Source organism: Salminus brasiliensis, chromosome 1 (assembly GCF_030463535.1).
Source record: "Salminus brasiliensis chromosome 1, fSalBra1.hap2, whole genome shotgun sequence".
Lineage (NCBI taxonomy): Eukaryota > Metazoa > Chordata > Actinopteri > Characiformes > Bryconidae > Salminus > Salminus brasiliensis.
In genome coordinates, this window is record NC_132878.1 from 15,068,626 (window position 1) to 15,212,424 (window position 143,799).

General features: G+C 39.2%; 8 protein-coding genes across 20 annotated transcripts; 5 read left to right on the forward strand and 3 right to left on the reverse strand.

Annotated features, from left to right (window-relative positions):
* The first annotated feature begins 1,161 nt into the window (after positions 1-1,161).
* Positions 1,162-3,367, forward strand: LOC140573493 (uncharacterized). 2 transcript variants are annotated; one of them, XM_072692882.1, is made up of 2 exons: positions 1,162-1,311; positions 1,764-3,367. In XM_072692882.1, the coding sequence occupies exon 2, from the start codon at positions 1,916-1,918 to the stop codon at positions 2,237-2,239; it is 324 nt and encodes a 107-aa protein (XP_072548983.1). In that variant the 5' UTR covers positions 1,162-1,311; positions 1,764-1,915; the 3' UTR covers positions 2,240-3,367. The 2 variants fall into 2 exon arrangements, with proteins under 2 accessions (XP_072548983.1, XP_072548992.1); XM_072692891.1 differs by having other exon boundaries at positions 1,818-3,367.
* Positions 3,368-6,278: 2,911 nt separating this feature from the next.
* On the reverse strand, positions 6,279-34,633 carry pisd (phosphatidylserine decarboxylase). 4 transcript variants are annotated; one of them, XM_072672797.1, is made up of 8 exons: positions 34,572-34,633; positions 32,417-32,469; positions 30,536-30,690; positions 11,421-11,657; positions 9,909-10,047; positions 9,585-9,734; positions 9,024-9,184; positions 6,279-7,687 (listed from the first exon to the last, which is right to left on the reverse strand). In XM_072672797.1, the coding sequence occupies exons 1-8, from the start codon at positions 34,631-34,633 to the stop codon at positions 7,463-7,465; spliced, it is 1,182 nt and encodes a 393-aa protein (XP_072528898.1). In that variant the 3' UTR covers positions 6,279-7,462. The 4 variants fall into 4 exon arrangements, with proteins under 4 accessions (XP_072528898.1, XP_072528909.1, XP_072528888.1 ...); XM_072672808.1 differs by lacking the exons at positions 32,417-32,469; positions 34,572-34,633 and adding an exon at positions 17,446-17,611 and having other exon boundaries at positions 30,536-30,685; XM_072672787.1 differs by lacking the exons at positions 30,536-30,690; positions 32,417-32,469; positions 34,572-34,633 and adding exons at positions 17,446-17,611; positions 22,096-22,845.
* A 1,401-nt stretch (positions 34,634-36,034) lies between these two features.
* On the reverse strand, positions 36,035-44,211 carry LOC140549307 (uncharacterized). Of its 6 annotated transcripts, none has more exons than XM_072672847.1 (10): positions 43,668-44,211; positions 43,051-43,206; positions 42,620-42,940; positions 42,103-42,426; positions 40,069-41,947; positions 39,687-39,743; positions 39,161-39,365; positions 38,926-39,059; positions 38,761-38,832; positions 36,035-38,596 (listed from the first exon to the last, which is right to left on the reverse strand). In XM_072672847.1, the coding sequence occupies exons 3-10, from the start codon at positions 42,927-42,929 to the stop codon at positions 38,326-38,328; spliced, it is 3,252 nt and encodes a 1,083-aa protein (XP_072528948.1). In that variant the 5' UTR covers positions 42,930-42,940; positions 43,051-43,206; positions 43,668-44,211; the 3' UTR covers positions 36,035-38,325. The 6 variants fall into 6 exon arrangements, with proteins under 6 accessions (XP_072528948.1, XP_072528939.1, XP_072528963.1 ...); XM_072672838.1 differs by having other exon boundaries at positions 42,620-42,943; XM_072672862.1 differs by lacking the exon at positions 43,051-43,206 and having other exon boundaries at positions 42,620-42,943; positions 43,976-44,211.
* A 4,432-nt stretch (positions 44,212-48,643) lies between these two features.
* Positions 48,644-57,755, forward strand: LOC140549336 (vesicle-associated membrane protein 5-like). The gene is made up of 3 exons (XM_072672882.1): positions 48,644-48,772; positions 50,122-50,256; positions 54,093-57,755. The coding sequence occupies exons 1-3, from the start codon at positions 48,770-48,772 to the stop codon at positions 54,294-54,296; spliced, it is 342 nt and encodes a 113-aa protein (XP_072528983.1). The 5' UTR covers positions 48,644-48,769; the 3' UTR covers positions 54,297-57,755.
* An 846-nt stretch (positions 57,756-58,601) lies between these two features.
* Positions 58,602-67,602, reverse strand: tmem150ab (transmembrane protein 150Ab). Of its 2 annotated transcripts, none has more exons than XM_072692911.1 (8): positions 67,544-67,602; positions 66,362-66,600; positions 66,182-66,229; positions 65,970-66,056; positions 65,709-65,776; positions 65,358-65,485; positions 63,979-64,156; positions 58,602-62,222 (listed from the first exon to the last, which is right to left on the reverse strand). In XM_072692911.1, the coding sequence occupies exons 2-8, from the start codon at positions 66,424-66,426 to the stop codon at positions 61,912-61,914; spliced, it is 885 nt and encodes a 294-aa protein (XP_072549012.1). In that variant the 5' UTR covers positions 66,427-66,600; positions 67,544-67,602; the 3' UTR covers positions 58,602-61,911. The 2 variants fall into 2 exon arrangements, with proteins under 2 accessions (XP_072549012.1, XP_072549005.1); XM_072692904.1 differs by having other exon boundaries at positions 66,362-66,613; positions 67,544-67,600.
* A 775-nt stretch (positions 67,603-68,377) lies between these two features.
* On the forward strand, positions 68,378-76,971 carry slc25a46 (solute carrier family 25 member 46). The gene is made up of 8 exons (XM_072672937.1): positions 68,378-68,852; positions 70,539-70,581; positions 70,684-70,741; positions 71,005-71,082; positions 71,900-72,000; positions 72,997-73,053; positions 74,193-74,250; positions 75,438-76,971. Exons 1-8 carry the CDS (start codon positions 68,600-68,602, stop codon positions 76,029-76,031), a joined length of 1,242 nt encoding a protein of 413 aa, XP_072529038.1. The 5' UTR covers positions 68,378-68,599; the 3' UTR covers positions 76,032-76,971.
* A 6,018-nt stretch (positions 76,972-82,989) lies between these two features.
* On the forward strand, positions 82,990-99,119 carry wdr36 (WD repeat domain 36). Its single transcript, XM_072692922.1, has 23 exons — positions 82,990-83,253; positions 86,172-86,199; positions 86,594-86,694; positions 86,948-87,065; positions 87,214-87,346; positions 87,489-87,543; positions 87,636-87,768; positions 88,486-88,661; positions 88,983-89,103; positions 89,915-89,980; positions 90,171-90,254; positions 90,415-90,569; positions 90,692-90,806; positions 91,983-92,148; positions 92,660-92,768; positions 94,196-94,275; positions 94,753-94,860; positions 96,604-96,701; positions 96,841-96,983; positions 97,067-97,183; positions 97,299-97,380; positions 97,498-97,685; positions 98,892-99,119. The coding sequence occupies exons 1-23, from the start codon at positions 83,098-83,100 to the stop codon at positions 99,039-99,041; spliced, it is 2,682 nt and encodes an 893-aa protein (XP_072549023.1). The 5' UTR covers positions 82,990-83,097; the 3' UTR covers positions 99,042-99,119.
* A 4,364-nt stretch (positions 99,120-103,483) lies between these two features.
* Positions 103,484-140,174, forward strand: camk4 (calcium/calmodulin-dependent protein kinase IV). 3 transcript variants are annotated; one of them, XM_072672902.1, is made up of 12 exons: positions 103,484-103,637; positions 103,773-103,933; positions 115,875-115,953; positions 118,394-118,456; positions 120,250-120,332; positions 121,300-121,372; positions 129,099-129,189; positions 129,576-129,650; positions 129,783-129,858; positions 134,842-134,968; positions 135,527-135,679; positions 137,322-140,174. In XM_072672902.1, the coding sequence occupies exons 2-12, from the start codon at positions 103,818-103,820 to the stop codon at positions 137,484-137,486; spliced, it is 1,101 nt and encodes a 366-aa protein (XP_072529003.1). In that variant the 5' UTR covers positions 103,484-103,637; positions 103,773-103,817; the 3' UTR covers positions 137,487-140,174. The 3 variants fall into 3 exon arrangements, with proteins under 3 accessions (XP_072529003.1, XP_072529011.1, XP_072528995.1); XM_072672910.1 differs by having other exon boundaries at positions 103,484-103,595; XM_072672894.1 differs by having other exon boundaries at positions 103,484-103,933.
* The last annotated feature ends 3,625 nt before the right edge of the window (positions 140,175-143,799 follow it).

Consider the following 143,799-nt stretch of genomic DNA (forward strand, 5'->3'; position numbering starts at 1 on the left):
TCAAAAGTGCTCTCTATAACTTTTATTAATTTATTCATTTTATTAATGCTTACTTAGTTTACATTACAGTAAGCAATACGTTCACAAACTGTCCTTTACCTCAAATAAGAACACCATACCAAAGACACACACTAAACACACAGGATGCAGCACATGAGGAGTTCACTGTTGGCCGTGTCTGGGTGAATTGTGTTAGGATACACGTTTTGTTGCTTGCTGTAAAATGGAGCAGATTTTAAATGAACACCCAAATGAACATTCCAAAGCTGTGACATGAAATTTCGAGGCCAGCACTTGTGTAGGTGGAGTAGTTTCACTCTCATACAAGGAATTTCTCTTGTACATCCGGCTGTAAGGAACGTGGTTAAACATATACACTGTCCAAACAGAGAAGCAGGATAAGGCTTTTGATGTGTTAATGCAGTCGTCTGAATGTCCATTTAAGTCATGCGAATCATGGAAAGCTCACTTAAACCGTTCGTCAAGGAAAGTCCTTAAGGTTCATAAGTATTTGGACAGCGACATATATATATATATATATATTTTTTTTTTGGTCATTTTGCCTCATTTGTATACCAGCACAATCAAGATATAATCAAGAATCTGCAATCATGATCTAATTGAAGCCTTAATTCAATGGATTTCACCTTAATTTTGCATGAACTGCTTCGAAATTACAGCCATTTTGCAGCCAGGCAGTTTCATGGCTAGGCATGGCCTGTTACCTTGTTACTCCATGAACAAATAGGGAGATAAACGGTCTGGAATTGTCATCCCTTTATTCCAAATCCACAGAATTGGTGTACAGAGGCAAAATTACAAAAATGATGTCACTGTCCACTGTCTGAATCTGTCTGAATATTTGTCGAGTGCACCATATCTCTGTTCATTGATTTATGTTTCTGTCTAGAAGCCCTTGGCTTAACATTGCCTCTCATTCAGGGTACCGACATCATGGTCAATGGCCCTGAAAAAAAAACACCTGTGGCTGTAAAAGGTGGGAGGGACATTCCTGAGCCAATTTCCCATCCCCCATCTCCCCGCCTAAGTCCTTAACATTGTGACTGTACCAGGACACCCAAGGGCGGGGTTACACACACACACACACACCCTGTCAGGTTGGAATGGAACATGATTTTCACCTAGCCAGCCACCTCTCCACAGCCTTATCTGCTCAGGTGTGCCACATTAGGTTTCGGGAACTGAGAGAAACAACAGCTATTGTACAGATCCCTGGGGACCAAGCACACCTACAGTGGGGACTGAGGACACACAACCAGCGTTTCCCTCCACACAGCACACCAGGAACAGGTAAGAACGTTTGTACTAGTTTATGTACTTTTACCATACAGCGATCTGCCACTTCAGTTCATGTCGTCTGGATGGGTGTACTTTTAAGAGTGTATCAAATATAACATGGGACGGTATTTGATGGGAATTTGGTTTAATTTATTGGCCTGTAAAAGAAAATATAGAATTTTTTAGATAACACCTGACATAGGATTTTAGAGAGAATCTTTATTTTTCATGGTTATTTAAGGTTCTACTAAAGGACCATCTATTCAATGAGATGGGATAGAGGAAAAGGGTTCTTCTATGGCATCACCCTAGCTTAGACTTTTTGGCACTTTCTGAGACTATAGGTGGTCTTGTTCCGTCTATGTACGACACTCGCCTCTTAGTACTTTTCTCCTACATAAACAAATTCCTATTCCCTATGTTTTATGAATGCCATTCCTAAGCAATCATGTTTCTTCCCATAGATGTCAAGCCACCCAGGACCATCACAAGTCTCAATCTTGTTTTTCTGACTCTAGAGCTTCCTGTCTTCTAATCTTCAGTTCTGACTAGGAGGTAGAAGGGAGTCGCCGTTGGTTAGACTTCGATTGACAAACTTGATCCCGAGACAGACACCATGAATCTTTCTTTGGACAATCCTTATGGCAATGTCACCATTCCCCGTGCTAAGCTGCGCCCATATGGCGACTCTAGTACAGTCATCCTCAACCCTATGACTCTGGAGAGCTCCTACAATGGTACCTCTTCCCAGAACCCTTATGGAAGCTTCAAACCACAAGGGGAACAGAACCCATCCGGTGTGCCCGTCTATGGAGAGATGAGAGATGGCAATCAGCACCCGCCTCCATATAACAGCCAGGGCACCTACAACGTGAAGGAGGATGAAGAGCAAGTGGGCCGCTGCTACGCCTGCTGCTGTCGCTGCCGGAGGAAGAAGTGAGAGCCAGGCTGCTCCCCGGATATACAAATCTCAGAGTGGAATTTGCTTGGCCTTCTAGAGCTGGTTCTATTGGTTGAACATTTGACAGCCGAGAAGATGCCTTTTCCAGGAGCTCAGTTTCAGACTGCATTAAACAGAGTGGACACCTCATCAGTGTGGATACTGGTTCAAGTGTCCACCACAGACTGAACTCAACAGACTGCTTTCTTCTGTGTTGAATTTACTGCATAAGATACTTATTATAATTCGAGATAAATGGATTAGCTTCGCAAACAGTATTCTTACTCTATTGTATGCATTTGAGAAAGCTGAATTTGCCCTTTGCATTGAAGTTATTATTTGTTATTGCAACTACCCCTTAATGACTGGTACAGTTCGCTCTGGTATTGTGTAATTAATGTCTAATGAGTATAGCAGCTGTGCCTAGGAACTACAACTGCTTTGGTCGGTTTTGCTGTTTTTGCAGTTTTGCCACAGAGTTACCCTGCTTACTTGCACAGTTTCAACAGTATTTAAAATCTACACATTCCTTGATGTACTTCAGGTTTTTTAATGAGCAAGACGGCATTTTAGACCACTGTTCTTGATCTTTAGCATCTCAGGATCATTGTGCCAGTATGTAAAGGGAAGGTCATAGAAGTCTCAATTAAACCACACCCTACAGAATTTTGTACAGAGCAAGCCTTGTAAAAGTCACAAGGGTGCATTTTTTTCTGTCTGAAAAGTATTGAGACGTGTTTGTGTTGACTAGTCACAATGGAATTCAAAGAGCCATTCTCTCTGACACTAAGATCCGTCTTGGGAATTGCCAACCTGAAATTCCCTTTGAACAATTGGAGACTACATATTATTCACACAGTACCACAGGAATTGTACAGCAGACCTAATGAATGTCTTCTATTGTAAAGCAACTTGCAAAGGCTCTTGTGACAAAGGCACAATTTCATTCAATCTGGACAAACGTCCACCATGTAGAGGCAACTTACAGATGGGTAATAGATACTGTAGAGCACTGGGCCCAAGGCTTATGGAGATCCACCAACCACCTGCAACTGAAATCGAACACACCCCACTCAGCCAATCGCAAACTTGTGAAGGCAGTATTCACACTGTTAAAAGGACAAGATCCTTGAGGAACTTTTGGGGGTTATTCAATTTGAGCATCTCTTAAAGTTGGTTTAAGGAACCTTCACGAAAGAAGTTATTAGAAAAAGGATCATTCATAAGGATGAAAGGCTTTGCAAAGGCCTAAAGTTTATTTCAGTGTCATTTGGTTCCTATATTTGCATGCAAGTATAGGAACCTTTAGGAACCTTCAAATTCATTGAAATTCAAGAGTTCTTTGAGGAACCAGATTTTATACTGAGGTTCTTACAGGAACATTTATGTTCTTGGAGATGTTCTTTAAGGAACTGATCTTTTTATACAGCGTAGTTGGATTGGAGGGTGGATTATGGTTGCATCCAAAGTCTGCAGAAGGGTAGCTCTCCAGGAACAGGGTTGGAGAGTGAGTCAAATATACACTGTCCTTTGAAATGTTTTAAGGAATGTTTGGGAATATTAGATAAAAAAACAATGCATGGAAAAAAGCTTGCATATCAATCAATATGTCTAAAAGTAAAATGATGTTTTGCCATTCAAACACTATGTCTGACTATGTCTGGTGGTTCTAGATGCCTGAAACATGGGCCCAGGGTCTTTGGGTTTAGTCATATTAGATTAAGGTTTCTATCTGAGCACAGCTAGCTCTTCTATGACACTGCTGACTGGGCCTCTGTCATGTGTGGTTTTCGAGCTGCTGCAGAGCAGGTTGGCAGTAGCATGACATCAGCAGCTGAACCGGTTTTCGGACAGAGAACCTTGAAGAGAGAGAAAATGGGAGCGGAGTTGGCTGCATTTCCTGGAAAACTGCTGAGCAGTGTGTTTAGATTTCTAGCTTGACTGGTTTTGACAAAAGCTGAAAAGAAAAAAAATAAAGAGGCATTTTACTCTGAAACTGAAAATTCACGTCCCGAGACTAAATCACCTGCCAGAGGTCTATTGCAAACAGAGTGTTAAAGGGGCAGTCTATCCTTTCTGAACCCTATTCAAAAGACTTAGTTTATCCATTGCAATTTAATCAGGTTAATGCCTGAACACAATGTCTAGTGCGAACACAACACATACAGATCCACACAGCCATAACATTAACACCTAACAAGTACTGAGTAGGTCCCCGTTGTGCCACCACAACAGATCTGAGCATGACTCCACAAGATCTCTGAAGGAGTCCTGTGGTATTTGGCATCAAGACATTAGCAGCAGATCCTGTACGTTGTTAGGTGGGGCTTGCATGGATCGCATCATTGAGCCTTAGGTGCCTATGACCCTGTCGCCGGGTTCACTGGTTGTCCTTTCTTAGACCATATTTGGTAGGTCCTGACCACTGAAAACCAGAAAATTGGGGATTTTCTGGTTTTCAGTGGTCAGGACCTACCAAATATGGCACCTAAGGCTCCAAGAGCTGCCGCTGTGGAGATGTTCTAACCCAGACGTCTAGCAAAAAAAAAAAAAAAGTGGCTCAGATTCTTATACTTGCCCACTTTTCCTGCTTTCAACACATCACAACGACTGTTCACCTGCTGATGCCACTGTAGATGAAGATACTCCAGATCTTTCACTTCACCTGTCAGATGGTATTAAAGTTATGGCTGGTCAGTGTCCATGCTTGTTGAAAAGTGGATTTGTGGCAGCTTGTGACCACCATATTCACAAACTACAGTGCAAACATTGAAATCCTAGCTAGCAGGGGAAGTAAGGCCACAATGTGGTGTTTGAGGAACACACCTTGGTCCTCACTGTACATTTTGTGCAACTTCTGGTGAACTGCTTAGAGGACAAATTGCCCCATTAGCTAAGCTTTGCCATATCAGCACTGCTCTCTAATTAGAAACAGTTTAGCTGAAGTTTTTATTTATTCACAGACTCTGCCCTTCTTTTTACAATGAACAATGGAAATCTCTCTCACAAGCTCACATGACTTTAGGATTGGTAACAAAACCGGTTTGAAAAGCATGTTGTAGGTTTGGTCATGACTGCTAATCAGAAACTGAAACATGTATACCCTGATTAGGTTATTTAGGTTATTACCAAATCAATCATACAGGTATGCCAATTGCTAACATTTGGAAGATCCTGGCAACTCCAGTATCCTGGGGATGAAAGAAAAATCTGCAAGACGGAAATGTTGACACCACCAATTGTTTTTTTTTTTTTAAAGAATATTTCAAAAATTTATTAGACATTTCTTGCATTTGCAACTATACTGTACTTAAAATCTATGCAAGTGTTAAAGGAGTTTAATAATTCAAGTACCTTACAGTTACTTATTACATATATAAAAAAAGTATGTTAGCTGTGAAACGTCTCCCACCCCCCAAACAAACAAACAAACAAACAAAAAAAACCCTGAAGCTTGCTTTGCAGTATTCAATGTTGTCTATGAAGGCCCCACCTGTGTTAGTTCTTCTCTCTCTTATGCATTAGGAGTTCCTTGAGATCACAACTGAAGGGCGTGGCCATACTACTTCTCATTGGGTTGTCCCTCAGACCTCAGGCAAAACCTCAAACCCACCAGAACAACGGTGAAAGAACACAGTAAAAAAGGTTTTGATTCATATCCAAAACACACAACATCAAAACGTAGCATTTTTGGCACTACTGGAGACTTGTGAGAACAAGAATTTGGGTGCAATGAAGCTTCCTGGGCAGTAAATCCTGGGTAGTCAATAAAATAAAAAATAAAAATAAATAAAAAGCATTTCCGTACTTGTTTATGACTTTTAACTATAGATGTGAGGACACTTTTTTGAGGACACTGAGCCGAGACTTTTCATGGAGAGCACAGACTTACAAAAGCTCAACATCCCAGGTGACGAGATAATCACCTCTAGAACTTCAGTCTGAGCCCCCAGTTAAAGACTTCTCAGATATTTCAGGAACGTAGAAGAATTCCTTCCATCTTTATATCCCATTAGATTTCCACAAATTAACCCTATCGAAATTAGAAGACACCTTTACTGATTGACCTCCCACCCCTTCTTTTAAATTCCACAGCTTAATATTTGACCCTTTCACAGAAGTACCATCATGCGCTGTATCTTTTACATTGCAATAAAATCAAGCCTTCAGGTAGTGCTGTTTCAGTAATACTACAGTACAGTACAGTGTGATACTGTGTGTAACTGCCACTCTACCCCCAGAAATTAAACCCCATAGAGACTTTTTACAGTTTAGCAGATGACACCACATGGGTTAATTTCTGCTTCTCCAAGCACATCTTGGATAAATCTTTTCTGAGTGGATTCAATATTTTTCATTTAACAGATATTTCATTTAAAATTACAACTGAAATTAAGATAAACTTCATTGTGTGTTAGAAATAGGTTTAGACTGCGTAGAAATGTACTACAGTGCAAATCTATAATACTGTAAATTCTGGCAGGGTAGTAAGAGACTGAAGCAAACAGATCTACAACCAGAACCTGAAGGCATAGTGTGTCTAACTTACAAAACCAAAGTGTGGCAGTGACGCTTGCAATTCTCTCCAGAAGATCAATTTCATAGTCCAGACGACTAGCTCCACTGTGGTTCAAGCCCAAATGCTAGACAGTGGTTCCATGTGAGAGAGAGCAAGAGAAGAGAACTTGGAGTCTGGCAAAAACGAAGAACCAAAAGTTTAGTATCTTATACATTCCTCTTCTTTTTGCATGTGTTGTTAATCATGTGTGATTCAAGCATGCAACTGACTGTGCAAAGGTGTTGGTTGGTGCCAATGTTTTCTAGATGAGCCTCTGAAAACCCCTCCATAAAAAAGGCAATATGGGCAAAAACGTTTTACAACAAGAAAACCAAAAATAATTTAGAGCAAAGAAAAATATGGATGGCAGTTTGCAGTAAACAAAATGTAGTCAACATGTTGATGGTCTAAGCTTAGTCTTTTAACAATAAAAGTATTTTACAATAAAAGCAAACTTGTTAGAAACTGCTCCCAAGTAAACAGGAGGACTCCAATCACAATAATGCAACAGTGGTGGTTTTGTGTCAGTACAAATGAAACCACTCTCCATGTATGTGAGTGCGTTCCTCGGTGGGTATGTGTGCGCACGCGTGTCAGTCCATGAGACCCTGCCTTAGTTTGCACACGTGTTAGTGCGTCCGTGGACAAGATCCGCTCTTCTCACATCACATTGTTCCGAGGGGTTCTCCAAAGTGGATCTTCTGGCCTGCTGTGAGGCTGAACGTGAAGTCCCGTGGCGCTTCAAACAGTAGCACAATAGTGGACCCCAGGTTGAACTCTCCCAGGTGCTCGCCCTTGCGCATACTCACACCCTCTCGGTTGTTGTTGGACACATAACTTAAGTCATTATATGAACCTTTGTTGTAGCGAGGGTTGTTTGTGTGCAGCTCCTGAAAGAGGAAAGATGAATATGTTAATACGGCCATTGCAACCTATAAAATCTAAGCATATCTTGAGGTCAAGCAAAGACCTTGTCTCATCAAAATAGCCATAAACCTTCTTAAATTTCAGTAGAAGTCAATGTAAAGTGATTCCGGAGCGTTTCTTTTCATCCATTCTTTGTGACATTTGGACACAAACATATAGAAAAACTGCCACTCATATCATGTCAAAAACATGAAAAACAGCTAAAATTAAGCTACAAGTGTTTTGCATGACAGCAATGATAAGCATTAAGTAACGGGCCTTTTGTAAGTTTTTGCCGTTTGACTGGCTTTACAATAGTGTTCTGTACTGTGACCAAGTCAGGGTAATAGCAAAGCTCTCACACCAGGGGGAGAAAACTCCACACATCCATTCAGCTACACTGGTATAAACCACTGGAGAGTCAACAGATTACCCCATCTCCCACCAGGAATGAGGTCAGCTCTGCTCCCAGTGGCGTGACCCAATATCACTGATGATAAAAATACTTCAATAGAATTAAACGCAGCCACCAAGGACAACACAAAGCTGTTGCCATGCTCTGTAAGGTTTGCAGATTGACTGAATTATCCACAATCACCTTAGCATAGCTGGCCCATTGGTGCAGTATCCTATTAAACCCTACCCCAGGCGGAAGTATGCCAGGAGATATAACGAGTGGTTGAGAGGGCTGTGGATACGTCACAGGATCAGCTTTTAGTTAGCTGGGCTAATGGAGAAGGAAAGGATTTAGGAAATTGGTCCCCACATGCCCCTTTCCACTGATCTAGATAAGAAATAGGATGGTTAATGAAAACTGTATGACACCCAGGAGTGAGCATATCCCTTCTGATTTGTGCATACCCAGCTTATATAATCAGAATAAAAAACAGGATTTCCAATAGAATGACATGCTGGTAATAGCTTATGCTTTTCCTTAAAATTTTTATTTATTTATTTTTTAATTATGATAATTAATTTGTACAAATTAAACAGCAATTGGCCAGAGAAGCCTACTTTAAGCAGAGTAATTAAAGAGGACCAAAGGTCTGGTCAGAAACTTAAAAGCTTTTTACACTTTGTACTTGAAATGATTTGGTAGCACTTCGAGTGGGTAGTTCTTGCTGTGCCATATCAGCCTATTAAATCTCTTCTTGTTAATCTGCCTATAGCTTACAGCATCAAGGAAGATTGTAGGTTGGTTTATAATGAACTGCGTTCTAAACTGTTAATAATTGATGACTAGCAACAGCCTAAAAACGTCTAGTGTCATAGAAGGAGCGAGAGAAAGACGGAAGGTGGCATGAAGAACTGATTACCGACCTTATCAAAGTAGATTCGGATAGATCCAACATTGGTAGCTCCGACAGCTGTTAATGAAAAGAAGCCATGTGTCCACTCCCCACTTAACACCACTCTTTCATTATGACAGAAGAGCTCTTTAATCCATCTTGCCACACCTGGGTTCACGGACATCAGAGAGCCTTCAAACACACACACGTACACACACACACACACACACACACACACACACACACACACACACACACACACACACACCATTTAGAGTATTATTAACAAAACTTTTCAGTACCAAAAAAAACCCCTCAAAAATACATATATATATAAATCAACGACAGCTAGTTAATGTACGAGGATTTTATTAATCTATTAAACATTTTCAATGCACTTTGTGTGGTTTATGAATTAAACTAATTGATTAAAAATACTGCTTAAGAATTCTAAGAAGCCACACTGTTATGTCCGATATTGTGGTGTTGACGGAATTTGTGGAAGGTAAACCTTCCGTTTTCGAGAACCACAAAATTGGAAGCCACAGTATGGCCATGGTTATTCAAATTACCAGAAAAACGACCAGCTTACCAGGAAAGTGTCTTCTATGTGCAACTCTCCAGTCGGTCGGGGAGTGAAAGCAGTGGTAGTCTCCAGGGGCCAGATACACCACACAGTGGAACAACTCGTTTCCCTCCTTTGTCACCAGTAGGTCCTGGAAGGAGCTGGGGTCGTCCTCATCTGACCACCATACACATATACAAAGAGGTGGTTATACTAGAGAACAAGAATGCTATACTAAAGAATGTGAAATTCAATTGATTAAATCTAAAATCTTGTTAATTGAATCTGAAATCTCAGACCAAATCTGTCTGTATGAAACCAGCTTGTCCAAGGCTTGCCTGAAGAACTTACTTCTGTTGATGGCTAAACTCTCAGCCCATGTGTATGGACCAAGAAAGGTCTCCAGAGAGTAAGTGACACCCTTCACCTGCTCCACCTCGCAGTTCTTTACTCGACCGAAGTGAAGGATCTTCCCGTCAGCTGGACTAATCTAAAGGCACACAGAAAGACACACAAGAAAGGAGTAAAACAGCTGCGCTGTGGTGGAGAGATCCCCTTAAAAATAAACAACAGAAGACAGCATTCTAGGTTTCACCAGCCCAAAGCTTAGGGCTGCTTGACTATCCAGAAAGTACACCTCTGTGCAATCTTCAGAGACCAGCAGTAGAAGTAGAATAACTTTCAATGTAGGCTTTTAATGTAGCGCTATCATAGGATACAAGTCAGTTTTTTTAAATACATTTCTGCACTGCTAGAATTAGTGTTAGGAGCAACAAAGAGACAACCTCAAAGAACACATGAACACACAATGCCAAGTGTTGGCTGGAGTGGTGTGAAGCACAACACAAGCCTTTGGACTCGGATCGTCTGGACTGATGAATCACTCTCTGGCAGATTGATGGATGAATCTGGGTTTGGCAGATGCCAGGAAAAGTTACCTGCTCAAATGCATAATGCCAATATGATGAATAATGGTCTGGCACGGTGTTTTACATGGGAGATAGATATAAGTAAGATATATACAAGTTTTTAAATGATCTTGTAACCAACCACCCAAGTCGAACGCAAATAAAAATACATTGCCGGTGGTCTGCAAGGTGGTACCTATGATGTTCTTTATTGCAAAATCTACAATGAGCTTTGTGCAAATTTCTTCTACAGTGCATGAAGTGATCACATGTCAGACAAATGGTTCTGAAACTCCTGCCCACTGTGGTGGTAGCTGCACTTTAGCTTAAGATGCTGGTTGGGTATGGTAGGTATAGGAGTGGGGATCTACCTAGGTAGCCCACCTACTTTTTCACAGCCCCACCTAATCTGTATAACAGCATAACCAAGGTCACACACTGATGCTGGACACCTCTGGTACATCACTCTTCAAGAACTCAATTCCACTGCTCCACAGCCCAATACCGAGAAGCTTTTCACCCTTTTAGCGGACACCTGGAGATGGACAGGTTAAGACTTAGGCTCATGTATGGCTACTCCAGTGTCCCATTCTATTGGTAATGCTTCTGTGTGGAGATTATAGAAGCTAAGTGGGTGTAACTAAATGATGGTGTATCTTATCTTATGTAGGTGCATCTTAAAGTAGATGTTTGGGTACTTCTGAACAAAGCCCTATATTGAACCTAATCTTAAGACTAAAAATATTTTTCTCCTCATTTGAATATTTTTCATAATATGTTAAATCACCACAGGCATTATTATTTAGTTCTAGGCTAGACTAAGCCGGTGTTCATGAAAAAGGACCTGGTGCATGTCAACTGTGTTGCGATCCAACACCAAACCAAATACCAAAAAATATGATTCTGACTTGTCACGAGGAAAAAGCTGAGGTACTAATATTAAGGTCACACATACCACACAGTGGGAGTCACACACTGGCCGAGCCTGCGGTTTTAGCTTGCGTCTGAAGAATTCCCCCAGGTTCCTGTAATGCTGGAGATCCTCCACAGCCGCTTCCTTCATGTTCACCCCAAATGTCCATATGTACAGGCTGTAAATTGGCTTCCGAAGCCAGGTGGGAAGGTCAACCTGGTTGAGTCGGCCCCAAGCTCTGGACAGCAGCCTTGTAGGTATGGACTTATAGATGGTAACCTAGAACAGTAAAGAGAGTGTTAACAATCAGGTCACTTATTTTGTAGCATTACTGTAGCACAAGGTACACAGGTGAGCATTCAGTTCAGATTTTTTTTGTTAATGTTAACCTCACTTATTATAAACTGTAACAATTTAGTTTCATAAACCATCAACAACATTGTACAATAAAACATGAACCTTCTTAGCCTTTCACAAGTAAGTTCTGTCTACCTACAATGATCTGACCAGAGGATATTTTTGTAACCTTTGCACCATTTAAGGCTGAATGAAAAATGCTTTCGTTTAAGGGATGTGCTGTATGTTGTGGGAAGACTAATTGGAAGACAGATTTGATGAATCAGTAGAATTAAAGCTGAACGTTTGGATCTCAAGGGTGGGAATGTACTTGTGAAAGGGTTAAAAGCAATTAAAGAGTATATACTTACTATATCCAGTATTACACATTAGCCAGCTGCTACCGTATCTGTTCTTGTTATTTAACGCAGTACCCTAAAAGATCATCTGACCAGAACTAAGCATTGAATTGAATAAAGGTCTCTTAGCAAGTTGCACATTGACCAGACACTTCATCTTCTGGGAGAATTCTGGTTGGATATTTGACCACCCTTCTTAGCAGTACTGAGTTTTCTTCTAGACCTTAAATCGTCTGCATCTCACATTAACTTGTACATACAATTGTTAGGACTGGTGATCTTGGAATCTGCAGTTGTTCAGACTTAAATCTATGACCAGATCTGTCCTGACCCCTTTTAGACATTCCTATTGCACTGGGTGTTGGTCAATACTATGTATGCTGCCAAACCCTTTTGTATGTAGGCTCAGAGAAACTAATGCTGAAACTGAACTTTCAGCACCACTGAATTAATAATGTAAGTACATGCATGTATATTCTTTACCTTGTATGTATAATCTTGACGTTTTTCTATCCGTATGTATTTCGTTACTCATTCTGACCCCAAAATGTTAAAAGCCATATTTATTAAAAACCCAGTACTCACATGAGTGCTTTGAGGCAACCTTGAGGAAGGTTGGAGGGTCTTCAATTTAAAACTGTGTATGAATCTCTTAAAGTGCTCTGAGGAACCTTCAAGAAAAGGACCTTAAGAGGTTCCTCCAGAGTTTCAAATTGAAGAACCCCTAAAAGTTCCTCTAACACTTTTAACAGTATACAGGAAACCATTAAGAGCATGTGGTGTAAAATGATGGTGCAAAACTTATGGTGGCAGACTATAGAATAAGGAAGGGCAAACACTTCTGTAAATGAGCTCAAAATAATCTCAATATTAAAGGTTTAAGAATAGAAGCAGGACCAAACATTAACTCTTCAGATATACACTATATATACAAAAGTATTGGGGCACCTGCCATTCGTTGTTTCTTCTGAAATCAAGAGCATTAAAGAGCTTATCCTGCTTTTGTTGGAGTTCCTCTGTACTGTCCAGGGAAGGTTATCTACTAGATTTTGGGGGCTGTTGTAAGAGCATTAGTGAGGCATGCCCACGGCTGGCATTAACAGGTTCATGCTTATTTGCTTCAGAGTCTCCTATTCTTTTGGCAACCCTTCTCTACAGGGACTAGACTAACTGCATGTGTGTGCATTTGCACATATGCGTCAGCAATGGGTGCAACTTAAAGTAGCTCAATGTTTTCATTAGTAGGGGTGTGTACAAACATTTGGAAATGTAATGTATTCTCCATTCCAGGGTTCACATTGCACTATTAGAGAGCTCATTCTTTAGATACTGTATAACACCAACTGATAACCCATTAGCTTGAATAAAAACCACAGGGCTAAAGCCATCTGCCACGCACTGTGCATCAGAGCTCCTGTCTTTCCCAGTCAGGCAAGGGCCTTGAACAGTGTGAAATAGGATTATTTATGCATCTGCCCCTTACGAACATGGTTCCATATTTATGTGGATGAAATGTAGCAAGTGTTCGGAAACCTGCTGTACAAGAACTCAGCAAGTGTCAGAAGGTTTCCACCACCTTTTTAGGCCTGAGTACACAATCGCAAAAGGTAAGCGCTGTGTGGATCTGCATCTGCTAGCTTCAGTTTTAGCTTTAGTCACTTTGCCCCAAAGGAAGATCCTACCTCAGCACTTATCAAGTAGTCTTACTACAATCCAGATGTCAGTGGCTGCAATGCATGACAGGCAAAGTGTGGGCAAAGTGTCCACTGTAAGTGGATTACAATAGTGAGCTTCAGATTTAGCTGACAAAAAGGACATCTGACTACTATGCCTGCCTGAGTGTTAAGCACCCACAGCTTCTAGATCAATGGAATGGCCTATATATAGTAAAGCAGTTCATCATCATATATTTTGATTAAATATTCGTTTAACAATACAGGGATTATTGACAACATTACTAACCTTACCACATTATATGATCATATCAAGAGTGAGTAAGTAACTGCATACTGTATTACTGTGCATCCCAGTAATCAAATATTGTTGGCTGTACTGAATTTGTATCTAAACAGAGTTACTACAACAGTCTCAAATAGGTCAGGTTGGGTCACTGTGCTTTAGCAAATCACTGAATAAAAAAAATCAATAATTTTAGATTCTAAAGATACAGTATCAGAGGCCAGCGAGGCCTGCCTGGCAATTCTGTATGCGCTGAACAATCAGAGCGTGCACAGAGCACTGGCCCTATTCGGAAGCTGCAGTAACCGGGCAGACAAAGCATTCCTCAGTTCTGTGTGCCTCGGCTGGACAATGGGCCTTTTCACACAAAGATGGGAAAGGGCATATGCAAGCAGCCATCTGCACCAGCCACTCTTGCCCTCAATGCCCTCTTTTTCGACATGGGCTGAAATCAGTTCTAATCAGTGCTAAAGTTTCAGATTTAGATTTGACAGATTTATTTATTTTTAATATAATTTGTTTAATTTCTGTGATACATAATGTAATATTCAATAAAATGTTTTACAATACTATCATTACTGTTATTTTATATAATAATTTTAAAAAAATTATTATATAAAATTATTACTTGGTAGTGATTATTATAAATCACTACCAAGATCACAACTAAGACCTTTAAACAAAGCGCAATCTTAAGTAATTTTAAGATACATAAAAACAGAGACCTTTATCAGACAATTGTTGTTTTATTATTATTACTTTTTATAATTTTAAATAGTTACTTTGTTTACCTTAAACTGATCATGTGAGCAATAAGCAAAAAAATTAACCAAATTGAGAATTAAATTCAGCTCATTAAACAGAGCCAGGGGTGAATGCAGTCAGCCCATGTAAAATACACTTGTATTGAAGACGGCAAGCAGAGTAAGGCAGTGGTCACAAAATTGATATGAGAAAGGAAAAAGAGAGCCACAGTTAGAGTTCAGGTTTTGGAGTGGCTGGGTCAAAGCACTGTCTTTGAACCCAACAGAGATGCTGTGTCAGGGCCTCAAACAAGCGGGCAGTTCATGCTTGAAAGCCGACCAATAAAGCATGAATGAATAAAGCAGCTCTGCAGTTCTGTAATGAAGATTGGACTCAAACACCTCCACAACAACAGAAAAAAGAAAATCTAACATTTCGGAACTTTTTAAAAAAATGAATTTTAATTATTGTACTCTTTAAACAAATGTATTTTTTTAATTATTATTTTTTGTGTTTGATGAGATTGTCATTGTTTAATAACACATTGTCATTCAAGATAAAACATTTTGTTGATAATATTTGCAAAAAGAAAAAATAGCAAAATATTTTTTTATGCCATGACTAATCTCACAAAAAACTCTCTGGAGAACCACAGCCAAACTTATAAATTAATGGAAATAACTTTATGGACAGGGACCCAAAACAAAAAAGGACATTTTTTATTAAAGTGTTTACAATTTAAATTGTGAAAGATTACGGATAGCTTGAGATGATTTCTTGAAATTACAGACCCTATAATTATAGGTTCTATATTGATATAGACTCTCGTTAGCTGTCATAGATAGGGGTTCACTTGTGTTTTTGAACGCTATTGATAAGCAATAGCAACACTGTAACTGTGCTAGCTAGCTATCTTTTATCAATTATCAACTCTGCCACCTTTTAGAATTTTTTTAGAAACTATTAAACTTGCAAGTACAGTGTCGCTTAAACATTTTTTGTTTAAGTCCTGCTAAACGTGAGCTACGAAGTCATACAACACAGCCTGACTCAGTGACTTTTCCTTCTTTTTGATCTGATTTGACAAAAATAAATATATATTGTGTGCTATTTTAAAACTCAGGGTGGCTGAAGCACTGTGCAGAAAAGACAGCTCCATAAGGCATGTAAAACATAAGTCACCCAGCATGCAGAATGTTTCGAAGAACATTATCTAAAGAGGTGCCACAGTCCTCAAAAACATGCGCAAACTGAACCATTCCCAAGCTTAGTGGCATTGACTTCAGTCCACAGCAATGTACTCACATCAAGGTATTGTGCTTTGAGCACAGTATAATACTATACAATCGTAAGACATTATATTACATCAGTTTACTGGGTACACCTTTTACCTCTATTCACTGGAAATTCTATCTGGTGTATCAATTTACTGTATTATACAAAGAACATTGTTCTACTGTAAATCTTTTTCAGTATCAACTTTAAGTCAAGTTTGTAGAAATTCTCACAGAACTGAAATAATAAATTTAATCTTTGTTTCGGGTTAATAATGGGAAGAATAGCAGTTTCTGCTGGGTAAAGGGAATGTCTTGTGTAAATCTTTCTTTCTTATTAAGATGTTAAAGTAAAAATATGATAAAAAAATCGAATTGCATGATGTAATCATAGATAAAACATTTGGACAACCCCGTAAAAACGAATAAAACAGACCCTGAAACAGGAACTAAAGTGACAAGTTGAACCAACCAATCATGCTATTGGATGCACAGCACTGGGAGCAGTAGTTTTCAGAAGATATAAACCACAAAGACCTGGGCTTGATGACAACTTTCACGCTTAACCACATCTTCTGTTTGAGGACAATAAAAGTGGACAACTCTGGGTGTGCTGATACAGAATTTGTGAATTTATCAGAAATTGTGACTCATCCTGCTATTAATAACCAATAATATTTTTAGCAACCAAAAACTACCACAGCTACTGTATATTAAGTAGTTCTGGGCGACAGGGTGACCACCAAATAAAAGGACAACCATGTTCGAAAGGTGTTAATGACCACATACGGGGCAGGACTAATTTCATTTTAAACAGCCTGATCAATAATGTTACATAATGTGTCTGTGTAACCTTACTTTCCCTTCTACAGTGGATTATTACAGTATTAGTAAGTCAATAGGCTACACAGGAGCCTAGATCAACTGTCCTATATACAGTACTTTTTGGCACCTGTGAAAATTAGGATTAAAAAGATGCTTATCTGGTCAGTAAATGTTTAATTGCTCAGTAAAATGTAGACTAAACGTATAATATTAACATGAAGACAAAAAGTAGTGACAACTCAACTACTTTCTTCAAAATGAGAAATTCTTGTTAATTTTGACTACATTGTTTATCTGTTTATCTGCATCTGTTCTAATGTGATCTGGAGTTTTTATGAGCAGACTCTGAGATAAATGGTTCTAAATAAAGTGTTTAGGTGCTCCTAATTAGGTGCCCAATATGTGCAACTGAAATTTGTCAAAATTAGCAAACTGTACATCAATGTTTTTAATTGAAGAACCACTATACCAGTAACACTGACAATTTGTCTCTGGATACTGAGATTTTGCACACACACACACACACACACACACTTTGTTGGTTCTAGGCATGATGCCACTGTGACTTACTCTGCTGGTGCGCCGCCAGCCCACCTTGGCGAGGGGCTTGAGCACTCCAAATGGCAGGATGTAGTAGAGGAAGGAGAGTGGCCATGAGCGCAGGCGAACAGTAGGCCGGGACATGCAGTTCAGCTGGCCGAGACGCCGCCGCAAGGCCAACTGTGGGAACTGCAACCTGCACAACATGCATGACACAGCTAATGAGGCCCTGAATGCAAGCAATACCAGAAGACTTACAGGACACAGTGATGTAAAGATTAGGGGTAGGGATATTTGTCCAAGACATAAAAGGAAACAGAATACAGACAGACAAAGCAAACAAAGTCCAGAGCGAGTTAGTTGCGCAAGACTGAAAGAACAGCTGAAGGATCAGAGACAGAAAAGCACTGCAGACTAGCAGACAAAAACACAGATAGAAACTGGAAGAGACAGAAGCAGCATATCTCCAGTCTGGGCTTCAGTAATAATGCCCTTCAACCCCTAGACCACCCTCTTGAGATCATTTTACCACAATCACTAATTCATTCCCTCTCTCTCTCTCTCTCTCGCTCGCTCTCCTCCACCCAACCCTAGAACAATAAAAACGAACCTACAGCTTCAATGGCAGCTCGAAGGATCCAAAAATACCCCAGCTACTAAAAATAATTTATCAAAAATAACATGACATTACAACTAGATGTCAATACTCGTCCCTAACGACACAAAACCCACTAGACATCTGAAATGTACCAGTCCCATTCAACCTCCTGACAGTTCAGAACAAGTGAGGCATTGATAATGGCGGAAAAAGAGCCAGCAGAGCTGCGATAGCAGTCCACCAGCACTCAGCTTTGCGTGGTAAATCTGTGCGCTATTTTTAGCTCCAGTGCGAGAAGGAGGTGCCACAAAATCACAACTGTAGGCAAAAGACCGTGGCAGAGCGTGCTATGATGATTTGTTGCGTCTGCAGAGAATGGTGGCGTGATTTACAAGTGGTTTACAAACACAGAGTGAGATAAGAGAGATGGGGAGCAAGCTAGCCACAGCTAGCTGGCTAAAGCCAGATTAGCTTTAGTATGTCAGTGAAGTGGGTCATATTTGGCCCTGAAAGTGATGAGCCAGCACTAGCGGGGTGGACAAAGATACTGCTGGGAGGTAGCCATGATGGCTAATACACTGGTGCTAATACACTGTCCACTCTAATCAGGATGAGACCTAGCACTTAAGGCTTAGGTAATGACTGCCTATCTGTCTTTATCTCTCTCTCTTTCTCTCTCTCTCTCTCTCTGTCGGTCTCTATGTCTCTCGCTCATGCAAAAATACACCTTTGGGAACGCTACCTGTCTTTTCACAACCTCTGCATCAATGTTCTAAAATTAAAAACGTGTATTACTAAGACTTCAACTATTATTTTAACAATATTCAGCTCTAGATTTGCAAGCAAAGTTTACTTGGTTGTCCTGCTTGACTGTTTGAACCCAGCATCCCTCTTGAACTGTACCTTGCCTAAGCCAACAAAAGGTGAACCATCAACAGGCTTACTCCTCTGTATTCGTTTGACCAGTAATGTCACGACCACCTGGCTTTTTCATCTGCGAGTGTCAAACACCACACAAATATTAGCTAGGCTGAATTTCGTCATGCCTTATTATACATCTGACTGAAAGTCTAAATGAACCAGATCAGCTCATTAGGAGTGTCCCTGTTACATTGTCCTGATGGCGTAACCACAGCAGTGTGAGTACATCGATACAAATGGTACTGTTGTTCTACACTGTAATGTGATCTGAATGAGGGTTGTCTGCTACAGACAAGTTATCCTGGGACAATTGTCATTTTGACTGAACTTCACCATTACATAAAAATAACTAGCTAACTAAGTAAGTTTAAAATATTAGTTAAAACAAGTGCAGGCTAGTAAACCTCTCTGCTCTGTTTTTTTTTTATTCTATATAAATGTAATAATTGTACTAATTTGACATATCTTCTAAACAGACATGACGTGCAGCCTTCCATGCAACATATACAACTGTGTCCCTTTCAAACATGCACGGTTACCCAGAACATTTCCGGAAATGTGTGTGTAAGCGATGTCTGAATCAGTTGTGCCGGACAATACCTGGACTTTACCCTGTCAACTCCCTAGTACAAATTCCGGGTAATGTCTTAGTGAGCCCATGTGTGAATAAAGCCTATGTTGCGCTGCCCCTTGCCTAAACCACACATAACATTTCCTGTAGTGAGAATGAGTCGGATTTGAAAAATGAAGCATTGTTATATAAATATAATTCAAGGTATTTTAGGATAAAATGATTATGCTGCTCTGTTTCCCAACATGGCACCAGCAGTAAAGGCTTTAACTTTGAACAGTTACCCGAGAGTGAGAACGAAGTGTAGTCATTCACTCACAATGACACAAACCAGTGGGGTAAGAAGCTAATATGGTTTTCTGACTCTGGTATTTTCAGTGTTTTAAAAAGGCAAAGTGAGGAAACTTTTCTGGAACAACAAGAGACCGCACCCAAGGCAATGTTATTAAAAATTATTTTATAAGGATGCGCATTGGGACTAATTTTGACATTTGAGTAATTGTAAGAGTCAATGAACTAAATCAGTTAACCACGAGAAGGAGAAAACATCTTGGGTAAAAGTAACACATTTTTCACCTCAGCGAACAACGTGCCAGCATAATACTTTATCAGGGTAATATTTTGCCTGTTTCTTAACCTAGATAACATTAGCTAGAACAACAAGCAGTCTCTGCTATCTATGTGTCTATGTGCTTAACAAACTGCTATTGGTGATGTGCCCTTGGCAACACACCCCTAACACTGTGCCCCTGGCAAGACACTCTTGCTATGGCACTCATGTTTTCAAGTAGCAGGGTGTAAAAATAATATACGATGGCACGCACAAATCGGCAAGCCATGGTCAAAATGTGTTACTACAAATAGCTAAACAAGTAAAAGATGAGCTGACTTCCAAAAGGCATAAAGTTAAAGCAAGATTACTTTCTTCTTTCCATCTTTTGCAGCTTCAAAGTAACAAAAAAAAGGTTTGAGCACACCGCATGGATAACACTTCCTTTGGCAAGTATCACAACTTGCCATTTATAAAACAGATAAGTGTCTTTCATTTTTTGTTTAGGAGATTTATGCACATTCTTCCTTGCAAAAATCTTTCTACCAATCATACAAACAGTTCTCTCTTTCAGACCTCAATTTGACCTCCACTGGTCCTGAGAACTGTCATTTCTCTAGTGCATCACAAAGTGAGGAAACAAAAATAACACAGAAATTTTGCTTAAAATGTTAAAAACAATGCTTCATCTTTAACCTCATGCCTTTTGGAGGCCAGCTCATTTTCCACTTACTTAACCATTCACAGCATCAGAAATTTTGATCAGGGGTGCCCAAACAACTGCATGCAACTATGCATAACTACACTTAATAAAAAAAGCGAAATTCACACTTTGGTCCTATCAAATTATAGAATATTAAATTTCCCTTCACCCTGTATTCCCATAATAATCCATTAGGTATATCCAAGGTATAATTTTCTTTTAGTATGCAAATGCTGGCTTGATTGGTTAAACGAATACTCCTTTCCTGCAATACTATGTAGCATCTCTAAGTTGAAATTCAGTCTTCTAGATATCCCCTGCACCAGTCATAAATGGCCCTAAATGACAACAGCTATAAACATTTCATTTGGTGCAGGCCCTGAGCGGTCACACTGGGCTGAGGTTCATTAGTGTGTTAAAGGCTTTCCAGCCCTTCCCCCCAGCCTGTCCGGTACAGCTGAAGAGGCGTGAAGAGCACTGCAGCTCACTTGTTATTCTCTCCACACAAATAAATGCTGGGGCTTCAACTGGCTTAAGGCTGGAAGCTCAAAACCATCAGTAACTCCAACAAATAAGACAACTGAAAAGAAAGCCACAACATATCCTAAGCTTGAGCTGCCATCCTTTCTTGTTCGCTGCAGAAACATTTTAGCCAATCGCTGCCTGTATGGTGGCCTCCTTTGATTCCCTCTCTCCATCTTTCACACTGAAGCAGTGGGCTGGCTACGGCAAGGTACAGTTCAAGGCTAAAGGCCTGTTTGGAGCACAGGTCAAGGCTCAGGTACGGTATGGCTTGAGGCTGGCTAACGCTGGCCCCACTGGCCAACATTGTTCACGAGCTTCCTGACAGAAGCTTAGGGGCATTATGCTGCAATTAGGCCAAATGCGGTCCCACAGCTTTGTGTTTGGAGGACAGAGGGCTGCAAGAGTGCCAGGCCTCACGCTCTGTCCACTCTGGTCTGTTTTCAAAATGTGCCTGTGTGCCAAACTCCTCAGTCTAGTCGTACAGCAGACCACTTCAATACACTAGCTTCCACCTGAGCCTGTTAGCATAACTGACACGCTGAATAAAAGCTACGTGCATCCTTTTTCCTAACATTTAGCACCAGATTTATCACTTATTTTCCATTTATCACTTTTCCTGAATCTTCCCGTCAGCCTTTCGTCCGTCATCTCTCTGTCTTTGTGTTGCTCTCCCTGGGAGATCTCCCACATCAACAATCCAACCAAATTTCAAGGCCCTGCATCCATCCAAAACAACATGCCACTGTATCCTACGCACTCTCAGCCTGGACTCTGTTCTACAACACAATCTGTTTCCATCCTTCTCTCGGTACCTGAAGCGGTTCTGTTGGCTCAGCCGAACGGCGCCCCCCGGGGCTCCGGGGCCTCCGCTGCTGGCGCTGCTGACGCCGCCTGCGGACCCCCCTGCTGCTCCCGCCGAGAAAGAGGAATAGGAGGAGGAGGAGGAGCTGAGCGTCCGGAGGCGCCGAGCATCAACCCTGACTCTGTGGAGATTGTAGCAAGAGGACGGCCTGTTCAAAGCCCTGCAACATCTCACCATTTCCCCGCCCCGCTCCACTGCTGCTGTCGCTGCTTCAGGTTCGGTTGACACATGATCACTGAGGAAAGATTCGTGCGCTCCACCAGCTTTAGCCCTCTCTCTCTCTCCCTCTCCCTTGCTCGCTCGCTCAGGCTCCCACTGGTCGCTGGCTTCTCCTTGCCGGTGCTTCTCTGCTGCAAAGCTCCACACCAAACACCCCCCTCAGTTGGTCAGCGGTTCTGCTGCACGGCTGTCATTGGCTGGCACGCTAGTGGATCCGCCTCCTCTTTTAAGCTCCTAACAGAGGCAAGAGCTCCTGGTGCAGCCAGAAGGATGGTGATTTGAAAATGAGGCTTTGGGCAGAGGAGGGGTGATGGGTTTTTTTTTCTAGAAAAAGACAATACAATCAAGCGTGTGCTCACTGCCCCCTGCACTCCCTGAACCATTGCTTCATTCTTCCTCTATTTTTTCTCTTCTGGCTCCTAGCGGGTGGGGGAATAGCTTAATGCTTGGCTGTGCAGGTCAAATATCTTTGTTCAAAAACTGCAAAAGAAATCTCTCTTCTATCTAGAACTGTGAACGGGAAGGACTTGCTTGAGCTGTTAACCAGACAGCAATCTCTTGTGTTCACATGCATGCTCCTGGCTACAAACAATGCATTTCCACAGTTGGCTTTTCTCCTGCGTTAACATGTGCAAAAAAAAACACATCATGTGCAAAAAATGTGTTTAAAAAACATAATTAAACCATATGGACATTTAATCTTTCATTTTAGCAGTACTGAGATATGGACGTAAAATAAATAAACCCACTGAACAAATGTCCTTTGAAAATAATTTGTAAAATGTAATTATATCAGCTGCACATGAACATTGTTAGAGATGATTTTGGAGGAGCCTAGTTGTGTCCCAATAATTTAATGATTAGTAATATTAGCTAATGCTTGAGTCTGTAGTACGTAATATAGATAAAACTGTCAAAGCTGAGTATACTCCGATATCCAAGTCGGGATTTGAGTGTGGTTGCGATGGACACTATTATCCTAGGGAAAGAGAGGGGAATATATATAGTGGACAACGATGCATGTGCAGATGTACAGTGTGTTGGCATGGCAACACATCATAATTTCCTGAGAGTATGTAAATATTTTTGTGTACTAATCTGCCAAACCCACAGTATTAAGATTAGTATATAGTATATACCTTATAGTGTGTAGTACACAATTAGCACGCAACCATAGCTTGACCCAAAGTGCAAAAAAAAGGAGTCAGGGAAGGCATTTAAAAAGATCTCATAACAATAAGATATCAGCCGTATCCAGCGTGTCCGCAAAATATTCCAACATGACCAGGTCAGGCTGCCTAGCATGATGAGTGCTAAGCAGCCTATAGGCTAGCCTATGAGTAGACCACAAGAGGAGTAAAGAAGTCTCCAACAATCCTAAAATGTCATCATGAGACGTACAGGAAGCTCTTGCCACAGCTGACGTCAAAGCATTTAATATCAAAAGAAGATCACACATGTTTGGTCCGCAAGAAGGAAATCCTTTCTGTCACATAAAACACTAAGTGGGTGTCCTAACTTTGACCTCGCATTTGTATTAATTACATTTTACAAATATTTTTTAAAAGACATCTCTTCAGTTGTACGGGTTTAGTTATATTACCCTAATCTTTTAATATTGCTCAAATTAAAATCAATATCTCCATACCTTTAAATATAAAGGTTTCCATGGGGTGTCGATTTTTCACGTGACTACTTTGGATTGGGTATTTTATCTTTATGTTGACGTTATGAACTTGAATGAAGGAAGTAAGTAAATAAACAAGCATACAAAACAAATAAATAGTTTATGTTTTTAAACACTCTAAACACAGCTAAATGGTTAATGCTGATGACACTTCTCCACGTGGTCTTAGGACGTTTTTGGGAAGTGTTTGCACCGGTTTCATTTGCATGTTTGTTACACAAAAGATTTGCAACAGTCCAGAACAGTTTAAAAACAGACAGACAGACACTTACAAAACAAAAAAAAGCATCAGGATCATATTCTCAGGGTTAGCAAGGCAAATAATACAGATATATACTAAAATAACATAGATTCTTCCAGGTATATTTTCTTGGCATTCTTAAAAATTCTTAAATACTTAACAATAACAATAATAACAATAATAAACTAAATCAGTATCTCAGCCTCCTTGACATGTTTCCTGATAATAATAGCATTTTTCCATCAACAATATAAAGTATGTAAGTAAGACATCACATGACAGAGTGTCTAAGTGCCTACTTCTGCTGGACAAAAACAGAAAGTTCTGAGAAATTAACAGTATTATAAATCTCATACCTATTCATCAGCTTTTAATACACTTACTGAAGAATCACACACTTGATAACTGGTTATTTCAATGATGTCCTAAGCAAACAAACATTAAGGCTTAGTCTCCATTTATAGTCTTCCTCTTTCTAACATTTAGTACCACAATTAATCCTCAAACATAATTTCTAACTACAGCAAATTAATTACTCCAGATTAAAAGGTTAAACTCAAAAGAATTTTATAGTTTCAAACTTACTTCCACACTCAGTCCTTCAACGTGGGGACAAGACCGATTTACAGGAAGTTCATCCCCTCTTTCCTGTCTAAACAGCCAACTCGTGAGTCATTTCTGCACACTGTGTTCTGCTTACACGCCCTTTAACTGTCTCTAGGGATGGCGTCATCACATATCGACTTGACCAATGAGTGAAGGGTCTCACTTCCTATTTAGTATCAGTTAGGCGGAAAGGCTGGAGAGTAAGAATAGGTTTTATAATAGACACAGATTAATTATTAAACAGTAAACATCGCCCTCTCTGCTAGTGTGTAGAAAAGGGAAGGGGGGCTTCTTTTTTGCCTGAATGAGCCAAACTGCTAACTTGAAAAAGACAAAATCTAAAATTGTGCTACTTTATCATGCACTAAACAAGCTCATTTTAGGATGGTTTCAGTTTATTCCATTTTGCAGGTCACACTGTAGACTATGATATTAAACTGTATACTATATTATTTGTAGGAAATTAAGCATCTCAGAGGTGACCTTCTAAAGGGTTTCCTTAACATTCCCCTATACAGAATGCTAAGCTGGACAGATATGTTCACAAGTGAAGTCCAAAACCTCTCAACTTAATATATTTGGGTAGCCCTGGTAACAATGTCAGTTACTGTGAATAGATAAGAGAGTAAAGGAAGATCCAAGATAGAGATAAAAGATACATATGGAACAAACTTATTTATATTTTAAGCAAGATTACTTTTACATTTCCATCTTTTATAGTAAAATAACCAAAAAGGAACTGAACCCAAGTACCCCACATGCTCCCTCAGTACTAAGTAACCCCCCCTTTGCGACTTTTCTAAGACTTTTTCTCACGCTGTTAACAGAACCAGAGCTGTACTCTTCGGCTGTTGGCTGTGAGGGTAGGATTGTGGCAGCACTGACCCAGACTTTAATTCTACGAACTGTCTGAAAGAACAGCTTGAGACTGTTCTCATTACGATTCTGTGCTGGACTCACACACTTCTTCTTGGAGAAAAAAAATCTGGCTATTGTTCTGAACCCAGTAAGTTAGTCTCCTTTCGGGAGTTGGGAGTCTGTCTACATTTGAATGTGTTAGTATCTAGTAGGCAAAGGGTTGAGACAGATTTCGGTTGTTCTGTGTGTGTGTGGGGGCGCATAATTGCGCCAGAATGCAATGTGTTTCAGCCAGTTTCTGAAACTCTGCCAGCAGAGTTTGGTTGTGTGTCACTGTGACAGAAACACATGCTTTCATGTCACAGTCAAATCTGTTTAGACTACAGCAACAGATAAAGGATTGAGCACACTTGCTTTTTTCTGAAATCATTTAGCAGCATAAAAAAGCTATATTCAAGACCATTTAAATGGTCTCTGAGTCTTCTTCAAAATCACCAGCCATTAATAACAGCTTCACAAAGCATTCACTATTCAACATCTTTCAGCAGGAGTCCACCCAACACTTCTGACCAAGTGTTCTGTCCAGGGTATTTATAGTTCTGCTATACTTTGACTTTTCTGGGCTTCTGCTGGATAAATAAAGTCATTGGTAGTATTAGCACTTCCTTCCAAAGAGGGAAGGAAGATGTAAATCCTGATAAATGAAATGTCATTGCTGTGAAAAGTGGCATGAGTGGGTGTGTGTGGCTTAGACTGGCCAATAGGGCAGTGCCTATGGTATGTCACTGCCTTCTCAATGCCTGATAATGGAAACTTTATAGCGTCACTATATAGCATCACCATTTCTTGATATCACTTCTTGATATCACGTGAATCTGGCAACTGTTCTTAATAATGTGTATAATTGTATGATAAATGGACCAGTAGAAATGCTCTAAAATTACACAAAATATATATATATATTTTGTACATTGACATTAGGGTTGGATAGTATCCACTGTTTTCAATACTCTCATACCGTCTCAAAATACTACCTTAGTATTACTGGAAGCGGGGAGTAGCGCGTAGCGCAAGTTGTGCAGATGGGCCTAAGTTTATGTGGCATCTGTACAAGATTATCCTGCGTTGATTTTAAAGTGAAAAATGCTCAAATACAAAGCTCAGTTTGCTCACAGGGTCACAGACCAAGTGAACAACACTTTTAAACACTGCACTCAATCAGGAGAGAGAAGCTAGTTAGCCTTAGCTTAGTTAACAATCAGCTCTCCACTGAACAATTTTTATTCTAGCTGACTGACAGCCCACTTATACATGTTTCGACAATAATGACTATGGTTGAGCAACTAAAGTGGGAAGGACAGAAAGCTGAATTTAAAGGTTTTTCTGCGGCTTTGGATCTGTAGCCCACTCGCTAAGCTAGTCTTTGCTTAGCTACAGATCCACTGAGTATCACACAGCCCAGTGCAGCTTACTGCAGTGATTAACTGCTGAACTACTCACGCGAGTGTTGGGGATAAAAAAAACAAAAACGTGTGAGGTGGAGCGATAGAAAGGCTAAACGGGACAGGTTCTGCTGTGTTTGGACTGGTAGCCGGCTATCTAGGCTTAGGTACGTTGCCAAGCAGTCTAAACACCACAGCAACGACCATGTTCCAGTTAACTGAAGCTTAAATTACACAGTCGAGGGAATGATCGCAGGAGTTTAGTTGATTGGTTCATCCAGGTTCGCTTGGTCTTCCATTTAATCGAACTCAGGACATCACTAAACTTACAAGTATGGTGTGCTTGTCCCACCCCCCCTCTCTCATTTCAGAGCATGACATCACCTCTCAATGAGCTCCCACAGTGCCTCAACCTGTGGCGCTTATAAATGCACACAGAGGAAAGAGCTTATTTGGCCATCGCACACATCACAATTTTGAAATAACGTGCATTTACTGTACTGTAGTTTCCCCCCAATATGTGCTCCAATTTATTTAAAAACAAAAATGACAATGTGCATTTCTTAATTGAGCATACTTTTTTGGGCTAGCTTTTGACTGCGTTGTGCCCTCTGAACATGTGTCATGTTCTGACAGTCCAAACTATGACTGTCCAATGTGACACGGTCAAAATCAGTCAACAAATCCACGCTGGAGGTACGATGTCTGTGTGATGTAATTATTGTATACTAAAACAGATAAGGTAGGACAGACGAGGCTGATAAGACCTTGAATGAACCAGGGAAATTCCTCAAACAAAGCCGGCCTATCAGGCGCAATTTACAGGCTGACAGCAGCTCACCCCACTCTCAGGTCATGCCAGAAACTACTACAAGAGTTCTGACTGGCTTGCAGTCCAAAAGCATCATAGCAACTATAGTGGGTGCAGTCTGATTAAATACTAGCCACCCACATGAAAACCTAACTTTGTGACACAAGCAGTTTAAGTCTGTGAGAAAGTGACACTACTACACTACTTTGAAAAGGCAGTAACGAACAAGAGACACCGGTGCACAATCTCTGGCTGCAACAGATATAGTATTTCACGGTGGTTTTGAGCAACAGTTAAATATTTCCTAGAATGATTCCCTAGAAACTGTATTTATCTTGGCATAGTTGAATAATGAGAGTTCAGTACATGGAAGTGACAAACACTGGCAAATCTTGCATAACCAAATCAGAGCTATAGATGACTTCATTTCAAAACTTCAACATCATTGAGCCCCACAAATCTGCAAAACAGTGCTAGGATAAAAGCTAGCCATACAACAATCTCTACAGCTAGCTAACAACTAGGGATGCATTGATAACACCCTTCTTTCTAATACCGATACCAACTCTGACTTAAATACTGGATAGATGACTATATGATATGACTATCCTGATATTTATAGTGTTACACTTTTTATGATGGTACTTTTTTTATATCGTATCCCAAATAAGATATAATACATTTGAAAGAATATCATTTACTGATTGAGTCACTGCACATTTGAAAAGTTTCAGAGCTTTGAACATTTTTAAACTGCCACAATGTAGAAACATGTGCAAGAAGGGAAGCACAATCTTGCTAAGTTTTCACCAAACATCCTTTATATTAGTGTTTAAAATTCATATTTCAGAGCAGTGAAAAAAATGTTAGTTGTGCTTATGCAGCAATTTTACATGGAACACGTCTCTGTGTAAAAAGTACTAAACTACAATGTGTAGCCTTTAAACAAGCTGCTTAAATTTCTTGTTTCAGAACCAAAAAAAATCACCACATGGAAACAGAAAGTGCAGAAAGTGTAAAGATCTCATTAAATGTCTGTTAAATTGTAATAACTATTAATGAGTGGCTTTTACTGGTTGTTTAAATGTTTGGTTTTATAACAAAGTATGCAAACAAATTTTCTATGTGTAAAAATGTAGGGTGTCAGTGAGCTTCATGGTATCGGTGCTCTCTGTATATACGGATATGGTGTATAAGTGCCAGTATCGGCACAAATACCGATACAGACACCAGGACAACAGCAAAACTATTCAGAAAGACTTACAATTCAGAATAATTACAAAAGTTAATAATAATAACAATGTTCTCTTTACAATGCTAAAAGTTAGGCTAGGTTAAGTTAGGCTAAGACAGGCTAGGATATGCTATGCTGCTGTGAGCCATCGCAGTGACATCAACCATATGCCCACCATACAAGGGAAATTAGCATGTTTCATTTGGAGTCAAAATAATAAGGTTGTAAGCAGGCTTGTAAAAACCTATCTGGACATTTTTCACCCCAACCAAAGTCAAACACTTACTACATAAACACTAAAGACCAATCTATAATACTCAATAAATGGGTTCTATGGCACCTTTAAATGTCTCTGGAGAACAATTGGTTCTTAAAGTGACTGAGTGGAAACAAGGAGGTCAATAAACTGACCACAGAAATACTGTTTGCAATCATTTAGGGTAACTGAGATTAAAAGAACTGTTAAGAAGAGACAGATTAGAGGACAGAGCTAAATAAAAGTTTAGCCTAAGGTCTGAGAATCTAAAGACAAATAGCCATCTCAAACCTGAAGTGCAAAATGTCAGTGAAGCCAGTAATGTAATATTGTAAACACAAGGTCATGTTAACCTTTCTGTGAAAGGTCCAAGTGAATGTTTACATTCTGCCTCAAGAGAAACAGCTGCAAAAGCCCTGGCCTCACAGAATTAATTAACCCCTATCAAGGAATGCATTCAGTATTAGGCATTTCATCTCATTTATAGATATATAATCTCCATTTATATTCTAACACTGCATTTATCACATCATAATATCATGTAATCCTCATGACACATGAATTGCAAATCCTTTTACTATTTAGTTTTATATGAAGTCAATATGGATATTGCAACTATCAATAAACTTCCAATATACAGTCAAAATAAAGGTATAGAAAATCCACAGATGTCTTATGACATTTGTACACGTACACGTGCACATGCATATGCATATGCATACACACACACACACACACACACACACACACACACACACACACACAGCTCAGTATCCAGAGACATTGGCTAACTCAAATGGTCAGGATGCTGCTCCAGCTCTACTCAAGAGCATTGCACAAACTGTCAGCAGAAATAGCAGACAGTCTGAGGTCGTGTGGTGAGCATGGATGAGTGCTGACAACAAGCCGTGGTGTTTCTCTATGTGCCGGTTTCACAACAATGTCTGCCCAAAGCTGGCCAGAACAGTTGCTGAAGTCAGAAGTGTAACACCCAAGAATGCAGCATAAACCCCTGTGAGCAGAGCTCAGTCCCTACCTGTAGCTCATTGGCAAGGCGAGGAGGCACCTCAATGCCCAGCTTCTGTAGCTCTCGATCTTTGTATCGGCCATACTGGTCGTATCCAAGGTAGCCACTTCCGGTTGCAATTAGAAGAGGCAGTGGCCGCACACGAGCCTGCAGGCCTGGGGGGCCTGAATCAAAGTAACCACAAAAGATACCATCAGCATAACAGGCCTAAACCAATTTACTGACTGGGTGACTAGCAAATGTAGAAATTCACTGTGAAATAAAAGTGTAATACATATGTGCAATGATAGGCTTCTGGTGGCAAATTATTTACAAAAAATGACATTAAATTAAAATGGTGAGTAATTTCGCATCTGCAACTTCTTCACTGTTAATCTTATGTGCAAAACTAATGGCCAGCTCTGAAGACCCCCAAAAAAGGAAATGCTAATGTTAGCCATGTCTAAGCACAACCATTTCTTCCCCACTGGCTCTCAATAACCTAGTAAAAAACCTAACACAAGAGAAAGTGGCTGAGCACACAGTCTGTCAGGAGACTGTATTGCCATCTTTGTGATTTTGCTGCTTATGGTAACAGAGTTAGCCAGTGTGCTAATCGCTAGCTAAGTTAGCCAGCTAGGCTACCTTTTTAGCCGAGAAGGCACCCACTGCCCTCATCACAGCAGTTATACACATTTTTTTCCCTACAACTAAAACTCAGTACTGTAGTGATTATGTAATTATCTGGCATAAATATGCTCACTTTCATATTTTATTTTTGGTTTGTGATACCTAGAGTTAGCTAGCTACCTAGCGCTAGCATGCTAATCGCCAAGTTAGCTCCTCAGCTAAGCACATATGCTGAACACACAAGTTAGCTTTAATCAAACCACTGATGTTGAAATGGATTTATACTACGACTCAGGACGCAGTACTGTCCTGTAGTAAGTAGCTATATAAAGACCTGGCATCATTATGCTCACTTCTGTGCTATACTGTTTATGGTAGCTAGCTGTATTAGCCAAGCTAAGCTCAGCTCTACACAGAGATCACCCCACTACTGTTTACCACATCAGTTCTGCTCTGTTTTCTGTCAGTATCAAGTTACTGAATATTTGTATTTATTTACTTACTGTTTTCATGGTTGGCAAATTGGCTAACTAATGAGTGCATGCTAACATCACCAACACTGAGGACTTATTGGTGGCCTAGTGTCTTCTCCAGCCAGTCTAGTATGAATTTGGCTTAAATAAAAACTATACTTCCAACCGTGAAACAAAAAGGACTTTACAGCTGCAGTCATATCCATATAGAAAAATATATATATATATTTGTACACATTTTAAATACATTATATTTAACACATTTCACACACTAGAATATCAGAATTTCTGAATTTATGGCGTATATATATATATATATATATATATATATATATGCATATGCAATTTTGCATTTAACAAGGCAAAAAATATTTCACAGGTGCAGATACAAGGTAAAGATGCAATTGGATTACTTGATCTTGTAAATTAAATTAAAACTAAAACAAATGTATTTAAAAATATATTTAAAATATATATAACTGGCAAATTCCATATATGGCAAATCTGTTATAAATGTACACTTACAAATAAATTTAACAGATTTTCTCTGAGCTTCATGTCTGGTCTTGCTCTATTGGCATTTTAAAAAATAAATAAATAAATAAATAAATAAACACAGGCTAGACTGAGAGATGACACTTCCACCTGCTGGGTATCTTTAGCAATAGCACCACAATGCTTATTCACATACTGAGCAAGAAATTCACTTTCACAAAGTAAAAACAGCAAAGACTCCTACAGTATCCACAACCTAGTAAACCACTAAAACCGGCAAAAAAAAAAGAAAAAAAAAAAGAGAGACACTGACCTTTTGCACGTGAGAATAGCGTTTTCTGCCGACTCCATCTGAGTCCACTGGAACTGCACCCAGATAAACAATTTCCATTTATTACAATGTAAAGAAAAGCCTGTCAAACAAGCAGTGTGTGCGAGGCTCTAATTACATACATTAACACTCGGAAACCCATGCCTTGATTTTATTGATGATTTATACGTTTTTTCTATTTTAAACTATTGTAACACAAAAATGCCCTCAGATTTGTTTATATGAATCATTTAAATACTGGTTGGAATTTATCTATCATTAACTATGTAATATGTATATGTATTACTCATTATATTCATGAAAATAAAACACAGGTCAAATACAGATTCCTAAATATGCTCCAAAACATGCTTCTCCAAAAAGGACAATATTATTAAACTTAGAGTGTGGACTGCTGGAATATGAAATGTCTGAGAGTCTGAAGGGGCTGTTTAAAAATGGCTGTAATTTCTAAACAGTTACTGCAATACTTACTTAAAGATGAAATATATTATGGTTCTGTACAGAAGAAAAAGTACAAATTGTCACCATCCAAATACATATAGGCCTAACTGAAGCTTTGTGGTGCTGAGGGAGGGTCAAAGCTTTGCTACTCGTCTCCACTGAGATGCAGATTTGTGCAAATCATGGCTACAAACACCTGCTTTATGGCAGGGAGTTACCAGGGGGTTGTCTGAAACTCTGTTTGTCCATGGACCTATATTTAGGTGGTAGGTCTACTTCTGGGTAACATACCTGCAGCCTATATTCAGACTTACTCCAACAATTTAGTCGTACAGACAGGCAAGAGATTAAATATAGGAATAACTAAACTTTTACTGGAAATGTTCAGTCAGGATCACTTTATAATTAGATAACGGCAGAAAAATGTAATGAATAAGCATTATAAATGTCCTGGAGGTGATTTCACCACTGTGTAGTTGCAAGAAAAAGTAAGTGCTAAAGTAAGTAACTTTAATTACCTACATTTCTGCATTAATCACTAATACACTACGGCATGGTATTTTATCTACATCACAATTATAGACACACACACACTATTGAGTAAACATCCACACTGCAGGCTAGAAAAAGTAAGTGAACCTCTGTGCCAATGACTTCTCCAAAAGCTTATGGGCAAAATGTGTTTCAATTAAGGAGATGAGATTGGAAGTAAGGGTTTTACAGGTGTTTTGCCCATTAAATAAAGCACACAAAGCTTGACTGCTGACAAATCTGTTCTTCTCCAGACAGACTGGTAAGTGTGAACCAGGTATCAACGGAAATCAATAAAAGGCTTGAAAAGCATTGCTAAAAATCTGGGTGTACATTAATCCACAGTTAGACAAATTGTCTACAAATGGAGAAAATTCAAGAATGCTGCCACTTTTCCAAAGAATTTGACATCCTTAAAAAGCCTATGGCCCACCAGCAGGCCAAAAGTGTTATTACAACCTTAGTATAACTTACCCATAGAATAGCCCCACCCATTTTTACAGATGTCCTTGTAGTTACTGAGAAATACACCTTAGTGTGTAATAAGCCCTGGAATGTTAAGGGGTTAAAGTCACCCCAAGAGTACAAAGGGCAAGGTGACCAAGAACCCAAGGCTTCACTTACTTTTTCTAGCCTGCACTGTGGCTGTTTACCCAGTGTGCTCAATAAAAGACATGAACAGTACAACAGTTTGTGTGTTTAGTTAGATGGTGTTTGTTTATAATAGTAAGTTAGGATCAGACCACATTTTATTAGCAATGCTAAGAAATCCAGGAAATTCCAAAGGGTTGTATTCATTTTTCTTACAACTGTAAGTTACTTTGTCCTGCTGGGGGGGGGTGGACTGTAGACCAGCAGGAATCCCACCTACAACCACCTAACCAACTTACAAACTCTCTTGGTGCTTTAAGTATACCTGATGTCTCAATGAGGAAACGTTACAACATTTTAAAGCAAGCTCCACTTTAAAGGACAAGCATGCATCTTGAAGGCAGCTCAGCTCAGCTCAGCGCTTCCTTCTCCTTTGACATGCCCAGTACACGCAGCCTATCAGGTTCAGTACGCTGAATTTCTCTAACGTCAAACCAAACCTGCGGGGTCACGATGTAAAAATGGCCGTGAGCCATAACTTTCAATTCATAACACAAATATAGTCACTCACCCTGTCCCTCTTCGCAACCCTGAAAATAGGGAGAAACACACCCTGCGCAAGGGAGCTGCCATGTTGGCTGAAAGCTTGAATGGACGGTCGGTCACGAGGGTCAGACGCTGCGGATAACCGCAGATCTTCAGCAGCTCCTTGCGGCAACTGTGTGCAGGCTATGATTTGTAGATCGCAGAATTTGGCTTCGTCTTTTCCTTTTTTACTTCCTCTGTGGCTGTGTATTGCCAGAGCGTTGCTGCCTCTCACTGTTTAAAGACGGTAAGTAGCTTTTATTAAAAAAAGAATTTTTTTTTTTTAAATTGTGATTGTTATAAAATAGTTTATAGTTTTCAAAATGTGTGTGTGTGGGGGGGAATTGCCACAAATAAAAAAACCACCAAGATTTGTAAAAAAAAACAAAAAAAACAAACAAACTTAACATGTATAAAGGAATAATCACCATTGTCATAATCATAATCACAATAATAATAAAACAAATACAATTAGGTAAATCTGTCTGAATAAAAATGTAAACAAGTGGAATTGATGTCTGTGAATGAAAAATACTGATTAATAAAACAGCTTTTACAACAATTTACAACAAACATTCATTTTCTTTCATTGTCATTCCATAAATATAATTTATTCATAACAATTTTGTAATATATTTTTTATATTTTTGTTAAATTTCTGTTATATTTTTATATCACTTTGAATGTCCATAAACCTTACAAAAATTACATAAATAAAATTCATTTATCATATGCCTGTCACACATTAAACTATTTCCACATTACATTATTTATGAATGTATACATTTCCATTTGTATTTATTTACATATATGACTTAATTACTTTTATTTTATTAGTTCACTTATGGAAGACCCAATCTTAGAAAAATGCTCTATTAATAAACTAATAAATAAGAGTGATGACATGATGTATGTATATAAATACAAATGGAAATACATACATTTATAATTAGTAATTTTAGAAATTATTTATTCTATGCCTATTCTATCACATTAAATTATTTCTATATTACTTATTTATAAATGTATGTAATTCCGTTTGTATTTATATACATACACTTCCTTACTTGTGTTTCTTATCTGGTCTTGCATGTTCTGTCACCTTTCTTCCATAAAGAATATTAAATTCATGCTGTCCCTCTCCAGCTCTGCCATGTCAGCTGGTTTTTACATATAAAAGAGTGTGACCGGCCCCTACAAAAATGGCACACTAATTTAAACATCATAACCTTCCCTTCCATGTTGCAGCTCTCTTTCAAAGGTCTGTTGGTCATTAGCGTCCCCAAGGCCCTGCTCTGTATGTCTGGAACCCAGGCTAAAGGGGTGGAGTGAAGTGGACTAGTGCATGTTCTGTGTTCAGTCATTGTGTGCAGGTGTAAGTCTCATCAGCATAACACATTCTCTCTGGGTTTGAGCTGTTATCATAAAAAAAACCCTCAGCAGAAAAAATTAAGACATGTCAACATTATTTTATTCATAAAATATATATCAAAATAAAAATTACACCAATCAACTGTACTTAGGCTATATTTAGTGTTGGTTTGCATCATTCCGAAAAGAAAAAAAATACAGGTGCAAGATCTCTAACACTGACTGTGTATATTAGGAAAGCAAGAGAATAAATTGTAAAAAACAAAATGACAGACAATTTCAATCAGGAAATATGGGATCTCAGATGCCACTTCTGCTTCTTACCTTCTTTTTAACGTGTTTTCAGGTCCAAGCGTTCCTCTTCACGAGCTTAGACTCAGTGAGGTCCTTACTTACCTAATGCATGTTTATATTACAAGGAAAAAACAATGGACCCCTTTCACACAATTACATGATCTTGATATACGCTGTGCATTGTTACACTGTAAACAAGGCCAGTTTGTTTTTAACATGGATATGCTGGTTATCTAATATACATTGGACAAAAGTTGAAACAAGATCTTAGGTCCAATCACAACTATCAAGGCTTTTTAAAAGAAGAACACATACAGCCTGACTTTAGAAAAAATCTTGCAATTATGGTTTTTATACTGTCGCTAAAAGTGTTCAGGCAGAAGCAGCATTGCTCAGCAGTGAAAATGTGCATCATAAAGACTCGGGACACTTTAAATCAACGATTCGATTTACACATGATAGAACTTAGCAGCTTGTTTTAGCTTCTCGGTAAACTGACAAATTTAGAGAAATGCTAATAAATAATAATAAATAAAAATGACAATCTACACCCATATAGCAGGAAGCACCATGAAAAGTTGAAAGCATAAAAAAAACAACAAAGAAAAAGAAAGAAAAAACCAAACACGTGCCAAACACTCTAGTACCCAAAACGTTCAATGATATTCTATAAAAATGTATGTATAGATCTAGTTATGTCTAAACAATGGCAACAGTTCAAAAGATCCTAGTAAGTGGAATAAAAAGCCTGCTGGCTACGTTTGGGATTTATTTACTTCTGCTTGTTTGATCAAGTGGATCAAAATAGAGAAAGAACCTATTCCACATTCTAGAGCAAGAGTTTCAAACCCCTGTCCTGGAGGGTCAATACACTGCAGAGTTGAGCATTTTACCTTTACTTAACACACCAGCTAACTACAAAGGCCTTTGTGATTCATTTTAAAAGAAAATAATCCACAAAACCCCTCCAGGACCTGAGCTCAACACTCCTGTTCAGGGAACCAAAACCAAAATAATTGAGCCCAATGTTCTCACTGTAAAAACTACACAGAAACAACCAAAATGCAAACTACAGATGGTTTCTGCACTTACAGTAAATACTAGCACTCTTTGGAACAGTTAGTTTCTGTTTCTAGGTTGTGTGTGGAACTGCCAGGGGGTCACTCTCTGGCCAGATTTGTTTTTAACGGCAGTGGTAAGTTAAAAAGGGACAGAGAGAATTAATGTTCAGTGAGTCAATGATTATTAGGAAAGCCAAGGCATTAACCCCATAGAGGCAGGGCAGCAACTGAGAACTGCAAGCACTGCTCAGTGTCTTTAAGCTCTTATTCAACATGCTAAAGCAGATCAATGCTTGTATAATGGAAAATGTTTCATGAGATTTGTTTGCAATGCGTACATTTGGTGAAGGAGGAGAAAGGGCAGATATGCTGCTCACAGTGAGGTGAGGTAGGAGGAGGAAAGTGCTTAGGTATGATGGGTGGCCATAATGTGCTTTCAAACACAGCTCTAGAACTGTGGTTTAGATTTGTGCGCGATACTCCCATTTCCCAGCTCTGGATCCAACAGAGACACCTTTTCTTGCCATAGTAATGCACAGGTTCTATGATTTGTGAAACATAAGGTCATCTACATTTGCTGTCACAAGCCATATCTTCAGGACTGGAAGTAAAGAGTATTTGTGGTATCATCCTGAATCTTCAATCTGGCATTAAGCAAATGACGTAACTGTTGGTAATTGATAGCAGGACAAAAGCAGCTAGAGCAGTGGTTAAGATGTTCAGAATAATTTACAAATGGGGCATGAAAATTAAAGTAGCAGCCGTAACAGTGGCTGTTGCTTGAGATGGTTGTTGACATTTTTTGGGACTGATCTTCAGTGTGTAAGGGACATGGTATAAAGTCATGTTCTCTCACTTTTACCAAATGAGAGCTTTATTTATCTGCTTTCTCAATAATCCTGTGCATATGAATAAACGCTGTTTAATGCCAGACTGAATTGGGGGGGGGGGGGGGGGGGGGTTGTTGTAAAACCAGGCCAAATGTGCTGACATCAGCATGATCACGAACTGAGCTTAGTCGTCCAGTCCTTGGCGGGAGAAGTAGTCCTCCAGTTCGCTCAGTCGCTCGATTAGCATTACATCCAGGTCTGCGTCTTCATTTTTACCCCTACGAGCCCGTCCCCGAGGACCCTTAATGCGCACAAAACCTGGGTTGGCCTTGGCTTTGCGTTTCCGTGGCAACGTGAAATCTGGGAAGTCTAAAACACGCTTTCTTTTTTGATGGCCGATGCACACCAGTGTCCCATTCTTCTCCTTTGGCTCTTCGAAGATTGTCTCCAGGCTTCTAGGAGATTGCAAGTAAGACTAGATTACAAACAGCGAACACCACAGGCCAATCCAAACACGTATCCCAAAACATAGCTTTGTACATTAAAAGTAGCTCTAGTTTATAACACTGGAGCAGAGTGACAACACATGCAAGTCATAAACCAAGCAGTAGGTCCAAACCTGTTAGGAGTTGGAGATTTGTAGTTCTTGTTGGTGTAAATTTCCTCCAGACTAAACTCCTTCTTCTTTAATCTGAAGAATATTTTTCAAATATTAACTTTGTTCACAATAAACTGTAATTAGAACACAGGGTGCAGGAAGTAGTCAAGGCGGGCAGTCACTGACCTCTTTGGTTTGGGAAGTCCCATTGGTGTAAGGTTGTTATCCGGTTTGGGGACAGTCTTGCGGATGCGAATCTGAGAAACCCTTTTAGACCGTTGTCCTGGCTGTGCAGTAGATTCTGCATCATACAGCCCCACCTACAGAAAATACCAATGACTTACTGGAAATATAACATGATATTTAGATATTTAGAGACTGAACTTTTATTAAAGGCCTGTCATCAAAAAGGAGCAGATACCTGGTTAGTCTCCCTGGAGGAACCCCAGCTGTGGAGGCAAGGGTACTTCACATTTGCACCAATGATGGCAAAGCTTTGCACTGGTTCAGTGGGGGACCTTTCCAACTTGGGACTGGAGCTATGCTGTGCAGCATGAGCAGAGCTCCTCTCTGAAGTGAGATGTATCTTTGTGAGCTGACGTGGGAAGAGAGATGAGGAGGACTTCCTGTACCGATGGAAACAAGCAAAGTGAGTCTAAAACCAGAACTCAGTTTTGTCGTGGTCATAGATTACGTATTATTAACGGTGCATGATTACATAATTAACTTTTGAGTGCAACATTTGCAAAGCCTGTTAATTACTCTTCCACAACTTGCACTGAAGCGCAAATGATTATTATAATGAAACACAATAAAGCCCATCCATTATGAAGTCTGAGTGACAACAAAAAATGGACACAAGTTTTGATTAATTGAAAAAACACAATGCAGACAGGCCCAGAAATTGATTTGCTTCAGTCTACTGTGCAGCTGGGAGGTTTGCCCACCGTGTTGAAGCCCTTTTCCTGCTGGGAGGAGCCTCCTGACTGGACCGTCGGGCATAGCTACCAACGCAACAGAGACGAGGATCAGAACAGCTCGAATTTGGAGTTCAAAGCTGAAGCAGCATGCAGGCACTATTCTACAATGAGTGCTAAATATAGAAATCCTGCTTTAAGAGGATTCAGTTAAACTTTTTATTTTTTTATTTTATTTTAGTAGTGGGTGACTCATTTAGCCAGGCATGTTTTCAGTTCTAGCCCATAAGGAAGCAAGGCAAGAAGAAGGCAAAGACAAACAAACGTTTGTTGATTTAGCCATAAGGTAGCATAGCACAAATTTATCTTTCATGCAAAATAAAGAAGAGAAAATGTGATCTTTTTTTCTCACCAGTGGTCATTATCAAGACCTGGCGGGCCAGTGTAGTCAACCAAAGGTCGAAGTGGATGACACTTGCTCTCCGCTAGAATCTGCCTCATGACCTTACTGACGGTAGACGGCGAGAAGGATGTGAGGAGGCAGCTGAGGTGTCTGTGGCGAAACCAGAATCTGAAGGAGGCAGGAGAGGACATGGCCAACACTGTGCTGAGGCCTGCCCCAGAGAAGCTCCCTTTACTTAGAATGGACATGGGGAAATGACTAGCAGTTTGAAACAGTCGTGTCAAACTTGGATGTTGCGCAACACCTTTATCAAACAGCTGACAGACAGCTGGAGTATGTGAGGTCTGGCCCAGAGCTCTACTCTGAGTAAACAGACAGTGGCGAGGGTCTCCAAGCATCACCAAAGGCTGCCAAGGCTTGGAGGAGTCTGTTACCAATTCTGGAAAAGGAAGAGAAAAGACATCTTCGCCAGCTTTCACTGATGGCCAGCCGCAAGTTGACCGGCCCTTACCACGGTGGTGCTTGAGCTTTGAAACAGTCCTCCTGTAACCAGTCTGAAATAAGACAATGTTGGTAGGGGGGCTAAAGGGCATCAAGCGGCAGGCAGTGTCAGACAGCTCCTTTAGAAGTTCACTCGTAGTGCGGTTAGATATAATCCCTGGTTGAAGCAGCTTTGATAGCCCATTCTTGGGAGTAGTCAGTTTCAAGTCAGTTGGCAAAAGTAATCCCCCTGATGTGTGGTAGGTCTTGTAAGAATTTATAGATGGCACCAAGGCATTTACTAACATGCAATGAGAATATGGCCGAAGAACTGGTACTTTACCACGAACTGGGAATTTTAACTTTACATAGGGCATTGTGCCATTTCTTGAGAAGTTCTGCAAACTCACATCCTTCGATTGTTCCCCTAGTCTCTTGACATGATCGTTTGTGTCCTCCAACAGGTCTCCTGTTGTTTGGCTTTCAACGCAAGCAAGCAAGCTCAAACTTGATACTGACATGCCCTGTAAGACGGACATGGACATGGTTTGACCAGATTGAACAATTCCTTCAGAGACAAACTGCTCGTCTTTCTGAAGCAGAGTACTTCCAGGACTTCCTCCAGTCTCCTGCAATCCATTGGGTAGAGAGATGGTCACAGAACAAGAAACAGGAGGAGCCTTGGGTTTGTCATTAGAAGGTTGCGTCCCTGGCTGCTCAGTCAGGGAGTAGGTTGTCTGGTCAATGCAATGAGGTCCATTTTCATCCAAGTCTCTTGTGGAATGTGTCAACAGGACAAGCTTACCAGCTGACTCACATTTTGTTGTATCTACGCATGGACAATTTTGACTTACATCCATGCAGGAGCTTACATCCCCAGAACACTCAAAAACCTCAGCAGTGAGTGAAGGCAGCTTAGGTTGTGCCGATGTGCATAAGCACAGACTGGATGCAAAACACTGTTTATCACAGTGAAATGGTGGCGCGGGTTCTGAACCCTCAGGGGATTGGGTCTTTGAATCATACAGTTGCTCCTGGCAGACAGTTTTGCTTAACTTACTTAGCACAGAATTCTCCAGTGACTTCAAATCCTGCTTCTTCTCATCTTCTGGTTCTGTGTCCAGGTCTTGAAAGTCTGAAATAGGTGAGTAGCTACCCTGCAAATATTCACCCTGTCCTGAAGATGTTTCTTCCAGTCCAGATAAGCTTTCACTCAACCCAACAGGGGTCTGCTCATGGGTGTTGTCATCATTAGGATCTGAGCTGTATGTAGAGGAAGCCATCTTTGAAAACGAAGACTCAATGTCCTTACTTTCTTCAGGAGCAACTGTACAGGTCACACCACTGGGTGTCGGTGAGGAGACTGTGGACATTTCACGGTCATCATTTGGTTCATCTGAGCCCTTTTCTGTAAAGATGCCAATACCATCATGAGCAACACTCTTAGAACTGAAGTATAATAAAGAAATTGGGCAGAAATATTGTTAACTGACGCATTAACAGCTTGTTTACATCCAGGTAAAGCTACTTCATGAGGTTGGACTACACAAAAGCCACACTCACCGTAAGTGCTGGAAGACAGCACACACTGAACGCTTGAACATCCAATGGAGTCATCTCTTCGTAGATGGTTTACTTTGCTGTGCAGTAGGTCCAAGCTGTTGGAGTGTGCACTGTTCTGGGCATGCAGATGCGCCATCCTCTGCTCAATTGCCTCTAACCTTTGGGTCAGGGAGCCCAAGGCACCTGTTAACAAGCGCTTCATCTCCGCTTGATGCGCCACAAGGAATCGCTCCAGAACACCCAACTGCTCTCCTGTTGGGCCTGCAGGAGGAGCAGGTGGGAAGGCAGGAGGTTGGTCCCATCCTCGGCTTTTGAACATGCCCACTGTTGAAAAGAAAGACACGCTGATAAAAAAGATCTGATAAATGTAAGAACAATAAGAAACTAAACAAAGCTTTTGGAAACAGAACTATTCAGGCCATAGCTCTACATCTTCTGCATGGTTTAACAGCAAGCTTAGAAACCTAGTTTGCAACAGCGCTAAAACACCATCAATAAAACAAACTCCATACATTACCTTGCTCTGTGCCAGTTTGAAAGCAGGTACTGCTCTGACTAGGACCAATGCCTGAAGCACTTCCTTTCAACTCTGAAGAAGTCTGACTGTCCTCTGTGTTCTCGTCCAAGTAATGAGGACCCCTACACTGTGCGTGGGCTTCTGAAACCGGGTACAGGGTTTTTTCTTCTGGTCGAATCTCTCTCGTTGTAGTTTCTTCACAGCTCACAAGTAATAGATCTTGATAGAGTTTGGGCTGTGGGTGCGGCCCAGTTTCAGCTATAGGGATCTGCTGTACCCCCTTGGGATCAGTCAGTGGATTGGACAGCATTACCACAAGAACTGCTGGATAAAGAACAGTAGGATTAAAACAAAACAAAACCAAACCACCAGTGTGTTGTCCTGTGTGGATTTTATTAAATCACCAGCTCTAAAATCCTGAAACTACCTACCTACAACTGTGCAGGACAAGTTAGACGACTATTCCTCAATCAGAAATGATCTGTATCTGAAGGCACCGTTAAAACTCAGCTCCATATATTACTCTTACTAACAAAATCTACTGATCAGTAGGACTCTGTCAATGCAGCAGCTTTCAGTTTCCTGTCCTACAAAGAGACAAAAGACAAGAGAGGCTTTCTTTTTTTTTTTTTTTTTTCAGAAACAAAAACACAGCGTTTCTGGCCTTTCTATGGGCACCATGAACAGCTGAAGTCTATGTAAGGTTACAAATGCTCAGTTGGGGCATGGGCACTGTAATGTGTTTCCAGTTGTAGCCCAATCTGTCAAAGCTGGACTGTCAAAGTAGTTCGGTTTTATTAAACAGTGATTACTAAATGACATTAAATTGCATACGTTTTAAGGACAGGCCTATAAAACACCCATATCCGCTTGAGCTACGTTTCTCAGGATGACTTCAAGAAGACTAGGTCCTGGAAATGGTCATGTATTTCTGAATACTGGAGGTAAATAAGACTGCAACGAGCAGGCTGGCTCCGATATGGCTGCCCATATTGCATGAAGGCCAGCAAAACGAAGGGATGCGAGTGGCTAATATACAGTAGCTTACCTCGGCTGCCAATAAGTGAACCAGTTTCAGCCCCTCAGTGAGAAGTACAGCAGCAAAGACCGAATGAGACTAATGGTGCTGCCTCTTGTTCCATCCCTGTATTTTGCTGGATGGGGATCCTTGTTAATCTTGCGCGAGCGGTTTCCGGCGGCGGAACGAGACGAGCAGTTCAAGCACAATGAATGAGCTTTTTCACAGCACTAGAAACCACTAAATCACCTTCCTCACCAGCGTCGTCGCTACTGATTTTATCCAGCACGTTTACCTGCCACACTTGAGTCGTATTTGTTATTGATCATTTCACCTACGATTAGGCCGCTGCAAACGGGAACAGCAACGCCTGATAGCAAATGTTGAGTCTACTTCCGTTCAGCGTCTCGTCGGCGTGTAGTCCAGCGCCATTGGTTGGTGAGGGAGAGCAGTCACAGCATAGTGGGTGTTCAGTGTTTATGGATCTGGGGGATCATCGCTTCAGTATTTCCACGATTTTCCCATGTTTGATTTCAGCGGTGGGAATAACGTCTCTTGGAAAAGAATCGACTCTTATGGCTCAGTTCAAACGAACGGCTCCTTTTGAAGGGGGCGGGGCTTAGGCGTTTATGTGAAATCATCAGTAGGATGATAAAAGATTAATATCAGATTTTAACTTAGACATTCAGTCTAATTTCATATGTCACATGTGTGGAATAGATGTAGCGAGACTAAATTAGCCGTGTAAGAAAATACTCTGGAATATCACAATATTATGTTTTGCAATGCTGTATCAATTTGTACATCTTGTTTATTATACATGCAACGATTTGATTGGATCAGACGTTATACATGCAGCGATTTGATTGGATCAGACATTGGTTCATTTTTCTAAATGGCAGTGTCCCTAAATTAAATTAAATTTAAAAAAAGTATCTCAATGTATAGGATTATAACCCCTGTATTGTGATATGTATCATATCGGCAAGTTCTTGCTAATACACATCCCTCATATATAATATATATACCTAAATCTGTATTGTGAACATTAAATGAGGTGAAGCCATATTTCTTTTTTATTATGTTTTTTGTGCCTTGTAAATAAAATGTCAGAAAAATAAAATTTCTTTCTCTGATTCACTGCTTGGCCCTGGCTCTCCTCTCTTCAGTCTCTATTTGAGCAGGGAGGGGGCAACTTTCAGTGGCATGTTAAACAGCAGCTGACAAATCCTACTCATTCTCCCTTTAAAGGTGTAATAGAATCAGACAAGCTTAGTCAAGAAAAATGTGACATTAAAATGTGTACTTATTATTTTATTCATGTCATCTTTTTTAATTCTATTACAACTTTAAGCAAAGTTGTCTACAGGGAGTTTGGCCTCATCACAAAGGACATCAGTGAAAGAATGACATCTGTTAACTCACATCAACATTTCTTTTACAGTCATTGAACCAGTATAGACCATAGAAATTTTAGACATGTTGCAACACATGTCATTATATCAGTGGTCATTATTTCAAACTCCTAATAGGCAGGGGTGTACATTAGTGTAGTCTCTGTAGTCTCTATCCGAACAATCAGCAGCCATAGTCTCCTCCAAGCAGGTGCCTAGCACTCTAAAACATCATAGAAAGTGATGCTCATAAAGCAGGAGAAGAGTAAATGAAAATAGCAAATGCATTTTTAAGTAGCTGTTTCCTCAGTCGGTTAAGCGGAGGTCTGGCAGACCAAGACAACTTTCAGAAAGACATGCTTGTAGGATTTGCTAGGAAGGCAAATCAAAAACCCTTGTTGGACTGCAAAAGACCTTCAGCTAGATTTAGCAGCCTCTGGCTCTACTGTGCAGCGACACCTGCACCATTATAACCCATTATAACAGATGGAATGGATGGAAATCAGAAGAAAAGCTGATGCATTTTGGAAAAGAGTGCTGTGGACTGATGAAGTTAACATAAGCTGCAATAAGCAAAGGTATGTTCGGAGAAAAAGGAGGCAGAATTCCATGCAAAGAACTCATTTCCAACTGTTAAGCACAGGAACAGATTGATTATGCCATGGCCCTCACAGTCCCCCAGTGGAAACGTCACTGAAAATCTGTGGATGGCAGTGCATGCAACACAGCTGAGGAATCCCGCAGAACTAGGGTTAGTCTATGGACAATAGCTGAGATACTTGCCAAAGAAGGGTGTTAAATAAAAAAGTAATCCTGATTAAAATATTAAAAGAATTGTGTCACCTTTAATTTTAGGAGATCAAGTTGTCTTTTACTCGCTTAGCTATTCACAGTAACAGATATTTTGCCTGCCACTGTTTGTTCACCTCAATAATATACTCTAATAATAACTGTAAGTAGTTGCTATTATCTATATGTATCTCAGGTATATATTTATCACATGTGGCAATGTATGCAAAACCCTGTTTTCTGTTTGCTTGTTTTTTTGGGTTTTATTTTACATTTTGTTAACCTAGTTGTTTTAAAATCATACATTTTAACACATGAGGTAAACATACACAACTACCTTGGTTTACTTTAGGCCCAATCATTCCAAGTGGAGGAAATAAGTATTTGATCCCCCACTGAGTTTGAAAGTTTGTACTCTGACAAATAATTAAACAGTCTATGATTTTATGGTAGCTTCATTTTAACAGTGAGAGATCGAATTTCAAAGAAAAGAAAATCTAGAAAATTAAATAATATTTAAATAAAAAATAATTTGCATTTCATTGAGGGAACTAAGTATTTGATCCCCTAAAAACCATAACTAATGTTGGTTCCCACAGACCACTGACACACCCTAATCCCAGTGAAGTCGATACCCGCATGAGAGACACCTGTCCCAAATGGTCACCTGTGTAAAAGGCCACCTGCCAACAGACTCAGTGACACTCCAACATCTCCACCATGGGCAAGACTAAAGAGCTGTCTAAAGATGTCAGGGACAAAATTGTTGACCTACACAAGGCTGGAATGGGCTAAAAAAGCTATAAGTAAGATGCTGGATGAGAAGGTGACAACTGTTGGTGCAATTATTCGGAAGTGGAAGAAGTACAACATTACTGTCAATCGACCTAGGCCTGGAGCTCCATGCAAGATATCACCTCGTGGAGTCTCATTGATCATGGGAAAGGTTAAAAATCAGCCAAGAACTACATGGGAGGAGCTGGTTAATGACCATAGTCTCCAAAAAAATTACTTTACCATTACTTTCTGTCTACTTTCGCTTTAACTGATGCTCTGATTCATAGAATCTATTTTTTCCCAGTTGGACCACATTTGTAATCTGTGAGAAAATGAAAGCTGATCTAACTCACTTGTTTGGTTAATAAAAACCGAAACCAGATTTATAATATAAGATATTTAGACTAAATTAGAGTGAACATCCATTTAAATTGAGGCTTTCCATTCAAAAGGGTCTGTAGTTTATGACTAGATTGGTCCCTGTCCGGCAAACCAGGTGTCCTAAGAGTTTGTCCTGTCCGGTCGAACCGTTTTAACAATGGTTACTGTGCATGCGAACAGCACACGTATAGTATAATGGTCTGATTGGTGGTTCAGGCTATCCACATATCCTACATCCTGGTTTAATACTGGGAGCATTGTCTGATTTGTGGTCTAGGCTGTCCCCATATCCTACATACTGGTTTAATACTGGGAGCATTGTCTGATTTGTGGTCTAGGCTGTCCCCAAATCCTACATACTGGTTTAATACTGGGAGCATTGTCTGATTGGTGGTTCAGGCTGTCCCCATATCCTACATACTGGTTTAATACTGGGAGCATTGTCTGATTGGTGATTTAGGCTATCCACATATCCTACATACTGGTTTAATACTGGGAGCATTTTCTGATTGGTGATTTAGGCTATCCACATATCCTACATACTGGTTTAATACTGGGAGCATTTTCTGATTGGTGATTTAGGCTATCCACATATCCTACATACTGGTTTAATACTGGGAGCATTTTCTGATTGGTGATTTAGGCTATCCACATATCCTACATACTGGTTTAATACTGGGAGCATTGTCTGATTTGTGGTCTAGGCTGTCCCCAAATCCTACATACTGGTTTAATACTGGGAGCATTGTCTGATTGGTGGTTCAGGCTGTCCCCATATCCTACATACTGGTTTAATACTGGGAGCATTGTCTGATTGGTGATTTAGGCTATCCACATATCCTACATACTGGTTTAATACTGGGAGCATTTTCTGATTGGTGATTTAGGCTATCCACATATCCTACATACTGGTTTAATACTGGGAGCATTTTCTGATTGGTGATTTAGGCTATCCACATATCCTACATACTGGTTTAAAACTGGGAGCATTGTCTGACTGGTGATTTAGGCTGTCCCCATATCCTACATACTGGTTTAATACTGGGAGCATTGACTGATTGGTGATTTAGGCTGTCCCCATATCCTACATACTGGTTTAATACTGGGAGCATTGTCTGACTGGTGATTTAGGCTGTCCCCATATCCTACATACTGGTTTAAAACTGGGAGCATTGTCTGACTGGTGATTTAGGCTGTCCCCATATCCTACATACTGGTTTAATACTGGGAGCATTGTCTGATTGGTGATTTAGGCTGTCCCCATATCCTACATACTGGTTTAATACTGGGAGCATTGACTGATTGGTGATTTAGGCTGTCCCCATATCCTACATACTGGTTTAATACTGGGGGCATTGTCTGATTGGTGGTCTAGGCTGTCCCCATATCCTACATACTGGTGTAAAACTTGGAGCATTGTCTGATTGGGGATTTAGGCTGTCCCCATATCCTACATACTGGTTTAATACTGGGGGCATTGTCTGATTGGTGATTTAGGCTGTCCCCATATCCTACATACTGGTTTAACACAATCTGCCTCGCCCAGACCTGGAATTACAACCGTTCATCACATGTTAGAGAAAGCGAAAGAAGCTGCTGAAGTAATTGTAATCGCGCCCCCATCATCAGGCTCCCTCTGGAGAAGGAAAAACGCAAACAAGGAAGCGCAATCTTGATCAACTTCGAGCGTGGGACACGGACTTTGTCCGAGTGGCTTGGACCAACTTTCTTTCTCTTCCTCGATCTGACCCACATATTTCCTCCCTCACTGAGCAGTGATATCTCAGCGACATGGTAAGTCTACCTGACGTTTTTCCTAACTGTCGATAGTTCGGTGGTTTTGGCTGCTGCGCACCTTTGTCCTTCTCTGGAGCGCTCATCTAACATCTAACACACAGCTGGATCTCGATCTGCAAACATTAGCAATGTCTGAAACCACATGAATCTCCCGTAAACCCACTTTAATCATCTCCGAGCTGAAGTTGACGACCTCTTTTGGGCGAGCTCTGAAGGTCATCGCAGTGGGGTGGGGGGTGGGGGTCTTGCATGTCAGATAGTTGGACAAGTTGCAGATCAGAGCTCATTCAATTCGTTCTTTACCAATTTAAAGGCTCGGCACACTCAGAAAATGGTTCTTCATGGACCCCACAAGTGGTTCGTCTATGGCACTGCTTAAGAAAGCATTTGTAGCACCTTCAAAGGTCTAAAGAACCCTCATATGATGTAAAGGTTAAGGTTCTTTACCAATTTAAAGGCTCGGCACACTCAGAAAATGGTTCTTCATGGACCCCACAAGTGGTTTGTCTATGGCACTGCTTAAGAAAGCATTTGTAGCACCTTCAAAGGTCTAAAGAACCCTCATATGATGTAAAGGTTAAGGTTCTTTACCAATTTAAAGGCTCGGCACACTCAGAAAATGGTTCTTCATGGACCCCACAAGTGGTTTGTCTATGGCACTGCTTAAGAAAGCATTTGTAGCACCTTCAAAGGTCTAAAGAACCCTCATATGATGTAACGGTTAAGGTTCTTTACCAATTTAAAGGCTCTGCACACCCAGAACATGGTTCCTCGTGGACCCCACAAGTGGTTCGTCTATGGCACTGCTTAAGAAAGCATTTGTAGCACCTTCAAAGGTCTAAAGAACCCTCATATGATGTAAAAGTGAAGGTTATTTACCAATTTAAAGGCTCTACACACCCAGAACATGGTTCTTCATGGACCCAAAAGTGGTTCTTTCATTACACTGCTTAAGAAAGCATTTGTAGCTCCTTTTTGTAGAATGTGCATAGTATTATCGTTCATTGCAGGCTAATGAATGTAGCAAATTCCTTGGTGGTCTTTGGGTACTAAGTAGACTACAATACAGCCAGAACACTTTGTACAGAGTAAGAATTGTTTTTGTGTTACTGTGATGGGTCCACGGTTTCTTCTGGGGTCAAAAGCCTTTGTTATGACTGTAAATATCCATGTTTTGACTGTAGAAACTACAAGCACAAGGGCTTTCTGTGATGAAATATAATGATCATCATCCAAATGGGAATTGTACAATGAAAAGGAAAGCATATTAGTGGTGAAAGCCAGCATACATATCATAATCATAAACTTCACTGTCTTAACTCGCCCCTATCATTGTCATCTATCAGGACAGCAAGTTGGCAGCTGCTCAGCGGGAGGCAGAAGAGGTGAAGGACATTATGCTAGAGAATCTGAATAAAGCAGATGAAAGAAAAGATAAACTGGGAGATCTTGAACTGCGGTCTGCAAAATTACTGGATAAAGTGAGTATTCAGATTTATTTATTTGCAGTTATCTGCATAGCCCTGCTAATGCAGCTGGGAGTAACATTCTGTATAACTATATAATATAATTTTCTGTATAAAGTTTGTTGGTATGAACAGAGTCAAGGTCGTACTGAATATTCGGGCATTTTAGTCTAATGTTTTAAATCACACAAATCACTCATTAATCACAGGTGTTAAGGTGAGTGAAAAACGGGGGTGCATCGTCCCTCACAGTAGTACAAATAAGAACATACATTTACAAATAGAAATACTGAATATTTACATTACATTAACTTATACTATACATATACACACATTAGACATACTCTCTAATTACAATATTGCACTGGTAAAAGCAGTTAAATGTACAGGTTTGATATAATCTGAATGTTTACAAGGCACTGGATGGGTGTGAGTTCAACTGTAGTGTGGGTGGGGATAGGGTTTCCAGTCGTAATTTGTTGTATTTGTTGTTTGGTATTTTAGTTGACTTTTTAGTGCTTTATTACACTGCTATTAACAATTTAGTGTAATAGTAATATATTCAAATATGTACATAAATATATACAAGTAATAGTAATAGCATACCATGAATAACTCAGGCTACATTCACATTACCAGGCTGAAGTGATCAATCCCACTCAGATTTGAGTCACTGAGGCTGTGTTCAGACTGCAGGCAAATCGGATTTGTTTCTCAAATCAGATCTGGTTAGAGGACTGTTGCTCCGGATTTGACATGGTCGTTATCGGTCACGTTGCGAGTGACGCAAAAGACACTTTGAAATCCGATTTGAGCGACCAGAGCATCCAGACTGAGAGGCATCAGTACAAATCCGGATCTGATTCCATTTCAAACCACTTCCAAATGTGGTTTGGTTCCAATTAGCAAAATTTTGTGGATTACATGTGTTTTTTTAGATGTCCAGACTATCAACACCAATCTGGATACAATCTAGATATGCCAAAGTCATTCTAAACATACTCATGCATGCGTCCCATGCGTGCTCGTGCATGCGCACCATTTCAGGGACAGATTTGACCACATTACAGGCAGATCCATGTTACTTGCATTTATGAGCTGTCAAGATAGCCAGATCTGATATGGGCAACAACTAAAAAATGTGGTTTGCCTAAGTGAAATGTACAGTGACACATAAAAGTCTGGATATCCTGTTTCACACTTGTTATTGTGAATAGTTAGGTATGTAGTAGATGAACTGATCTCCAAAAGGCAAAAGATTTTAAATACAATGCTTTATTGGAAAAAGAAAATGAGTTTAAGCTTAAAAGATTTGCAGATAACTTTGACCAAGGTCTCATTCCTTAGTTAGCTTGTTAGGGCTGTGGTTTGTTCACAATCATTGTTACTAAAGACCAGGTGCAAATTTCAGTTTAAGTTTTATAACAACTCCCTTTAAACCTTATCTGAATAATCAGCAGCCATTGGGTTCTTCCAAGCAGCTGCACAGTACTCTAACAATTATAAAATTGGATGCCCATAAAGCAGGAAAAGATAGCAAAGCATTTTAAGGTAGCAGTTTCCACAGTCCGTAACGTAGTCGAGATCTGAAAGATCAAGACAACTTTCAGAAAGAAATGTTTGTGGGATTTTGCTAGGAAGGCAATTCAAAACCTCCATTTGACAGCAAAAGACCTTCATGAAGATTTAGCAGACTCTGGTGTGGCGATACCTGACGAAAGAGTCATGAAAGAGTCATAAGCTTTCCTGCGTCTCCTGGTGTAAACATCTCCTCAAACTGGCAGTGTATGCAAGCCAGCCCAAGAATCTCACAGACCTAGGGTAAATCTACGGAAAGTCTTTAGCAAGGAAGAATAGGCAAAAAATACCCCAAAACAAGAACTGAAAAACTCTTAGCTGACTACAAAAAGTGCTTACAAGCTGGGATACTTGCCAAAGATGGGTGTTACTAAGTACCGACCATGCAGTGTGTCCAACGTTGGGTCCTTTTCCTTTTTTATTATGAAAATGATCTGAAATTAATCTTGTTAGTCAAGAATTGTGTCATCTTTACCTTCATGCCTTTATGAGATCAAGCCTTCTTTCTCTTGATATATATATATATATATATATATATATATATATATACAGTGAGTCCAAGAAGTATTTGATCCCTTGCTGATTTTCTTTGTTTGCCCACTAATAAAGACACTATCCTTCTGCACTTTTAATGGTAGATATATTCTAACATGGAGAGACAGAATATCAAGACAAAAATCCAGAATATAATTTTAAAGAATATATTTTAATTAATTTGTATTTCAATGAGGAAAATAAGTATTTGATCCCTCTTGCCAAACACACTCAATACTTAGTGGCAAAGCCTTTGTTTGCAAGCACAGCGGTGAGACGTTTGTTGTAGTTAACCACAAGTTTAGCACACACACCAGGGGGAATTTTGGCCCACTCTTCTTTGCAGATCCTCTCTAAATCATGAAGGTTGGTGGGCTGTCGCTTGGCAACTCTGACCTTCAGCTCCCTCCATAGATTTTCGATCGGATTGAGGTCTGGCGACTGGCTGGGCCACTCCATGACCTTAATGTGATTTTTCTTGAGCCAATCCTTTGTTGCCTTTGCTGTATGTTTAGGGTCGTTATCATGTTGGAAGACCCAACCACGGCCCATTTTCAGATCCCTGGCAGAGGGGAGGAGGTTGTCCCTCAGGATTGTGCGGTACATGGCTCCATCCATCTTCCCAGTGATGCGGTGAAGTAGCCCTGTACCCTTGGCAGAGAAACACCCCCAAAACATTATGCTTCCACCTCCATGCTTGACGGTGGGCACAGTGTTCTTGGGGTCATAGGCAGCATTTTTCTTCCTCCACACATGGCGGGTGGAGTTGAGGCCAAAAAGTTCAATTTTGGTCTCGTCTGACCACAAAACCTTCTCCCAATAACTTGGTTCATCTTTCAAATGATCATTGGCATACTTGAGGCACGCCTCCACATGTGCTCTCTTCAGCAGGGGTACCTTTCGGGCACTGCAGGATGTGAATCCATTGTTGCGCAAAGTGTTGCCAATTGTTTCCTTGCAAACTGTGGTCCCAGCTGCCTTCAGGTCATTTGCTAACTCCTGCCGAGTGGTTGCAGGACGATTTCTGACTGTTCTCAGCATCATTGCCACCCCACGAGGCGAAATCTTCTTTGGAGCACCGGGCCGAGGTCTGTTGATTGTCATGTTATACTCTTTAAACTTTCTGATAATTGCACCAATAGTTGTTACTTTCACATCCAACACCTTACTAATCTTTTTGTAGCCCATTCCAGCTTTGTGAAGGTCAACAATTCTGACTCTGAGGTCCTGTGACAGCTCTTTGGTTTTACCCATGTTGGAGACTTGAAATCTGTGTGATCTGTCTGATTCTGTGGACAGGTGTTTTTCACACAAGTGATTAGTGAGAACAGGTGGCTTCAGGTCAGGTAACAAGTTGATTGGGAGTGTCTAACTGGTCTGTAAAAGCCAGAACTGCTAATGAATACTAAGGGATCAAATACTTATTTCACTCCATGAAATACAAATCAATTAATATATATTCCTTAGATTTATTTTCTGGATTTTCTTTTTAATATTCTGTCTCTCCATGTAAGAATACATCTACCATTAAAAGTATAGAATGATCATGTCTTTATTAGTGGGCCAACGAAGAAAATCAGCAAGGGATCAAATACTTCTTGGACTCACTGTATATATATATATATATATATATATATATATGGATCACATGTGGCAAAATATGCAAACTACTGTTTTTTTTAATCATACATTTTAACACATGAGGTAAACATACAGAACTACCTTGGTTTTTATTTTAGGCCCAATCATTCCATAAGACCTCAAAGAAGGTGAAACAGAAGAAGCGGAAGGACTATCTGAAAAGCAAGGCAGGACTCATAGCTGTGGTGACAGTGCTGGCACTGGTGATCATCATCGTGGTGGTCGTCATGCTTGTCAGCAGTTCCAGTGACCCAAGTGTACACAGTGCTGCTGTTACCTCCAAACCACCAGGACAGCCGTAGTACTGGACAGTGGAGGAACAAATAATGGACAAAATGTCACTCCTGCTGTCACTGGTTATGGTTCAGTTTGGTACTTTGGGTGGTGGGGTTTTAGTACAGTTATTTATTTGTTAACGTTTTATTGCCTCATCCTTGCTCAGCCCACAACTGTTTCACAGCACATTGTTAAAGTTGCAAAATGTTTGTATATCTACTTCCTTTTTATCAATAGATAAACCTAATTATTTCAAAGAAATTAAAAGCACACACATCAACATCCTTTGTAATTTAGCCTCAGAAGAAAATTGTGTTGCTACGCGAAGCAGGACTTAGAAAGCTGCTTTTCCTGTGAAGGTTCGTGGAAGGGTAGCTCAAACTCGAGGAGGAAGCCAGGAAAACAAGCGGGTATAGGTGCCAGGCTAAATCCCTAGCCAGCTTTTACCTTCTTTCAAGCATCAGCTCCCTTGAAAACAAACGGGACTAGGCTAGAGCTAACTGCACACATCAGAAGGGGAAGTCAAAAGTGCAGTGCAGAGGAAGCCAAACTAGGGCTAGACCAGGCTGCAAGGCTAAAAGCTAGCCCGGTGTTCTGTCCAGTTGTCCTAACTTATCGATATGTCCTACCGTATTTTTATAGATATAGCTGTAGAACGATCCTACTGTGTCAAATTGTCCAACAGCCTTTACAGATAGAGTGGCAGTAACTCGCTATCTGGTTAAATTGGCTACCTTCATTGACTTGACACACTTTAAATGATGGAACAAACAATAACATGTAGATGGGATTTTATAATACACTTAATGAATTTATTTATTTATTTAAAAACACTATAAAACGTTCAAATACATTTAAATAAATTCCAAGTTATCTGACTGCACTGATGAAACGAGGTAGGTCCAGGTAGGATGAAATTATGGGCGAACCGCCAAGCACAGGAATCATGGCGTAACAGTAATGTGCACATGCGCAGTAAGCCTTGGTAGGTCAGTTCGATGAGTAGGATGAATTGTTAGAACACCGGCTACAGTCTCTTCAGCTACCAAACCGCACACCTCATCAGGAAGACACAAAGAGGAAAAGCACTATCCGGGTTAAAACTAACTTGGGAATAATAAAAAAACGGCAATGTTATTGTTACAGTCCTAGCTGTGAGCTGTTGTGGTGCCGTAAAGCAGCTATTACAGCTACTACAATTATTATTTTTTAGTGTTTAATGAGCCTTCCATATACGTAAAAATAGTTTTAATTCTGAGGCTGAAAACATTGTAAATGAGAGTGGACAACTGCATCTGGACATTTTCCACTCCAACCAGAAAGCTACTTACTTGCTATTTATACGTCAAGGAACAATGTAAAATACTGAATCCATGCATTCTATGACATCTCTATGATCTATAATGCAGAATCTTTTGTAGGTTTAAGTGTATGCTTATGTATATTATTGTTATGTAGTGACTCTAAAAATGTCAATTACGTGAATAATGTAGGTATCTTCCCCAAAATGTATGATTTCCCTTCAATATCTTACTAATTTGCGTAAGGTTATCCAACATTTACTAGAAATGAATGCATTTGTGAGCAGAGCAAGGATAGGTCAATTATTATACCTGCTTAAATGAATCTGTGCTGATCACACTGTATTATATGCAAGAGAAGAACTGTGTATATATGGTACATTTTCCTTTCTTTTGTGTATATATGGTTTCCTTTCTTTTTAGTGGAGACAACTGCAGCATGTATTAAAGTAAAAAAAAAGTTCTAAATTGCAAACAGGCTGTGAAAATTTTAAGTGTAACGTTCTGTATTAAGGTAATATTTTGATTCATTATTGTAAGAACCCTCATGACCAGTAAAGTGAGCTAGCCAGCAAAATACTGCCATTTTTAGGGCATTTGAAACTGCATTGAATTGGTTAAGCAATCAACATTTTACATTTTTTGTTACTTTAAAGGCAGTCGGGAAGGTAACCTTAATCTTTGAAGAACTGATAGATGCTTGCTTTTGGAGGGTGTACTTGCTTTTGAAGTTTAATTATATCTAATGTTGTAATTATTGAGTGTTTATATCATGTCAGGTTACCACTTGTTTTATGATATGCATTTGAAAACATCTATAAAAGTTCATGTCTTTAATAAATGCCATTAACGTATACAGGATATGCACATGATTTTGGCAAGGCGGTTAGCCTTACTTGTCTTGGTGATCAGACTGGATCTTCTTGATTCTCCGGTGAATTCATTGGTGAAGTCATTGGGAAACTGTTTGAAGGTATCATCAAAGCCAATAATGTGCTACTTTACAAACTAAGATAAACATTGTAGACTATAGGTTAGGGTGAACAAAGTGATCCAGTGACATGAGGCTATGAGATTCAGGCAGAAACACACACAAATATTTTATTCACTTGTCCATGTTGAAGACTGTGTGAGATTACTATGTGTGCATGTCTATCCACATTGACACATAAATACACTCACCAAGCACTTAATTAGGAAGACTACACAAATACTGGGTATCACCTACGTATATGATACTTTTACAACTTCAGTTTCTTATGGCATGGATTCCCTAAGATGTTGAGAAACATTCCTTTGAGACTAAGGAGAATGAAGAGAAGCACATGGTCAGCGGCAACACTCAAATAGGCTGTGGCATTCAAGCCACATGATTGATTGGTAGGAACGGTTCATGTGTGCCAACAAAACATTCCTCACACCATAACACCACCTCCACCACCCTGGACTGTTGACACAAGGCAGGCAGGGTCCATGGATTCCTGCTGTGGCTGCCAAACAATGGCACCTACCATCTGTGGCCTCAGCAGAAATCGAGATTTGTCTGACCAGGCGATGGTTTTGCAGTCTTCAACTGTCCAGTTTTCTTGACCCTGTGCCCGCTGTAGCCACGGCTTTCTGTTTTTGGCTGACAGTGGATGTAGCCCGTTGGGTGCGTTGTACATTTTTGAGATGATTTCTGCTCACCATAGTGATTATCGGAGTGACCATAGACTTTCCTATGGTCAGTTCTAACCAGTCTGACCATTCTGCGTTGACCTCGCTGATCAACAAGGCTTTCCTGTTTGCAGAACAGACGCTGTCTGGATGTTTTTTTTTTTGTCTTATTAGACTAATCTTAGTAAACTCTATAGTCTGCTGTGCTGAAAAACCCAAAAGATCAGCAGGTCTGTAAATACTTAAGCCAGCCCTTCTGGCACCAACAATCATGCCATGCTCAAAATCATTTACAATGAGATCCCGTTTATCCATTCTGATGGTTGATGTGACCATTACTTGAGGCTGCTGTCTTGTATCTGCATGACTATATGAATTGCATAGCTGCCACACAATTGGCTGATTAGATAACTGCAAGTAGGTGTACTGTGTTCCTGATACAGTGCTTAGTGAGTGTATTATTTGGTGTATACAAAAGCCTACTTTTATACATCCTTGCACAAATAAAATCATAAATAAATGAACAAATTGTGTGTGATGTGTGTTCTTTTTGAGAAGAAGAACACTATTTCTTAGAAATAGTGAATTAGCTACAGGGGAAGCTGTGTAAGCAAATTTTCCATTCCCCCTTAAGTACGTAAGTAATGCAGTGGTTACAATCAGGTGCATGTACAGGGGCCAGAACGTAACTGCTGTAGCATGTGAGGTGGAACAGAAAATAAAATGAGAGGCCTACTTTGGCCTCCAACTGGTGGTGTACTGGCCTGCAAGTAAACATTCATGTGTGTTGCTTTCACATACTATGTAGTATTGAAGTATTGTATTTGGATGCAGCCCATGTGACACAATCCCAGAAAACATCTTTACATGCTGCATCTTGTTTCATGAAACCTCTTGCCCTGCAAGCACACGTTTTCAATGCAGGTTGCACCACTATCTATAAAACCTTCAGAACTCAGTGACGTTATGAAATGACAAAGAAAAGGAACATTCTCGAAGCTCCTCCTCCCAATCTAACGTCCTAAAAAATACCACCTCTACCTTGTTCACGTGTCCATGACAAGTTTTCACAACCCCCACCGCCACTCCAGAAAACCCCTTTTAACTCTGTAATCTCTGAAATAATAAATATAATGACTATCTCTCGTTAAAAAGTGCAGATTGTCAAATTCAGGACTTAAATACAGGTTTTATAGTTATGAGTATCAACCCCTCTGTGTAGCAACTCCTACAAAACTGGCCTAGTCATGTAAGGAAGCTCACCAAACATGACCTAATTCACCTATAAACAGGAGAAATCTACTACAGATCATCGCATTCTCACACCCAACCCGAATAAGTTTTCCAAATGACTCAGAGACACTTCACTCTCGTTCCTGATAATCATGTTTATTCATTTGCTGTTTTGAATACTTCCATATGAAGTTTTGTATTCATCATAAGCCAGATATTCTTTGGGCCTTACTCAAAACAAACAATAATAATAATAAAAAAAGAAGATCAAACTGTGAACCTATGTTGATTTCTACAATACTGTTCCTGCATCAATAGTCTTCAACAGTCTATGTAGGTCTTTTGTAGGGTTGTGGTGGGATGTGGGAAGTTTAAAAATCTACATTTCTTCATCTCTCTTTATCTTAGGAAATTATACGGATCAATGTGCAAACAGGTTGACAGAATATTGCATTGTTTGTGTCACGAGTAAGAAAACAAATATACTGAACTTAATACAACACTGGTACTATCATCCACTATCAAATTATTTACACTACTGAAATTATATGACTTACTGAAACTACTGAAGCATTGTATGAAAACACAACTTGTTAGAGCATCCACCTAGCAGATCCATGATTTCTGAAACTTGTACAGCTTCTTCTACGTGTGTTACGTGGCATAAATAATCAAATGTGACTTCTGTTTTACTGTCTTCTCTTTTATAACAAAGAACACCTGCAGTGTGAGGCTCAGGAGGAAGCACTGTTAGTTTTATAAATAGTTTTAAACTCTATTCTGACATGAGAATTATGCTCAGTGAGGTAAACTGGAAAACCACAAAGCAAGTGCATTCATTTACAAGCAGGCAGTTCTAGCAATGGTACATGAACATGTAATACTGATTATTTTAGGATTAAAAACAACACAGATTAAAATTCTAAGGCAAGAAAATATGGATGAGGTTTGATAAGTGACTTGTCAAACTAGGAACTCAAATTGCTCCTACCTGACCTTAGCACCAGGTAGTAAAATAACCTCCCCGGACCAAAAATATAATACTAATAAAAAAAAGAGTCACCTTGTGTGTTGAGGTAGTGACTCGTGGTAGTAATTTCAGGCTCCTGCAGATTGTGATGCACGAAGATGAACGGGCTATAAACACCTGTCGGAAGTGTGATGGGGTTCATAGATTGAGAAGAGGTGGTGCAGTGCAGTGAATGTCCTGTTAGATGTGGAACTGGGTCACAAAGCAGATGTGATTGATTGGCAAAAAAAGGAGTGATTGCATTTGGCCACAGTGTGAAGGACATAGCTGAATTTGCAGGTGTATCGAAGTGTGCGGTCATACGGGTCTACCAGCAGTGGCAGAGGCCCCAGTCTACAGGAAGTTCTCGTCAGAATTGTTGCTGAAAGACGAAACCGCTGGTGTGTTTCATGGCTTGTGAATGAAAATTGCTTTTCTTCAAAGCAAGGATTGCTCTTAGAAGTCAACGCATGTCCTTGACCACCGATTTGTGAAAGAACACACTTTCATTCACAAGCCATTACACCTGACGGTGGTCCATGAAGTTACTACCGCCAGAAATATGTGAGGTGACCAATTTTTTTGTCCGGGGAGCTTATATGGTTATTGCCAAACCAATCATTTAACTAATTTGCCCAATTAGCTGAATTAGCAAAGCTAAAAACTATAATGGTTGAACAAAAACTGCAATCAACCTTTATAAATAAAAAAAACTGATTTGGTAAATTAGTTCATTAATGAGCTTTGTGGTACAAATGCAAAAGCAATCAACAAACCAGCACCAAATAAAATACAACTAAATGTTTAGCTTATTGTTCAAACTCTCACAATCCTTTCAAATTTCATCACTGTCGCACAAAAAACCTTGTATTTCCAAAATGACAATCTTACAGAAGGAGCAAAACACCTTCCTAGCCTTTAATGTAAGTCACTGTAAAAAACAATTATTCCAAATCATTCTGGAGCATTTCTATTGGTCCACCCATCTTGAAATTCTGATACAATATAAAGAACAACTGGCAGGTTCAAAAGTGAGAAGTGTCTATTATTATTATTCTTTTTTTTAAAGATACAAGGTTTTTGCAAGACAGCGACTACTCCCTTCACTGACATAACAAAAGCATGGCAACACATTTGGTTATCTGTACAAAAAATAATAACCACAGTTCACATTTTTTGGAAAATCTTACTGATGTCAGAGAAAGGAAAGGTTTCGGTGTACAACATTTACACCGAATTAGTGTTTTTCACAGTGATTGCATTTGCTTTTGCTCCTTGAAAATAGCATCTACTAAACATAGCTTAATACTGTTCTACTTGTATAATAACTTAAAATTTAAGAACATGTAGGAATAAGCACATACACAACCTGATCATGGTCTGTTTCACTGTTTAAATGTGCAATTCTTGAAAATAACAGTGGAAAATCTGTGCAACCACATGATGCGATGCCACAGCTATGCTACTAGCTTGTCCTCGCTTCTCTGACCCGTGTTATAAGCGTAGGTTATGTAGATTTTAAAAATGTGAAAGGAGAGAATAGATTTAGCCACCTTAGCTTTCCTCTGCTCTACACCAACGACTTATTGCTGGGCGTAGTACAGTGGTTCCCAAACCGGTCCTCAGGAACCCCCCTCCCCTTGTTTTTATCACTGTTGTATAATGTATTATGTGTTGGGTTTGTGACAGTAATAGTGACAGCCATAACATTAGCACCTGAATCTTCATCTACAATGGCATCTGTTAAGGAATGGATATATTAGGCAGTTAGAACAGTTGGTTCTCAAAGATGATGTGTCAAAGGCAGGAAAAATGTCAAGCAGGTCTTGTGGGGTGTTCCCGGTATGCATTGGTCTACCTACCAGTACCTACCAAAAGTGGTGCGAGAAAGGACAACCTGTCATGGACCCCTAAAGCCCATTGATGCGATCCATGGAGGCCCCACCTCCCAACTTACTGGACTTAAGCAAGTTCTGCTGCTTGGTGCCAGATACCACAGGACGCCTTTAAAAGTCTTGTGTAGTTCATGCCTCGGATGCTTAGATCTGTCATGGCGGCACAAAGGGCACATACTCAATAGTAGGCAGATACTGGTACTAATGTTATGGGTGATCAGTATAACTGGAGCATCTGCATATCACTGAGGACCTGTTTGGGAATAACTGGCCTGGAATACATTTAGACTCAAATACCATCCCATCTGCTGTACTGCTTTCAAGAAGAGTGTTTTTACAGACATATTACAGACTCATTTTGTGCTGGTGTCTTTTGCAGAACCTAAAGAACCTTATCTACATTTCATTGTCACATTTCTCTCATCTTATAAGACTAACCAGGCTGCTGTTCAGAAGATATTGCCATTCTAATGCTCTGTTCTCCCTCATGCATCAGTGAAAAGTGTGAATTTGAGGTTTGCCCAAACCCTATCCTGCTGGTTATTCACTAGATCATGGCGACATTCTCTGGGGTGCAGTTGAGGTGTGTAGAGGTGCTGCTACCACCAGGCGACTTCAGGCTGCGGGCACCACACCCCATGGCCACATCTTTCCTGATGCCCCCCATGATAACACCTGAGCCTTGAAGGTTGTGTGGACTGCACTTGACGAGGGCGGCCATCATGGTGTCGTTGTTGACGGTGCCAAACTCATAGGTGAAGGTGCCATAGTAGACCAGGATCAGGATGGTGAAAACCCACTCGCAGATAGCAGCAGCATGCTGCAACACAAAGCTCTCATGGATGAAGAAAATGCCACCTTGAAGGAAGATGCTGTTAAGGAGCCCAATATAAAAACAGCATGGAAGATTGAAGCATTGTTTACTCAGTCAAGTGTGTTTCACATTAGACCAATATACATGCTCCAAAATGACTTAACCGCTTAACACTCCTTATTACACACTAATTATTCCGTAACTACAGGGACTTCTGTACAAACTGGTGGGGCAATTCTTTTGTAATAGAAGCTTGTAATAACACAATCACAGACTATTTATGAGGTAAACTAACTAGACTAGTTAACTATATTCCGTCTAGGACTGATTTGGTCTAGATTAACTAGATTAGGTCGGGGACAGCTGTACTCAATGACATAGATGCTGAATCAATGTTATCAATGTTTTAAGCTGATGCATACTTTTTAACATTATCTTTACCTAAAATACAGCTCAGCTGTTTCCGTCTCCAATCTGAACAAGAGGGATATTTTTCAAACAACAAAAGGAGTCTGACTCGGTTGTAAAACAGTTTAAGAACCTGAAATTAGCACGAAACAAAAACATGGTTTGTACACTGGGCAAAGTTTTGAAGGCATACCACAGTGGCACTCACGCAAAGTTCAATTATCTGAAGAGAAAACACACAGATGCTATTGTAGACAATGTACTGCCAGAAACGGCAAAAGCCACTGTAACAGTTGTCTATTCATGTTTAAGGCTATAATGTATACCTAGTGCATACATTCAGAGATCACATGATATTTGATTTTAGCCTAAAATTATGTGAATTTGTGGATGACCCATAACACTTTATTTCTTCACATTATTAAAAAAAAACACACCCCAATTGGAACATCCACTGATCACACACAGTCAAACACCACAGAGCCAGTGTGTGTGTTTGTGTGCTTTGGCACATTTCATAGTGTAGAGAATGGCATAAACCCAGCAGATCACATAAACTTTGATAAGGGGTATAAACCGCACTGCTGATGATAATGCTACAGCTCTAGTTGAAATAGATTTACACTTAATGTCAACCTTAATTTAAAAGTTTGTCAGGAATTTTAAATGCTCAACTTAACCTTTTTGGAAGAAAAGTAATTGTTTACATTAATCTTCAAGATAATCGACAGATTAATCTATTTAAAAATAGTTGGTAGTGGCAGCCCTAAATAGTTTATGTTTAAAAAATGTTTAAATAATAAACAAAAATGTTTAATTGCTCCAGAGAATTGTATTTTATTGGAAGTACTTCTCTACAGGTACTAGGAAAGCTATGTGTGTACATTCGCAAATCTGTGTCAGCAATGGGTGCAAGGTAAATGCATTGATTAGAAGGGGTGTCCACAAACATTTGGATATTTGTATTGAGATCTAAAGGTGTGTTTACGGTTGGGTATTCAGTACTGCTTGTGTGTTGTTAGTCGCTGATATTTTTCTGCCACCTGGTGGTATATATCTTTATTGCCACACTGAAGTATTTCTGATTTGTTTCTAATGGAAAAAAGTTATTTTTTAGAGACTCTAGTTGTGCCCTGAAAAGGGTTTCCTTGCTATTACAAGTGTGTTACTGCCTTGTTTTTAACTTTTCTATGTAGACAATAGTAGTGTAATCTTACTATCATGTTTAAATTGACTACATTATGCTGTGTGTCAATGAGAATTAAGTGCACAAGAACTGAGGAGGAATAAAACATCATCTCAACCTGTTCTGGTTTATTGTAAACTCCTGTAAACATCTCACAGGAGTTTACAATAAATGGAAAAGTAAGCCTTTTTGTTATGTAAGGATACTGAGAACGAGGGACACCAGTGCTCCAGTTGACAGAGCCACTCGCACGTGGGCCATCCAGTAGTCAAGTGCTGTCTCAGCAATGCGGTATGTCAACACACACTGTAGACACACGAACATTAGTCCTGCAGGAAATGCTACCCCAGCTCCCACATAATGTAGAGTCCTAGCATGATCAACCTGAAGAGAAAGTGAATAAGACACACAGACAAAAAGGTCAAGAGATATTAGTTAAAAAATAGGGGTGCATGGCAGAACTAACGGTCAATTCATTACTGAAATCAGAGCTGGTAATTATAATGTAATTCAGATTCCACATTTGATTACATGTGTGGCCACAGGAGGCAAGACTTCATCTTTTACACACAAATAAATCGCCCAGTGCATTACATAACAGTACATTGGCTAGCGGTGGGGGAGGGCGGGGGCGACCAATTTGTATGCATCTTGATATGGACATGGACGATTCTGAATCGATTATGTGGAAGCTTTGACAACAGCAGAAATTTAGTTTTAGCTACTGATAACGCTCCAGCATTGTTGTTGCTGAACTGGGTAAATTTCTACATGTGAAAGGCTATGCCTACATGCCAAACCTGGCCTCTCAGTGAGTGCTCAGGCTGCCCACTCCAGCAAAACCTTCCAGTTGACTTGCCACATCAAGCTGCCTCCGTTTGGTTTTTACTAATAAAAGATATTGGACGTAAATTCATTAAGGATCATCACAAATACTTTTCTTGACTAAAGTCCTAAGTACACTAACACAGTGAGGGGGGAAAATACTGTATAGAAAAAAAGAAGCAGCATCACAGTGCATCGATAATCATTTAATAATACACAACCCTTAAAACTGTCTGTGTCCGAAACTGAAAGTAGCTGCCTCATTAAATCTCTGATAAAGCTCTGGTGTGAATGGATGTTCTCAGATATTTTCAATCATGTTTAAATTAAAGTCCTCTAGCATGTGACTGTAAGCGGTGTAACCAAACGAGGCATTCAGGATGTGACCATTGAAAAAGCAAATAACAAAATAACTAAATATTACCAACAACAGAATAGACCCACAGGGACAACACACATCCAGTGGATAAGCTGTCAAATTCATAAATTACTGCTCCTTCACATGACAAGGTGATGACTTGCTTGTAGGAGTGTTGTGCTTGTAACCTCCAGCTGTCGCTGTAGAATAAAATAAATGATGTCTGCGTTTTCCCTAACGCCCAACCACTAATCTTTGTCTAATCATTTAGTGCAGGGTTGGACAAGTCCTGTCCTGGAGGACTGGATTTCACAACAGTTTTGTGCTTCTCCTGCTCAACCACACCAGTCTAAGACCAGCTTTATTTCTCCTCTGGGTTCTATTTACTAATAATGCACTCACCTGAAAGTTGCCCACCATGACAAGTCCCAGGGCATTGATGCAGCCAGATGCCAGAGCACTAGTGTTGACCCAGCAATGGTGGCTGTGCTCAATCACCTGAGCATAACGTAACATGCAGACCATCACCACTGCAGTCAAAAAGAGAAAGAGTGTGAGTTACATGTTAAATAAGTGTAAATTTACACACAATAAGGTGCCATACCAGGGTGCTGTCCAACACTAGTCTTGCCAAATATAGTAATGCTTGACCACAAAAGATTATAGTCAAATTTGAGCTATAGTGAAGAGCAGAAAAAGAATAGCACAGAGATTTAGAGCCATGAAACCCTGCTGATTTGATCGTTCACTTACCCATGAAGGCTCCAACATTGCCTATTAGACTGAAGAGACAGCTCTCAGGTGGGTAGCAACCACATTTGCTGTTAAAAGAAAACAAATCCAAAGAACAGTGCTATCAGACTACCAGACACCAAGTCCACAAAAGGCGGCACATAATAATCAGTTTAGGATTTAGGCCATCCATCAAATAATGCATCCAAACAAAAATATCCCTCCAGACAAAACCATGAGACTGGACTTTAGAATAAACTGGTCTGGAGAAGAAGAACGAACCTGATGAGAGGAATGTCCTGTGGAGTGCAGCATGTCTTAGGAAAGCCCCTCTTGGCGGTCTCCTCACTACATGTTACATTATACGTCCTGCAACACATGGAACAATGCATATATAAATGGCAGAACCTGACCTACACAACCAATTGCTGTTCCACGTATTTAACGTGAATGAAGTAGGAACAATTTGAAGGTAGGTGCAGTCGCTTACTTACCAGTTTTCTACTGGACAGACATGGTGGTTCATCACTGCCATGGCATACCTGGAAACCAGGTAAAACACAGTGAAAATCAGATAATCATAGGTTTAATAATAATTATAGTGAATAACAGTAAACATTTTATATTCTGTCAAATTGTTTCATAATGCACATGTATACAGGTTCCAAACTTACACTATCCATATCCCTGTGATGGAGAAAGCAGACAGGCTGACTGGCAAGACGATCCAGGCGGTCATTAGGCAGTTTGTGTGAGGTCTGTGTCCAAAGCATGAGGGGGTGTGGGATCAGGGGTATGGTGATACAATGAGAGGCACGATCAGGTGAAGCCATGCAGTGCAGTGGACATGAGAGGACCGGGGGACAGTGTAGCTCCTTCTACTACATCCGTAACTCCTCCGATGTCAAGCCAACTGTTGAAAGAATCTGACAATTAGAAATAATAATTAACGAAGATAATTAGATTGTACTGTCATTTATACTTGTACAGTAAATGGAATTATTCCCTTGCATAGATCAGTTAGGAAAGCCAGAGTCAGAGCACAGGGTCGGCCATCCTACAGCGCCCCTGGATGTTAGGGCCTGGCCACAGCAGCAGCTTAGTGGAGCTGTGTACTGAACCCACAACCCTGTGATGAATAACCCAGTGCTCTAACCACTAAGCCACCCCTGCTCTTGAGTAACAGTTTATCTCCCAGGTCAGTTTTGGGACCCCATGCTCTGCACTCTGACTCAGCACATGAAGATCCTCTAAATTAGTCAATGAGCTGAATCAAGTGTGCTAGATAACGGGAAAGTACACAGATGTGCATAATGTGGGTTCCCACAATTAGGATTGGGAACCACTAAGTTCCTAGGACATACATAAAAGCCATTACTCTGACCCGATTAGTCAGATTAGTGACTATTACGCTGGATGACTGTAGCTCTGCTGTACATTCACGAAGTACAGACTGGGAAACACCACAAGTCAAATGTTATCAGACCACCGATCACTTCATAAAGGATGTGCTCGTACCTCGCTAGCTAAAACCAGCTTTTAAAAACATGCGTTTTAACCGTCTAATAAGGTAGATGACACACACTTTATAATACAAAATAGCAAACTGATAACTGTAAACTGCTGCTGTAAATGAATGTCACAGGCTAAGTTACAATACTGGATTAGCTGGCTGGCTAGCTAGCTCGAAAGCTAACCTGGTGGCCGCTGCAACTGTAAACAGCCTGCGAAAACAGTCATTATTAAAAGGGAGTATTACAGTATATTTACGCGAACGCACTTATTAACTATATTAAATGTATGCCGTGCCTGTTATTACTGTGAAACTGAGCCTGAAATGACAAAACTCTTGCTACCTTTTTGGAAGCCCTGCGGCTCATCGGCGGAGGCTTCTGCTGCTGCGTTAAACCTCTATGCAACACACTGCGTTCAAATGTGCAGCGCATCCACCGGCCTGCAGGGGGCGCCAAAGCAGCTGTGCATTAAGACCGAATGATTATTTTCGACGTTTTCTTTGTTGTTTATTTTGTAAAGAAAGCCAGGAGGTTAAATAGTCCAGTGTCTTACTATAAAATGAGAAATACATACATTGAAAATGTATAAATAAATAAATAAAAAGAAAAAAAATTGTAAACGCCCTTAATTCGTTTACACACTACTACTAATAATACACTATTCTCACAGATGGATTATATATAATGGTTTATCTCTGCAATATCAGTGATATATTTAGAGAGAGTAAAGTCATACCGTCACTGGGAAAAGTCATCACAACAGGACATTTCTTAGTTGTAAATGAAAGTAAAGTGATACATAGATTCAACTGACGAACAATATTTCTTTCATATTTTTACACAAAAATATTACAGTTATTAGAGATTCCATAACGATGTGTTAATTGTGCTTGTTAATCATCAAAGGTCGTAAACATTGCTTATGAAGTGCAGACAGTTTGATTGGAAACGTGCCTGTTTTGCACTGAGACGAGGTTTTTAAGACAATGCCGAAATAAAATACTGCCTAAATATAAAAGTGTATTTGATGTCATGAGTATTTTTCAAGTAGATTTTCGAGTAGATTTCAAATATAAAAAAACAGACCGTGTTTTCAGTGCAAGCATTTCTAACATCGTGCAAAACAACATGTCCCAGAAGGCCACGCCGCGAGCGGAAGCAGCGATGGAGGTCAAAGTGCAGAGTTCGCTCGCGGAGTCTGAAGCTAGCTCCGCTGTTTTGCTAGTGCTGCAGATGTCAGACGGCTGGGAGTCCAAGTTGATTTGATTTCGATATGTTCGATACGTTTCATTTTCTGTGATTCTTTCTGCACCGGATTAGCTACATAAACTAGCCCTCAAAGAGGAGATTACAGCAATTCCCCTCCGTTCAGATTAGTGCCCCTTTATTTTTCAAAACATGAGCTCCCGACGACCAGACAGCTTTGACGGCTTAGGTTATAGGGGGCGGGAGGACCCGTCATATGCTGGGGGATATTCGGGAAGGTCATTTAATAATTCCTCAAGCATTGATCTTCAGCACTGGGTCACCACACCTCCAGATATACCTGGCAGCAGAAATCTGCACTTTGGCGATAGCACGCCGCAGTTTGAAACGGCCCCAGCCCCGCCTGGAGCCGGGGACGACGTTCAGTCCGCTGCTCCACCCTCCGGTAGGTCTGGAAAATGAGGATTCATAGGCACTGTTAAGGAAGTACGGTAACCTGGACATTTCCATCTAGTGTTTGAAGTATGATTAGTTACTTATAGCTATATAGCGGACCCTAGCTAAGTCTTCCGCTTGACCCTCAGATCGTTAGGCTCTTTATGTCAGACACTTCAGCAGTCGACCTATTGGGTGCGTCCGAGTAACGCTGATGTATGCAGATTAGTGCACATTCACTACTTCCCAGAGTGCTGACTACATTGTGCATAACATCAGCTGTGTATGATCTGAGGTGTGTGTGATGAGAGATTGTGCATCATTAGCACGTTACCAATCCCAGTACTCACCTGTGGGTTACACACTTCTATACCTTAAGTATAGGTCAGCTCTTTTGCATTGTAGTCATTATGAACACAGAATAGTGCACCTTAGGGTGTAATATAGCTGAGCCATTTAGGGGTAAAACTGTACCGGTCCTCCACATGAATATCCTCTGGATAGTGGTGTAATGGTTGTTTGGAACTCCCACCACAATGTAGTAGATGTATAGAGGAGGATGGGTCCCTCCTTGTGAGTCTTGGTTCCTCCCAAAGTTTCTTCCTACAGCTCAAACCTTTGGCTTGCTCACCAGGAGTCTTAGGTTTTCATGTGTTCTTATGTTGTTGATTTCTTGCCATATATATATATATATATATGTGTGTGTGTGTGTGTGTGTGTATATATATGTGTATATATATATATAATACACACAGGTATTAAAACTTAATTCTTCTGAAATCAAGGGTATTTAAAAGTTAATAATGTATACAAATCTATATATAGTGTATTCAGTGTAAAGCATGTTATCTGGTAGTAAATGTTAGGAATTAATAGTCCAGTGTGTACAGGATATGGACAGTGTAAGTGTAAACACACATAACTTATCCATAAGCACAAAGACCTTCACCTTTAATCTAGGATCAAAGTTATGTGTAAACAGAAAGTCTCAGTGTAGTACAGTTTGCTCTAAATCAGTTTTATTCTATGAAAATAACATTCTGTTGCTGTCACAACAACCTTGTGTCTCAGTTTTTGTCTTATTTTATGTTTTAAAAAATTAAACATTGTATCAAAACTATGATGACTGGACCAAACGTCCATTGAAAGTTAAGCTGCTTCTACGAAGTTGCCTGTTTGGAGATACAAGGTTTTTAAGTGAAAGTGACCATCGTTTGTCCGTGTTTATAGTTGTTTGCTGGAAAAATCACTTGTCTTGTCATATGATCGGAAATTGTCTGTATTATCAGAACATTAGTCTCGGTATTACTTTTTGTGTTATCAGATCAGATCAAGAAAATTAGTAACCACTTACCACATACTGCAATGTTTATAAGCCTGTCAGAGATGCAGACATTATATAAATTGTACACATCATTTATTTGACCGAAATACATGTCATTATCCACTGTGTCAAATGGTTAGAAGACAGGGATGTTTGAAAAACTGCAGCATATAGGTTTTCTTTGTGTGGTACTATTATTTCCCCAAAATCTGACAATCATATGTGATAATGTGCTGAGAAAGCTGTCAATGTGAATGCATAATGATAATTAGATGTTTTGTCTATATTAAGTGATTAGTAATGCGTATGTTTTTCCTGCTCAGTTTAAGAGAAAGTTATAGTAGATGTTTGATGATCTCCTTTAACTTTCAGATCAGTTAAACAGATTTGCTGGCTTTGGGATAGGCCTTGCAAGGTAACTCATGCCAGATATCTACAATTTAAATGTTACAATAAAGATGTGAAGTTTGAAAAGTTATTGAGAGTTTTTAATGAGTCTTTCGTTGTTTTTGTTTAGCCTTTTTACAGAAAATGTCCTAGCCCACCCATGTATTGTGTTTCGGCGTCAATGCCAGGTAAGAAACATCCGTTGGATGATAGCATCATTTGTTAGGCAATTCTCTTATACATTAATGAATGAGTTTTGTTTCTACAACAGATTTACACACATAAATAAGCTCTTAAAATGTAACAACAACATGTAACTTTTAGTCATATTCAAGCGCATAGTGTAGTGTTTGTTTTAGTAGTTTTAAGAGTATTTGGTACTGATTAAAAAATTCTTTAGTGCTTCTAGTCATGTCCATTGCTGTTTATTGTAGCCTTGTTTACTTTTCAGGTGAATTACCATGCCAGATGCTACCACTTATCACCCATGTCTGCTATCAGCGTGATGTACAGTTTCACCAAAACTCAGGTACCAGTGTCTAGATCTTCTTCATGCTATACATTACTCACCCCTTTTGGATGCTTTCCCCTTGTTTAGCTTTTATAAGTGGAATCACAGTCAATATAATGTGGCTTTTTTACAAGATTTTACAAAAACAATTCTAAGGTTGATGGTCTGCCATAGGCAGGTTTACACATTTTTTTTTTTTTTCTTCATGATGGATTTAACTGAAATCCAGGGGGTGTTCAGTGACTTGGATTTTCTTTTATCCATTCACTGACTTATGCTCTTCAAAAAAAAAATCTCTGAGTTTCGTGGAATATTCTTTTTAGCTTTATAGTGTATTTGTAGCAAAGAATACAGATTAACCAGTGACTGGACCTTCCAGAATGGTGTTTTTATACTACAATCACCTGAGACACATTCACTGCACTCAGGTGATCTCCATTTCACTAATTGTAACTATTTCACTTTAAACTGGGTGTTTTTAATATTCATGCGATCTCTCATTTTACATAATATAGTTTAAATTAATTGACATTACGGTATAGAAATCTGTTTTCACTTGCACATTAAAGAGGTTTTTTGTTAATTTTCTTTTTTTTTCTCACAATAATTATATTGGCCATTTCCAAAATCAGTAAAAGGGGAAAACATCCTAGGGACAAATACGTTTTATTGACACTGTAAACTAATTTGTATAATAACTGTTGATTAATACAATCTTATGAACTTTTAATCATCTTAATGTGAGTCAGATATTATAATTTATAATATATTGACTACATCTTTGTCAATTGACTTGCTTGACTAAGATGTGAAAACTCCATCCTATCCCCCCCAGGGTCCGAAGGCTCTTTGGAAAGGAATGGGCAGCACTTTTGTGGTCCAGGGAGTGACTCTTGGAACAGAGGGCATCATTAGTGAATGCACCCCTTTGCCAAGGCAAGAACACATTTATTATTAGCTATTTGCTTTGCTGTAACCAACCTGGTCTGTACTTAAAACCTGTCACTTTTGGAATCCCCCTTGGTTTAAGGCTAAAGTAGTGGCTATCTGATATTGAGTCAAATTGAAGTATGTGAGTCATTGGCTCATCTGGGAGCTTAATTCTGAATTTCACAGCTTTTTTACAAGAAAAAACTGAATGTTCATATAAAGTGCTACTAAAAAGCTTTTAAACATTTTTGGCATGCCCTTAAGAGTGATTTTATCTGGACAACCACAACCAAGTAACAGTAGTATGGAATTTCCTCCATTTGTATATCATCTGCCTCACAATGCATTGGATGAGGCCAAATGGTTTTGTAGAAATGGTTTTGTATGTTTTTCCAGCCGTGGCACACTATGATAGAACTATGGCAACACAGTAACCTGTGTTGAAGACCTGACCTTGATATTGAAGACCCAAATTTATGTTAGTGGTTTGTGTAGTGTAGTGGATAACAACACAGCTTTCCCAGTGGCAAACTATGGTTCAGTTCCCTTACCTGGCAAGCACACCACACCACACCAATAAGAGCCCCTGGGCAAGACTCCTTACACTACGTTTACCAACCTGTGTAGCATGATTTTAAATGGAAGTCACCCTGGATAAGAGCATCAGCCAAATGTCGGAAATGTTGTTAGGACAGTTAAGCTCTAATAAAATGTAATGTAAATTATAAAAGGAAAAAAAACTACAACAAAATAAGTGCTATAAAGGGTTCACAGCACTGTGTAAAGATATAGAAATGAACTGATTGTGAAACAGATGTAATTTGAATAAATCATCTGACTTGGAAGCCTATAAAAATGTACAATAAATAACATTTATCTAAAATGATTCATATTCATAATATGTATATGTTCTATTCATGTTCATCCATGCTGCTGATTGTTTTAGTCCAAAGCATTTACTGAACTTACTTAACCTTTAACAATGCCAAATGTCATTTGCAGAGAGTTGTCACATAAATGGAATCCAAAGCAAATTGTGGGGCACCTCGTACTAAAAGGGTAAGTTAACACGCAGCTCGTAAAACACATATTACATTGATATCACAGAGGTTAAGAATACAGTCAGGAGAGGAGCGAAGGAGAATTCTTGAGTATTCTGTAGCAAAATATACTTTTTAATAGGTTGCATTTAAATTGTTTGTACTGCTTGTTATTTATGTTAAATTCAATTATGTTGCTGACTGAATATCGACTGCCTCATGGTTTTATCTCCTATGATCAAAGTGTATTATTTGATCTGTTTTCACATATACATTGACATGCAGAAGTCTAGCCACCCTGGTCAAATGTCGGTTACTGTAAATAGGTTAGTGAGAAGAAACTCACTAACCACGACCCGACCTCCAAAAGACGTAATTTTAAAGATTACCTGTTTTTTTTAAGCAGTTTAATAAAGATCAATCTATTATGTTTTGTTTGGTACAATTTTAGAGGAGGAAAGGAAACCTTTCCTGCATCCTCACCACAAAATTCAGAATGAGAGGTTTTTAAAGAAACCTCTAAACAGGCTTGATGCATTTTGGACACAAGTTCTGTGGACTAATGGAAGATTTTTTTGACTGGGTGCCTTAAACGTTTGCATGCTACTGTAACTGCTTTTTAGACATGAACCTTTTTCTCCTACAAAGTCGATTATCAGTCTAGTTTTATTTCTATTTAAGTCAATGTGTTGTTAAAGTAGCAGTCTAGTCTGTACTTTATTAGGATTATAGGCTAGTCCCCTAACTTCTTGTGTTTATTGTTTCTGAAGGCTTTACTTCTATACTCATAAACCCACAAATTGAAAGTATTTAGATCATATCAGAAGTATAATATGAAAAATCATTTGCAACTCAGTAACACACAATGCCTTTATATTAGTCAATTTTCCCACTAATATTTAGGTGATAGTGATGTCTAAAAAAATCAGTTGTTCTGTATTTTATTGTGTGTTGTTTTTCTTTTTTTCTTTTTTTTTGTTCAACCTCACATTTTGTGTGTAAAAGTCTAAAACCAACTCACTTGGTCATGGTGTGATTTAGTCAATTGTTGATTTTTGTCAAGAGGAAATTCCTAGCACTTGACATTTTAATAATCTGTCTTTTATCTCACTCTGTTTAGTGTTTTCAGTCTTCAGATTTCATTTTTCTCTTTCCCAGTTTAACATATGTGGTTGCAATGCCGTTTTACTCAGCAAGCCTCATTGAAACTGTCCAGGTCAGTCTTTGATATTTTGATCAAGATACAATAAATTACAGTAACTTAGGTGCAGCAGTTACAGGAAACTAGATGCACATACAAGTTTCATGAAGTTTAAGTTCTGCTTTTGAGTTGCATTACACAAAAGGCTTGATTTTATCCAAGTTTTTCTTTGTCATGCAGAACATTTTATTGACTGTTATTGCTTCTGATTCATTGTTTGGGGGGAAGAAATGGGTTCAAAACAATGTCAGTTCATTGGGTGAGTTATTTCAGAATGTTCTAGTAAATTAATCTCAAAAATTAAATTAATACCTCCTAAATGTTTGTATTAGGTCCACTGAAAAATACCTTCAGCAGCATGTGTTTTTATATATTTTAAATTCTTTTCTTTTTTTTTTTTTTTTTGAAGGTACTTTAAGCTACATGATATTTGTACAAGCCTTTTGTAACAGACATGAATCTACCTAAACATGTATAAAGATTTATTTCAACAAGCGACATTTGTCGTACAGCCTGCTTTTGTCTGTTTTGATGTTGTAAAAAATGTTAAGCTCTGAAAAAAAGCTTTCAGAAATGCTTTGGTAGGTTTATTTCAGTTGTCATGAAATGATTACAGACACACAGCCATGTGAAAAAATTAGGACACCCCATCAACTCCCCCCCCCCCCCCCCTTCCCCTTTTTTTCTTTCTTTTTTTTATCCAAAATTTAAACATGGATATTTGATCTTCATTTTGACAATACAGAGAGATGAAGATATTATAACTAAGCTGAATCACTTGTAAAATGGAAAGTGGACATATTTGAGACATCCTCCACATATATTACTGTTTAAAGTGCCTAAAATCAGAATCCGGTGCAGTGCACCAGCTGCAGCTGCATGATTAGAACATGGTTAGAGAAGATTTTGGTGGCGCCTGTCTTATTTAAACCTCAGGCATTTAGTTTGCTTTGCTCTCGATTGTTGAAGTGAATGATCCACAGAGCTCTCTGGGGCCTTCAGAAAGAATGATGTGAATGATTATGAGTCTGAGAAGAGATTTTCAATATATAGTAAGGACAAAGACTTTCATTGGGGTGTCCTCACTTTTTCATGACCGTAGGTTTCGTGTAGCCTTGTAAACACTGACCTTCAGTGAAGTGTTGCCGTTCTTTTAGACAACATGATATTCTCTTACACGCTCTTCTCCATGCCCTTCCCAGAGCGAGATCATTCGGGACAACCCTGGCATCCTGGACTGTGTAAAAGAGGGCGTGGGTCGCGTGATGGGCTTGGGCGTGCCCCACAGCAAGCGCCTCCTGCCTCTGTGGGGGCTGGTATTCCCTACCGTTCTCCATGGTGTGCTACATTATATCGTAAGCTCCAGTGTGCAGAAGCTGGTGCTGTACCTGCTGCAGCAGCGCCGCAGCAAGAGCGACTCTCCCAAGCGCTTGGGCCCTGACTCTGGTTCGGAGACGGTCCAGAACATGCTAGATGCCTACTTCCCTGAGCTGATTGCCAGCTTTGCTGCAAGCCTGTGTGCTGATGTGCTGCTGTTTCCTCTTGAGACGGTGTTGCACAGGCTACATGTCCAAGGCACACGCACCATCATCGATAACACTGACCTGGGCTTTGAGGTGCTGCCAATTAACACTCAGTATGAAGGTATGAGGGACTGTATAAATGTCATACGGCGGGAGGAGGGCACGATGGGCTTCTACAAGGGCTTCGGCACAATCTTGATCCAGTACTCGCTACATGCAGCAGTGCTGCAGATCACAAAGATGATCTACTCAACGTTGTTGCAGAATGCCTGAAGGACTCCAGATGTTTGATGGACGGGTCCTTCTTTCTTCTTTTTGTTGTGCTTGGGCCAGCCTCATTCCTGGGAAACTGACTAAACAATGTCCTTTGTCGCTGTTTTCATGAAGCACTAATGGTCTTGACTTGCATGGTACATTATTGCATAATCAGTAGTAATTAAAGCCTGAATATTAGCTGTATCATAAATGCACATTTGGAATACCCTGGTGGTCACACGTTATTGGCCCTACTAGCCCCATACCGGTGTCTTCGTATTGTCGCTGTCAGGCAAAAACCTTGTATCCCCATTTTTTCCTTTTTCACTCTGAGATAAATTTAATCTGGCAGTTGTTCTTTACATTGTGTCAAAATATCATGATGAATGGACCAATAGAAATGCTCCAAGATGACCTGCATCAGTTGAAAGTGACATCATTTTAAAGTTAAGAAGGTTTTTTCCTCCTCCAGTAAAGTTGCCATTGTGGAGATCTAAGATTTTTGTGCGGTTGCGACAATTTGCTTTATCATGTGCCGTCTTCTTTTTGCTGAGTCAGGCTCTGCTCTCACTGGACACAGTCTCAAACTGTAGGATCACTACAGCACTTGCATAGATGACAACACACAGGTTGAAGAAGAGTATCTAGAGATGTATATAAATAAATAAATAATATACAAATTGTAAAATGTCATTAAGTTATTTGAACCTTGGTGAATACATGTATATTTGTGGTATTGTCACTTTGTGAAAATGTTGCTATAGCTTTCACTGCAGACATACATGATTAAAATAAAAATGAATAAATACAATGTAAAGCACCACATACTAATTTACAGTTGCTGGTTTGTCAGAACATTTTGTCAGCAGTATCTCTTTTAGAAGCTCATGTTTTAGGTTCTCTGCATTGACAAATTCTCCTATTGAGTACCAGGGTTGAAAATAAATGTTTGTAATCATTGTGTTGTGAGTGTATTTGTAGTATTTTAAATTAATTGAAGTATCTTCAGTGTCATTTTGCTTGGACAGCTCTATTTGCATGTCTCTGATATAGCTTGGAAAGACCCGCTCGGAGCTGCTACACCACCCCTGGTGCAGAGAGGGTTAAGTATCTTGCTCAAGGGCCTGGCAGTGGCTTAGCGGACGTGGGTATCTAACACGCAATCCTGTTATCAATAAACCAGGGCGCTAACCACAAAGCCAGTTTCTCACAAAAAGAGTATACTTAAAAAATCCTTTAACCTTTAAATTGGTAAAGAACCTTTACATCAAGTGAAGATTCTTTAGACCTTTAAAATGTTCACTCACACTCTCATATCTCTTACATCACGAACCCTGGGCCTCAATCAGTATCTCCCTAAGAATTGTCTTAAATTAGTTCCTGAGGAATGGCAACGTCATGTAAGCAACCAAGCATCTTGTTGAGTTTGTTGATCACTAGCCTCCTATCTTCTAGGTATACATCTTGGAATTCTCTCTTCCAATTCATCCTCTGGAGCCTTCGTCAGGTCAGGCACTTGGGTGGATGCTGGGTGGCACGGCTCAGCTTGCAGTCAGCCACCCAAAGGTGTTCACTATGGTTAAGGTCAAGGTTCTGTGCAGACCAGTCAAGTTCTTCCACATCAAAGTTAGCTCTATGCATCTCGCTTTGGTCATGTGGGCATTGTCATACTGAAATAGGAAAGGGCCTTCCCCAAACTGTTGGAAGTTGGAAGCACACAACTCTTTAGAATGGCGCGATAGCATCAAGATTCTTCTTCAGAGGAACTAAAGGGCCCAGACTATGACAAACTGTTCCAAACCACCAGACTTTTTCCTTCTTTACCAAATGTCACAGTTGGCACTATGCATTTGAGCAGATACTGTTCTTCTGCCATCCACCAAACACACTGCTGGATGGTAAAGCATGATTTCTCACGCTGGAGTACTTTTATGCTACCTCAGAATACAAATGCAGTGTGTTCGTGGTTGAGTTGTTTTTCCTAGACGTTTCTACATCAGAATAACAGCATTTACGGTTGACTGGGGCAGCTCTGGCAAGACTGGAATATGTTGAACTGACTTTTATGATAGTATTCTTGATTCTGTGCACAGGAATTAGAGTAGTATTGTATTAAGTCCTCCAATCTCACAGACACAAAAGTAATTGGACAAGCTAATGAACAGATTATTTTTAATACTTAGATGCAAATCCTCTGCAGTCAAAGTTTGGAATCTGTGGACATTACCAAATGCTGGGTTTCATCCCTTGAGATGCTTTGCCAGGCCTTTAGTGCAGCTGCCATCAGTTGCTGCTTGTTTTTGGGCCGTCCAACCTTTGATTATGGTCTGCAGTAAGTGAAAGGCTGCATAATTGAGTCAAGGGCTGACTTGGCCATTTAAGAATATTCCATTGCTTTGCCTAAAGATGTTTTTGGGTTTTAGTTTTCATGGAATGTTGTCATTCCATCATTCACTTGTACTGTGAAATACTGTTTTGACTGAAACTAAGCAGAAAGTTTCTCTATGCACTGTAGAATTCATAATGCTACTTCTACAAGCAGTTACATCATCAGTGAACAGCAGTGGCTCAGTTCTGTTGGCAGTTACATGCCCATGCCCAGCCATACACTGCCTTCATCATGTTTGACAGGTAATGTACTATGTGTCAGATCAGGAGCCTTTCTTTTCCTTTTCTTTCAGTCTCCTTCTTCCATCAGTCTAGTCCCATTTAATATCTAATATCTAACCTGGTAAGGTTTTTTTTTCCCCAGTGGTATATGGTCTTTTAGCCTAATGATGGCTTCCTTTATTTACAGTGTACACTTTTTTGGACCACACACACACACACACACACATATATATATATATACCTCATGAATCTATTCTTAAATTGTATTGTTATTTTGAATTATTATTCAGTATTGACATGCTTGTATATTTTACAATTTTTACCTGGGAGCAAACAAGTAAACTGGAAGCCATTATTAATAGAAATGGAGCTAGGATTGTGTTAAGGACTAGTTCCCATAATATTGTAAGCGAACTAAGACTCTGTCAGTAGTGACATTAGTTATGTATTTGCTTTTTTGTTTATTTATAGACATTTCTGTAAATGTCTAAAATAGCATTAAATGTAAATAGCATTAAAATCCTGATAATTTACTTTGTGAGCATACATCAGTGGAATGTAGACAGTGGAATGTAAAATCTATCCTTCACTCACAATATAACTATAGTAATGCAGGCCTATTTTGTTCCACTCATGTTTTGGATTTACTTGTCTTTGTTTTACTTCAATTCAAACTACACTAAACAATGCCACAGAAATTGATTAGTTGGCTTATAAGGACCTTCAGGGTCAAGTAGGGGTTTGAGCTTTGTTTTTGATTATGCACAAAACAAAAAAACTGTAAATGCATTAGTCTTGTTGGTACATATGGTATAAGCTAAATTTAGCATAATCATTGGAGCCTCGATTGAATAAGGAACACCCCCCCTGGACAGACCGCTAGTTTATCACAGGAGCCATGGTGGTGTAACATTTAAAACATTTTAACCAACAATAAATGCTACCATCTAAATCAATGCTATTTTTTCAGATTAATTTATATATATCTAAATCTTACTTATGTATTGTTGCTGCTGTCAAACGCAAAAATATCTCCAAAATGGCAACATTACAGGCAACGGAAAAAAACTTCACTTTAAATGGAAGTCAGTGTAAAAAGATGTACTCTCAGTATAGCGGCAGCATGACAGCATTGATAGACAGTGGTGTTTGAACATTTGTGAACCCTTTAGAACTTTCTATATTTCTATATATTTCTGCAGGTGTGACCTAAAACTTTATCAGATCTTCAAGTAGAGAAGGAAACCAAATCAAACAAATAAGACACTTTGACTTGGTCATTCCAACCTTTTTCTTCTTTAACCATTCTTTGCTTGTGTGCTTGTATGCTTAGGGTCACTGTCTTGCTGCATGACCCACATTCTCTTGAGATTCAGCACATGTACAGATTTCCTGACATCTTCCTTTAGAGTTTGCTGGTATCATTAAGATTTCATTGTTTCATCAATGGCGGCGAGCCTCCTGGCCCAGGTGCATCAAAACAGGGAGGGTAATAATGGATAATTACTTTCCTCCTTTTGTACACTACCTGTCTGATTGCGGATTGTAGTCCAGACTCTTTAACAATAGTTTTGTAACCTATTCCAGCCTGATGAACATCAACAACTCTTCTTCTGAGGTCCTTAGAAATCTCCTTTCTTTGTGCCATGATACACTTCCACAAACATGTGTTGTGTGATGTGAAGAACAGGGTGCTTACACACGCCTGATTAGCATCCTATTGATTAAAAACACCTGACTTTAATTTTACCTTTTGTTCAAAGATATGTAACATCCCCAATAAATTGCTTTAGCTTATCTAGGAACTGATAAAGTTCCAGATCAAATTTATGTAGAAATCTGGACAATTCTAAAGAGTTAACAGGGTTATATACATATACATTATTTGTGTTTTTATAATATAACAATATATCTTAGTATTTCTTTTTAATTGGCCATATATTGGCCTGATCATGGTCATACAGTGACACATACAGTAAATTAAACTTACTGTCTCACTGTCTCATTAACCATATAATAGGTCAATATTGTTATACTTTCATATTACTATTTTCCTTACACATCTCACTAAATTCTGAAAAGTGTTTATTTCTACAGCCACCCTAAACAGAGTTTTTAAGCTTAATTTAAACAATGCTTAAGACCCTGGAATATATTAGCATTATATTGGCCCATAATACAGGTATTGGCACAGAGTTGAGTGTGTTTGTGTGTGTGTGTTTATTAAAAGGGCTTTCCAGTATTATTTGATTACTTGATTACTTCTTTTTTTTTTTTTTTTTTTACAAATGGATTTACAAGGTACATGTGGGCTGTGGATGTGGGCTTATTAGGGACAGTTCCATGTTTGTAACTAACATTCATACAGGTGAACGATAAACAGTGAACAGAAGAAAGATAAAAAATGCTAACGTTTTTTCATGCTTTTCAGAGAAGCAAGAAGAGAGATTAGAACAGTTTCAGTCTCTTTGATGTGGGACAAATGTGGTTATTGAGTCTTTTGATGATTTATGAGTCACTACCTCTTCTAATATAACTGGTAATGCATATGTCCAGTGAGTTAGTTCCATGAACATGGTTTAAAATAGTTATGGAAATAGTGGTAAATTAAGAACACTTGGGATTTTCTAGTTTTGACTCATATATAGTGAGTCTGTTATGTGTAATCACTGAAGTGATGCCCCAAAACCAAACAAAATGATAAATTGATAACAGTGTTGATAAATGTACTGTATGAGCAGTTTCAATCACAATGCTTCAAGATGAAGGAGAGAAAGCTCACTGGTAAGTAATAACACCTGTTTCAGATGCAAGGGTGAATGGATGGGGTTTAAACTGAGAATTGTGCTACAGTTATTTTTTCTTGTCAACAGATTATTTGTTCCTGGCTTTTGTATTCCTCACCATCAAGCCATATGTGAGCCACACTAGGAAAATCAATGCATATGAATGTCTTCAGAACGTTCAAAATGATTGCAATAATATAATAATTAGAGTTGTGGAGGTAAGTTTCTTGTGGAGCATTACCAAAATAACTAGTCAGATTATTTCTTATAGTGTGGCTAATATTATACATAAACATGTATGTTATATATTTGTGTGTGTGTTGATTTTGTCTCTCACAGAAGAGCAACCTTAATTGTTCTGAAGTCCCAAAGGTAGGCCAGAAAGCCTTTTACTATATTTTTGTTGTATTTACTTATTTCAAAAGTGTTAATTTAAAAGTGTTATTTAAAAAGACTACATGTTGTTGCTGTCGAACAATAACTACATTTTTTATGTTTTAACTTTTTGACATAATTGAAATCCGACTGTTGGTCTTTACATTGCATAGGAATTTCATGATGAATAGATTAATAGAAATGCTTTATAGAAATAGACTTCCATTGAAAATTGAATGCTTGAAAGTACCAATTTGGAGATGCTATGTGAATACAAACTCAGTTGCCTTTTTTGATTTCCCAGCATTATGCAGACCCTAAGTGCATTTTACAATACAAACATAAATCTACAAGCTCTGAACACAGAAGTTCTGAGAATATCAGCTCCGAGAAGTCTGAAGTGAAGGTTAACCTGCAGGACATATTTGACCAATTAAGATACAGCATGGTATGAAGCAGCATTCAATCAGATTTCAAATATACAACCATTCTGTTTTCAATCTGTGTTGAGTGTTAAAAAGACATGTTTACCTGTACCATTACAGAACACGTCAGAGTGTAAAGCCGTGGAGCCCTGCACAACAACTGCACCCAGAAGGAAAAATGGACGGAGAGCTTTCTTGAAGTGCTGGTGTGGCTTTATCTCACAGAACTTGTCACAGCATGCTATGTCACTGACATGCTGACCATGATGGGTTTTTTTTTTGTGAACACAGTTTAGACCAGAGTTTCCCAGTTCTGGCATGTGTGACTTACTGCCTTGCATGGATTCATGTTGTTTAGGGGATGAGGTTGGTGTGTTAGAGCAGTGAACACATTGTGCAGGCCAGTCTTTCGTCCACTACCAGAACTGGGAAGCTCAGTTGAAGTGTAACTGTAGTCTCTATTTATCCTGCACTTGTCATTTACAACATTTTGTAATGTAATGCCATCTCTGGAATTTGTAGTCTTTTCAGTTACTAATGTAACACCTTGATGGTTTAGTTTGTGTTTTATGTTTCACTATTGATTTATTTTTATTTATTAAAACCGTGTAGAAAGCATGTAAAACGATAAATTATGGAATATGTCATTTCAAAAGATCTCAATAAAATAAAAAGCAAACTACACACGTGTTTTTGGCCTCAACTGTTCAGTAGCGGACTAGGAACTGATTAGGGGAAGCGCTGCACGGACTGTTTTAGTTGTTGCTCCAGCGGCTGCGCTAGTGAGGGGAGAACGGAGCTTCACAACAGATCACAAATCTAGTTTAACTGAGCGCTTAGCGCTTCTGTCTGTTTATAGAGGTACATGGTTGCAGTTAAACACTCAACATGTCTGTCGCAAGGGAAAAAGGAAGCTCGATATTCTGTGGATTCAGGGCACTCGGACTCTACTCCAACCATCTACCACACGTGGTCCGTTTCCATAAGAAACACCGGGAGTTCTATGTGGTGACAGCAGTGGGGCAGTGTTTCCATACGTATAATGTAAGTCTCTGGGGAAAAAACTAACTATTCTGGAGGACTGTAACCGAAATACTGCTTTTTTTCTGCTTCCTCACTGTTTTCTTGCTTGTTTTCATCTTACATGGTGAGTGTCGTTAGCTAGCAACCCTGCTAACAGTTAAATGCTACAAGTATCCTCAGCATGCACGTTAGCGTTAACTAACGTTACTTCTAGACATTTGAGCTGTGATCGAATAAAACTACTAACTCAGGACTCAGACTGGATACACTACTTTTTAAATTGGCAGACAGATCAGTGTGTTTCTGTAGACTGTTAAAGTAATTCTGCTGCTATCCTCATGAGTTACTTCAATTAAGATTAGTGGGCTCATCTTAGAAGCAGGCATGCAAGCCCAAATCATGACAGTACCTCCACCATGCTTGACTGATGAGTTCAAATGTTTTGGATCATGAGCGGATCATGTCTTTCTCCACACTTTTTGGCATTTCCATCACTTTTGTAGAGATGCATATTGGTCTCATGAGTCCTTTTGTGGCTCTGTATTTCCTTTGCAAATTCCAATCTGACCTTCAGAGTGTTACTGATAAGTGCTTTCCCTCTTATTATATGGATTCTCCATTTCTGCTCTGCTAGTCATGAATTTTGATATATTCACCTGTGCCCTGTGAAGGTTGTTGTTGATGTCAATGATGGTTGTACATGTTCTGAAAGTATATTTTTGCCACCACCCTTACACACATGATAGGGGTATTAGATATACATCTACCTGGATTAGCATTGCAGAGGAATAACAAATTTGGGTAAAAAAAAAAAAAGTGGGTAAAATGGTGACATTTTATTTGCATTGGTCACACAGTCCCTAAATAGTGTGCTTTAAATAAATAAATCAAATATTGATTTGAATTATCTACTCATCAGTCAGATGCTGAAATGATCTTCTGATGCTAAGGCTGTTTCCTAATTAGAAGGAATGGTTCATCCTCTGTACAACCTCATCCCCTTTAATCCCCATTAATTTTGCACAGACATTGATAGTATTTTGGGGCTATTTTAGCTTGTCACTGGCGCATTATTATAAAATATTACTTGTGGAATGTCAAATGTTCTAGTATTCAACTCATTATGCACTGATATGTTACAATTTCAGCTTTCAACAGTATAACAAACAACCTTGAACATGGCAACCTATGGTGGCAGGCAATCATATTTTTATGTGAAAAATAATAACATGTTTGCTTGCAATATCTGCATCAAACTGGTTTCACACTAACCTAGCTGTTGCATTCTTCTTTTGTGATGCTTTTTCAGGCTTTTACTGTTATATTGGCAGTGTGATTTGGGTCATGGTCTTGAAGCTCCACCTGTATAATGAAGATCCTCCAAATTAGATTCGATGCATCAGTCAGAATGTTTGGGTAGACTTCAGAAGTCATTCTGCTGCTCCCATCATGTGTTCTAGAAGCAGCCACGCAAGCCTAAGCCATGCCACGGCCTCCGTATTGCTTATCCATATGATTAAAACCGTAACACAACATTAAGTTAAAGTATCAGTATTTAATTCTAACTTCAAAAACACTGCATGCTGTGTATTCCATGTAATGTAATATATATTCCATATAATGGCAATTGCGCTCTTTGTGATATTATACTGATATACTGTTTGTTTGAGATGGTGAAATAGTCACTATGCTGCTCCTTTCCAAAGCATAATTTTCACAACACTCATCTCTACCACATTTGTGGAATTACATCGCACGCCGATGGTAACCTGCATAGGTGTGATATTACAAATAGTCATTTTTTATATCTTGTATTAAGTAGTTATCAAATATAAATAAAGTATTATAAAGATATTTGCAATATATTGCCCAGCCCTGGTTGGCATCGTTAGGTACCTCTACATTCCTTCCAGGATAGAAGTATCATTCCTTCTAGGTTAGTGGGGTAGCGATATCACATATCATATCAAAGCTGTTGCTATAATCTACCAAAAGCAGATTATATTCAGCCATGTGACTCCACTGCTGCTTTCTCTTTGCTGGCTTTCTGTGGCTGCCTGCATCAGAGTCAAAACCTTGACGCTGGCCTACAAAGCCAAGAACAGAGCAGCCCTCTCCGTACTCGATGGCAATTGTCAAAAGCCGATCCGCACCAAGAGCCCTTCGAGCATCAAGTACGGCTTGGCTTGATCCGCCATCCCTCAAAATCCACGCAAGACAAGCGTCCAGGCTTTTTTCTGTCCTGGCACCCAAAGTGGTGGAACGAGCTTCCCCTGGGTGTCCGAACGGCCGAGTTGCTCGCTGTCTTCAAACGCTGACTGAACGCCCACCTCTTCCGAGAATACTTGGGCGAATAGCAGAGTGGTCACCTTACTGACTTGTGTTTAGTAGAGTCTAAACTTAGAGATATCTTTAAATTTTTAGTCTATTCCAACTAGCTGAGGTTATTCTTGGGTAAATAGCAAAGCACTTTTGTAAGTCGCTTTGGATAAGAGCGTCTGCTAAATGCCTTAAATGTAAATGTGAATATCTGCCCAGTGTCATTCATTTTACTTCAGTCTTGAATACACAGAGTGGATTATTAATATTATGATGTATTATGAAATCTGGTGACAATATCTGTCTTGTAATATAACAATATATGTTGCAGAACTACAAAATATCGCAAATATAACAAAATGTATTTTTTTTTTTCGGTATCACACAGTCATACCGATGGTTGTTTTGGGGTTTTCTTTACAGATCCCACTCTTTGCTATGAATATCTATCTTCAAATCTTTCAAATCTATTTTCCACTCACTCAGTTATTCACAGTAACAGATTTTTGTTTACTAGGGATTCCCCTGTTAGAATAGAGTTTTCTAATTCCTAATTTTGTTTAGACGCCTAGTTTTGGCATAGAAAGATCTAAATCTTCTTTGCATGTCTGTTTCAACAGGTGAAGAAACTTGGAATCGTTTCTGTTAGTAAGTGATGCAGATTTCATTTTATTCATTGTTTTAAGCAGATTTATTTTTGTCTATGATTAATCAACCACCATTTTATTTTGTCTGTACCTATGTTATGGCTATTAGGATTGAGGAATATAAGGTGCCGTTGTTGACTTTTTCATAAAGTGAGCATACAAATTGATATTAGTGTAGTGCAATATCCAAAACATTAAAAGAAAATGAATAGTTTTTATAGGCCTTAATAATATTTTTAAAAATTTTGATTAACTGTTTTGCTGGTGTTTTATGTGTCTATTCCAAATTATTGAACCCTGGATAAACCTAAACCTAAACCTAAAAGTATTGTATTTAGCGAAAATGTGTTGTATATCATATTGCCCACACATAACTGCTGTCGTTTGTTATGCAGGTGATGCCCTCTCTGCAGACATTTCGTGCCTTGCTGCAGACCGCATGCTTGTCTATGCTGCATATGGAAAACTTATCTCAGCCTTTGCAAAGAACAGAGAGGTAAAGTGTGAATCAAAACAGAATAAACAGTAACTTTTAACTGACTTAGGAATTAACTTTCTAAATTATATTGATATGATAATTATATTAAATTATCAGTAATATAAACGCCTTAAACCTTGGATTAGAAATGCTTCCTTTGCAAATGTTTTTGCTGGGATAGTTGAAGTTAAAATGTTTCCAGATTAAAAGTTGGTTCATGCGTTTGATGCTAAATGGGTTATAATATTAATAATGACCTCTAAATGTACAGGTTGTCCACACTTACAAAGGCCACCAAGCTGATGTCCATTTATTGCTGCCATTTGGGGACCATCTCATATCAGTGGACAGAGAAAGTGTTGTTATCATCTGGGACGTGGAGTCACAAGGTTAGCCCTTTTTTGTAATGAATCATGTTGTTTCGGGTGTGGATAATATAGCATGAATAAAATAGATTTCTGAGTTCAGTAGCAATATTTTTGCCATGTTTTTTTTTTTTTTTTTTCATTTTCTCACCTTTTGATTTGTTTTTAACAGATACATACTTGCAGATTTCATTTGATAAATCATCATTTGAAGTTAGCGCTGTCATGCATCCAAGCACCTACCTGAATAAAATCCTGTTTGGAAGTAGTCAAGGAAGTCTTCAGTTATGGAATGTCAAATCGAAGTACGTTTTCAGCAATCTGAGCACTTTATTTTAAACCTTAAACTGACTACCAGTATTTCTCAGAGGATAGTTTACTAGAAATGTCCTTACAATTCCATACAGACTGTTTTTGTTAAACACACAACCCTTTCCTGTTCCACAGCAAACTTCTCTTCACATTTCCTGGATGGACATCTGCAGTAACTGTTCTTCAGCAGGTCGGTGCTATTGCTTCAATCCAAGCATTGGCCTCTTGGTTATTGACATGATTGTTGGTTAATACAGCTTTTCTCTTTTCTTGATAAACTAGACTCCAGCTGTGGATGTGGTTGGTATAGGTTTGGCTTCTGGACAGATCATCATACACAACATCAAATTCAATGAAACTGTCATGAAGTTTCAACAAGACTGGGGTCCCATCACTGCCTTATCATTCAGAACAGGTAAGTGATCTTGATTAGGAGTTTCAGTTGTGCTATCTGGCTCTTATTACAGATGTCCTATCATAAGAGGGGAAAAAGGAAACCAAACTTGAAACTCAGAATTAGATATTTACACACAGCTATTGTAAAATAAATGTATAAGTATATTAAATATATAAAATATGAAGTTGTGCTGATAAAAACTTGATCACATCAGGACAGGTGCATGTAAACTTAAGTACAGTAAATAGTAACAAGAATTTTCTCATTTTAACTAAAGTAGTTGAGATCTTGTGAACTAGTTTGGAGAGGCTTGTTTGCATATTTCTCCTGGATGCCCCCTTCCAGAGTATGAATGTTTTAAGTTCCATCACCAGCCACCCTGATTTAACATCATTAAGCACTGATTTATCAAACCAAGTGTTTGATAAAAACTGCAAATATTGACGCTGGGTATGCTACGTAAGTAGAGTTTCAGACCTCACTGAATGAAATTTGCTCTATAATTTCACACTTCATTCATATTTAGGAGTGTGCTGATGTAAAAACATTTACTACAAAAACTTTATTGCAGTTTGCGATGTATAATATCACAATATTAGAAAATATATTCAGTAGAATAACAACATGGCTTTATCTGTTAATATATCTGCTTAATCTTAGGCTTTTTGCAGGCCAGTAATAATCATTTGTATGTTTTGTTTTTTTTTTCTCCCCTCTCTTTGATCTGCTTTGTAGATGGTCATCCAGTAATGGCTGCTGGCAGTCCTGTTGGGCACATAGGATTGTGGGATTTGGAGGAGAAGAAGCTGGTTGGTCAGATGAGAGATGCGCACACCACAGCCATTGCTGGTCTCACTTTTCTGCACAGTGAACCACTCCTAATCAGCAACGGGGCTGACAATGCCATTCGGGTTTGAGTTTTTCATGTTTTTCCTCTCTGCTTATTTATATATTCAAGAATGTAGTTTTATAACAGTTAAAGTAGATCTTTCAAAATTGCAAGACAGGTTTGGCAAAAAGCTAATATAATAAATAAAAATTCCAATATTATAAATGATTTACTTTCACTTGTAGAGCACTTTTCATATTGGCAACAGCTCAGAGTATTTTACCCAATTATGTCCAATAAAGAGTGAAAACTAATAAACTACGAGCATGCTTTCATTTGTTTTCCACATATTTTTGTTAGATTATATTTATTGACAGTTTGGTGGTTGGGCCATTTTGTGTAGGTATGGATTTTTGACACACCAGGAGGGGAAGGGCGTCTACTGAGACTTCGAATGGGACATAGTGCACCACCCACCAAGATCCAGCACTATGATCAGAGTGGCCAGCACATTCTAAGCGCTGGTATGGCTTTTGCTTATTACTTTATACATTCAAACTACTCGTCTATTATTTTGAATGATAAATATAGGTTTGTCTGGAATGGGCTCTTTTGCCATAAGAGAGAATCCCACCTCTCCCTCTCCCAGAAAACAGCACAGCAACAGCAGACATCATTATTTATTATTGATGATACACATTTCATTGATCAGTCAGAACTAAGATTATGGGATATTAAAGCCAAAGAGCATTTTTTCCTCCTATTCAAATGTATTTTTTCAGTAGCTTTCAAATTAAGTTAAAAATGTCTTTAAAAGATTTAAAGGTTTTAATCAGTGTACATAATCATTGTTGGCAACCAAAAATGTATGTCAAACATGATTTCCGTGAAAGCTGAGTGTCAGTCCTCCAATTATTTTTCAAGTTGCAATCATCGGGGTCTAAGCACTGAACACTTTTATGGATCCAGTACTGCACAAATGATGAGTAATGTTTTTAGATTGGCCTTAGAGTCTATGGAGTGATATATGGACTAATATGGAGTCTAATATGGAGACTTCGAAGCCTGATCTGAATTTACATAGCCGTTAAAATCAGTACTTCCACAACAATGCCTGTGTTTTAGTCTTTACACTGGAATACACCAAAACTTTCATGTTAAAATCACTGAAGTTATCTCTTGGGAACGATTCTGCCGAATCCCTCTTTCTGATCCTCACTATTATTCACTGCTCATTGATTTTCCTATGTTACTTAATGCTTAATGTATTATGTGTATGCATGGAAAGTGGGAAGTTGATAACTTTAACATAATAAGATTTGTATGTATTGTCAGGCCAAGATGGTACCCTTCAATCCTTTTCTACTGTTCATGAGAGGTTTAATAAGAGCTTGGGACGTGGTAAGACTTTTCTTATTGATTGATTACACATACAATGCAGAAAAGCAAATTAAGAACTTTCTATTGCATAGAACTGCTATAATTTGTATTATTTAGTAACTTTAGTCCATTCTTTAGTCAGAATTACTAACTAAAGGTGTGAATACATATTCAATTACATTTTTAACTGTGAGATTCAAATTTTGTTTAGGCTCTTTAAACAAGACAAAAGCCAAAAAGAAGAGTGTGATGTACGATACAGCAAAACTGCCACCTATCACTACTTTTGCATCAGGTATTTGTTTTTCTTTAAATGGACACTTTTTTTGTACATGCATGCTTTTTTTAATGAATTTTTAAATGAATAAATATTTAGTTTTCATGAAATAACAGTATTTTCATTTCATTTTTATTCAGTATGTTACGTTACATGTTGTCTGTGTGTCCCTACATAGAGAGTGCCCGTCAGAGTGACTGGGATGGCATAGTGGCTTGTCATCAAGGTTTTCTTGTCACCACTACCTGGAACTATCAGAAAGGCTCCATGGGAGCTCACAAACTGGAGCCTGAGCGTTTTAACAAGAACCGTGCCCTCAATGTTCATGCCACGGTCAGTGTGTGTGTGGGGGGTTGCACTAAGCCAGAATAGTAAAATGCAGTTTTGTGTTTGTTTCCCACACTGTACTAAAACAAAGTCTTACAAAGTTGTGTATGTTCTTTATGCCTCTGCAGGCTGTAGACATCAGTTCCTGTGGAAACTTTGCAGTGGTTGCACTGTCTTCAGGACACATAGATGTGTACAACATACAATCAGGTCTCCATAGAGGACAATTTGGAAACGACAGAGGTAAGTTTATCTAAAATGGGTAAGGGTGTAACAATGTCAGTACAGTACTGAAAAAAAAATCATAAAGTGAAGCAAAAAAAAATCTAGAAACAGCATTTTGAATGTAACCTCTAGTTTCAGTTTATCATTAGTGCTGATGCGTCCCTTAGCCTCTGGATAGCCTCAAATTTGCTGTGAAAACCATTAAATTGTATGTAGTTTTGCATCAAATGTCCCAGTGAATCCGTACTGTCCACTTGTTAATTGAGATCAACATTGATGTTCCTGTGCTAATTTACTATGTATGGTGGAGCATGCATGAAACCTTTTGCGAATATTACTCTACCTTCTGTTATCTGCTTCTTTCACTTCAGATGCCAGTTCTCTATCTCTCGACTTGTCAACAAATGCATGTGTTCAACTGTCTTTGACGGGGAGCTCAAAGCCTGATTTGTGTTTATTCACTCAGCAACTGTAGGGGGAGCCCAGCAGCAAAAAATACTACTTCTCACTTAATGCTGCTTTAAGCCTGATCCAGTGTATCTTTTTCTTTTTTCTTTTTTTTTTTTGCATTTTAAAGATGCCAAAAACTAGAATTATTCACAGCCTTCAGCATTGAGGGTTTTTTAAAAGGTAACAAAGCTGTCCACATGTTTGCTAATATAGCCAAAAATAATGATGATAATAATAATATTACTACTAATAATAATAATAGATCATCCGTTTAACTGAACGCAGTGCTACATGCCTTTTCTGGTAGTAAGTAAGGTAGCAAGTGAAAGGTGAAGCTGCTATACATGCGTTAGAGTATGAAAGTATGAAATCATTGCACAGTCAAAACACTATAAAATGGTAATGCACCTCTGGGCACTAATGCACTAATGGGCAGCCTGGCACATCCAACCCAAACTGAGTAGCTTTCTGAAAATTGAAATGACAAAGATTGATCAGCTTTACTTGGATCGGCTCAATGGACAAAAAACTGGATCGTGACAATCCTGTTTTGAGTTCCAAGTTTTACACATGCACAAACTCCTTTGCATTTTTTACACTTGATATGTGATCTGTGTGTTTCCAAGCCTAACTTTTCTGTGTGGTAAATAATATGAGCTTGTTTGGAATCGATGCATGTTTGGTACAAAAAATACTGAAATACAGAGTGAGTGATCACGTCATCCGGTGTTATGTGTTTTGCAGCACACTCCGGGCCAGTGAGAGGTGTTGCTGTAGATGCACTCAACGAGCTCACGGTCAGCGCTGGAGCTGACCGACTGCTGAAGATCTGGAAGTTTAAATCCAAAGATCTTTTACACACAGACAGCCTTCCGGCATCTCCAGCTTCCATGTTCTTGCACAGAGATAGGTCAGTCTTGAAAATTGTTAGAGTAAAATCAGTTTGAGATATTCAAAATTATTGGGATCACATTTACCCCTATTATGATGGTCAATGTGAACGTTACTTAAAGGTGCTGGCCTGTGTCTGTATTATTATTTTTTTTTTTGTACTGCAGTGCTGGCACACAATTGGCTGATTTAGATATTTGAATGACTGTATAGGTTTTCCTAATAAAATGCTTGCTGAGTGTCGTTAGAGGTGTAAATAAGTGACTAAGGGTGTGTATTTTACAAAGGGAGGCATGTCGGCATATTATTTCAAGGGAGTAGCTTCTGAATATTCCAATACACTATATAGCTTCGTCCACATTTGGGCTGAAATACTGCCATATATACAGAATTCCTCTGCACATGAATTTCTGCACATTTATTCTCTCAAACACTAGTAATGGATTGACTAGGAAGTGCGTATAATGCAAACTCTCTTTTTAAATGTAACGCAACTGTAATGGGGAAAATGTGTGCTTACTGCTCCATAGTGGAATGCTGGCCATTGCTCTGGATGACTTCACCATTAGTATCTTGGACATGGAAACCAAGAGGATTGTGCGACGTTTCTGTGGCCAGCGGGGACAGGTTAACGATATGGTAAGCATCAGGTCCTCACAGTGCTGAATTCATAAGGATCAGTGTTTCAGACACTTAGAACTTAGCATTGTCTCATGTACTACAGCTCCTGGTGTATGTCTTTAACACTTTAATACCAGGACCATAGACCTCTGTTCTTAATAAAAAATATTGTCATCTTTTTACATGTACTTTTACTGACAATTAGAAGAGATTATCAGTGTTTGTGAGTCTTATCCACTACAACTTACATAAGTACCTCTTCACTGTTCACTCAGGAAATATCCCTAGCTAGTGTAGCTAAATACACTAGAGTCAAAGTTGGATGCTGCCAGATACAAAAGTCAGTATGGATACCTAGATACAAAAGATGGATGATGCTTAACAGCTGGATTCATATGCTGCACTGTACTGTGTTTGAGTGTGAAAGGAATCAAAGTAAGACATTTGAGTGCAAGTCATGTCAAGCCTATTATTATTGCAGAGTTGGTGTTAAACTTCAGTTAGTTTTTAAAGATCTCAAGCAACTCCGCTGTATGAAAACCCAGGGAAAGTGTGTTCCACTACCTCAGTGCCAGGGCATAACAGTCTAGATGTTTGTCCTACGTCTTGAAGAGGAGTTGTATGACTGAATTTAGAAGGTTGAAACGTTAGTGTGAAGTCTGAGTGTTGTTACTTGTGCTTTGATGTGTAAGGAACAGAAATTACCGTATGCAGTGTTTTATTTTCTTCGTTACACGTTAGTCAGCTTTTATTGTTTCTATGGTTAATCAGATATGTAATGAGCTCTGAAGCGACTGAAGTGATAAGAAATCTGAATTCTTTTGTGAATGTGGGCACATTGTTTGCTCAGAAACTATCCCTTAACAAAAGAAACGCCCACACACATAGCTCAAATTTAAATATGCTGAATATTGCATATAATATACTGAATTATTTCAAACCATTTATCTCAGCAATAACAGTTGTAAGATCCCATTACGACAGACGAAGATAATCAATCATACAGTGAAAAATAACAGGAAGCTCTCATTTTAGAGAAAGTAGTTCTCTGAGATCTTCTGAGCTAGTTTGAAGAACCACCAGGTTTCTCCTGGATGCCTCCAGCCAGCGTGAGGATTTGTTCACCTGATTTACATTTATTAAGCACTGATTCACCAAACCTGGTGTTGGATGATAAATAATAATGGACTCCCATGATAAGAGCTTTGGACATGTTTTAATTAACACAGTGATGTAAAACCACTACTCTTTGTATTTGTTCCGATATAAGAAACACTCACTGTCCAGATGATAAGGAGCTTTTCAGTTCTAGTTTTTACAGGCGTCATAAAACTTTGCATGGTAATATCAGTAATATGGACATGCAGATTTTTAAGAAAGGATATTAAAATCTCTGACTGTATCTCCTAAGTGACTTTTTAAATGTTCTTTGTTATTTTGTGCAGACCTTCAGCCCTGATGGACGGTGGTTAATAGTAGCCTCCATGGACTGCACTATCAGAACATGGGACCTTCCCTCTGGCAGGTAACGGCTTAATGGACGCTTTCATTTGCTTTGGTCACTTCCTTGGAGCTCGGAGATGATGTGTCGCATTCTATTAGGTGACCTTATGACTGCTCACTAGAACCACACTCCTCCAGCCTCTGAAAGAGGGGAAGACCATTCTTTCTTTGGACTTTGTTTCGCTTTCTAAATTATTTACTCTGCCAGATTTTCTGCGATGACCTTTTGTCGAGTCATCCTAGTGTGCTTTTGACAAAAAACAACCAATGAAACTCTTTCAAGAGATAAAGCTTATCTTGGGACACCTTAAAGTTTATCTTTTTGTGTATGGAGTGTTCTATGGCTATTAAATCCCCTTGTGGTAAGCAGGTTTTCCTCCCTCTCTCTCTCTCCCTCTCTCTCTCTCACACACTCACACTCAATCTCTCTCGTTCTTTCTCTTGCTTTCTCTCTCTTACACTCTTGTTCTAACTCTCGCTCTCTGTCTCGCCTGCACAGTTTGGTCGACTGTTTCCTGGTAGACTCCGCAGCTGTCAGCGTCAGTTTCTCTCCTACGGGGAACTTCCTTGCCTCCTCCCATATTGACTGTCTGGGTATTTACTTATGGTAAGAGATCTTAGTACTTTTCCACCTCTTCTTTAGTCCTTGTATGACAGCTTGTGAATGGAAGGAAAGGTCATTGATGGTGTCTAATTTGTTAGTTTCACACACTTATGAATGTCAGGGGAAAAGTTTCTGGTGACTTCAAAAAGCGTTGGTGTAGCACAGTGAGCAACAACCCCCCCCCAATTCCAGGTTTGGGTACTGATTCCGGTCTACAGTACAATTCCCCGGCCAGGCAAGCACACCATGCTATAGTTCCAGGGCAAGACTCCAAACTCGCAGTCACCTACCTGAGTAACATAATTCAAATGTAAGTCACTCTGCATATGCTGTAAATATAAATATCCATTTTCCCAAATGTATCTGCCTTCATTTATATAGTCATAAAAAAAATAAAAATCTTTACCTGGACATTAGATCTTCACTTGGAGGTAATATAGCTAAACATACCATATAAGAATCTTTACACATCATATGTAAAATGTAATTAATAAAAACACTATTTTCTCAGGGAGGGAAAGGATAGGACACCCCCCACATTTATTACCACTTTAAATGTCTAAAATTAGAATCAGGAATCAGGCCGAATCAGCTGGAGATAATTAACACATCATTAGAGAGGATTCTGGAGGAGCCTGTCTTATTTAAACCTCCAACATTTAGTTTGGTTTGATCTTGATTATTCAAGTAAGGGGTATCACCATGACCCAAAGTGCATTCTGAGGCTTTCCTAAAGAAGGTTGTAGATGTGTATGAGTCTGGGAAGGGGTTTAAAAAGATCCAGAAAGATAAGAAAAGATAAGTAAAGACATCTCCAACAATCCAAAAATGTCGTCATGGGACCTACAGGTAGCTCTTGCCATAGTTGATGTAAAATAACAAAGGGAATTCCATAACAGTATCTATATGCTGTATTTCTTATAAAAAAAGCTTTCACATGACGGAATACCAAGGCACAACTAAGAATTACATATACTGGAATATTCATACAAAAAATCTATGTAACCTCAGTATGGCAAACAATAGTGAAGAATGGAAATAGTAACTTAAAATAACAGGATTTTTTTTCTTACACTAGTTTGAAAATATGCAGTAAATTTGATTTTTGACATTTTTTGTTTTTTATTGTTGATTCCATTTCATTTCTGAAATTGAGGCCAAAAATAACAAACTTGGGAATGTCTCAGGCAAACAATCTTTGGTTCTAATAAAGAACCATTTCTGTAAAAAGAGATATACACTACAGGGACGAAAGTATTGAGATGCCTGCTCATTCTTTTGTTGAAGTAACTGTCTCTACTGTGCAGGCTTTCTTTCAGATTTTGGATATGATTGTATTCAGCAATAAGAGCATTAGTGAAGTCAGGATATTGGGCAGTCACCACCCTACCTTATCCCCAACTCCCCAGCTCATCCCAAAAGTACTAAATGGCGCATCATTGTTCCAGAGAACAATTGGCAGTACTTTACTTCAAGGAGGAAACACGCTGTGCATTTGCACATCTGTGTCAGCAATGGGTGAAGTTAAAGTAGCTGAATGAGGTGTCCACAAACATCTGGACATATAGTGTATGTGTGAAGCAGCTTTAAGATTTAAAGGAGTCAATGTAAAGGTACTTTACCAAAATGAAGGTTCTTCATACCCACAGCCCTTCTTCAAACATAGTTCTATATGAAACAAGGTGTGTTTGTGTGTGTTTGTGTGTGTATAAGAGTTTAATAATTGTTCTGGGCTTCATGTTACAGGTCCAACAACACACTGTGTAGTTTGGTGTCTTTGCGCCCTCTACCTGCAGACTATGAACCTTCAGTGGTGATGCTGCCTGGCACCTGCCCAAGCAAAGGCAAGTGTATTTTGTACTTGTATACACACATACACCCCACAGTCATTATTGCTGTTGGCTTTTTGCTGTTTTCACTATCAAAAGCAGCGCTGCAATCATCAAACATGCTGAGATCTGTGTTGGTGGTGTGTTTGAGCAGATGATGAAGAGGTGGATACAGATGCTGAAAGCTTTGAGATGGCAGAGTATGTGTCTCCTGCACAGCTAGACGAACAGCTGATCACTCTGTCTTTGCTACCCGAGTCACGCTGGAAAAACCTCCTAAACCTAGACATTATTAAGGTTTGTGTGCTTAAATGATAGGTTCCTGAATGGACTGCAACATTGCCTTCATCACTTACAAATGCAGAACTTTCTTCAAACAGAAAAGGAACAAGCCAAAGGAACCGCCTAAAGTGCCTAAGGCAGCCCCCTTCTTCATCCCCACCATTCCAGGGCTTGTACCTCAGTTCGCCCACATTGAAACACCTTCAGAAGAACAGGTGAGTAAACTTCTATTAGTCTGTTTTTGGAATTAGGGGGAGGGGTTTTGGAGATGTTGGTCATCACTTCCCTTCCTCCCTCCCATTAACTTAACGTAACTTTCCTTTTTCACAGTCCAAAGTGGTCAACCTGGGAGCACTGGCGCAGAAGTCAAGTTTCTACCTCCAGCTTGAAGCAGCGCTAGAGTCTAATCTCTGTAAGTCTCAAGAATTCCATGATGAATCTGCTGCAGTGTTGCATGCAGGCCTTCGAGTTGTCATTGCTAAACATGTAATGGCATAAACAAATGATTATTATTATTACTGTGTTCTAGACGAAGGTGCGGTGCAGTTCCTGAAGGAATTAGGCCCGTCTGCTATAGACACAGAGCTGCGAGGCCTGGCACCGGATATGGGTGGAGAGATTCAGGTCATGCAGAGTTTCCTCAAGATGATTGGCACCATGCTGCATTTGAAGAAAGATTTTGACCTGGCTCAGGCCTACCTAGCACTCTTCCTGAAGGTCAGCCCCACTTCTCTCTGTCTAGTGCTCTGGATTACTGGGTGTACAGTTGGGATGCACTTTGATATTGGAATATGTGTATCAAATATTTAGATTTGATTTAATAAATGTTTATGCATCTGTGTCAAGATGGCATTTGTGCAGGGCTTTCATATAGATGCATCCCTACCGTTTAATGGTATAGTTTTATTTTAAACCAGTGGCAGCTTGCCAAGCCCGGGAAATAAACCCACAACCCTGTTATTGATAGCCCAGCGCTCTAACCGCTGAGCCACCACTGCCCCATAAAAATAGGGGCAGTGGTGGCTCAGCGGTTACAACTGGTTGTGGGTTTAATTCCCGGGCTTGGCAAGCTGCCACTGTTGGGCCCTTGAGCAAGGCCCTTTACCCTCTCTGCTCCCCGGGTGCTGGAGTTGGCTGCCCACAGCTCTGGGTGTGTGTGTACTCACTGCCCCTAGTGTGTGTGTGTGTGTGTGTGTGTGTGTGTGTGTGTGTGTGTGTGTGTGTGTGTGTGTGTGTGTGTGTGTGTGTGTGTGTGTGTGTGTGTGTGTGTACTACCACAGATGGGTTAAATGCGGAGGACACAGTTCGCTGTACAGTGCACACTGTACAGTAACAAATACGTGCACCTTTACTTTGCTCTAAGTGTTCAAGTCTACTGGCCCTATAATGAGCCAGTTTGTGATTATGTGGCAGCAGGAGATCCTTTCACAACTTATTTCTTGGTGCCAGATACCATGCCTTGAATAGTCATATCTGTTGTGGCAGCACAAAGGGTCCTACTCCGTAGGTGGTGCTGATGTTATGGCTGGCTGGTGTAGATATGAGCTGACACCTTGATTACATTTGGCATGTTTTAAATTTGCCCAAATTGTTCATATTTTTGAAAGCTACTTTGAAACAACCTTTTTCCCCTGCAGGGTTAAGTTAGATAAACAGGTATATAGAAATCTCTTTGCTATCATACAAAAACCTTGTATCTTCAAATTATAAACTTTAAAAACAAAGTTTTGTAGCCTTTCTTTTGGTCCATTCATCATAAATGTTTGGCACAATATAAAGACCAAGTTCCAGATTCACATTGTCAGAAAGTAAAAAAAATGGAAAAAATAAGGACGCAAAGGTTTTACGTGTCTGCAATGATATGTACGATGAATGCATTAATAGCTTGTGGGTTTTGACTCCAGTCTTTTTGTTTTATTGTAGCTGCACCTGCAATTAATAGCGGAGCAACCTGTTCTCATGGAGGAGACAGAGAAAGTTTTGGAGCTGTTGGAGGAGACCTGGATCTCCATGCAGAGCCTCCTCAATCAGAGCATGTGTCTCCTCTCATACATCAAGAGTGCTCTGCTGTAGAGAGCTGTTCTTTGTCTGTGTTTAATTTTTTTTATATGTGTAAAGGAATTGATTAAATATACATAATACAATGAAAGGTTTCTTTTTATATATATATATATGTATATATAATTTTGTTCTATTAAGGTGGTTTATATTTTCCTATTCATTTATTTAAGGAACTGCTTTAGGGGAAGGAGGCATAACCTACATTTTTCTATTTTCTTTTTCCTTTTTTTCTTTTTACTAGATTTGCTACAACTTTGCTCTACCGCCTACCTGTTTTAAACAATTCAGCTAAAATTGGCCCAGGCATTACAACTTATCCCATAGGGGGGTGAATTGACGGTGCTAATTGTTGCTAACAGTTGCTATGAAGTCTGGTAAACAGATACAAAACACAATACACAGTCAAACACAGTTTCATAGTAATTCTTTGTAGTTTAAAATAGATCAGATTTCTAACTTAAGCAAATCAAAATAAACTTGAAGAAGACATGTTAAATGTGGTAAATGTATTTTTGACCACAAAGTACAAGACATATTACCTTGCAAGATTTGAAATATATTGGCCCCCATATATATATATATATATATATATATATATATATATATATATATGGAAAAGAGGAAAAGGAACAGGGAGAGAGATGGGGCAAAAAAATACATTCCTACATGTACTGCATGACAGGTTCACATAATTGAGATATTTCGCTGTTACAGCTGATAATCAGATCAGTGCTAGGTGTCCCAGGTTGTCATGGTAATGAGCCTAGATGTCATACCACTGGTAGATTTCCCTTTAGCCCAGTATGTTAGATATTCTATAGGAAGGAAATTGAATCTCACCTTATGCCATGTGTACAACAGACATGTGTCATTGAAAAAAAATACAAAATTAACTATTAAAATAATTACCTATTTAAAAATAATAATTATTATTAATAATAACTATTTAAAAACCAATAATAATAAATAGAATTAGAATTTCTATTGAGCAAGTTGTATCTTGACTAAATGCTTTGGTAGCATCCCAGTTACAATCCTCTCAGTGGTAGTATAAGTTTATGCTAAAGAATTCAGAACTAGTCTTCCTTCATTGTTCCATCCACAGCAAAACAGCCCCAGGGCATGATGCTGCCACCAAAATTCTTAATAGTTGATAGCATGTTCTGGGGTTGAATGCCTCATGACCAAATAACTCTTAGCTCCTGTTGTTCTTATTCTCATTTGAACATAAAACTTTCAGCTGCAAACTTCAGTCGAGCTCAAAGATGTTGATTTTGGAGCAGGGCCCTCCTTGTCAGCCTCTCAGTCCATGGTTCTGTACAACTTACTTTACCAAAGACAGTGACACTGTTGTGGACATTTTTGACTTAAATCTATGATCATCCCTCTCAGATCTGCCCTGAGCACCTTGGACTTTCCCACTGTACTGTACGTTATCCTGAGTGTTGGTGAATCCAATGAGTGCTGTCAAACAAACCCCTTTATATGTGAGCACAGAGAAACAACCAGCTGCAGTTAATCATGATCAAGACAGGAAGTTGAGTCCTTGGCAAGTTGAAACTTTCAGCATCACTAAATTGCTAATTCTAAATGCATGTATGTAGAATAGTATGTACTCTATATGGACAAAAGTACTGGGACACTTGCACATTCATAGTTTCTTCTGAAAGCTATAGTTGAAATAGGTTCATTTTGTTTCTGTTGGAGTAATTGTCTCTAGTGTTTAGGGAAGACTTTCTGTTAGATTTTGGAGGAGGACTGCTGTGAAGATTTGTTTGCATTTAGCTACAAGAGCAGTAGTAAGGTTGGATAGCTGGGTGATCGGCTCCCCAACTGCTCCCAAAACAGTTCCACTGCTCCGCACCTTAATGCTGGGGTCTTTATACCTGTCTAGTCCATGCCTGGCATTAGGCATGGTGTCAATATGTTCTTGTTTATTTGCTCCACAGAAACCTAATCTATTGACAGTTTTTCTCTGAATTCTGAAGATTCTGCAAGCTGTGTGTGTGTGCATTCTAACATCTGTGTCAGCAATGGGTGTAACTTAGTGTCTTAATGCATTCCACCAAGATTTGGACACATATTTGGTTATTGAATATTTTGGACCCTGTATGTATTGTTTTTTCCTATTTATTACCTAGGGATGCTGTTCTCTTACATTACTCTAGATAAAGAACCGCTCAAAGCCACCACTGAAAGATAAATATTGCCATGACATTCATGAGTGAACTACAGATGTTCCTTATGTTGTGCCACCCTGTTCCTCCTCACCTATGATAATTAAAGGACAATACTATAAATGGTTTCACCTCAAGCAGCTAACAAGCCTAAGTAACATAGAATGAGCAGGTTCTGCATTGTCGATTCCTCCGACATCTGTTCTGCACCAGAGAAAGAGTTAGAAGGGAATACTAAATCACGTTATCTAGGAAACCCGTCCATATGCATGTTCCATACAGCAGCTGCATGTCCCATTCCACCACTCGCTATTAATCAAACTCTACTGTCAGCTTAGAAAAATACTTTATTATTATTTTAAGATCTGTCACGATGAGTGACTCAGATAAGAGAAAGGAATGGTTAAGCTCTGTATTGACTGTATGTGTGTGTGTTTGTGTGAGGAGGAAACATGAAGGTTGTATTTGGTGAGCAGGTTTGGAACAGATGGGCCTCCCTGTGTGGGAGAACTCCAGAGCACTCATGCTCAGCTTGAGCCTTAAAGAATGACCAGTCATGCAGGCCAGAATGGATTAGGACTCCAAATGGGGGATTGCTCTTCAAACCTGCTTTTAGTGATGTTTACTCAAGCTGCTATGGAAAGTGGGAGTGCGTACGTTTTTATTCCTATTTAAATCAAAAGCAAGAGATGACCCTTACATCCAAAGTCCTAGGCATGTTCTTTGTATGAAGGTTTGTAGATCATACATTACTGTCCAACTCATGCAAAAAGGGTATTTTATTGTGATCCGTAAGTTGGGGAAAATGCAGTTCCACTGCTCCACGGCCCATTGAGCCCATCTTTTGAGGGCCAGCTACAAATTTTTAATTATGTTTACCTGGGGGTCCAGTGAGGGCCAGCTTGTGCCTCTTGAGGTAGTCCAACACATTCCTCACATTCTTGTAAATATGTTTACTTTAAATATACTTATAGAACTAAAAAGTATTAGAAATGGACAGGGTTGAAAGCTCAGGTCTGCTCAGGTACTATGGATGTGTTTTGGCAAGAACCTAACAATACAATAAAAAAGTATCACAATGGTTATAATTGAATATTTATATAGAATAATTTCTATATATTGCGTTACTGTAAGCAAGTCAATATATTGCAATTTCTCAAAGCATATAAAAAAATCACCATGTCCATAAAATCCAAATAAAAGAATAATTTATTTATTTTTTTATTTATGTAATCAGAACAGCAGGATCTGAAGACTGAGTACAACACTGCCACCTAGTGGTCAGGGTTTAAACAACACAAAATGAACCACTGTCTTCCACCAATCTTTACATATAGACTATTAATAAAAATCAGTTCTGTATTTTTGATCATTAATACAGTATTACAAAACTTATATTGCGATACTTTGATATATTGATGTTTTCTTACACCCCTATCAGATACCAGCCTATATTCTGTGCAGAGAGCATTATTTGACTTCAGTGACCTTTGGTTGTTCTGTGGAATCTGTTGGCAACCGACATCAATTTCAGGCCAGAAGAACAGAGGCTGAATTTTAGTTGAAAATGAAATTCGGGGTGACCTCAAAACCCAAACATTGGACAGACGTTAAATTTTAAGTTACATAGCTGCCTGTCAACATACAGTTTACAGACAGTCTTGATATTTGACAGATGACGAATTTTGGTTATTTAACACTACGACTAAAAGCCAACAGCGTAAGAATACGACACATTGTGTGGACGTTAACATTAGAAAGTTTAGCAGACGTTGGAATTTGGTCACCATACCTGACAACTAAGCATTGGTAGTTTACAGTAATGTGACGTTGGCATGTGATGTTCGGAAGACGTTGGACTTTGGTTACTTATCATCACTACACTGAATTTTGGACACCTGACATCACAGCCTACATTCAACCAGATAGTCAACGTTGGTCTACTACACATCTACTGTGTGCCAACTCCTCCATATCCCAATCTAAACCATCAAGGCGAACAGACATGGGGGGGTTTCTGTGTGTCCTGAGGAAGCCTGCCACAGTGCCCCCCAAGGTTTACCCCTTGTATCCCCAAATCTCTAGTGACACCCTTGGTGAGAAAGACTGGACATCATGAACTTCGTGCACACTGTTCGTCACAATGTGCTATTCTGATTGTGACGTTATGAGCGTTCTGGAATACTGGCGATGTCATAATGGAGAAGGGGGGCGGGGGACGGGGGGGGGGGGGGTTATGTAATTGTGACAGCCCCTGAATTCGCCTTACATTGGCGACAGTAAGACCCAGTGGAAAGCAAGTCTAGCAGCACGGCCGAGCTGATCTGGTCTGTGAGAGCGACGGCAACGGTGATGCAGCTGCCTCCTCACACAAACGTCCACTCAAGAGGTGTGTAGCCGCTCAGCTCACCTCAGGGGCTGGAATTTGCAGGTAACGTGGTAACGCTGTTACCCAGATCCCACCCTTCTCGCTGATCGCCGAGGGTTGTTTTAGAGCTAGTGTTTTTTCTTCTGTACCCCACCTCTATTTGGGCAACTCGCTGCTCCACATCTCAATCCTCTATAGCTAGCCCTGTGTAGGAGACCCCCGGATTCAGCCGAGGAGCTGGACATGCTTAAAGTCACTATGATCACATCCAGACCAGGAGCAGCTCCAGAATACTGGATCGACGGCTCGAAGAAGGAGACGCTGGCGGACTTCTACGAGCTCGAGTGCGAATTGGGACGGTGAGTGCTGCTCATGAAAGCAGCTTTCGTGCTCCAGATCATGTGTGTGTGTGTGTGTGTGTGTGTGTGGAGGGAGCTTGATGGTTTACTACTGATGCTTCTATGTAGTACAACATTAATAATAATCAATTTTCCATTCATTCATCTTCAGAAAGTCTGGTGACTTCAGATGTCCCTAATAAAATGCTCTGATCAATGATTTTTGTTTATGTTTTATTTTATATGTAAATGTACATTCATTTGTACCTCGAATTAGAAGGCAAAGTCATTCTGTCATGTTTTGCTTGCTATTTGTTGTGCAGCTCTAGGTTCTCTATCTCTTTTCTCTCTAACCCCCCCCCCCCCCCCCCCCCCCCCCATCTCTCACAGATGATTTCTGGCAGGGAGAATTGAGAAAGCTGAGATTTCTGACAGGGACTCCCAGACAGCAGTGAATCAGTGTGATAAATAGAGACGCTGTTTATGTTGACACCTATCAATCTGTCACCAGGGCAGAAACTCTGTAACTTGAGCAGACACCACCAAAACAGAAGCTTCTATGGATGCCCAAATAAACCCTATAGTCAAACTGTACGTGAACATCTCCGTCTGGCAGGTTCTGCAAATTAGCACTAGTGTAGAACATGTGATGGATTTGTCTTGCTATCAGATGAAAGTAGATTTTGAGACTGACTGGTCTGAGCACTGCCAAGAGCGTGTTTAGGGATAACGGTTATTAATCCTGAACTGACAGGGGAATTTGTGTCTGGGAGACTCAAAATTGTTACTCTCCTCTCCAAAAACGCAGTATCTCACTTATAAGCTTTATTCCTACAGACAAGGCCATGTCATGCCATGCCAGGAGTCTGCAGTCTGTACCTTCTCAACATGTTCTGAGTGTTGGTGCCATGGCCAGAGGCACAGTAAGCTCACTTGTATTTGTATTAAGACAGAAAGGTTATGGCCCTTTTGAAAGCCAGTCAAAATACTGGTCAAGACCAGATTTTGCTGGTGGCTAGTTTCAGGTGGTCTAATCTGGTATTTGATGGTCAGGATGGTTGAAAAGGATGATTGTGTCATCCAGATAATAAAAAAAAACACACCATATGAGCAGCTTAGCTCTTGACCAGCATAGGGTATGTTTCATTTCTGTTTGGTGGACTAGCTGATCTGTCAGCCTGACCAACCTGGTGAAGCTAATCAACCAGTATGACCAAGCATATAGTCCTGCACTACCACCATTCTGGAAACTAACAGGAAAGTGTAGTCCAGTGCTCTAATCCCTCTCCTGGAAACCAATGCTATGTGTTCTAAGCAACAAAACACTGGACGGACCTCACAGGTCTAAATAGAATTCGTTTCTTTGTCTTCATGGAAAGGCTTTCACGTGTGCTTTGATGCATTGATGCCGTTTTGAGCTTTGTAGTGAACTGAAAAGGTTTTGGGAGGTCTAGGATTCTAATTACCACCAGTGCTGTTTCATTTGAGAGAGGAACCTCAGTGCATAGAACTGTCAGGAATCGCTACAAAACTCTCCCACATGGAACCAGCACTGGCTGCAGATCTGGAGCTTGCTATCGGTACACCTGAATGCCTTTTATACTTTGTGGAACTTCAATTCATTTGGAGCTTGAGTTAATCCATGATATTTATCTTGGTGAAAAAGTGGAGTACACAAGCTCCTGACCTGACAGACCACAGCTGTTACTGGCCCCACTGCAAACAACACGCTGTTCTGCCCTATTTTTCAGATTTGGATGGAAAAATGGCAGCATTTCATATATCTTAAACATGGGGCAGTAGCTGGTGAATCACTGTGCCTTCTCCAGTGGTGCCAAAATGTAAAGCACTCTGTTCCTGGGGAAGGAAAAGCAAGCTGAATCTATAATGAAACTTCTTTCACTCCACAGAGAGCTGCCCTATCTCTCTCTCCCTTTCTCTCTCTCTCTCTCTCTCTCTCTCTCTCTCTCTCTCTCTCTCTCTCTCTCACACACACACACACACACACACTCTCTCACTCTTATATAATGCTAGGCAAGTAGAAAACAGAAACAGGAGCAGCTTGTGTAACATACACTTCTGCACTCCCCCCTATCAGCTGTGCATTAAGTGCACAGAAACGCTGAAGCTGGGGAATCCATTATCACTAACCATCAGTGGCTACAGTCGGTTAGTTACTGGCCTAAGCTAATAATGCAGTACAATGACCAGGAGTACTTTTAAACAGCCGAGAGATGAACTGTTATGTTCATGAGTTTGCATAAAACATCATATAATGAGGTCATCAGATATACAAATAAGAAAATGCCTCATTTGGCTTTAAAATATACAGACAGAGCCAAAAATTAGGTCACCAAGTGTGAATGTGGTGACGCAAATTAATGGGTTTCACTTCAGGGATGTAAGGAAATAGCGATATATTGTGATATTATGTTTTGCAATACTGTATTGATTCTCAGAAACACAGGATTGATATTAATTTAACAGTGCAGATGTTGGTGACAGACAGTGGTTCATTTTGTGTTGTTTAAGCCCTGAACACTAGATCTCCATCTTCAGATCTCACTGTTCTGATTATGGTGTGTTTTTATGACAGTTTTCATATAAAATTGACTAAAAAAGAATCACAATCTATTGTCTTGCTTACAGTATTGCAATATATTGCAGTATATTGAATCATAACCTCTGTAACATGATACGTATTGTATGCCAGGTTTTGCAATACACAGCCCTATTTCACAGACACTATATATCATCATAAAAACATCAGGGCAAATTAGACATTAGGCATTATATATCCACACAGTACGAGTCAGGCCCTATCCACTCAAATCTGGATATTTTAAAATCTCTGTGATGTTTTAGGCTGGGTTTTGGCCTTCTGTCCACACGACAATGCAGTTTTTGGACACTGAAAATAATCTTCAAGCTGGAGGTTTATTGAAATCTCTGTTTTCAGGGAAAACGCATTCATGTTTCTGGCAGAATCTCAAATACCTCCTTACTTCCTATTCACTGAACTACATAAGTCAAAAAACTTACAGCGTCTACACACACAGAGCTAGATTTCAGATTTCGACATATGAATGAATGTAAATATGGTTCTATAACAAATATATAATGCTCTGATTAGATTTAAAATCCAGAATTTCATCACTTGCATAGTGAACTACATAGGGAGTCATTTGGATTAACCTCTGTGTGTACTCCCTTTTTCCTGGTGATTTGATGTCTCTCTTAAAGAACTACTGTCACCCCATACAGGGCTAGCATGCTCATTCAAATATTTTCAAATACAGAGGGAGTGGAAATCTCTCTCTCTTTTTTAAAAAATATTCGGCTACATGTGGTCGGGGCCTTAGGCTTTTCTTTGAGATCATTTCATCTGATTATGTCCCAGTCATTCATTCACGCTGTTGATCAAATATACTTGAATCGTACTCAAATCCACAGATTTAGCATTTGCTGCTGGGATTCTCCATCTCCATCTTGAGAGAGTAGAGCTCAGAACCATTAGCAGCTACATAGCATCTTTATCAAGACATTGCCTCATATATAATCACATTTCGGAGTTTATGCTGTTTCCCCGATTATGTCTGGCTATTTGATTACTTCCACAAATCACAGTTCATTTCCATGAACTACAAATCACACTCCCCACTGTCAAGCTTTGCTATTGTAAATCTTCATGCAAATGCACTCTAAAAATGATATTTGCCTTTTTGTTGTGCACTATTATAATTTTTTTTTTTTAATTGTTGCTAAACTTTTATCTTTGCAGCTCATTTAGCTCATATTTATGCCAGTCATTTCTGTGGTCAGACCAAAAAACAGGACATTGTCAAAATTCACTAATGGAAGCCTCTTAAGTGCCATTAGAGAACATTATTGTCTCATTTTATGTGTTTCTGTTGCGTATTTGCCTTTCTGGTAGGTTTAGCCATTTGAGATATGTGTGTGTCTGTGACTCCCACTCTGAAATGTAATGTTATTAGGGTGATGAATATTGATTGGATTTGGGTCATTAGTGGTGATGAGGGCTATGAGGAGTAGAGCCATGTGGTCTGGCTTTGATGATGGACCCATCTGTCTCCATCTCCTCCATTTAATATCACTGTGGAATATATATATATATATATATATATGTTGTGTGTATGTGTGAGTGTGTGTGTGGCAATCTTCTTGAGCAGCAATAACTTCAACCAAACGTTTATGGTAAATGGTGATTAATCCCAGACTCCTGGAGGAATTTAGACCCATTGCTGGTTCAGCTCAGTGATGTTGGTGGGTTTCCTTGCATGAACTGCTCTTTTTAGACTTACTGACATTCTTCTGTAAAATTTACTGATGCAATCCAGAATTCATAAGCTCATCAATAATGGCAAGTCATCCTGGAGGTGAGGCAGCAAACACCCCGAAACCATGAGACTGCCACCCACCACGTACCACCCCACAGTTGGGATGAGGGTAAAAAAGCTTTATTTGAGATTCCATAGAATATTCTTACAGTTGTCTTTGGGCTTGTCAATATGGTCTTGAGCAAGAGTCATACCAAAAAAAATACACATCACTATTGTTCAATATTTGCCTGATGTTGAACTCATGAACATTAACATTACTTAGTACAAGAGAGGCTTAGATGTTGCCACAGGGTTCTTTGTGATATTCTGTGATATATCTGTAATATTATTCGACCACACCCTTAAAGCGACTCCATGAAAGACTAACAGTGGAACTGAATTTCCTCTGTTTGTATATCACCTGCCCCACAGTGGATTGGTAAGACCAAAATAGTTTCTTAACTGGTGAGCTTCCATAACTCATTTTTTCTGGGGTCCTCAGGAATCTTCATTAATGAAGGTATGGCACACTTCCATAAACCTGTGTGGTGAAGGCCGGACTTGAATAGTAAAGGCCCAAGTTTATGTTCTTTCATTGGCAGGACCTGCAACATTAGTACCTGATTTCTATCCTCTTGACTGAAACACCTGAATTTAGTTACCTCTTCAAAAGATTAATTCTTCTTTACATTACTTAAAAATATGTATATATTTGAGGTAATACTGGTTTAATAACTGGCTCAATAAATTTATGTGAATTTGTTCATTTTTGGACTTTTTTTAGATTAAGGCCTGATTATGACAAGTCAAATTTATATAGAAATATAGAAGGTGTAAAGGGTTCACAAACATTCTTGGCACTGTATAAAGTTTTGAGATCCATATCCATCCAAGCCATAGCCCTAACAAGCTATTAAGGTCTGAGACCTTGGTATAAGTTATTTGAGCTTAAATCTACCTATATTTAATGGGGTGGAACTCAGGACTTTGGGAAGACCAGGAAGGGCCACCTTTGATGTGCATTTGGGGTCATAGTCCTGTTGGAAGACCCAGTTGTCTAGCTGATGGTGGCACTGGTGTTCCAGCAGCTTACAGTTCGCGGCAGGCCCGTACCTGTGCCCGTACATGAGCCAATTTCCTCTCAGCTGAGGGTGGCAGTTTGGGTCTTCTTCCAGAAGAACTTATGTTAACGAATGTGTAGCAGAACTGATGATCCTGGAATCTGCAGTTGTTTAGAAGAAGCATTTCTGTTTTGTATATGATCATCCTTCTCATATCTGCCCTGAGCTCTTCAGGCATTCCCATTGTACTGTGTTTTGGTCAATCCAGTGAGTTCTGTCAAATAAACCCTTTTTATGTGGGCACAGGAAAGCTAGCAGCTGTAGTTAATCACAATAATTCTGAGGAAAAGAAAAAAATAAGTTCAACATCATTGTTTAGGCATTTATGCATGTGGTCAAGCTCTAATAGCCCTCTGTCCTATCAGATTTCTTTAAGGTTTCTTTAGGTTTTCTGTTCCATAGCCCTCTTTGGCCTGTTTAGAATGGTTTGACTGATTGAGTTCTTGTGGGGGACTGAAGTTTTGTTTAAGGTGGGAAAATAGAGGCCGGAAGGCTGGCAGCCATTGTCGAAATCTTTTTAAGGATATACACATTGTTCTAAGAAAACATTATGTAAGAGAAGAATAAGAAAAGAGCATAAAAGCATAAAAGAGCATAAAGGCACCATGAATTGAAACTATTCATATTGGATATGCTGACATAAGCTCACAGGACATAAATATGTCCCCTTTATAACAGTGGCAATCCTGTCAGGTGTGCACATAGAACCCCATTAATAAAAGTAAGTTGTGGCCACTACTTAGTAAGATGTGAAAACAAAGTAATTAATCATGACCATGGCTTAGTAAGGTGAATGTTCTCCTTTTCTCCTGTCTTACTAAGTTATGGTCATGACTTAATTATCTCATGCTCACACCTTACTTACCAAGTCATGACCATGGCTTGATTATCTCGTTTCCACACTTTACAAGTCATGGCCACAACTGAATGATCTTGTTCCCATGCTTTACTTAATCATGCTCACGACTTAATGATCTTGTTCTCATTGTCATGACTTAATTATCTCGTTCCCACGCCTTACTAAGTCATGGTCAAGTCTTAATTGAAAATAAAACTTTGATTAAAAATAAAAGAAAAATGAGTGTTGTCATGTCATTCTTACTTAAATCAGGGTGCAAAATCACAGTGCGTATTGTGAAATTTGCGGATCACCACACTCCTACTGCGTATGTGTGATTTGATCCTTAGGGGATCGGAAAGGAAGGACGCTATCCTGCTTCCTCTCATACATCATTCTGCAAGTGGAGCCTTCTCATTAATACAGATCCTTCTGCCTGGCCATTGATTAACCTTTAATGTTCTAATGAAATGAAGCATTCTAGCAATTACAAAGCAAAGCTCAAGGCAGAGAAAAATGGTAGAAAAATTATTTAAACCAGTGGTCCTGGAGCAGAGCTTTCACTGCTCATACACGCTCATAGAAAAAACAAAAACAAGTGAATGGGTGGCCAAAAAAAAAAATTCTTTCCATGCATATTTCCAAGCATATTCTGCTTGTCCAGAGGGTCCTTCAAAGGTTTCAGGAGCAAAGCCTGAATCTGGCATCTCCCAATCTAACGTCTTTAAAATTCCACCTCTACCTTGTTCATGTGTTAATGACAACATTTTCCCCAACCTACCACGACCATATCTCTCCGTTCTACCTCCATTACAAAGCACAAGCCATCCGAACTCCAGCCCAAAGTTCTTCAAGTTCTTCCCCTTCTCTTGCAGTCTCCTCCCATATTATCGTGTACTGATGTTATGAATGCTATCCAGAATTGCAAATAGTTATTTAAAGAAGCATGCATGGGTAAGTTTAAGGAACCTAAAGTCCTACAAATGATTCTTTAACCCCTTAGATCATGTATCCCACATTTATTTGCTTTCATAACTACATTACTGTAGTTAATTAACACTCATAATGTCCTGAAATAGAACCCAGTGGGACTCCACAAGATATGCTAAATGAAACGGCTACAAAAAACTGTTTTAACTGTCATTATAATAGAATAATAAACCTAGGGTTCAAGGGATTAAGTGATGCCACAGAAGAACCATTATTTGTTCCATAAAGAACCATTTCTGTAGAAGAGATGTGTTTGAAGAATGTTTTTTAGAAATGAAGGTTCTTTACGCTCACATATAAAATGTAAAGAACATGGGGCATCCTGGACCAGGGTAGACAACCACTGATCTAAACAAAATCCCCTCAGCTGCTTTTTCTAGGAGATTACCTGCCAAATGTTCAGATTTTTTGGGATTCACTCAAAAACACTTCCTGTTACATAACCCTTAGCTCAAGGCCTTAGTTTTTAGGGGGATGATCCAATATTTTGGAGACATGGTGATTATGGTGACTGTAAGCTGACTGGCTCTCATGCTTGCTTCTCTATGCACATTCTGAATGTACGTCTGTGTGTGTGTGTATGTATGTGTGTTGGGGGTTATGGGAAAAAATAAGTTTGTATTCCAGTGTTTGGGATCTGGAGGTCTTGACTCCAGATGCTAGTTCTAGAACACTAGAGTGGCCTCTTCCCCTCAATTGCATTAGCCAAGCTGTCCACCCAAATTTCATTTATTTGCACATTGGACACTCTCCAGCTGAGATGCTTGCTTGTGCCTGTGGCGGCTCTGTTCAAGCATATTGTGTTGGTTCAAGGCCAGTTTTGATTTCTGGCCTAAGCTGATTATATAGTGGACTGGGGTCAAAACGCTGATCTTGCATCAGATGTTGACAGGGTGAAAATAAACAGAGCTTTCACTGCATCTAAATGTGGGCTTGACCACTTAAAACTATCGCCAGTCTAGTAGTGGCTTTATGTGAAATTAGAAACCCAGTATGAAGGAGATTGAGGAAGGTGGTAACATTTGAGCTATATATTTAAAAGTTTGATATAATATATAATAACAGATATAATAACAGAACGGGCTCCAGCTCCTCCTAAAACTTGGGAAGTAAAAGCAGATTACCTTTAAATGTATCTGTTAATAAAAGTGAATTAAGAATCAGCCTTTATCAGCAGGCAGAATGAACGGAAATAAACACAAGGCCTATCTTGTGTTAAAACTACCTATGAAAGAAGCTGGAGAATGTTGCAACACATTTCTGTCTGGAATGTGAATGCTTTACCACTATATGTGTCTGTTACAAACATAACCTGATTAGGAAACTCAACAACAAAACAATAGACAACAGTGTTTCTGTAAATATACAGTTTCTGTAACTATGGGTTATTTTGTAATAATATTAATAATAGAAATCATACTCAAAAATATAGTACAGAATTTATTCAGGTACATTTAAGAAGAACATTTGTTGACTTTCCCTTTATTTTTCTTCAAAGCTATCGTGACCATACCTCCTCTTTTTTTTTAGACGTCATCTTTTTTGGATGTCTGGGATTTTGAATTGATCGATCGTTTCCTTTATATATATATATATATATATATACAGTGAGTCCAAGAAGTATTTGATCCCTTGCTGATTTTCTTTGTTTGCCCACTAATAAAGACACTATCCTTCTGCACTTTTAATGGTAGATATATTCTAACATGGAGAGACAGAATATCAAGACAAAAATCCAGAATATAATTTTAAAGAATATATTTTAATTAATTTGTATTTCAATGAGGAAAATAAGTATTTGATCCCTCTTGCCAAACACACTCAATACTTAGTGGCAAAGCCTTTGTTTGCAAGCACAGCGGTGAGACGTTTGTTGTAGTTAACCACAAGTTTAGCACACACACCAGGGGGAATTTTGGCCCACTCTTCTTTGCAGATCCTCTCTAAATCATGAAGGTTGGTGGGCTGTCGCTTGGCAACTCTGACCTTCAGCTCCCTCCATAGATTTTCGATCGGATTGAGGTCTGGCGACTGGCTGGGCCACTCCATGACCTTAATGTGATTTTTCTTGAGCCAATCCTTTGTTGCCTTTGCTGTATGTTTAGGGTCGTTATCATGTTGGAAGACCCAACCACGGCCCATTTTCAGATCCCTGGCAGAGGGGAGGAGGTTGTCCCTCAGGATTGTGCGGTACATGGCTCCATCCATCTTCCCAGTGATGCGGTGAAGTAGCCCTGTACCCTTGGCAGAGAAACACCCCCAAAACATTATGCTTCCACCTCCATGCTTGACGGTGGGCACAGTGTTCTTGGGGTCATAGGCAGCATTTTTCTTCCTCCACACATGGCGGGTGGAGTTGAGGCCAAAAAGTTCAATTTTGGTCTCGTCTGACCACAAAACCTTCTCCCAATAACTTGGTTCATCTTTCAAATGATCATTGGCATACTTGAGGCGCGCCTCCACATGTGCTCTCTTCAGCAGGGGTACCTTTCGGGCACTGCAGGATGTGAATCCATTGTTGCGCAAAGTGTTGCCAATTGTTTCCTTGCAAACTGTGGTCCCAGCTGCCTTCAGGTCATTTGCTAACTCCTGCCGAGTGGTTGCAGGACGATTTCTGACTGTTCTCAGCATCATTGCCACCCCACGAGGCGAAATCTTCTTTGGAGCACCGGGCCGAGGTCTGTTGATTGTCATGTTATACTCTTTAAACTTTCTGATAATTGCACCAATAGTTGTTACTTTCACATCCAACACCTTACTAATCTTTTTGTAGCCCATTCCAGCTTTGTGAAGGTCAACAATTCTGACTCTGAGGTCCTGTGACAGCTCTTTGGTTTTACCCATGTTGGAGACTTGAAATCTGTGTGATCTGTCTGATTCTGTGGACAGGTGTTTTTCACACAAGTGATTAGTGAGAACAGGTGGCTTCAGGTCAGGTAACAAGTTGATTGGGAGTGTCTAACTGGTCTGTAAAAGCCAGAACTGCTAATGAATACTAAGGGATCAAATACTTATTTCACTCCATGAAATACAAATCAATTAATATATATTCCTTAGATTTATTTTCTGGATTTTCTTTTTAATATTCTGTCTCTCCATGTAAGAATACATCTACCATTAAAAGTATAGAATGATCATGTCTTTATTAGTGGGCCAACGAAGAAAATCAGCAAGGGATCAAATACTTCTTGGACTCACTGTATATATATATATATATATATATATATATATATATATATATATATATATATATTTGTTTTTACATTGGCATTTAACAAAAATGGTGGGTAAGAATAAAACTAAAACGAAAAGCTTTTTTTTTTACTTTACTAGTAATATTGGAATACATACATTGAAATGAAACGAGGTGATTTAGCAACCTAAGCTATTAAGGTTATTTATTAGTCTTGGTAAATGAGTAAATGTTAATGTATCAACATTTATTAACATAGTTGCATGATTATAGAGATATTTAACACCCTCCTACCCTCACACACAAATCACTAAAACTAAAATATGTTCACCCTGTCAAAGCACACAGACAAAAATGCTGAAATTGAACCAAATAGTGTGGAAACGTGGTTTTGTAAGTAAGAGAGAAGCCAAATGCAGCTGATGTAGGACAAGTTTTCAGTAAAAGCTCCTTAATTAATGCGTAGGCCTATTGTACAGTCTCTTTACATTATACATTACAATGACATTGCTATATTTCTTAGCATTTCTTAGCAGGTGTGTGTGAGTTGTGCAGTTCTGTGCAGAAGTCTTAGGCTCCTAAGCACATTATTTAAAACTATTTTTCTCAGCAGTAAGAGTTTTTACTGTGTAAAAACTCCAGATCACATTAGAACAGATACAGGTATATAGTAAATGCAGTATATAGTAACCAGAATTTCTCATTTCGAAGAAAGTAGTTGAGATCTTCTGAACTAGTTTGAAGAACAAAGCTTCAGGTTTCAGATTTCTCCTGGATGTCTCCAGCCATAGAGTGGATGTGTTCAGTTCCATCAACTGCAAACCTGATTTAACATCATTAAACTCATTAAAAATCATTCCAATTAAATTGATTTTTTGATTCAAACCAGGTGTTGGATGATAACTCTACTTCCTGTTGTACCTTCATGTCTTGGTCATGCAATTATATACATTATATACAATTATTTACATTTTACATACAGGAGAAAAATTCTCCTGTCAGTTCAGCATGGTGGTGGGGATATGCATCAGTATATACCCCTGTAACTTATTTCTGATTGGTGGTCCTGGGGGTGTTAGAGCAACACTATTACTCTGTGGGACTAGGGGAGAAACTAGGGTAGAGACAGAGTGGAGGAGACTGGAGAGGGCAGAGCCAGAACAGGGAAACTGTGACAGTTGTGTTGTGATTTTATAGCCCTGGGACTGTAATTAAGCAGGGGAGTAGAACTAATTAAGGCACACCAGTAACCTAAGTGTACTTGCCTTTATTTAATAGTGTGTGAGAGCAGGACTCCAGAGAAGCCTGGCGTGAGGCCTCGAGTCAATATCATCAATCTAATCTGTCCAGTATCCAATAGTGTGGTCTCATTCTTAATAACGGCTGGGTTGAAATGAACATTTGTCTTTTGTGAACGATTCAAAAGCTGTGATTCATCTGTGCTGTTCCCCCCCGTTGCTGATGTTCTTCCCTCCTTCAGGGGAGCCACATCCGTGGTGTTCCGATGTCGGCAGAAAGGCACGCAGAAACCCTACGCAGTGAAAATGCTGAAAAAAACGGTGAGTATTCTGACAGATTTCCCTGCATGATACATGAAGGCTTTCTTTTCCACGCTTTTGTTCTCGCTCCCCAGTTGGGCCAAGGAGTCTCAGTCATCAGGATTCCCCCTCTAGCTGTTGAGAACTTAAAGAATCTCTCTACTTTTCTCTCCCACATGATGGCTTGTAATTGCTGTCAGACAGTGATGTAAGAACGGTTGCTTTCCACACTTAACATGCATATGAACTCCACCGATACCACATTGTCAACATAGCCTTCAGTTTCTTTTCACTAGTGATGAACTGATCAGAAATAATGCAAATATAGTCATTTACCAAAACAAGGTGTTGGACAATAACAATTCTTTTTAAAAATTCTTTTGTACCTTCATGTTTTGGTCATGCAAATATATCAGTTCAGCATGGTGGTAGGAATAAGCATCAGTAATATTATAATCAGAAATAATAATAATTTTCAGTTACTATGCAACACCATACTTTATGACTTTATTAACTCATTACTTATGCTTAATTATATGTAATGTTGGTCATGGTAAAATAGTGATAAATATTATCTGGCCTTAAAACTATCAAAATCTTTTTGAAAACTTATTGGCACTGCATACTTTACCATTTAGTGTATGCTTTTAGAGGCATTAAATGCAATTCTGCTTTGGTAAGTTTCTCTAAAACAGAACATTTAATGACAAACCACTCTCATTTAGTTCATCATATCTTTATCCATATTTAATTATGGAGTCTAGTTTTTTAAACTAATCTGACAGATCCAAAGCTGTGATTATTTACCATGTACAACAATTTTGAAAATAAGATAATCCTTTATTAGTCCCACAGTGGGGAAATTCTCAGTGTCATAGCAGAAAGGGATAGCAAGACACTCAGTTACAAAAATGTAGATAATTTACACTATATACACAAAATAAATAATGTAAGTAAAAAAACAATAACAATATATTATTTACAGGTTATTTACAGGTAATTGCAAATGACTCTTAATTGAACATGTGTGTGTGTGGGGGGGTATTGCACATTGTAATTTTCACATTGAGGGATCTCTGTTGTGTTATTTCTCTGTGTTCAGTATTTCTCTGTGCACAGAAAAAAACACTGTCTTCAGAAACACTGACAGCATAATAGAATACAGTGGGCAGGTGCTGAATCATCTGCCCATTGACTGCCCACCAGCCCTGACATTTTCAACCTGAACTTCCGCTTTGCTGGTTTTTCATTGCCAGCCACACAAACATATTGCACACATAGTCTATGCAGTGACAAAGTATAGTTTCCCAGTTGCCATATTTCATTACTTTTAGCATGCAAACATAAATGAAATAAATAAGTAAAAAAGTCCCTTGTGCTACAACTTCACAAGTGCTACTCGGACAAGGCCCCACTCCACAGTGTCGCCTGATGGCTGTTGGCTGGAAGAGTAGAAGCAGGAAGCAGAACGTTAACCCTAACAGCTAACCCTATCCACCTGGCTGTCCCATCCTTCCTGCTGTCCAACTTCTGCTTCCGGGACAAAAAACTGGACTATCCCCAAGTCCAGCTGACTTCCCAGTGAGAGTTTAGAGACTGCTGTGTTATTGGTTTTTATGGAGATACGGATTCCAGACAACACCATTAAGCTGGGCAGGTTAGCGTTTTCTATCTGCAGACCGGAATGCTGATCTGTACAGTAAGGGGACCTGCATGTTTATTTCAGTGCTGAATTGTGTAGGACTGCTGCATTAGGCAGGCCTGAAAACAGCAAGGGCCACATTTTCCTGGCCATCTCTGGGCCATGGCACATGAATTATGAGACACCTAGACCTGCTTGTTGCAGTAATGCCTCCCTGACCTCAGCCTGTCAGGATGTGGAACAGCACTTTCAACACCACCACAGTGAGGACTGGTGCCCCTTAGGGCTGCATGCTTAGTCCACTGCTGTTCACTGTGCTGACTCACGAATGTGCTGCAAAATATAGTACGAATCCCATCATCACATTGGCTGATGACACCACTGTGGTGGCTTTCATCAGCAGGAATGACAAGTCAGCGCTCAGAGAAACTTGGAGCAACAGCTTCCTCCCCTAAGCTGTAAGACAGCTCAGGAACTGAAATGACCACCCCCACACACTTTTGGTTTAATCACACATACCTCTGTTTGATCTTGCTCCCACTCAATCACTTTCAATGGTGATGTTTGCAGCTAAGTACTGTATTAACAGCAGTGCTATATTTTAAAGTCCTTATGGTTTGCTGAATAGGCCTTGTTAAAGGAACATTCATCATTAGTATGACACAGCAAGTCTTACTCCTACAGTATTGGAGTTATGTTCATATACTGTTCATAATATTTAGTCATATGTATGGAATTGTAATGTATGGTTGTAATGATGGTATCGAGATATTTAGTATGGAATGAAGACTCAAGATGATTCCCTTGCTCTTCTCCTAGGTTGACAAGAAGATTGTGCGAACAGAGATCGGAGTGCTACTTCGCCTTTCTCATCCAAATATAGTAAGTCTGAATTGAAAGAATTTCTTAACTTGACTGCTGAGTGATTACCTAAGTTCTGTTCGATTTGAAGAAAAACACCAGCATGTAGCAGTGACAGTCTTATACCAAATGTTAAGCACCCTTGATGACACTTAATGACACATCTTTTTAAATTGAGAAGCAATTAACCCAGTATCTGTAGCTAATCAAACATAAGGCACATTATTTTCAGCAAATCCTAATGCACACAACTGCTTGTATGGCAAATCAAATGTGGTTGGTGTGGCACAACAGATAAGTCGCTCGTAAGTCCCTTGTAAATCGCTCTGGATAAGAGCGTCAGCTAAATGCTGTAAATGTAAATGTAAATCCCTAAAATGACCTGCGAAGAACCTGCATGAAAGTGCAGCTGAGTCTAAAGGGTGGTGTGCCGTTTCACTGTGCAGCGCTGCTTGCATAAACATATTCTTACAAGAAAAGTCATACAAAGGGAACCTTACCTGGGAGCTCATCACAAAACATTTGAAGTATGCTATAAAACATCTTGACAAGCCAGAGGAGATTTGGAAACAGGTGCTGTGGACTCAAAATAGAAGCCTTTGGTCACAATCAGCAAAGGGATGTGTAGAGAAAAAGAATAGCTGCATTTCACAAAAAGTACACCTAGCCAACTGTGAATCAGTTGGGGGAAATGGCTCTATCATGTTTTGGTTGTGTTGTAGCCAGTGGCATTGGCAGTCATGCACGGCTGGAATGTAGAATGGATTTCACGAAATACCTGCAAATCCTGGATGTAAATGTCAAACTATCTGTGAAATGGCTGAGGATAAACAGAGGATGGTTTCTACAACAGGATAATGATCCAAAAACAGTCCTCAAAACCCACCATGCATGTGAGACAACCCAAGCATTTATCAGAACTAGAGGCCTTCTTTGAATGGGCTAAAAAATCTAAATATAAGAACTGAAAGATGCTTAGCTGCTACAAGCTGTGGTTTCGGTCTAAATAAGTATGATGAAGTACTGATTCTGTAAGATGCCCAACGTTTGCACAGATCGCACTGATGATTTGATTTTTTACATTTTCTTTTATTTTTTACATTTACATACAAGTCATTTAGCAGACTCTCTTATCCAGAGTGACTTACTAAAGTGCTTCACTGTTTACTTACAGCCTTAGCTTTTTTGTATGGACTAGAATCCAAATGATACCTCTAAGCTTAGATACTACTAAATACAAAAGTCAGTATGAAGAACACAATACTCAACACACACTTTGCCTAAGTACTCTTGGAAGAAGAAGTTTTCAGTTCTGCGTTTGAAGACAGCAAGCGACTCTGGACGCCCATGGGAAGTTTGTTCTACCATTTCAGTGCCAGGACAGACAATTGTTGATAATTCCTGATAGTATGTAGTGACAAAAGCTTAAATATCAGAGATGTAGGATGTAAGAGAACCTGTTAACTACACACAAAAAAAAACTGATTTACAGTTTAGTCTTTGTTCTGCACTTCCTTATGTTTGGGTTATGCTGTAAAGAACTCTTGAATACCAATTAAAATCAGTATTTACCAGTATTTCTTTTGGTCAAATTAATTATTTTACAGGAGATGGTGAAGAGCACAGGAACAAGAGTTACCTGTTACAATATAAACAGGCTGTTCTGTACGCGTCTGTCCTCTAAAGGCCCTGCCTTGCATAATAGTGTCCCACAGCAGCACTAGGTAGTTAACAATGTTTTAATTTCCTCTCTCTCTCTCTCTCTCTCTCTCTCTCTCTCTCTCTCTCTCCTTCTACCTCATATGTTATGTCAGATCAAGCTGAAGGAGATCTTTGAGACACCTTTAGAGATCAGTCTTGTCCTGGAGCTTGTCACTGGAGGAGAGTTATTTGACAGGTCAGTTCCCTAAAGGTTGTATTTATCATCAGAGCAGCTTTATGTGACCACATAACTTACATCACTGTATATGCTTAAAGCTGTCTGGACACCCTTTCTAATCAGTGAATTCAGTTAGGTGCACTCAGCCTGCATTGTGCTTAAATTGCTGAGCCTGAACAATCTCCATTGGAAAGCATGATCAGCAAAATAGCAAAAAAGGAAAAGTACATTGGGATTAACTGAGAGCCATTGAATTATTCTGTGATGTTGTAGTGATCACAACTATTGACCCAACATTAGTACATAACATAATTAATGCTCTGGCAGGTAGTGTCTTCCCATTAGACTTCCCATTAGGATAGATTCCCTTTTAAGAACATTGGGCCTTGGATAAGCAGGGGTCTATAAACATTTGGACATATAGTTTTTACAGGCTAATCTGTGTACACTTTTTTCACTGATTGTGTGTTTTTTGAATGTCGCTAACAAAGTTCTGTCAGTGTAATTTAGTACATAACACAGCTTATCTATTGGTATATACACTCCTTAAAAAGGGGTTCTTCTAAGGTTCTTTGGTAAAAAGCAGTGGGTCTGTATAGAACCATGACAACTGTAAAAAACATTTGAATGCTTAAATGGTTCTTTGCCTAGTTAAAGCTTTTTTGAAACACCAAGAAAAACTCATTTTGCCTCAGAGAGCCTGGATAGTACTACTTCACACAAGTCAGGTTTAGTCCATAAACCACAGTTGAAGTGTTTCTGTTAAATGTGAGTCATTTTCCAAAAGGGCTTTTTCTCATGGACAATCGATAGGAGTGTCTCTCACCATGCGCCGAGGTGTGGTTGACTCACCAGCTCACATTGAGACTGGAAAACAGAGAGGTTGAAATTGGAAAAAGTGCTCAGCCAACTGAGCCAACTTTTTCTTGCCTCCCTGCTCAATACAGAGTCATTTTTAGACCTGAGGCTTTCCTTTTTTTTACAGGGTGGTGGAGAAGGGCTACTACAGTGAGCGGGATGCAGCAGATGCTATCAAACAAGTGCTGGAGGCTGTGGCGGTGAGTTGCACCAGCATGTTGAAAGTGCTTTGAAGGATTGATCATATTTCCTGGCATATCTGTTCCATTAAAACCTTTCATTTCCACTGTGAAAAACATCAAGCCTAATTAAGAAAATCCACATGCACGATTGGAAAAGGATGTATTCAAGTGAGGTACTTGTTTTTAATTAGGCTAGGTTGGTTATTTTTATTTTATTGTTGAATGTATGTATTACATAAATGACATTCAGAGGTTTAACACTGTAACACAAACACTGGAATTATACCTCACCAGTTAGTGCTGCAGTTCTCTCGTTGGGTCCTGTTAGCAAGCTGGAGAGATTATAGCTGGTTAGCTTTTAGCCTTGCCCCCACTCTCTTCCCTGGGTTTCGCCTTCTTGAGTTTTACCATAAAAAAAAAAAATAAAAACATTAAGCTGAGCTTTTCCTTCTGATATGTGTTTAGCTCCAGTTGGATCATTAGCTGAAGGAGCCTTGGGAGGATCCTTGTTTGCTTCTAAGGCTTTCACTTTGTTGCGTTATAAGTTTGAGCTCCCCTTCTGGAGTCTGGGGGTGATGTTCTGCTGTCCAGTATCAACAACACCATATTCTCCCAAAGTCTCCAAAGCATTTTTGCCTGTTTTGCCAGCTTTGACTTTAGAGCTTTTGCTAGTGGCTATCGTGGCTATTGGCTCCATGCCTAGTGCCAGGCATGGGCTAGAGGGGCATAAAGCCCCCCAGCATTGAGCTATAGAGTAGTGGAACTGTGCTCTCTGGACTAAACCTTTAACTTTTAATACCCTTGATTTTGGAAGAAACAGTGAATGGGCAGGTGTCCTAGTGCTTTTATCCATATAGTGTATGGATGTAATTATTCAGTATGGTAATAAATATTCAAAAAGGCCAATGCCAAGTCTCTTCTAAAGATTGCTTATTTGCAAATCTGCATTGTAGTAAAGTGGGAGAGGATGGGCTAAGCTCTGGGGATATGCTAACACACTCATGCTACTGCACACTAAAGCTACTGAGATTTTTTTCTAAAGTTGCTTTTTTCTGAAGCCAGTGATTCTAAATACCAGTTAGTAGGAGGCTGTTTCAGTGTTATAATCAGTAGGTGGACTCAGATCCCAACAAGAGGTCATAGATGGCTGTTCTCTCTTATTTCTCTCCCACATTTTCTTCTTTCAGGCTCTCTCTCTCTTTCTCTCTCTCTCTTTCTCTGACCGTCTCTCTCGTCTTCTCTCTCCCCCATGTTTGTTTACTTGCGAAGCTGTAATGAGGCTCCCACAATGATTTGCATCTCCATTGCAGAACATGTTGTTGCCAATTGTATCTGTTTCACTTGACAACCATATAAGCCCTTTTCGCTGTGCTACTCCCATCACCTAAGTAACCGGGGTGGATATCAAATCACAGAAACAGGATCAGTGTATGTGTGTGTGTGTGTGTGTTTACAGTAGCTCACAGTTTCATGCGGTACCTTTTTTCCAAGTGCGCTCTCGCCCGATGGCCCTCGTTTTGCCAAGGATTGCTGTTGCCAGGGAGATGAGATAGTAAGACAGTGGGCAAATTTCTCATGTGCGGCTTTCAGCTTGGAGAGTTGGCAGCCTGCAATAAAGCGAACGCCTCTCTGGCTCTTACTGGGTCACAGAGAACCAAGTGGCAGAACAGTTAATGATTCCGCCTCTCTTCAGAAGTGACACATCTTTTTTTTTGGGCTGCATTTTTCACAGTGCAGTGTAGTTGTGATGGGGGCGGCATGGTGGCGCAGCAGTTAGTGTGTGGGACCTGGGGTTGTGGGTTCGATCCTCACTCCAACTCTAACGGTCTGCACTTGGTGTATTCTCCCTGTGCCCACGTGGGTTTCCTCCCACCTCCTAAACTACACATGGTACATTACTTGGGCATGCCATATTCCCCCATAGGTGTGTTTGATATCCTGTGATGGACTGGTCTCCATTCCAGGGGGTTTTCCAGCCTTGCACCTGATGATTCCAGGTGGGCTCTGGACCCTCCGCAAACCTGACCAGGACAAGTGGTGGATTGATGGAATAAATTGTGACTGGAATTTTTACAGGATCTTAAAAGCAGTGGGCTCTGCTTTTAATTGTATGTGTGTTTGCATGTTACACCACAGTAGGGCTCTTACAGTACACATGTTTTAAAAAGAGGTCAGTGTTTGCTTTGATTTCCTGACTATTGAGCTCTCAATTAGTATGTTCTAGTTTCTGCAGTCAGTCCAAAATAAACCCCAAAATGAACCCCCAAGATCTACAGGTGCACCCCTAGCCAAAGTATATTTTGCCCTGTGACCAGGCCAGGCAGGCACACCACATAACACCCAAAAAGTCCTTACAGTTCTGTAACATGATCTGGATACGAGTGTCTGCTTCTATCTTATAACAGATAAAGGAAACCAAGTAATTCTGTAAGTAAATGTATGTTTTGGGTGTGTGGTCTGTCGAACTGATCAATCATGGCAAGGCAGAGAGCATAAAATTAGCCAGTATATATATATATATTTTTAATTTCAATAGAAAAGTCTTTAACAGTAAATGGTAGCACAATAAGAAATATAAGCTACTTAAACCTTGATGTTTTTGTACTAATGTGTTTACATGTTTAGCACTTAATATTGTAATCATTAAATGAATGTAACAACATTTTGCACCTAACTCTGTCAGAAATGTAATACAATGTATATTACAAATGATTGACCTACAAATTGAATAAATTCCCAGTTATGTAATAAGGTTTCACATTATTGGTAAAAATGGTAGTACATTAACAGTGAAAACCCTGTATTAAATTATTATATTGGATTTTATTATACTTTATTACACAATTTATTTTGACAACGTTTTTTAGTTTCAGGGTGTTGCTGAATAATTATTACAGTATGAAGTGCTTGGACATGTAATCACTTCAGGTTGTCTTTGCACATGTTTATTAAAGTCTTTTGTTAAATCTTGGGAAAAGGTATATTGCTGAATTTGTCAATAAACAGAGTTGTGTTAGATAAAGCTGATTTTAAGTGAAGGTAGCATATGGGAATACTATTGTTAATATTGTAAAACTGTTAAGGATGTCTGGAAAAAAACTTTTGACTACCATTAGAGACCATTAGAAGAGGCCAGAGGCCCACTAGTATTAAACTAAGATGCAAACATTTCTTTTTAACCTTTTTTAGTCCTCAATTCTCAAAACCATTACACCTTAACATGCCATGCTAGTGAGATGCATGCTAGAGCCAACTATCAGGGGTGCTGGCTTCATGCTGGGTTTCTAACTCCTAATATTGAAATGTTTCTTGTTATGAAAAGAGGCGGCTCTCATTGCCATATGCTGTGATAATTCACTCAACCATACTCATGTACAATGTGGTTATTAAAAAAATAAACTATGCTGAGGTTGTTCTAGGAATAAATGATTGTGCTGTATCATAACTGAACCACTTCTACAGCTCTTCTCCGTTACGGATGCATCACTTCTCGGCATTAATGAGCTGTGCGTTTTTTGACCAAGCAAGTAGAACAGTGCAGAGCGATGTATGATTTATATGCCCACCCTCTCTGGTGAGCTATACTGGCCTATTTGACTAAATAAGCTTTGTACCATGAAGAGCAAGGCAAGGCAGAGACCTTCTGAATTCTGTCTGATGATGAAGGGAGGCTGGGAGCGAGGAATGAATATACAAGGTAGCTTGTATGTGTGTCAGCTCCACTGAGTTTTGCACAGGGAAGAATTCCCCTCGGATGGCACAAAAAGATAACACACTCGCATGTCATGGTAATTGGTGTGGAGAGTCTAACTCGCATACTGCACTGTTTATTTTCAGATCCCAGCTTATGGCTGGACTGCTACCACAGCCAGATCCTGGTGTAGGCCATATGCTGGATATTTGTGCTTTTGTTCTGGTTATTTTGTATTTTTCTGCTAAAATTGATGCCCTTTAACAGACCAATTATGTTCATAACGGAAATAATGTAATTTACATACATAACGTCCACTAACAGTATAGCAGATTCTTCTTGAGGTGGGTCAAACCTTGCTGAAGCATCCACAGGCCTTTTATACCCCAGCCGTTAGCCTGTGCATGAAGGCAGCCACCTGCTGTATCCAGCATTTCACTGTAACCAGGCAGACTTCTCCAGGTCCATGCTGCTCTGTTTAATGAGTTTCCGTGGTAACACTCTTATCCAAGGCGTTGGCAAGTGCTGTATGTTGCCTGTAAAGCAATGTCTTAGCCATGCTCCTTTGCTGGTAACACAATGAGAGTGCCCTTGGTTATTGTTCTCTTACTTTTCCCTATACTTGTTTACATGTTGTCCAGGGAACTGGAGCTTTTAGGAGAGGTCAAGTGTACACAACGAATTATTTACACACGACAGGCTACTGTTACATGAATATACACTAAATGCAAAAGGTTTACATTAGGTGTAATATTTATAAAGGTGTTGCAGTGTTTAGTTAAGCTGTTCTCCTATTTGAGAATAAGCCTGGGGAAATTGCAAAGAAAAGAAAAGCAGTATTATAACATACTAGTTACAGTCAATCAAAATGAATAAAAAAACAAAATGTAATATTGGACAAATGCAAAACATGTTTCTTAAATTACTACTTCATGTATTTCTGAACCAAATAAATTGTTAGATAAAAAAAGTGCTGTTGGGATAAGTATCTATTTTGCAGATCATCATATTGATGAGATGTTTCAATGGTAATGGTGCAAGTACTCATGACTGTACTATGTACAGTGAAATGTGTTCATCTGTGGTAGTGACACACACACGCAAACTAGGGGCAGTGAGCACACACACACACACACATCCAGAGTGGTGGACAGCCAATTCTAGCACCCGGGGGGTTGGAGGGTGAAGGACCTTGCTCAAGGGCCCAACAGTGGCAGCTTGCTGGGCCTAGGTATCAAACCCACAACCATGTCATCAATAGCCTGGAGCTCTAACTGCTGAGCCACCACAACAAGATGGCCCAACAAGCACTTCTCACTTTTGGTAAATTTGAAAAAGCATCATGTTAGCATTCTCTTTGCCAAATCCACAAACTGCAAGAGTGAGCTTAAGTTTCTGAGGCTGAACCGTGAGCGTGGTCAAATTAGGTGGCCACAAAATATATTTTAGCCAGTCAACAACAAGGATGTGTCATTAAAGCAACATTGCATGAGAACTGGCATTTCTTCCTCCTGAGCTCCCCTACAATTTGTGTTGGGAGCCACTCCTACACCCCTAAAACACATTTCTGGACAAACTGAGTGATACAGAACTGTCACAAGTGAAAGAAGCATGTGGACTGACATGAAGGATTTGACACAAATATGACTTGGGTTACGCAGTGTTCTCATGAGCATTATTCTGCCTGCTACTTCAGAGTTGCATAGTGCAGTCAGCAGCATGCTGAGCCTGGAGTAGCAATGATAGGAATGCTATTCTCCCTTTTACAGGTCAGTGGAGCATCAAAATGGTTACAAAGCTGTTATTTTAGTATATAAATGATACACAGTTTTGCTGTAATCAATAAAAAAACACTAAAAGCTAACATGGTTATTTGTAAACAAAAATCACCAATTATATCCTTCATTATGTCCAGAACCTCAGTAACCAAAAGTTCCAGTAGAACCTCCAAGGAAGTACAGATTTCTCTACTCTCAGCTAAGATGTTCATGCCAAAAGTAGCATTTATGGGAGAGCAACACCTCAGAAAACATCAATGCTGGACAAAGGATTAACCAGGGATGCCCTGCACTTTATTAGTGTCTTCAGAAATAAGCCTAGTTATTTGAGCCTGTGCATAGGTTAAGCCCATATTTACTCAAACTCAACAGATATGCTGTGGCAGGGCCTGAGACAAGCAGATCATGAAGTAATTCTGCAAAGAAGAATGGACTGAAATGCCTCCAGTTCTTAAATCTAGTGTAACTCTTATAAGAATAAAATCACAGCCTTTTTGCATCAGTGGTGCAACATAGCCCTCCATGCAGGAGGAAGACCTAAAGGGTGAGTAGATTATATCAGTTATGTCTGAAGCAGGAAATGAGACAAGGGAGGTTAAGGTGGTTGCTTTCTGAGCAAGGAGAGGTTTATAGATCAACAGAGGGACATGACACAGAAGAAATAAGGAAAAAAAAGAAAGAGGCCTGAATCTCCTGAGCACTGACCGTGCCAGTAGAGGGCTGTGATCCAGCACAGTTTGACGGTTTCCCTGCCCTAGCAAACCAAAGGTGCTTCTTTTATGGCATCACTCCAAAGGATGCTTTTTGGCAGCTTTACATTTTTACAGTGTTTATGTTTACTGTAGCAGACTATCAGGGATTCCAGCCTTTACAGGAATCATTTTCAGTTGTGCATATTAACACATGATTTTACATAGAAGCTGTACTTCTTAATAAAGGACCCTAATTATCATGCAAGGTGTTAGAATTACACTCTTGGGTAAAAGGATCTATATGCTACCAAAATTTGATTTTAGGCTGACCTAAACAAGACACCAACCAAGGAGGACAAAAGGTGTCTTCTTGGTGTGCAAGGCTGTAAGTTGTCCTATTTCCTTACATTTCCCAAACAAAGGTACTCACAAGTGCCTCTCGTAAGTCTGCATCACATCACACTTTTGCGAAAGCAATTACCCATGATGCACTGTTCAGGGGTTGTGCTCGGGTGCTGCCAATTAACCCACCCGTTTGTAACTCCCCCTAGCACTAGCGAATCTCCCGACACCAGGGAGGTGAGGACTTGTACTCTAATACATGCAAAGCCAGTCACCACCTCTTTTTGAACTGCCACTGAGGCGACTGGTCCCCAGAGAAGTGTCTGGTCCCCAGCTCCAGCGCATCAGCTTACAGATGCCTGTGCAACATCCCTTAAGAGTGATGAGGGGAGAGAGTGCTATCTACTCACCCGGAGAGAGCACGGCCAATCTGCTCTAAACTCTCTGATACCAGAATGCTCACACCCCTTTTACCCTCATAAAAGTGCACTTCAAGGGGGGGCTCAGGGCTTAAGGCAGGAACTGGGACAGGGCCCTAGAATAGCTTCCAGGAAGCTGGAAAAGATTACAAGATGGAGGAGTAACAAGATGAAAGCAGGTGGGGGTGTGTCATAAGGCGGAGTAGGGAGAAGTATGGTAGCAAAGACGAAAAAACATAGCAGAATAAGGACAACCAAATTGTGTCAAAAAGCAAAAAACAGCAATATAATGGAGATACAAGATTTTTTATATAAGAAGTTATTATATAAAGTTTTTTTATTTCTAGAGAAGAACCATTTGACATGCAGAGAATCAATTATGCATCCACATGGTTCATGTGTGTAGGTGGTTTTTCATAATGGGGGCTAAAAGACATTTGCTGAAACCATGTACCAAGTACACCCACCATTCAGTGTTATCTTAAGGAAGTGAAATCTTAATAGGTTTGAGAAGCTCAGCTTTCAGCCATCACCTTTCACTATAACCGCTAAGGGCATTTTAAAGTCAAAGCTTCAACACTTAAAGGCAGACAACCTTGGCTTCTCTCTTTATGTTGTTATACATCTGTTCTCTTCATATGCTGACAAATCTTCTCCGTCATTCTTTTATATTGCTCTTCCAGGTTGAGGTAGGCATTATCACTCATAAATCTGAGACTGTGTTGTTCGAAAGTTACCCAGGTACCTGTAGGAACAGCAGGAGGTCTTGGAGATTGATAGCAGGTCATCTGCCTGGCTCTTTGTTTTTGTATTTTTTTTTAGTACCTGCATGAACATGGTGTTGTACACCGGGACCTGAAACCTGAGAATCTCCTGTACGCCACCTCAGCGCCAGATGCTCCTCTTAAAATAGGTATGAATATGTCTCTCTGTTTCAGCAAGGGACTGCATCTTGATGGGATATTTGACACTCTTAAAAGTAAAGGTGCTTTAAATGGTTCTTTGAGCAACGGCATTAAAGACCCACCTACCAGAATTGGTGAGGAACCTTTAGATTTAGTGAAGATTCTACAGACCTGTAAAAGGTTCCTCTCTCACACACATCTCTATTACACACATGGTTCCTAATGGAACTAGAAGTGGTTCATCAAAGCTCAAAGAAACATCTGAAGCACCTTCATGCAAATTAGCTTGTGTGTATGTTTTTTTGGTTCCTGGATTTTCTGGATTTGAATGATTGAAAAGACCATAGGCTCTTGAGTTATTTTGTTTCTGATGTGCTTTCGATGATCATTTCAGCTGATTTTGGTCTATCAAAAATCATGGATGATCAAGTCACAATGAAGACGGTGTGTGGAACCCCTGGATATTGTGGTGAGTTTGTCAATATGACCTCCACCTTATTCACAGGTAGACCATCCTAGAACATCTGTTTCCACAAACACCTCTAAAGCATGGATAGCTTACCCCCTGCCTCTCTCCTCTGATTCTGCCTTTCTCTTACAGCTCCAGAGATCCTCCGGGGATGTGCCTATGGGCCAGAAGTTGACATGTGGTCTGTGGGAGTTATCACATACATCTTGTAAGTGACATGACTTCTTCTTAAGTTATTCTTCCATAAGTGATGTGCTTAGTCACTGCAGTCTCTGTTGCCAGAGTCTCTCTATGCGTCAGAGCAGTCTCTGTTTGTTTGAATGAAGATTTCCGTTTTGTGGAACTAGAATGAATTCTGTGTAATTTACACTAGGTGCCAAAATGTTTGTGGACAGCCCTTCAAGAGGTGTATAAAGTGGGCAAGAGGAGTATAAAGCTCCCCCATTGAGCTGTGGAGCAGTGGAACTGTGTTCTCTGGAGTGATGATGATCCATGAAGTTTGGGATGAAATGGGGATTTGAGGATGAGGTGGTGTGGTGATCATCCAACATCTTGATCTCAGTAACGCTCATGTAACTGAATGCAATCAAAACCTCACAGCGATTCTCCAACTCTAGTAGAATCCTGCTTTTCCTGGGCAGTTTTCCAGAAACAGTTACTCCAAAAAAAGCAGGATAAACTATTTTTCATCAGCCTAGATTTTGGAAGAAACAATTAATGAACAGGTGTCCCAACACTTTTGTCTATATTGTACATCTGACAAGCATAAAAGTAGCTTTTTAAACTCCATTATCTATCTATCAATAGCTCACCAGGCATGTTGGGTACCTACTTTCAACCTGATAAGGCACTCAATAGCAACCTGCTGTTCACTGTATGTAAATAATTCAAATGTATTATATGTACAATTACACACAGCTCAAATGTGAAAAAAGCTGTTGAGTGGCATAGCATGAAAAATAGGTCAGCCTATTTAAATGACCTGTTATATACTATAGCCCCATCAGGGTTTCAAAAGCGTGGGTCAGTTGAATATTTCCAGGAAGGGGATGTATCCACAAACTGCCCCCATGCACAGTAAGGACAATGCTTAGAGAGGCAAAGAGAAGCCCAAAGATCACAGCTTCACAACTGCAGTGTGGTTGCATCTTGGGGTTTCACCTCTTCAAAATCAACAGTGAGATGCCAGCTCCCTGACCTGGAGCTTTTTGGACAGGTTTGACTAAAGAAGCCCTTCCTGAGACACAGATTCAAATCCACAAAACACCTCATATGCACAGTCAGATATGGCGAAGGCTTTTGGATGCTTTAGGGCTTTAGGCTATTCAGTACCAGATAATTTTCACAAAAAAACTGCATGGCTTTGCCAGAAGGCTGAAACTGGGCCACGCGTGGGTCTTCCTACAAGATAATGACATGAAGGACAAGTCAAAATCAACAAATACAAGGTTTTCCAATGGCCCTTTCAGTCTCCAAACTTACCTAATTGAACCTAATTGACAATTTGTGGTCTCAGCCAAAGAGTTCACTATAGGAAACCCAATAATCCCAATTAGTTGGAAATGTTTTCTACTAAGAAAAAAAAAATATTTGTGACCATAAAAACATGAGACTTACCTATTTAACCCCAAAATGCCACGCATTGCATGTGTGGTTCTTTCATTTGTTAATTTTAACTCCTTTAAATGAAGGGTTCCAATATTTCTGAAGCTGACTGTATATACATCATGCAAAAATGTGTATCTCTAAAAATGTTTTAGATAATTTAGATTTTTTGCATATTTCATGATGAATGGGCCAACAGAAATGCTCAAAGATGAAAATAATATTTTTTACATTGTTTCCATTGAAAGTGCAGAAGTTTCTTCTTGATAAAAAAATATATATTTATTATTTATATTTATGGATTCACATTAAATAAAATATACAATTAAATATAATATGCAACACTGTTGCAAATACTGTCATTCTAGCCATTTGTTTCCCCTAAAGGCTGAAGAAGCCACCTGAAAAAACACATTTGAAATACGTATAATTTATCATTGCTTGTTTGTTTACCTTGGTTTCTAACCCAGCCAACACGTAACTTTAACCCTAATCCTACCCTTAACATCAACCCAAAACCTAATCTTAACCCTCATCCTATCCATAATCCTAACCCTAACCATAAATTTAACCCAAAACCTAATCCTAACCCTCATCCTAGCCATAATCCTAACCCTAATCATAAATTTAACCCAAAACCTAATCCTAACCATCACCTCAACCCAAAACCTAATACTAACCCTTATCTTAGCCATAATCCTAACCCTAACCATAAATTTAACCCAAAACCTAATCCTAACCATCACCTCAACCCAAAACCTAATACTAACCCTTATCCTGGCCATAATCCTAACCCTAACCATAAATTTAACCCAAAACCTAATCCTAACTGTCACCTCAAACCAAAACCTAATCCTAACCCTTATCCTGGCCATAATCCTAATATTAACCACAACCCAAAAACTAATTCTTACTGTAACTTAAACCCAAAACCTAATCCTAACCCTCATTCTGGCCATAATCCTAATCTTAACCACAACCCAAAACCTAATCCTAACCATAACTTAAACCCTAAACCTAATCCTAACCCTCATCCTGGCCATAATCCTAATCTTAACCACAACCCAAAACCTAATCCTAACCATAACTTAAACCCTAAACCTAATCCTAACCCTCATCCTGGCCATAATCCTAATCGGAACCTCAACCCAAAACCTAATCCTGGCCATAATCCCTCATCCTGGCCATAATCCCAACTGTCCCTTAATCTGACCCAAATCCAGTTCAGATTCAGTTCCAGACTGGTGTTAGCAGCAGTTCTGTAACAGCATGTTGAGGATGTTGAGATGGTCTGTATTAGACCTGTTAGACCACCAGTGATCTCTCAGGTTAATGTCTATAGATCTGAACTTTGAATAAAGTGAAGCTGAATTCAGCAGATTATAAACTAATTTTAGTTATGCAGTTAATTAAAAGTCTCATGATAATCCGCTGAATGTATTCCGATGCTTCACTACTGCTACATCACTGAATTGTGATTGAAATGTTACTGAGAATCTGTTTATCTAAAAATAACCACTCAGAAAGAAGAGTCACTGAACATTTATATTCAGTATATATATATATATATATAATATTTATATTCTATATATAAATATATATATATATAATCTTTATATTACTACTGCTATATTATATATACAGTCATGCCCGAAAGTATTCATACCCCTGGCAAAGTTTGACTTAAATTTACTTTTATTTAACCAGAAGTTATATTTTTGCCTTGAAACGACACAGGCATCTCCCAGGAGATAACACGATGATGTACAAGAGGCATCATTCTGGGAAAAAGTATTTCTCAGCTTTTATACACATTTGAACAAAAAGTGGCATGTCCAAAATTATTCATACCCTTTGAAAACTGTCACAGTATATGGGAAAATCCAAAGTTCTATACCATTCCAAATAGTCCAAGCTGTTTTAAAGCATCCTAATTACCCTGATTCATTGGGAACAGCTGTTTTAATCAACTCAACAGGAGAAAAACAGCAGCTCTCTGCAGTTGGTTTGTGGACAGTCATGGCTAAGACAAAGGTGCTCACTAAGGACCTGCGGCTGTGCATTGTGGCCGCTCACAAGTCAGGAAAGGGCTATAAAGCCATATCAAAATGTTTTCAAGTTCCAGTGGCTACAGTGCAAAGTATTATTAAAAAATACAAGAAGTTCCGCACTGTGGAAAATCTCAGAAGATGTGGTCGGAAGCCAAAAGTGACACCTGTGCTGGCCAGGAGAATAGTGAGAGAGGTGAAGAAAAATCCAAGGATCACCACCAAGGCCATCCTGGTGAATCTGGACTCTGCTGGTGGCGACATCTCAAGGCAGACAGTTCAACGGACACTGCACACTGCTGGGTTCCACGGACGCAGGCCAAGGAGGACACCACTTCTCCAGAAAAGGCACACAAAAGCCCGCTTGACCTTTGCAAATGCTCATCTGGACAAAGAAGAAGACTTCTGGTGTTCTGTTTTATGGTCAGATGAAACAAAAATTGAATTGTTTGGCCACAATGATGTGTGCACCATTTGGCGTAAAAAAGGAGAAGCCTTCAACCCTAAGAACACCATCCCCACTGTCAAACATGGTGGTGGGAACCTAATGTTTTGGGGATGTTTTTCAGCCAATGGACCAGGGAACTTGATCGCAGTAAATGGCACCATGAAAAAAGAGCAATACATCAAGATTCTCAACAACAACATCAGGCAGTCTGCAGAGAAACTTGGGAACCGGTGGACATTTCAGCACGACAACGACCCAAAACACACAGCCAAAGTGGTGAAGAAATGGTTAGCAGACAAAAACATTAATGTTTTGCAGTGGCCCAGCCAGAGTCCTGACTTGAATCCAATTGAGAATCTGTGGAGGGTGCTAAAGATCAGGGTGATGGCAAGGAGACCCTCGAACCTCAAAGAGTTGGAGCTCATCACTAAAGATGAATGGGCAAAAATACCAGTGGAGACATGCAAAAAGCTGGTCAGCAATTACAGGAAGCGTTTGATTGCTGTAATAGCCAATAAAGGCTTTTCTATTAATTATTGAGAAGGGTATGAATAATTTTGGACATGCCACTTTTTGTTCAAATGTGTATAAAAGCTGAGAAATATTTTTTCCCACAATGATGCCTCTTGTACATCATCGTGTTATCTCCTGGGAGATGCCTGTGTCATTTCCAGGCAAAAATATAATTTCTGGTTAAATAAAAGTAAATTTAAGTCAAACTTTGACAGGGGTATGAATACTTTCGGGCATGACTGTATATATATATATATATATATATATATATATATATATATATATATATATATATATATATATATATATATATATAATATTTATATTACTACTGCTACATCACTGAATTGTGATTGAAATGTTACTGAGAATCTGTTTATCTAAAAATAACCACTCAGAAAGAAGAGTCACTGAACATTTATATTCAGTATATATATATATATATATATATATATATATATATATATATATATATATATATAATATTTATATTCTGTCAATTACGGCCTAGTAGAGAGGAGTGTATCAGTTATTGTTGACTGTGTTTCCTCTGTTTGTGTTGTTGCTCGTCTCACAGATTGTGTGGATTTGAGCCATTCTTTGATGACAGAGGGGATCAGTACATGTTCAAGCGCATCCTGAACTGCGAATATGAATTTGTCTCCCCCTGGTGGGATAATGTCTCTCTCAATGCCAAGGACCTGGTGAGTGAAAGTGTCTCTGCGTGTGAAAGTGTGAGTGAAAGTGATGGGACTTTGAAATTCATGTCAGAAGAGTCAGTTATGATCTCCATACATCAATACATGATTAAAAGGGTTTAACAAACATATGACATTAGCTGTTTAGGAATTACAGCCTCCATTTATACAGGCTTAAAAGTATTTGTGTCTAACTAACATAGTTATGAATATAGGGAGTTGCCTATTAATACTTGGCTGTAAATCCTTTGCCGTCAATGACTGCCTGATGTCTAGAACCCATGGACATCACCATATGCTGAATTTCCTCCCTTGAGATGCTTTGCCAGGACTTTACAGCAGACCTTTTATCTACATTTTTGGTCATAAAATAATGAAAACACGAAAATACTTATCAGTCAATTACAATCATCAAGTCCAATTACTTTTGATTCTGTAAAAATGGAGGGACTGTGTCTTTCTTTACATGGATTCCAAAATAAAGTGTATATAAATATAAATTAAATGAGGAGCAATCACAGAGAACGGCCCTCCAAATCCTAGCAATGATCCTCTTTTCCTCAGGTGAAGAAACTGATTGTCCAGGATCCAAAGAAACGGCTGACAACACTGCAGGCCCTGCAGCACCCCTGGGTGACTGGGAAGGCTGCTAACTTCACCCATATGGACACGGCTCAGAAGAAGCTCCAAGAGTTCAATGCGCGAAGAAAGCTCAAGGTTTGGAGATTTACACTCAGTGGCTCACTTACTCAATAGGGGTCAAAGGCTATTCCATATTTCCAGGTTTGATATGGTTTTTGGATATGGTAATCATTAATCATTGATCATTAAAATTTCTTACAGTGATTGAAATTTATACTGTACTGCACTGATTGTTTTGGTTCAGAAAAATACAATAGAAGCAATAGAATAGAAATGCTTTATATAATCTTATATAACTTAATACAACCTATTATAACTAAATAAGATCTGATAATCTTATGTTGGCATTTTCATCTATAATTGTGTAAATATATAATATATCAATATGTATGGTATAATAATATAATCAATATATGTAATCTCACACTTAACTGTTTCAGATGTTGAATTAAAATGGAGTTCAAAATGAGAGACCATCATTAGAGAGCGAGGGTATTTATTTGATAATGTATACAAAATATTACTATTCATTTGGAAAAATATGGACACATATTCTCTTTTTCTCATGTTGAATATATAACATGAAAGCTGTTCAGTGCAAACAGTACCTAAAAATATTCGTCCTCTTTGATGTTTTCTCCTTTTATTGCTTTTATATAATAACACAGTGAATATAATGTTCTATCGACATTTAAACCGTTCTAAAAGCAAACTTTAATGTCAATGTTCCTCCACTTGTTTACTGTTTATTTCCATCTGTAGGTTAGAACTCCCCCTAACACATCGAGGCAAGCCTTCCTTTTCTCATATTCATGACAATAGAGGGCTGTGTTGTGTGTTGAGGGGATTTGAACTCATGATCTCCTGCTTTTGAAAGCAAGCAGTTGGAGATTTGTACCACTCTAGAGCTGAGAGATAAAATTAGTGTAATTTCACAGTTCTAAAGTGGCACAGCAGTCAACTGAAATCAATTTCTACACATTAGTGTCAATTAAATACAAATATATAATGTAAGTGACTGCATAAATATTCAGTCCCTTAAAAGTCACTGACCTAATGTGAAATGTAGTTCCCCTGAATGCAGTGAATGTGTCAGATACACCATGAGGACAAAAGAACTCTCCACGCAACTCTGATAAAAGGATATTGAAGAGTAGAAGTCAGGGGATGGATACAAAAAGAAATCCATAATTTTCAAATATCATAGGTGTTATAGTGGCCTCTCTCACTAGTCTCCATGCACAGTCACTCAGTTTGTGAGGACAGCCTGCTCCAGGCAGAATTACACATCTGCCGTATTACCTTCAATTCCTAATATAGGATATAACTGAACTTCAGGGGATTTTCAGTGACTTGGATTTTTTTTGTATCCCTCCCATGACTTATACTCTTCAATATCCTTTTCTCAGAGTTGTGTGGAGTGTTCTTCGGTCTTCATGGTGTATTTGTAGGCCGAAATACTCATTAACCTGTGACTGGACCTTCCAGAAATATACTAGGACTAACTGTGAGAGACTTACATTAGAGGGTTTTTTTTTTGGTAGTTCTTGTAAAAAATATTATATGGACCATGATTCCATTTATAAAAGCAATAAAAAGGAACATCAAAGTAGTGAATACTTAATTAATAGAAAATTGTAAATTAACATGATAATGAAAGTCAATGCACATATGTATCGAAGCATAGCTTCTAAATCATGCTCTGCTCTCTCTACAGGCTGCAGTCAAAGCAGTGGTGGCCTCGTCACGGCTGGGCAGTGCTGGAGGGCATGGCAGCACCGAGGGCAGCAAAACTAACTGCAACCATTCCTCCGTCCAGCAGGTGGAGGGAGAGCAGCAGCCTGACAAAGAGCAAACTCAGCTCCAAAATGAAGCCTCGTAGATGTGCACAGAGCTGCACTGGAACAGGCGCGGCCTCCTTTGCTGAAAGGATAACGTTGGTTAGAACTGAGACACTATGGTCCTGCTCATGAAAGGACTGACATGGCGGACTTTGTTCTTGGTTCACCCTGCATGTGACTGATTTTCTTTAGTCCCAGGCAGACTCTGCAAAAAAGCCACACCGTTTAAAAGACAAACTCATCCTAAAATCTCTATCATGTATGTTCAAGTTAATAAGCCAAGTGACGTTTGGTAGGTTAACCATAACTAGGGTCTTATGGGACCCAGTGGGGGGACAAATACTAAAATGTTGAATTACAGTGCAATTTGCTTGTTTACCTGCTATTACTATATCTCAACCACATTTATGTGTTATTGTAAGCCACCCATAAGGCTTGGGTATAAAAGTTGCATAAGTAGTGATATAAGGGTTCCAATCAAGACACGTGGTATGGGCTTCAATTTGATTGAACCTACTTACACCACTGGGCAAACTGAATGCTTTTCCTTACACAGATAATAGATGATCATTTCACTCGAGTTAACTAGTATTCTCATGATCATACTATAGCCAGCTGAACCATCACGTAAGTCATTTTAGGTTAAAGTCCTTTTAAGGGACTACGGATCATAACATACACTGTAAAAAACACTGTAAAAGATACAGTAACTGATTACAGAGCAATTTTTGAGTTAACTCAGTTTGTTTATCAATAATTCATCAAAAATATTCATTTTAGGCCAAGCCTTAAAAACATAAGTAAATGAGCTGCAGCTGAAATTGCTTAAATATTTTCTATGATGTTTCATCTGTGTTCCTCCTCATCCTTTTCTGATAGAAAACAGTAGAAATCACTTGGGGGCAGGCCTTCCTTTTCTCAAACCCCTGACTATAGAGGGTTGTGGTGTTGATGGGATTTGAACATATGATCTCCTTTGCCTGAAAAGCAGACAGTTGGACAGTTGCACCACTCCATGCTGTCCATGAAAGAACAGGAAGGTAAATTGACTCTGAACTATGCTTTTCTCTAACATGATTTTCACAGCACAGAGTGGCATAACAGTCTAACTGCCTGCTGGTCAAGTGTGAGAAAATCATAAGTTAAAATCCCAGCAAGTCCACAGTGCTCCATTGTCAATTCTCTCAGTCTGGGAATAGGCATGATGCCCCCAGTATCCTGCAGATGGGAATAAACAGTAAACAAATTTAGGGGGAGAAACACAGACTAAACTACTTACAAATGATCTAAGCACCTGCAGCTCATTTACTAATGATTTTGAGGTTCAGCTCAGTATGTATTGATGATAAAAACTGAGAAGCAGTGCTCAAAAATGAGAACCTAAACTACATTGGGCTGACATCAGCATTCGGAGTCAGAGAGGGTACAATTGGCCCTGCTTTCTCAGGGGTTGGTTAATGGTACTTCCTCCCCACACCACTCCTAGTGTGATGTTGGTCAGCACAGGCGTTGGCTGTTGTATCAGAGCTGGGAGGCCTAATGATGCTGAATCAGCGGCATTTTAAAAAGAGACATGTGCTGGTCTGCTAGTGTTGGGGGCATCCCTAGAGATAGGGGGAGTTTACATGAATGTGGATTGGTTAATTGGCTTTTCAAACTATGTAGGAAAAGGGATAACATTAGAAATACATTATTAAAAAATACATACAGAAACTTGGTAATCATTTCTTTATCATTTTAAGTTGGCCTGGCTTTTTTTTTTACAGTACAGTTAGTTAACATGTATGAAGTAACAGTAAACTGCTTCGTTATAAAACCATTGTTTTTAATTGGATTAGGCATACGTGCAATATACCGTACATTCTGTTTAAGATACAGCTATTACAATTTCCATGCGATCACTCGACTGAACCTTTACCAGAGCTTCAAAAGAGAATGCCTTATTATCAACCAGGTTTTTACTCTTTATTAGACAGATATGTTTCATATATTAGGGATTAGATTAGATGATGGTTTGCAATGGAATTGTCGGTCAGTATCAACAGAACGTAGAGCAAAGTTTGTTTTGTATAAGCAGCAAGTTGTTTTTTTAAACTTTTTGTATAAATCAATATGTCTGTAATTAAAAACAAATAACTGCAAAAGAATTATTATGCACAAATTCATACTCCTGTCCCCAGTGCCAAATACAACCTTCCTGTAATATTCGCCATGGCCAGTAGTATTCAAAGTCAAAGGGTTTCCTTTTGTATTTACAAAACTATCCGGCTGAATGGCCTATTACAATTTGTTAAACGTGACATAGTGTTAATCACTGATATGTTAACAGGCAAAAAAAAAAAAAAAAAAAGTTTGAAGATGTTTGAATGTAATGTACTTTATAGCATGCTTTTATGTAAAGTATCAGGGAATGCTGTCTAAGAATGATTTGATATAGACATGCATTGAATGTAACTTGGATATCCTCTATAAGGGTTGATCTGCATGTAGGAATGTTTAACTTAACTGCTGCAATTGTATTTTTAAAAAGCACCGTATTTTAATGATATGACTTGTACTCCATGTTAAACAGTATGATATTAGAGGCTGTTTGAGGGCCACATCGTACAAGACACAAACGTGTCACCTTTATCTATATGCCTGTTTCTATGTCAAAGGACTCATTTTGAAATGAAGACACAATGATATTCTACTTTAGCTGCCGAAATAAATGCATATACGAATCGAAATGCTGACTCATGGAGCCTGTATAGTAACAGAGAGAGCATAACTTAATAAAATAGGAAAATAGGGTCAGCTTTTCAGAGACACTGTAAAGCTTAGTGCTGCTAACTTTTAGTGTTACTGCTGCGTCATATTGTAAAATGCGAAGAACAGAGATATGGCTGTGCTTCAAAGCAATTTCATTTTAAGGTAATTGAGGTCATAGTTCAATTTTAAGCCTGCATGAATACCTTTTTTGAAGAACCGTGCTCTGAACGATCAGAAGAGCAGCAATATTAGTGAAAGACCAATAATGTCTTGGAATATACAGGAGGAAAATACATAATTATGTACCTTTCAAAGTAGTTTGTTCAGTTCAGTTATTTCCCAGAGTTTCAGCATGTTCCAAAAAACAGTGCCATTTTTGGGCACCCAATGAGATTTAAGATCTCAGATAACTCTTTTACCATTTAACCATTTACATTTATGGCATTTAGCAGACGCTCTTATCCAGAGCGACTTACAAAAGTGCTTTGCTATTTACCCAAAAAACCTTAGCTAGTTAGAATAGACTAATAGTTCAAAGATACCTCTAAGCCAAGCCCTCACACCTTCAAAGCTTTTTGGGGCTAATGCCTGTTCACAATCATCGTTCGGAAAGGCTAGGTGTTGCAAATTGCAAAGCTTTGTAAATACTCAGAATCCTCAATCCTTGTTCCAGCACTCGGCAGGCATGGGCTCCTCTAAGCAGCTGCCCCTGGGAGTCATTTTTCTCCACGAATATGACCTTTCTGGAAGAGTCATCAGAAGAAAACCTTTCCAGAACCAAAATTCTGATGCCTGATGAATTTTGGAAACGTGTCCTAGACTCCTAAAGTTAACAAAAACATTTTTGGCTGCAATTTGTAAAGGTATGTATGAAGAAAACCTGGTGCAAAACTTCATGAAAAGATCACCTATCCAACTGGATCAATCATGCTTTGGGCTGAGTTGCAGCCAGTGGCACAGGGAACATCACACTGGTATAAAGAGGAATGGACACAATTAAATAAGTTCAATATATATAAGCTATATGTATAGTTTACATAACCATGCATGTTCCTTTAAACCCATTTCCCTAACTCTATGTTTTATTAAAAAACAGAGAGCCACATCCAATTAACTTAACTTGCTCAAAAGATGATCTAAAAGGTAGGAGATTCAACAAAACTACACATTTATGTAGATATTTTTAATCCATTTCATTAAGACACCCAATCTGGAAATAACCCAGTAGACTTCACGAGGCAATATGGCAGGAGGAAGTGGTCAATACTCAACAAATTTAGGACCAGTCATAGACCAAATCTAACCAGCCTTCACAGTTGGGCCCCAAAGCCACTGTGTGCTTGAGGAGCAAAATGCAGAACCCATCATTGAAGCCTGCTCCGCCAAAGCCTACAGATAATTATATATTTGCTTATCTTAGAGACTTTACAGCTCTATATTAATATCTCGTACACATAGTCTGCCCCAGTCTCATCTACCCTATTTCTTTCTAGCTCCACCTCCTTCATAGCAGGTGCTCTATAGTTGTCTTTGTAGTTGATATTTAATTCCAGATAGCAGTAATTCAGCCGGGCCAGGTATAGCTGGTTAAATTGCTTGGCCATCTTAGCTTTTGTCCAGCACTGGGGATGTTTTTGTTTAAGTCTGATGGTTTAATTGGTCCAAGCTTTTTGTTCAGCATGACCAGGATGGGCAACCAGCTTGACCATTATGCCTACTCCACCAGTACAATGTGACAACCAGCTTGGTCAAGTTGGTCATGCTGATAGACCTGCAAATCCATCAAATTCAACTAAAACCTGCTATACCTGCCAAGTAGTTCTGCTTAACTAACATAACTGGCTGGCTTACTGGTATAGCGTATGTTTTCACCTGGATGATGAGCTATTTAACCACCATGACCATCAAATACCTGCTTAGACCTGATCTGAAACCTCTGGAAACTCTGGTTTCCTTCCAAAACACACATGTGGAAGTGAACTGATGAAGTGGCTACACTAAATCGCCCTAGGTGTGAGTGTGTAAGTAAATGGGCGTGTCTGGTACCCTGCAATGGACTGGTGATATGCCATGGGGGTATTTATTCCTGGTTCCTAATGGTTCAAGATAGGCTCCAGACCCACCGTGACCCTGACCAGGAAGACGCGGATAAGAATATGAATGAATAAATATTACTCTCACTGAAACTATATCTTGGCATCTTGAATTAGCATTTGCACTAATTTATTAACAGATATGCAGACCTGGACTTTTTACCAGTCAGAATTCATTAAATCAGATATCTTTAAATTTGACTTTTTTCCAAATACAACTAGCATTTAGATTAGAGAGAGTGAGATTCCACATCAATCAATAGTTCGATGAGTAGTCACAAATTACTTATTATATTAGGATATGTGGTCCTGGCAGTATGACTTCTAAGAATTGCTTTATAGATCTGTAAAAAAAAATGTATTGTAATGTAAATGTAGTGGCATTTTAGGCTAAAACAGCTGAATGAATTATCATTTCTATTGGTAATAATTGTATAACTAGATATTTTAATATTTTATTAATAGAAAGATCATAATATATAAGAGAGAACTAAACATAATGTAAATCAATGGTAACATGACTAGTCAAAATTAAATATAAAATATGACTAGTCAGTATGGCTTTATAGGTCTATTAATCAAATTTTAACTAGGACATTTTGCTTGATATGTGCAATTAAGTTTTTACTAGTTAAAATTTGAGTTAAATCTTGTATCATGCAGAATTACATGATATATTTAATGATACAATTTTTATTTAGAACCTGATGGCATTTTAGGCTAAACAGCTTGCCATAATGGACATCTGAAATTACAAACAATATCATAATAGATAAGAGAGAACTAAACGTAATGTAAATCAATGGTAATATGACTAGTCAAAATATGACAAAGTATGACTAGTCAGAATGGCTTTATAGATAAAAAGATAAGGCTAAATCTGAAATTAAAATTCCTAAGAACTACCACTACTATAACATTTGCAATTAAGTTTTTACTAGTTTGAAATTGAGTTACAGCTTATATAGCTGGTGGCATTTTTGGCAAAATGGCTTTCTATTAATAGACTTTCTGTTAATCAGAATCACATTGGTAGATATAGATATAGATTTCTGGAATTACAATTTCAACTTGTAAATAATTGTAGGCATCTTTAAATTTGACATTTTACTAATAAAAAATGTTGCAGATTTCATATAAATCAATAGTGAAATTACTAGTCACTAGTTACATTAGGATATGTGGTCCTGGTACTATGACTTCTAAGAATGGCTTTATAGATCTGTAGATTTGATCAGTTATTACTAGTAAAACTTTAATGGCTGATATCTAACATGAAATGTTTACTAGGAAAATTGCATTAACGTTGCTTACATTGGCTTCTATCACTGGTGGCATTTTAGGCTAAAACAGCTTGGCATAGTGGACATCTGGAATTACAATTTCCACTGGTAATATTTGTATTACAAATCTTTAACTGGAATTTTATTCATAAGAAAATATCACAGATAAGTGAGAACTAAACTGAATGTAAATCAATGGTAACATGACTACTCAAAATTGAATACAA

Excerpts from the sequence above, each read along its gene's own strand:
- LOC140573493 (XM_072692882.1), top strand. The coding sequence starts at position 1,916 with ATGAATCTTTCTTTGGACAATCCTTATGGCAATGTCACCATTCCCCGT.
- pisd (XM_072672787.1), bottom strand. The coding sequence starts at position 22,322 with ATGGTGAGATGTTGCAGGGCTTTGAACAGGCCGTCCTCTTGCTACAAT. Across the intron at positions 17,612-22,095 it reads AGCCAACAGAACCGCTTCAG|GTTGCAGTTCCCACAGTTGG; the intron begins GTACCGAGAGAA and ends CATGTTGTGCAG. Across the intron at positions 9,735-9,908 it reads GAGTTTAGCCATCAACAGAA|ATGAGGACGACCCCAGCTCC; the intron begins GTAAGTTCTTCA and ends TATGGTGGTCAG.
- LOC140549307 (XM_072672862.1), bottom strand. The coding sequence starts at position 42,929 with ATGCTGTCCAATCCACTGACTGATCCCAAGGGGGTACAGCAGATCCCT. Across the intron at positions 42,427-42,619 it reads TCAAACTGGCACAGAGCAAG|TGGGCATGTTCAAAAGCCGA; the intron begins GTAATGTATGGA and ends TCTTTTCAACAG. Across the intron at positions 39,366-39,686 it reads AGGAAAAGGGCTTCAACACG|GAAGTCCTCCTCATCTCTCT; the intron begins GTGGGCAAACCT and ends CCATCGGTACAG.
- LOC140549336 (XM_072672882.1), top strand. Across the intron at positions 50,257-54,092 it reads CTGCAAAATTACTGGATAAA|GCCCAATCATTCCATAAGAC; the intron begins GTGAGTATTCAG and ends TTTTTATTTTAG.
- tmem150ab (XM_072692911.1), bottom strand. The coding sequence starts at position 66,426 with ATGACCGCCTGGATCGTCTTGCCAGTCAGCCTGTCTGCTTTCTCCATC. Across the intron at positions 66,230-66,361 it reads ATCACAGGGATATGGATAGT|GTATGCCATGGCAGTGATGA; the intron begins GTAAGTTTGGAA and ends CCTGGTTTCCAG. Across the intron at positions 62,223-63,978 it reads ACTGGTGTCCCTCGTTCTCA|GTGGCATTTTCTTCATCCAT; the intron begins GTATCCTTACAT and ends TCTTCCTTCAAG.
- slc25a46 (XM_072672937.1), top strand. The coding sequence starts at position 68,600 with ATGAGCTCCCGACGACCAGACAGCTTTGACGGCTTAGGTTATAGGGGG. Across the intron at positions 68,853-70,538 it reads GTCCGCTGCTCCACCCTCCG|ATCAGTTAAACAGATTTGCT; the intron begins GTAGGTCTGGAA and ends TTTAACTTTCAG. Across the intron at positions 70,742-71,004 it reads TGTTTCGGCGTCAATGCCAG|GTGAATTACCATGCCAGATG; the intron begins GTAAGAAACATC and ends TTTACTTTTCAG.
- wdr36 (XM_072692922.1), top strand. The coding sequence starts at position 83,098 with ATGTCTGTCGCAAGGGAAAAAGGAAGCTCGATATTCTGTGGATTCAGG. Across the intron at positions 83,254-86,171 it reads AGTGTTTCCATACGTATAAT|GTGAAGAAACTTGGAATCGT; the intron begins GTAAGTCTCTGG and ends CTGTTTCAACAG. Across the intron at positions 88,662-88,982 it reads GGGCTGACAATGCCATTCGG|GTATGGATTTTTGACACACC; the intron begins GTTTGAGTTTTT and ends CATTTTGTGTAG.
- camk4 (XM_072672894.1), top strand. The coding sequence starts at position 103,818 with ATGCTTAAAGTCACTATGATCACATCCAGACCAGGAGCAGCTCCAGAA. Across the intron at positions 120,333-121,299 it reads GGAGGAGAGTTATTTGACAG|GGTGGTGGAGAAGGGCTACT; the intron begins GTCAGTTCCCTA and ends TTTTTTTTACAG. Across the intron at positions 129,859-134,841 it reads GGAGTTATCACATACATCTT|ATTGTGTGGATTTGAGCCAT; the intron begins GTAAGTGACATG and ends CTCGTCTCACAG.